The sequence below is a fragment of the Ylistrum balloti genome, unplaced genomic scaffold (genome assembly GCF_031769215.1).
Source record: "Ylistrum balloti isolate Yb309-2 unplaced genomic scaffold, AGI_CSIRO_Ybal_v1 Utg370010, whole genome shotgun sequence".
NCBI classification, from domain to species: Eukaryota; Metazoa; Mollusca; class Bivalvia; order Pectinida; family Pectinidae; genus Ylistrum; species Ylistrum balloti.
Genome location: NW_026782083.1, coordinates 2414986 through 2559164, shown reverse-complemented (window position 1 = coordinate 2559164; position 144179 = coordinate 2414986). Strand labels below are relative to the sequence as shown.

Genomic DNA, 144179 nt, shown 5'->3' with positions numbered 1-144179 from the left:
TAAGATCTACACACATTGCTAATACTTAAAACAATGATGCAGCTAGTGTTGCTAACTAAACAGATAAGCTGCGGTCACTATCTAAAACTGGTAGTATTCAAGAAGTGTGATGAACATGAATCCACTATTGCTAATAATATTTGTCAATTCTTGGTCACTTTGAACGGCTTTGGCCATGATTTTGGATTTTTAAAAATTCTTTTACATCATATTCAAAATAGCACTACCATCCAGATGGCGCTATTCAAATTGGAGTCGATACCTATTTTCAAGTATTCGAAAGTATTCATCATGCACATTAGTGAGAAATTTAATAAGATGACCGGTCAAGTGTCACTGCTACAGGATGTCAATTTTACTTTGACTTGCCATGTCTAATATATAAACAGTGGTGTAGAATGTAGACAATTCTCATTTGATACTGGTTTCTGCAATACCCTTAAGTTCATTGAGGGTGAAATATTCTACCTTAACCAAACACAATATGTCATTCCATACAAACTTGTGCAAATAAAGCTGTTTAAGTAAAAGGAACTAAGTGGAAAATCCACATAGAGGGATTGTGCGTTGGCGATCTTCATTTATACATGTTCGTCAGTTTTAGAGGTTTAAAATTGTTGTATAACAGAAGTATGTACACATGATGAGGTACTCAGTTCTACAATGTGTACATGCGTCACCATCACAATGTAAACAAGGGATTTATACTGATATCCAGGACTAATTGATAAAAAATATGAATTCGGCAACAAAGCAGTAAAAACATATAAACTAGATGGCTTTAAGGTTTTTTTGAGAGTTGAAATTCCTTTAATTTTTATGCATATGAATGTCTATCACGTGCTTTGACTGATGGTACTAAAATGTTATGATAATATAGCTTAATTGAGTCCTGATTTTGATATTTATTTGTACATAAAATGTTCAAAGTACAAGATAGAAAGACAACAGATAATCTATATGGAATTATCTCAGACACAGGGTCAAGTGTCTGATATATTCGTCACAGTATTTGAAGTAGATGCAGGTAGTGTGTGATTGATAAGAGGGACAACCTGTTTGACATGTCAAAACAGTGGACCCCAAACATGTTTTATTTTGTTTATTTGTGATTATAAAAAGTTCTAAAAATACAAATAAGCATTTACCACACATCATTAATTAAACACAGGAATGCTACACAATACAAGCTATAATCATCCTTCAGTTTTGTGTGTCTGGAGGGATTTATTTGGAGAAACCAATGTAGCATGGTATTGTGAAGCTAAATATTCCCCCACCCTCTTTCCACCACTTCAAATAGTTATGATGAAGTTTCAATTTGATTAGGTTTTGAAATTTGTCACTCTAATTGTTTCTGAAGAGCATAAACTGAAATATAACAAAAGTCATTCATTTCCCTGAAGATTTCTGATTATCAATTTGATTCCAAGTTACTGAAAAGTATATATCCATGAGTGGAATGCCATGACACAATGAGCATCTAAAATGTACATTATATATAAATCACCTGTAGCATTTTTATAACATTTGCAATCACCAAATTTCAAACAACGAAAAGTTTTATTTTAAAGTAAGAATTTACAAGTTATCTTCCTAGTTATTCTAGGTATATAAGCAATAAATCGTCTTGAACAAGATCGTTAACAGAACTGCATATTTTCATGTCCTGTTATGACTTCCCTTTCAAAATAAATAAGTAAATAAAGAGAGAAAAAAAACCCCACTTTATATTTCATTGTCAGGCAACATTATGTTAACAATACACTGAATACAAAGGTATGTCTCACTTTAAAACGATTTTGAACACATGTAAATGAATATAGGTGTGTCTTATTAAGTAAACAAAATCTCAATATTGCTGAAGTAACACTTTGACATCATGTGTCGTACGACCTTGTTCCACCTTCAAAATATGCATATTCCCCAGACTGGGCTAACAGTTTATAAACACAGGTATTAACAAAATGGAATATATATAAATCTGGAACTAGGTTCCAAAATAGATTATCAGAAATTAGTATAAGCTATCTGTGATTCCAGACAGGGCTTCACTGTCCTTCTGATGACTTAAGATTTTCTGAATTCCCTTCTTAGTGGCAAGAAAGATCCTCTTTCCTATTATTGAAAATTAATGTACATCTTAATGACCTTTAGATCACAAACTGAACAAACTTTAATCTGAATTCATATACATGTAAATGTTCTAGGTATCAGACACTATAAGACTACAGTATAACTTAATGTAGTTACATTGAACTCTGACATTCTGCACAAGGTCATGAGCCCCATCCCTTTGTCAACCTTGATGGCACCAGATCACCAATAGATATTGCTACTGACTTAATCAACAGCCCTAATAAGAACATGTTACCTATATTTGGCTGTCATTGATGTATGTCTATTATAGGATGTACAGCATTAAATGTCTAGCTACACAGCACTCCATGTGACATTGACATCTATCTATATTATATATATATACAGATGAACAACAACAAGGTTGTTTTATTAATTTTCATCTACTTAACACTGTTGATGGAAACCCTTGTGAATAAAAAGAAAACACAAGATGGCTACCAGTGGACAACACCAGTTTCTAACCGCAAATAAAACAATCAAATTTGAGCAGGTAAAAGTGTTTTTAGAAAAGTTCCAAGCAGAATCCACATCAAAAATGAGTGAAATCTAAGGTAGACACTGGATAACCATGGATAAGGGTTAAAACCGAACTTGGTAGGTTTACTGATATATATACAGTATACATCTGTGGACAGTGTCAGTACACTCTTTCTGGAGAGATGGACAAAACAGTGGGTGTCAATGTTTCCAGTCTGTAGACTAATCGTGACCTTCTCCAGAGTTCCCAGTCTGTAGACTAATCATGACCTTCTCCAGAGTTCCTAGTCTGTAGACTAACTATGACCTTCTCCAGAGTTCCCAGTCTGTAGACTAATCACAACTTTCTCCAGAGTTCCCAGTCTGTAGACCAATCATGACTTTCTTCATAGTTCCTAGTCTGTAGACTAATCACAACATTCTCCAGAGTTCCCAGTCTGTAGACTAATCATGACCTTCTCCAGAGTTCCTAGTCTGTAGATTAATCACAACATTCTCCAGAGTTCCTAGTCTGTAGACTAATCATGACCTTCTCCAGAGTTCCCTGTCTGTAGACTAATCATGACCTTCTCCAGAGTTCCCAGTCTGTAGACTAACCATGACCTTTTCCAGAGTTCCCAGTCTGTAGACTAATCACAACTTTCCTCAGAGTTCCCAGTCTGTAGACTAACCACAACATTCTCCAGAGTTCCTAGTCTGTAGACTAATCATGACCTTCTCCAGAGTTCCCTGTCTGTAGACTAATCATGACCTTCTCCAGAGTTCCCAGTCTGTAGACTAACCATGACCTTTTCCAGAGTTCCCAGTCTGTAGACTAATCACAACTTTCCTCAGAGTTCCCAGTCTGTAGACTAACCATGACCTTCTCCAGAGTTCCCAGTCTGTAGACTAATCACAACTTTCCTCAGAGTTCCCAGTCTGTAGACTAACCATGACCTTTTCCAGAGTTCCCAGTCTGTAGACTAATCACAACTTTCCTCAGAGTTCCCAGTCTGTAGACTAACCACAACTTTCTCCAGAGTTCCCAGTCTGTAGACCAATCATGACTTTCTTCATAGTTCCTAGTCTGTAGACTAATCACAACATTCTCCAGAGTTCCCAGTCTGTAGACTAATCATGACCTTCTCCAGAGTTCCTAGTCTGTAGATTAATCACAACATTCTCCAGAGTTCCTAGTCTGTAGACTAATCATGACCTTCTCCAGAGTTCCCAGTCTGTAGACTAACCATGACCTTTTCCAGAGTTCCAAGTCTGTAGACTAATCACAACTTTCCTCAGAGTTCCCAGTCTGTAGACTAACCATGACCTTCTCCAGAGTTCCCAGTCTGTAGACTAATCATGACCTTCTCCAGAGTTCCCAGTCTGTAGACTAATCATGACCTTCTCCAGAGTTCCTAGTCTGTAGATTAATCACAACATTCTCCAGAGTTCCTAGTCTGTAGACTAATCATGACCTTCTCCAGAGTTCCTAGTCTGTAGATTAATCACAACATTCTCCAGAGTTCCTAGTCTGTAGACTAATCATGACCTTCTCCAGAGTTCCCAGTCTGTAGACTAACCATGACCTTTTCCAGAGTTCCAAGTCTGTAGACTAATCACAACTTTCCTCAGAGTTCCCAGTCTGTAGACTAATCATGACCTTCTCCAGAGTTCCCAGTCTGTAGACTAATCATGACCTTCTCCAGAGTTCCCAGTCTGTAGACTAATCACAACATTCTCCAGAGTTCCCAGTCTGTAGACTAACCATGACCTTCTCCAGAGTTCCCAGTCTTGTGATTGTTACATACCTATCTGTCTTTGATGACCTTCATATTGTCTCATGACTTAATCATACATAGAAATCTCCATAATATTGATATTACAGCATACATTTATTTACCAGCTTTATGATAATGATGACAACCACAACATTTTCAAAACCAATGTTAAAATCTGTGAATTCTTGAAATGTATTCAGATGTTATTGTCTAAACAGATTTGTTTATCAAAATAAAACAGAGAGGTCACGGTCAAAGACTATCTGAGAGTGAACTGTTATTTGATTGGTTGGTTCATTACACGTGCGTACATAGTGTAGTGTGAGTGATGATCTTAGTCTACAGTGTTAGTTGGTTCGTATGATTAGGAAAGAGTGGTATTCTAGTTACCTAACTAAAGCCTGGTAAAAACAGCCATATCCCTGGGACTTTGTATAACTACTGGTGTAATACTAAACATTCACATAATGAATTATGATATAATTATACTTACTATTAAGTAGATCATGAATGTGTAATGAGAAAATTCCAACAGAATAACATCCACAGGAATCACACAAAACACAATGAAGCACACATCAATAAAACAATTTTCCAAATCATATATCCAACTTAGGATTGGTATTCGTTGTTTGTGGTTATTCCAGTGGTTCTGTCGTTTGGGGTAATTCTACCGGTACATTGTCTTTGTCTTCAATCCTGTCATTCACTAGTCTGTTAAACTGAATCCCTACAAGACATAAATTAAACAGAGAATGAATAAAATATTGCCATTAAAGCCATGTTGTAGTAGAATGAACCCATCAGTCTAAATCCATACAATTCAGGGGACAACGTAGGATGTGTACATGTCATATTTTAAGAATCTCAGCCAGACAGCCAAGCCATGAAATAATCTGCATTTGGATTGAAATGTCAATCAAAACAGAGGTAATATTACCACAGTTCCTGAAGGACTCTTCACTGATACCAGCGTGTTAGTTGTTGATAAAAGTTATACGGCAGACTACATCATGTTTTGATAACTAAATACTTTTGGTAGGCATTGTCTTTAAATCCAATTCTGATGTCCCCCAACATTCCAGATAAACAAGACACATATTTGTTAATCTATTTCAACATCTTTTCTGAAGAGAAAGCCAAAAACAATTTTCCAAATTGTTATGATTTCTAATATGTTATCTTTTTCTTCAATTTAATCTAAATATTCCTCTTATACTGTTATTACTATGCTCCTGCCTGCTTTCAAGGCCACAGTATAAAACAGAAGTACAGTATTGTTACCAGCTCTCCTATACTGCCTCATATCTGACTGCTCTCACAGCAACAGTATATAAACTGTCACAGTATATAAACAGAAGTACAGTATGTTACCAGCTCTCCTATACTGCCTCATATCTGACTGCTCTCACAGCAACAGTATATAAACTGTCACAGTATATAAACAGAAGTACAGTATGTTACCAGCACTCCTATACTGCCTCATATCTGCCTGCTTTCAAGGCCACCATATATAAACAGAAGTACAGTGCCTCACGAGATTTAAAAGGTATTCTGTGTCTTTCTCTCATGAGTTGCAGATTCTGTTCCTCTTTAAATTTTCCAGCCTCTTTACTTCTAATTCATACTGAAACTAAAAGTGTTGTAAGCTATTGATCACAATTCCGATATGCTGATCCTGCATAATTTGTACTTTTTTTGTTTAAGACAACATTGTAACAATGACTTCGGTCACATTCAACTACCCATCAATAACAACCAGGATGTTGGTTCTCCCATCCCCTTTTCGGGAATTATTCATAAAGATAAATATCAACGGAAATGAAGCTGAATGTTAGAAAAAAACAAGAATTTTGCAGAACATATCTTTATGTACATGCTTTGGCTCTCTATAAAGAATGTACTATAATGTTCCTAGATGCCCATTTACACTTTATAAAATCAGATCTCATTTCCTGAGAACTTGGTTTAATGGACAATCAGATGTGGTCAGGCCAATATCCTAACAATTCAGTTTGTTTTCCTTTGTAACAAGGAGACAAAACATAGCTATAAAGACAAGCATGGGCATGAACGTTAACAAAACCAAAGATTTGCTTGTACAGGAAAAATTCATGAAGAATGTGTTTACTTTATAAATATCAACTTAATGGGGAATCAAGATACACATGTAGCACTTGTCTTCTTGTGTGCTGGACGGAAGGGTAACTAACTCAATAAACCGACACTATAACTAATTATCTAGTCATGTAACTTACAACAAAATTCAATAATTAATTATCATGAAGTAAACAGATGCTATGTACATATATACGGCAATATAGGCCTCTGCTGTCCTTAATACGGTGTCGGTCATCACACTGACCATCATATCTCCAGCCATAGTCATCAATGCCATCATGATCACGATAGGTAATTAATAGAATATTGATCCCTCTCTAGTCTTCCTTGTACATGTCCCTATTTCAAATGAATCCTATATTGATATTTGGTAGAAACATTTTCCCATTCCATCAGCACATCATACCACAATCAAAGAACTCTTTAGTGTAATGTAACACAAGTCTCCACACCAATGTTATGAGGAAGCTTGGATGGTCTCTCATCAATTAGCCCTTTGCCTTAACCAATATAAATTTGAGATAGGTGTGCTTACGTATCCTGAATCAATATATTGGGTTCACTCACAGATCAGCCATGTTAGCTCTGATTGCTCTCATCTAAACCTGTCAATATAGATTCACTCACAGATCAGCACACATCAGCTCTGACTTTTCCCTATCTATACCCATCATAGATTCACTCACATATCAGCACACATCAGCTCTGACTTTTCCCTATCTATACCCATCATAGATTCACTCAAAGATCAGCACACATCAGCTCTGACTTTTCCCTATCTATACCCATCATAGATTCACTCACAGATCAGCACACATCAGCTCTGACTTTTCCCTATCTATACCCATCATAGATTCACTCACAGATCAGCACACATTAGCTCTGACTTTTCCCTGTCTCTACCCATCATAATTCACTCACATATCAGCACACATTAGCTCTGACTTTTCCCTGTTTCTACCCATCATAGATTCACTCACAGATCAGCACACATCAGCTCTGACTTTTCCCTATCTATATCAGTTATAGATTCACTCACAGATCAGCACACATCAGCTCTGACTTTTCCCTGTCTCTACCCATCATAGATTCACTCACAGATCAGCACACATTAGCTCCGACTTTTCCCTATCTATACCCATCATAGATTCACTCACAGATCAGCACACATCAGCTCTGACTTTTCCCTATCTATATCAGTTATAGATTCACTAACAGACCAGCACACATTAGCTTTGATGTCTCTCTTTCTACACCCATCATAAGTTCACTCACAGAACAGCACACACTTCCTCTTATTTCTCTCTATTTAAATTTTTCATAGATTCACTCACAGATCAGCACATATTAGCTCTGTCTTCTCTCTGCACATGACATCTAAGGCTGTGTCTTTTTTTGAGTGCCACAAAAATGAACAATTGAGGCTTGTATTGGTTCTGTCATCATGGCCATTGATATAAAGTTAATCGCCACTCAATCTTGACCACTGCTACATCATTAACCTTCCTGCTACATCCACAACACAAACACTACATAAATACTACAATCTCTTTATCTTTTATTTTATCAAATTTTAGTTCCTTTTGAGCATTTGAAATGTCAACATCAAAAACTTACAAATGTCCACCCAATGCATCTTGCATGTTTCATCTGAAGTTGAGCACACATTAAAACATAATAACATATAAACAGTGCCTGACAGGAAAGGTACCTATCTGATGTAGTCTGAAACGCAGGCTTCATTTCTCTAAGTTAGAAAGATTCACTCTACTTTAATCTTCCGTTTTTCCTTCTTTGAAAATGTCATTGTCAACAGATAACTAATCACACCAGTGCTTACTGACATTATAAGGTTATATCACCAGAGTCTGTAACCTACCCACACCAGGTGAAACATTATATTTCCTCGTAACACTTTTAGAATACAGCATTGTCCAGAAAACATACAGCTGATATTTCTAGAGTATATCTTGTACGAATTGTAGACCGAGAGATACATAGTTGGAAGATCAATATATAGTGTAGAGGTGGACTGAGGGTGGTGACCTGGAGAAGATTGGTCCAGTCTCCAAAGTAATGACAAGATGGCAGTCTGGCAGGCCATGTCTGAGAGTAACCACTGATGGCCATCTAGGGTGTGACAGGCCAAGTATTGTCAGCTTCGCATAACTCTCTAAAGTCTGATAGGCCAAGTATTGTTAGCTTGACAATATTTCACTAGGGTGTAATATGCCAAGTAATGTAATCTTGTCATAACTCACTAGAGTGAGATTGACCAAATATTGTCATCTTGTCATAATTCACTAGGGTGTGACTGGTCAAGTATTTTCAATTTGACATAATTTACTAGAGTGTGATAGGCCAAGTATTGTCAGTTTCACATAACTCACTAGGGTGAGATTGGTCAAGTATTGTCAGCTTGACATAATTCACTAAGGTGAGATTGGTCAAGTATTGTCAGCTTGTCATAATTCATTAGGGTGTGATTGACCAAGTATTGTCAGTTTGACATAACTCATTAGGGTGAGATTGGTCAAGTATTGTCAGCTTGACATAATTCACTAAAGTGTGATAGGCCAAGCTTTATCAGTTACACATAATTCACTAGGGTGTGATTGGTCAAGTATTGTCAGCTTGACATAATTCACTAAGGTGAGATTGGTCAAGTATTGTCAGCTTGTCATAATTCATTAGGGTGTGATTGACCAAGTATTGTCAGCTTGATATATTTCACTAGAGTGTGATAGGCCAAGTATTGTCAGTTTGACATAACTCATTAGGGTGAGATTGGTCAAGTATTGTCAGCTTGACATAATCCACTAAAGTGTGATAGGCCAAGCTTTATCAGTTACACATAATTCACTAGGGTGTGATTGGTCAAGTATTGTCAGCTTGACATAATTCATTAAGGTGAGATTGGTCAAGTATTAACAGTTTGGGTCTCTGATCATCTTTTATTGTAACCTGTGACATCTGTGATAATAACTTGTGACATCTGTGATAATAACTTGTGACATCTGTGATAATAACCTGTGACATCTGTGATAATAACCTTTGACATCTGCGATAATAACCTGTGACATCTGTGATAATAACCTGTGACATCTGTGATAATAACTTGTGACATCTGTGATAATAACTTGTGACATCTGTGATAATAACTTGTTACATCACAATAACTTGTGACATCTGTGATAATAACTTGTTACATCACTGATAATAACTTGTGATAACACTGATTATAATTTGTACATAGGTCTACATGAACTGATTGTTAGCAAGTGCACTGCGTCTACATCAACTTTTTTGTATCCATAAACAGTACACATTGCTCTGGTTACCAGAGTGATCACACAAACGGTGGAAAAACATGGCAGATATTTGATATAAAACGTGTCTGATTCTGATTAATTACATTCAGTGTATAATGATTGTATGCAGTAAAGTGATAATGAGTTACAATAAAGCACTGGTAGAAGAGAGTACTTTATATGATGTACTTTTGAGAATAGCAATATCATCAAATGGCACACAAATACGTGACAACAGTATGGAAGTTCTGAGACCAAAGACCAAAACACTTGTCTCCCACATTGTCTGATATCAGGGTCGGCTCCAAAAGACTACAGTGCATTAAAAAGGCAACATTTCTACGACAATCATTAAATTTTTTTCCAATGCAGACTATTTTGCATAGAGATTTCCAGGAACTCAGTAATAGGTGCTAGTTTCCACTGACAATTTATAAGTTGTAACCTCCAATGAATCTCGTCTCTTTCCATGAAACAAACACAACATTACAGAGTCTTCCATACAATACATGGTGATTTTGGTAACACCATTTTTGGAGATGTATGATAACAAAACCTTTAAGCATATAATTTATTCTGAGAAAAAGGCTATTTACTTTGAATTTGTAGACAATGTGGGAGGATCTAGACTATTGAAAGTGGGCACAATGAGATTACTTTCAACTCCATGACTTAACAACATTGCTGTTTGATGGTAAGGGAAGAATGCAAGAACATTGATACAAATAAAAAGTGGTTAGGAGAAAGAAAAATATGATAAGAAACAATATCGAAAGAGAAGAAAGGAATATGATGGAAACCACAGCCAATGAGAATAAAGAACAAGGAAATGACTAAAAAAAGTTTTAATGGGAAGTACATAAACGACAATGATAATTTTAACTTTTGTAAATAAAAAGAAATGAAGACGCCTGAGGTTTGTTTGGCAGAGGTCATACAAGGATAGGAGACAAAAAAGAAATGAATATCAAAGATAAGAAAAGTAAAATTTGGTGAGAAAATAATGTTAAATGAAGATTTCACGGATGAATTCAAGTAAAGGACAATATCTGGAAATTCGAGAACGGACATGAAGCCACAGTAACTTGTTTGGAGAAGAAATGGGAAGAGAAAATGTACAAACCTGCAAGATTGTTTCACAGGAAAAGTAGGAGAAGAAAACGTACAAAGCTTCAAGATTTGTTCTTCTTCGGGAAACATTAAAACCTATAAGATTTGTTCTTCTTCGGGAAACATTCAAACCTATAAGATTTGTTCTTCTTCGGGAAACATTCAAACCTATAAGATTTGTTCTTCTTCGGGAAACATTCAAACCTATAAGATTTGTTCTTCTTCGGGAAACATTCAAACCTATAAGATTTGTTCACAGGAGAAGTTGGAGGAAAACTATACAAGGCCATTAGATCTCTTTTGAACAGATAAATTTGATAGAAAAATATAGGAACATATTACACTGTATTTGAAGGAAAGCAGAATTGCCTTTGCTAGAGAAGAATTGACAGGAGTTTGGTGAAAAGACAAATGGCAAGAAAAGACAGCATGACAGAAAGTACTATATCTCAGAATAATAACTCCAGGACAGAAATATTGACAAACTAAACACAACATTCTAAAGATTATTACAGACCCAACAATGCATGGTGTTATAGAGGTCTACATAAATATAAATAGAGAAAAAGAAATGTGACATATTTGCCTGAAAAATGCTTGCTGACAGGGTGTAGGTGTATTACAAATACCTGTCTCTGATCAGGTAACAAGTCAGCCATTTTTAATCAACATGGACAATAGCAGGTACATTCATTCAGTTTTTTGTCTGTTCGCAATAAATCAAATTCATTTACCATCTTTTTATCAATTTCAATTAGACTTTCTCAGTGAACACTATTCTTTTTCACTGATCAGAATAATCTGTCTTATATAATTATAATCTACACAAAACTTAAAACAAGGCTATAATTAATTTTTCTGTACTTGTGTAAAATATTCCCTATTTATATATGTTTAACAGGAAAGTTATCTACACCTTCATTATGTGAAAACTAACACCTAACGAATAGTTTGATGAACTATTCCCTGCTTCAACATGTCTTTCATCCTCCATTCTCACTTTGGTGGACATTAGCTCACCATGGAGGTGTCCACATAATCTCCATTACTCTACATAAACATGAAGTTAATTGTTGTTTTACATCCTATTAACAGACAGGGTCATTTAAGGATGTGTCGGGATTGGCTGGTGGAGGAAGTTTCTGGAGAAAATCCACCTACCTGCTGCCAGTACCTGGCGGCTGCCCCTTGTAGGCCTCAAACCCACCACCCAGAGTTGGAGGGCTAGTGATAGACATTCTGAGGACTTAACCAATTGGTCACTGTGACCTCTTGTACATAGGCATGACGTGAATAGATAATGTCATCAAAAATATCTTTGAAAGAGAAAGTTATATGAAAGTGGAGTTAGTAAGCTGCCATGTATCAACTCTATATTTATTTCATATGCTACACCAAGATAATATTATACTATGCTAGCATACTGATATATTAAATACACATATTGTTAACAAAATTGCTAAAAAGAAATTCCACATTACAGATATTAAATAGACCTTAAAAAGAGTCCAAATTCACACAGCTAAAAATTAAGGAATATCAAAACATTGGCAATAGCCTAACGTGTTAAAATATCAGAGCATCCTTACAACAATTCAACAAACATCTTGAAAAGTGAAGTTGTTAAAAAAAATGTCTATAGTGTGAAAAAGCTTACAAGTGAAAAGACTTTTGAAGATATCTACAGCATTACTACAACAACAAATGCAGTGTTGGCTCACATCATCAGAAACCATTTGCTCAGCAGGACAGCACACTCACAGCAGACCCAACACAACCAGTAGGCCTGTTAGTTATATCTCCATTTACAACCAACATCAGCTGGAGGCAACTGCAGGTGCATCAGTCAAGTCATCAAAATTGTGTCAAAACCGTCCAAACATCTCCACAATTAATTGAACTGTTTCTCTTCAAAAGACCAAACATGTTGCTTACAATTACCACAAGCAGTGCTGTTTTGAGTAGAAAATACTGACAAACATGGCTAATATGTCAATTTACACATCTTCTGAACAATTATATACCCTGACAAATCACTGGTCTAAATGTAACTCTCTGTCAAGTTGGAGAGAAAGTTATCATAAGTATATTAACCTCATTCAAACAATACTTAAGTGTTTGTGATATCAATCTTTATTGTTCATATGATGTATATCACTTCGCTACTTTAGCAATGCATAAGGTAAATGCTAGGTTCAGGAAATCACAAGGAGATATTTATCTTATTTGATTCAGGATTCGTTAGCAAGAATCATTTAATACCATAAACAATTGCTGTTTCACTGCTTTATTAGTTCAGAGGAATTATTTTTGATATAACTGTGTTCATCAACAGTAAACTTCTTGGCAGGTGGCCCTTGTTATTCATGTAACTAGGGAGACTAGAGCAATCCAAACAGACAATCTAACGCCAATATAACCACATTTCTTTCACCAACTCTTGTGAAACTCTGACAGGGAAGTACATTCTTGATACAATTCATTTCTCATCCGTTCAATTACCGGTAGCGCTCAGATCCTCTGCTGCAACAAGGCTGTGCATGAATGAAGCAAAAGTGTTTTAAGCAAAAATCAATACTAATAACCTTGAGTCCTTAGGAGGCAATCATGATGAGTCGTTTCACTAGGGACGTCTTTTTTCTATCGTTTTGCTACTCATTGTTTCTGAAATGATATACGGACCATTTGTGTTTTGTTCCACTGGATGGCTGTTCTATCATTTATTTCAACATAGTGTTGACCTGAATTACAGTCATAACTAAATTGAATATCACCCAAGTAATGAATTTTACATTTATCAGAAACTGTCTCCACTTTGTTTCAGATGATTTTACTACATCATCATACATTCTTACCAACCACTGCTACTTTAAAAAAAAAAAAAGAGACTTTTAACAAACTTTAGAAAAATTGTCAGTCATTTCTTAATTTCAAAACTGAATATGTCTATAACCAAGAAAACAGCACAAATATGTTGTGAGCTATCACTGCAATTTCTAAGACTTGAGATTTCAAACACAAATTTATACTTAAAGTTATGAAGATGATTTTACATGAAGGTGGTGTTCGAATAAGAACCTCAATTTACTGTTGAATGCCAAATTAGACCTATCAATTAATGTAACCTAAAGAAGTGGAGCTGTCCACAGACAACATTTCACATCACAGCTTTCATGGAAATGAGAATAGAAGTTCAACCAAAAAAGTAGAGATTTTCAAAATATCAAACAAACAGCTGGAATTTAATAACAAATGTAATTTAAGAACTCCAAATTGAAGATCTGATTTAACGATGTTTTACACAGGCGTAGTATGTTTACTACTAAATAAGTCTTTTCACAAAAGGAGTTAAATGACTTAGGTGTTTTGGTATTGGAGTAATGAAGAGTCCAAATCAAAGTAAATAATTATACATAGATGGACAGTCAACTCTTACAAGCATTCAGTAAAATATTTTTGGACTTTGCAGCCTCATTTCAAATCTCTTTTGTTTTGTACAAGTTTGCAAATGAATCACATTAATTTTAACTTATTGGGAATGAAACTCCTGCTTTATTCAGCTGTTTTATTTCTAACAGCCACAAAGAATAGTGACCTTCAGAGCTATATATAACATCATTCAATGACAAGACCCATGGTTAATTCATTAATGGAAGGTCACAAATTACTTGTAATATTACATAAATTAACGCATTTGTGATTGATGCATTCAAATTTCTATTCCCTTACTTACAAGTGGAAATACTTAGTTGTTCCAGTCAAAATTTAAAAGGACCATTTTTACTCTCTATCCGCCACAAACCTTGACCAAATCAATATCATCATAAAACCCTGATATGCACACAACATGTCTTTTGTACACTACATGTGTCTAATACTGAAGATATTTCATACCAATTGTCCTAATATTGATCATCTAGCAGACTGTCACCTAACACTCCTCACACACTGACAACGACCTTCACCACACAGGCATCAAGATTGTGATATAACTGATTTCAATTGCAGATGTTCAGGTATTCTATGTGGTTTACATACAATTATAATTCATTGGTAATTAATAAGTGTACCTGGGCCTACAGGTAAATCAGACAGTGTCTAGTCAGTCAACATACCTTAGTCACACAGTGTTTTATCTTCCTCAAAACAACTGACCTAGTTAATATTACAGGTAATATCCAGCCACAGACAGCTAACAACTGTGAAGAACATTTCAGCCATTATATACAAGTCGTTAAGATTTAAAAAAATTTCCTTTACAATTTTTAATTGCGGCTCATAATCCACCATCTTGTCAGCCAAGTTCTAACTGTCAATCATCTTCTACCTGCATATTGCACCTGTACATTTTACCTGTACAGGTAAAGAGGAACTCCTGTGATGTTGGGATGACCTAAATACATACCTGTCTGACAACCACACATAACATCATCAACTAAGTGAGGATAAATAATAACATGATTTCACATACTGTTCCCAAATGTCACCATACACTTGAGCAGGGCTAAATGGTGTCTCGTTAATAACAGAGCCTTACACCTTAACAATGTAAAATCACTTTGTTACATGTCCTGGTGCTTTAACAACTTCCAATGATGGAACAAGTGAATTCAGCAGATTGTGAGATGTTGATGAAACTGATGAGTGATTTTGTATAATGCTAGATATCATCAATTGTTCCCTTCATACTTCAAGCCTGGTCTTTACACTCTAATAGGTACGTTATAGGTACACATAAATATCTAATCAATTTACACTTGATAATAACAGGTGCATGTTGAACCTAAGTAATATATGACAACTACAAAGGTACATATCACTTTTATGATACACATGTTACAAATACAGGTGTACATATAACCTAAATGATCACATGTTACAACTACAGGTGTACATATAACCTAAATGATCACCTGTCACAACTACAGGTGTACATATAACCTAAACGATCACCTGTCACAACTACATGTGTACATATAACCTAAATGATCACATGTTACAACTACAGGTGTACACATCACCTAAATGATCACATGTTACAACTACAGGTGTACACATCACCTAAATGATCACCTGTCACAACTACAGGTGTACACATCACCTAAATGATCACCTATCACAACTACAGGTGTACACATCACCTAAATGATCACCTGTCACAACTACAGGTGTACACATAACCTAAATGATCACCTGTCACAACTACAGGTGTACACATAACCTAAATGATCACATGTCACAACTACAGGTGTACACATCACCTAAATGATCACATGTTACAACTACAGGTGTACACATCACCTAAATGATCACATGTCACAACTACAGGTGTACACATCACCTAAATGATCACCTGTCACAACTACAGGTGTACACATCACCTAAATGATCACCTGTCACAACTACAGGTGTACACATCACCTAAATGATCACCTGTCACAACTACAGGTGTACACATAACCTAAATGATCACCTGTCACAACTACAGGTGTACACATAACCTAAATGATCACATGTTACAACTACAGGTGTACATATAACCTAAATGATCACCTGTCACAACTACAGGTGTACATATAACCTAAATGATCACCTGTTACAACTGCAGGTGTACATATAACCTAAATGATCACCTGTTACAACTACAGGTGTACATATAACCTAAATGATCACCTGTCACAACTACAGGTGTACACATCACCTAAATGATCACCTGTCACAACTACATGTGTACATATAACCTAAATGATCACATGTTACAACTACAGGTGTACACATCACCTAAATGATCACATGTTACAACTACAGGTGTACACATCACCTAAATGATCACATGTTACAACTACAGGTGTACACATCACCTAAATGATCACCTGTCACAACTACAGGTGTACATATAACCTAAATGATCACATGTTACAACTACAGGTGTACACATCACCTAAATGATCACATGTTACAACTACAGGTGTACACATCACCTAAATGATCACCTGTCACAACTACAGGTGTACATATAACCTAAATGATCACATGTTACAACTACAGGTGTACATATAACCTAAATGATCACCTGTTACAACTACAGGTGTACATATAACCTAAATGATCACCTGTTACAACTACAGGTGTACATATAACCTAAATGATCACCTGTTACAACTACAGGTGTACATATAACCTAAATGATCACCTGTTACAACTACATGTGTACATATAACTAAATGATCACCTGTCACAACTACAGGTGTACATATAACCTAAATGATCACCTGTTACTACTACAGGTGTACATATAACCTAAATGATCACCTGTTACAACTACAGGTGTACATATAACCTAAATGATCACCTGTTACAACTACATGTGTACATATAACTAAATGATCACCTGTCACAAATACTGGTGTTATAACTACAGGTGTACATTTCTATCACTTTAATCACTCTAAACCCATGGCAATTTTACCATTTGGATATTTCCTATGTGCAGAATTTTACATTTTGTGTGATGTGATGGTGTAACTTATTACAAAGTTTGAAATTAAAAATAATTCCTCCTTAAATAGTAGATTTTACACTAATGCCAATAATGGTACACTCTTGTAGCTGAATACAATTATAATTGATAAAACTTGTCTATCATCTACGTTAGATATGTAAATGGTATACCTATGTTAGAAAACTCACAAGTCAACATCAAGTTGTGAAACATACCTGGAACAAATCTATTCTCAGCGTTGGTAAAATTATATTTTTCGTAAATATGAACAGAAACTGTATAAAAATGTCAATATACAAATTAAAAAGTTCACTGATATTTTGACATTTCAACATTCATAACTGATAAAATTTGGTCACCAGAATACCCATTGCAAAAATGGTGAGCCTCAGACATCATTTCATGGAATAATGATTATACAAACTTTACGTTTAATATAAATACTAGTCAGGGCTCTCGATCTGCCAGATTTGGGGCTGAATATATTCCCAATGCAAAATAGTATCTTTTTTTCCAAATTTAGACCCCAAGTTTTCCCAATTCTAAGGAAAACACTGTTATTTTTCCCAATTCTAAGGGCCCCGGGTCCCAGTCCCAAAATGGGGTGTGAGAGCCCTGCTAGTATATACATAATGCTCAATAATGATTTTTACCATCTGACCGAGTGAGAAACTGGAGTCAAAAATACTATAGATAGGGATATTCATCCATCAGAGGCAGAACTGGAGCTCACAACTTAAGTGAGAGTGAACGCAAACAGACCTCACAGGATATTTCATGGTCATACAAACTTCAATTTCACATAGTACATGTATATAATTAAATAACTGGAAAATGACTGGCACATCAAGAAGGAAACAACATACAATATATTACGTGTATACTAGGAACATATAATGAAAACTAACAAACTCACAATAAAAAGTCACACTTCTGCATAGCTCCAAAAAACTACATGAGGAATGAGGTATATGTATGCAAGGTTTATATAATCAATGAAAATATATTGTATATCAAACTCAATATCTTTACTGTTAAGTGCATTAAATATATATTCCAAATACTGTTTATTTGAAGCTAGGTTTTTCAGGTCAAAGAGAAGTTAATATACCACTACAATAAAACGGCTGAGTAAACAGGCCTTATATCAGAGTATATTGAATAACCAACAACTGCCCCCCTGGGCACCTCCAATGATCAACCGCTATGATGAGGTTGAACAGCATACCATGTGTAGCCAAGGTGTACAATGCAAACATAAATGGGACACCTCACGATCAAACAAAGCGCTCTTCAAATACTTCACACAATACCAGGTAGAGTGAGTACACCCGGCTGTAGGGACGACCGCCTCATAGATGTGTTTATAACTAGTACAACAACCTCAAAATCGAAGCCCCCACACCAGTACACAAGTATCACTATACAAAGTCACACCCCATACTGGTACCACTATCCAAAAGTCACACCCCATACTGGTACCACTATCCAAAAGTCACACCCCATACTGGTACCACTACTCCAAAGTCACACCCCATACTGGTACCACTACCCCAAAATCGTAGCCCCCATACCCACACCAGTACACAAGTATCACTACCCCAAAGTCACACCCTACATTGGTGCCACTACCCATAAATCACTCCTCATACCATATAATACTGCTACCCTAAAGTCATACCTCACAGCTAGTATAACTACCCCAAAGTCACATCCTACACTGATATCACTACCCCAAAGTCACACCCCATACTGGAACCTCTACCCCAAAGTTATACTCCACACTCAAGTACCCTACACTGGTACCACTACCCATAAATCACTCCTCATACCATATAGTACTGCTACCACTAAGTCATACCTTACAGCTAGTATAACTACCCCAAAGTCACATCCCACACTAGTACCACTACCCATAAATCATTCCTCATACCATATAGTACTGCTACCCTAAAGTCATACCTCACAGCTAGTATAACTACCCCAAAGTCGCACCCCATACTGGTACCACTACCCCAAAGTCACATACTACACTGGTACCACTACCTCAGAGTCACACCCCATATTGATACCACTACCCCAAAGTCACATCCTACACTGGTACCACTACCTCAAAGTCACATCCCATACTGGTACCATTACCTCAAAGTCACACCCCATACTGGTACCGCTACCCATAAATCACTCCTCATACCATATAGTACTGCTACTCTAAAGTCATACCTCACAGCTAGTACAACTACCCCAAAGTCGCACCCTACACTGGTACCACTACCCCAAAGTCACACCCTACACTGGTACCACTACCCCAAAGTTATACTCCACACTCCAGTACCACTACCCCAAAGTTATACTCCACACTCCAGTACCACTACACCAAAGTTATACCCCACACTCCAGTACCACTACCTCAAAGTTATATCCACACTCCAGTACCACTACCTCAAATTTGTTCTCCACACTCCAGTACCACTACCCCAAAGTTATACCCCACACTTCAGTACCACTACCCCAAATTTATACCCCACACTCCAGCACCACTACCCCAAAGTTATACTCCACACTCCAGTACCACTACCCCAAAGTTATGCTCCACACTCCAGTACCACTACTCCAAAGTTATACTCCACACTCCAGTACCAATACACAAAGCCCCTCCCCATCTCCCCACTCTAGTGGCATCATTTTATAGTCACACTGTTTTGTGTCTTTTCAATATAATTTCATATATTTGTCTTAATGTGTCTCCAGCTAAGCACATGCAAGATTTTAAGGAAATCTTGGTTGTGCAATTTACACAAAATGTGATATGTTTAATCTGTGTACATGTACAGGGAATGGAGACTGATTGGTATAAACCTACTGTATAAATATCTTTTACATCAGATCATTATTGAAAGTGTGATTCATGGTCACCACAAATATGTGTGTAAGGACACAAGTAGCAACTACTATACATTCTAATACACAGCTATAAGTGAACACACACACACACACAATTTACATACATGTACAGTTATTATTAGATTGTTACCTCTTGGAGTTACCTCCCTTGGAACTTAAAAACTGTTGGTGCTGTCTTCACATTTTGCAAGTTATAAATTCCAGAAAAGGTGATGAGAAAACTCAAGAGTCCAGAGTTGGAAACAAGACCCTTCCTTGGGGGTCTGGACATGTTCCTACTAAGCCACAATTCACATCTCAAATACTTTGCCATTCACATCATTCAGCTTCATACCAGGCTTTACCTGTACGTTGACCTCTTGACCTCTCCATAATTTATCAATTTTGACTGAAGCTTACTTCCTGTGATCTCAGAGGAGCAGAAGACACATCCAAAGGTTAATAAATGCTTTATAAATCAGGATTCTCCGGATTCAGCTATGATCCCAGTTACTGGTATATTCACCATAATACGAAGAAACCCAAACAAAGGGAATGATGTACCCACACGTGTTACAGGCTAACTAACGATAGATAGTGTGATAGACCATTGTGTATCCAGACAGAGGTGACCGACTCTGCACTAAAACCTCAGGTGACAGATCCACTATCACCTACTACTGGGGCTGTACATTCCTAGGGGAAATAACTGTGGTTTTTTAAACGTAAAGGAAGGTCTTCCCTCTCACCAAGTCACATGGTTAGGTAAAGACTAAATAAATGGTAGTTATTACATCACAACAACAAACCTGTTGACCTTTTATCTCCATGTGTTTATTCACGCTGTGATTTAACATCAGTAGGCTGTGGTCTGATTCAATGTATTGGGAGGAGGGTGGGGATAATAAGTGTTTGGGTGTGATGACTTGTAAGCGTGTATACCATACACATGTATACCAACATGTAGCTAAGTATGAAATACAATCCCACATACACATCATTCCATGAGAAATCAGTCAAGTTGGAAGTAAGCTCCAAGCTCTACCAGTTGAAAAAAAAAACTTGGAGTGAGAAATTTGACCCGTCTGCAATAGAAAATCCTCACTGGAAAACTGGAGGACCACAAAGGGTTTAAGATGCATGGCAAATTTAACCACTTAAACAAGCAAATTTGTTCAGTAAATAAGCAAATTACAGAACCCTAATCTAGCAGTGTTCAAGGTATAGGCTTTAATTACCACAAAAAGTGTTCAGAAGCACTATTTACCATATCTGTAAATTAAACAAAAATTGATTATTTCATAATTGTGAAAACCAATAGATTTAACTAGCAAAATAAATAAGAGAAAACCAATTAAGGTGTGCAGTTTTACAGTTGGTATTAGACGACTAAGGGATTGTACATAGTAGATAAACAGGGTATTTAATTGTTGTGAACCCTGTCATATCTCCCCATCGCTGTTCATGTTAGAGAAATACCAATTCACTACAAATGATTTACTTTTCAGACAATTAGCCTTTAATTCTCCTTAAAAGACCGGACTGTCCTGGTAACTCATCTCCAGTGAAGAAAAGACTGGCAATGTGGGGGGCTCAAAATATATCCTGATCACGTGTCCTGATATCCTAATCCCCACACAAATTGATTTACCTTACATCCCCAATAATTACACAGAGAAGTGGTTTTGTTTGTGAGCAGTGGACCAGTGGGGATCTGTAGGCTTCAGTGACACAATCACACCTGCACAGGTGCCGAGACACTCTACACAAACAACATGCTACAACTATCTAAAGAGATGTCCCCTCCTTCTCCACCTCTGCGATACTCATCAAAGGACTAGATAATCACAAGACAATGAATAATTCAATCAACCACTTAAAACCTCTTCAAAATTTAAATCACTATCTTAGTTAACTTTTAAAGGTATTGCCATACTGTCAAAACACAGATTTCAAAAGGTTGTAACATATCTCACTTGGCTTTTCTGTAGACCATGATATGTCTGATCAAAAGTGTACAAAGAAAGAAAATGAGACCCACTTTGAAAGATTGAATAAATTAATTCTAATTTTAATCAAGACTGTTGAGAAAACTCACAGGCTATGTTTTTGGCCGAAAATTATTCTAACAAAGTCTTGTCTTCAGTACCACAATACACACACAAAATTTGAAAGTTGGACAATACCTAAATTTTGAACGGCCAGGAAAAAAATTTGTCGACTGTCTACGTCAAAGATGGTCATCCATCAGCAATTTCGTTTCCTGATCAATCAAAATATTCAACATGCACAAATAAACGGGACTGTTATGGGAACCTACCAGGATTGATTAATACGTTGTGAACCTCATATTTTAGGGTTTGACTTTAGGTGGAAATACTGCATCATTTTTAACATAATACCCTTTAGCATCTATACACTTTTGCCAACAATGTTTATAGTCTTCAATACCACTTTTAAAGAAATTCTTTTCTTGGCCATTCAGAAAAACCTTCACAGCATGTATGACATCATCATCTGACTGAAAGTGGGTACTGAAAATGACCTTTTTTCAATTTTGGAAATAAATGAAAGTTTGATGGAGCCAGATCGGGCAAATAAGGCAGATGCTCAATCAATTCCAAGCCACGATTGTTAATGGCAGCCATGGCACTGACAGACTTGTGAACTGGGGCATTGTCCTAGTGGAACAACACACCTTCACTAAAATTTTCAGTGCTTGAGCTTAATATTTTCTCTTAACTGCATAAGTGATGCATATTTGCCATTGATTGTTTGTCCTTTTAGCAGATAATATACCATCAGAAAACCAGCAGCATCCTAGAAAACCGAGGCTATAACCTTTCACGCTAATGCAAGTCTCTGCCTTCTTTGGCGGGGGTGAACCAGGGTGCTTCAATTGTTTAGACTGTTGTTTGGCCTCTGAGGTAAAATGATAGACCTGTGTTTAATCCATAGTCACAAACCTCTGTAGAAAGTACTCAGGATCTTCCTCTAAATGATTCAGATTAGCACCCGACAAAGTCTGCCGGGTATGCTTCTGATCAACTATAAGAAGTCTTGGTACCCAACGGACTGAGAGCTTTCTCATTGCAAGATCTTCCGTAAGAATGGAATGTACTTTCCTGTGAAATCTCAACTGTACTGGCTATATATACCTCTGTCACTTGCCTGTCAGCCTTAACAATATCATGCACTTTATTGACCATTTCTGGGGCTGCAACAGTGAAAGGCCTTCCAGGACGGGTGTCATCCACAAGGCTCTGCCTGCCATGCTTAAATTTTGCCACCCACCTTTTCACTGTAGTATATGAAGGAGCATCATTCCCTAGTGTTGTTACCATATCAGTATGGATATACTTAGGACCTAGACTTTTCTAATGCAAATATTGAATCACTACTCTTTTAACAATTCTGTTCAGTTTGTAAAAGTCACTTGCCTTGTTTACTTTAGAGTGCTACCTCTTCAACAAAAACTGAACAAATGATACCAGTCTTCAAGCACCCGGCCTTAACTAGTCAGAAAATAGTAGAGCTGAAAAAGGACATTCTTGCTTAACTTTTTCAATACAAGGCTCACAGCTTATCAATTAGCCCTCATATATGTGAAATCTGAAAAAAAGATCTGTGCGACTGTATGTCTTTAGGCAATGGGTCACTTGAACAGTCTACTTTTGAACGATGATGGTTGATTAATATTGTTCCAATCTGATGACTGGGGACAAAGGGCCATATCTCTGTATTCCACATGATGCATTTTGATAATACCTTATTTTAGCATGCAACTCTGCCATTCTATCAGGTATTGACAATAAAAATCTGGTAGGTGAAGGTAAACAACATTGAGATATGCTTTGGACAATATTATTTTTGTTTTTACAAAATTGGCATTTTCAAAAGAGGTCTTGTATCTTGTCACCAGCAAGACAAATCTATACCCACAATATATTCTTTGGTAGTCTTCAGCCTCTGGACCTGCCTGTCAGCATGCAAACTCTACACCTACTGTATAATGCACATTGACAAAATGCAGATATTACATGTAGCTAGTGCAACCATTGTGCCAGTTGCCATTAACGTCTGAACATGGTGAGGTGGTCTGTTCATATTAATGGAATTAAAGCACTGCTCTGAATTAATTAGCAGTTAACATGTGTAATCTAGACGCATGCATCTGTGCTGCATCACTGCTAATTCCTGATCAGTGTAATATATTTAGTCAGTGATTTACACCAGAATGAGATCAGTTGCTGCTCGCAGGTTCTGGGAACTGACGATCATTATCCCAGAGATTCAGTGTAATTCATCTCTGAGTACACAAACAACACTTACTTAAGGCAATTTTCTTCTAGAAACATGTATATCTTGTCAATGATAAAGGTATTATTGAGATCTAATAATCAACTTAACCTTTGACAAAAAACAACAAGATTATAATACTGATCAGTATGACTTAATCAGTATAAATTGCCTTTCAAACCCGGCTCCATCTTTTAGAACATGAAGTGGCACAGAACTTGACACGAGATAAAATCAATATCAGAAAGCAGTTGAGAAAGCATAGCATTAACAAACATAATATGCTAACCTCTAACCTAAAATTTTGATACTGTTATTTGATTTAAATACAGTGAAACCTCACTTAACAACCACCTCAAAATTATGACCACCCCGCTATTACGGGCACTTTTTTTTAGTCCCATTTTTTTTCACTATATATCTTTTTATTGACCACTTCAGTATTACGACCATGCCGCTATTCCGTATAACGACCACTTCTTACAGTCCCAACGACCACTAATTAACGATAATTGACCTCACAATTACGACCAAGTTCTGACCAATGATTAAAGTTTACCTGGTAGGCAGTGAACCGCGAGCATGTATGTCGTTCTTGACAATTGTTTTTGTCACGGGTTACCGACCCTGTCACCAGGTGGAGTTACACAAAGTAAACATCATTATCGGATTAACTTGTGTGAAACTGTATGCCAGACATGTTTTAGTAGCGATCTATTGTTGGTTAATTATATATTGATAGATCGGTAGGTATGCTTTTAAACACCTTAGAAGCCCTGCATACCCAAAGGTGAATTATGTAATCTTTTATGCCAATATTCCTTTGCTCGCATGCGCACACGTTGTTGAGGGTTTTTAACTGTTTTCATAGCAATATTACACTCTCGACATCGTCTGAACAATTAAAAAACATGTATATGTTCCAAAATTTGTACAACATATTTTCACTGTCACAAAACTCTGATGAACTTTATTAAGCAATGACGACAACACTTAAAGGAAACGAGCTATCGCTAAAAAGGACTCATGGAAGAGGAGGCTGTCAAGATCCACAGCTCTTTGCAACATTGTGCACTGGACATTTTTTTTAAAGTAAAAAGACAAATGTATTGTACTGAGTGATACACTGACAGAGTTAATGTGTTTGTAGATTTATGTGAAAAAACAAAATGAAAATTAATGTTTAATTCCCATTGAACTTAAAATTGATTGTTTTCTTTTATTCAATGTTTATAATAGTAAATATACATGTATAGTATGATATAAACTAAGGAATATATTCATATATATTTTTTTGTTAATTTATCAATTTTATCTTTTTTACATGCGTTTTACAAAATTCAACACTTTATATACAGTTTAGTTATTATTGTTGAATAAAATACATGTTCATTACATAATGATAAAGTCTTCATTTTAAACAGAGTTATGGTTTTTTGTGGTCAATCTGATCCACCTCACTATTAAGACCACCTTGCTATTAAGACCACTTTTGTTCAGTCCCCAAAGTGATCTTGATAGCGAGGTTTCACTGTTTGTAATTACACACAATATACTAACTAACCCTGATGAACAAACATTTAGTTCTCTGATATTCACAGCCATAACATCATATGTCAGCTTCAATAGTTCATTGTAACAGAAGTAAATCTGCAGACTTGATTGAAATTTGATTAAAAGCCTCTTTATTCAAAATATGAGGTTACTACTTGATGACTTTTCATTCCATTTATCATACAATATAACAATGTTTTTCTTTAACAATCTGCATAATCTAAGAAATTTTTGGAGTCTCATTTTAAACACACTGAATAAGTGGATATACATCAAACAACATGTTCAATGTATCAACATATTAATATGTTACAGCAGTCTGACACCTTATCATTCCATTTTTTAGCATTATCCTTTATGATATGATTATACTGACCTCACATGATCTTCACTATATTGGATAAATCCATAATTGAAATCAGAGTCACTACTAGCCAATTAATGTAACTGTCTCACAGTAACTTCTAACTGTCTCACAGTAACTTCTAACTGTCTCACAGTAACTTCTATCAGGGTTTCTTCCCATATTTTTTTCTTCATTTTAGATTTATGACATTGAGCACTCTTGCACATTTCGCATCTTCAATGGTAGAAACTACCAAAAATAATATCTTTCAATATAGACAGACTAAGGGTTCTGGTGATCCAACATGGACAGACTAAGGGTTCTGGTGATCCAACATGGACAGACTAAGGGTTCTGGTGATCCAACATGGACAGACTAAGGGTTCTAGTGATCCAACATGGACAGACTAAGGGTTCTGGTGATCCAACATGGACAGACTAAGGGTTCTGGTGATCCAACATGGACAGACTAAGGGTACTGGTGATCCAACATGGACAGACTAAGGGTTCTGGTGATCCAACATGGACAGACTAAGGGTACTGGTGATCCAACATGGACATACTAAGGATTCTGGTGATCCAACATGGACAGACTACGGTTTCTGGTGATCTGACATAGACAGACTAAGGGTTCTGGTGAACCTACATGGACAGACTAAGGATTCTGGTGATCCAACATGGACAGACTAAGGATTCTGGTGATCCAATAAGGACAGACCTGGGATTCAATCTGGTCATCTTTAGACATGATGATTCTGATGAAATCGACATGAAATGACATCTGTTGATATCAAACCCATCCCATATGGACAGACATGAAAAATCTAAATTAAAAGACACTCCCTTTTATCAAGATCTTCACATGGATTTGACAAAAATCAATAGGAAGGCTGGCTTTAGCCTATACCAAGGTTATGTGTCTCATTGTGACCTACACAATTCTACAGTGACAGACCAGTCCCAGCAGCTCAGAATATACAGTAACACCACAACTACAAGGATCCGAACCAGCAAGTAACTCGGATCAGAAATTGAGAACTTAACACACTTACCAAGACTGCAACACAAAACATTGTATTTTTATACGACTGTTTTATTTCAGTAAAATGATTTAAGCTTTATGATATAAATGGTATTTTTCTCCTAAGCCTGAGGTCAGCCAACACTTACCTCTAAATTAAATTAAGGCATGGGCTTATCACAAGACAATGATAAACCATTGTTAGTATTTCTTCCAAAACTACAATAAATAAGAACGGCTTATTATGATATATCTTCCAAAACTGCAATAGATTTGCATGGATCTATTAATAAGTATATATATATTATATGGGCTTATTGTTGGAAAAAATGTGTGATCAGTTTACTGGAGGTTACCATATTACATCCTGGTTCATTCCAATTCAATATTTACTAGATGTAATAAAGCACTATATATAAACATATAAGCATTACTTTTGTTCCCAAAAACAGAGTCATGGCTTATATGTTTATTGTTTTCTGTAACCATAGGAACATATTGTGGTGACAGTAGATCAAAACAGGGAAGAGGTGGCAAGCCATTATGAGCCTTTAGGTACAGGACAGGTTACACAACAATCAATATCACACAAGTGTTTGCATTATTGTACTCGCAATGATTATTCTCAAGAGTATAAGTGATCTTGTGTATAATCTTTAACAAGTAAATATTTGACATCACAGTCATTGCCATACCTTCAATGGACAGATACAAGTGATCAGGAATAAAAACAGATATTCAATTTTCAACTTCTAGATAGCTCTTTTTGATCAAGGTTTCCCTCAAAAATAAAGAAACATCCTCTTGACATATCTCATGAATACCAATAACTAAGCTTAAGGAGAATATGCTAACTTAAACAGTCACAACCTTGTCACCCATTTTATTATTGACTTGAAGAGTCCTAGATGAATGCCAGGTTGTCACACAATCCTATAAAACTTTGTAACAGTGTAAGTGAGGTAATGAGCCTTATTTAGCTTCCAAGTCAACATACATTAGTTATGATATCTACATGATAAAACTTTCACATACATGTATGCTATATAATTAAAAAACATTTTTCTCTACCGCCAGCTAAAACACTGAAATCTGACCTAGTGTGATAATGAGAGGTATATTTATGCACAATGCTTGTTGATGAAGGAAAATAGGAAGATCAGGTGGATGTTTTGATGTACCTTCCTGTAGAGGTGCCTAGATGTTGTGATAAGTATTTTTTTAGTGGAATATGCCTGGCCCTGCCTGTGCTATCATCAGGGCTGTAACCAACCAACAAGTTGGCAGCTAGTAGTACCCCAATCAGCTAGACCCCTGGTGTACAGCTTTCCATTATTCCCAGACTTTGATGCAAATGACTGCGCTGAAAGGCCAACACACTTGTCTATTTAATTAATTACATACTGATGTAGATCTCGTGTTAGTTGCTCTGGTTCTGTAATATCACTGATGTAATATTTACACATCATCCCCTGTCCATAACTGACAATGATGATTACTTACATCACATGTGGTCCCAATACATCCTTGCTGGCCCCCTCCCTTCTCCGCTATCAAACTAACAAATATAATATAAGCTTACAAGTTCATAACAGTTTGTTCCTGTTTTCTTGGCATAACAAACCCAATTGCCTCCCCTTTTTCTTTCATTACAAAACTGATAAATAAATTGTGTATGTGATGAACAGCATTATACCACATATCTGATAAATTATTAACATAGTCAGCTGTAAAGGATCTTCAGATTTAAAATTTTGTTTTAATTCAAGAACAGTTAAGTATATGTATTAAAAGAAAATATATAATAAAATAAAAAGACAAAAAGGTTCCTGAGGCTTTGGAATGTGTAATTAAAAGCATGATAGACTGTACCAAAGTATGTCAAAATAAGCAGTTCAAATAAAATCTGGGTGAATATCAGTCCAACACAACATCAAAGAAGCCAGTAATAGACCAACACAATAGTTCTAATGGAATCTTGGCCAATGTCAGACCAACACAACAGTTCTAATGGAGGAATCTTGGCCAGTGTCAGACCAACACAACAGTTCCAATGGAATCTTGGACAGTGTCAGACCAACACAATAGTTCCAATTCCAATAGAATCTTGGACAGTGTCAGACCAACACAATAGTTCCTATGGAATCTTGGCTAGTGTCGGACAAACACAATAGTTCCAATGGAATCTTGGACAGTGTCAGACCAACACAATAGTTCCTATGGAATCTTGGCTAGTGTAGGACAAACACAATAGTTCCAATGGAATCTTGGACAGTATCAGACCAACACAACAGTTCCAATGGAATCTTGGCCAGTGTCAGACCAACACAATAGTTCCAATGGAATCTTGGACAGTGTCAGACCAACACAACAGTTCCAATGGAATCTTGGCCAGTGTCAGACCAACACAACAGTTCCAATGGAATCTTGGCCAGTGTCAGACCAACACAACAGTTCCAATGGAATCTTGGCCAGTGATAGACCAACACAACAGTTCCAATGGAGGAATCTTGGCTAGTATCAGACCAACACAACAGTTCCAATGGAGGAATCTTGGCTAGTATCAGACCAACACAACAGTTCCAATGGAATCTTGGCCAGTGTCAGACCAACACAACAGTTCCAATGGAATCTTGGCTAGTGTAGGACAAACACAATTACAATTACGATATGGAATCTGGATCAATATTAGTATAACACAAACATTAAAAAACCAGGGATGGGTGGCTAGAAAGTACTTCCTAATTAAGGGGAGCTGAGCTTACATATGGTGATTTCAAGATGATCGCTTCACCCTATTTCCATAATCACACACGTACATCATCAAGTAATTATTAATGCTATATATAGTTGTCATGTCCACAATGTCAATGGTAAACCCTTGTCATTATTAAAGGTAACCAACATAATAAATAACAAGATACTGATGTGGCCATGTGTCCTGCTCTATAACTTGTATTTGTTATCAACCTGTCTACGAACCCTGGCATTTCAGTCCCAGGGAGCAAAGATACAGACAAAAAGGATTTTCACTTTCAACAATAACTACAGCACATTGGAACCCTCAACAGCAAGCATTGGCAAACACTTCCCCATGTGATAAGCTCTCCACTAAATCATTAAGTACACTACTCCAGCCAGCAGTCAGCTTCAGGGGCCCCCAAAGGGGATTCATCACTGTCAGCAATGTCACTGATATATATATATATATATATTTTCTTGTTTCATGTTTAGTGAAGAACAAATAAAACATCTAACACCAAGTGATATCTAATATCTTCCAGTTTTAATGGCTTTTGTTTCTGTATTTAGTCCTAATATTTTGAGATAATAAACATCCATTCTAGTTTATGAAGACATTCTAAAGGTTTGACCACTGCCTATAGTATGACCACTTGTTGACCTAGTCCTGACCTGTTGTGGTATTCTCATTATATCTGTACATCTCTATACCACCAGCAGGAGTCTAAATATACCACAGAGGCCAGGTATGATATGGTGTTTGTTTATGTTATGTAACAATATCAGCAACCCAAACTAACAGGGAAGTAACTGGGGATATCCTCCAAGAATCAGGAAGCACCTAGAATCACCTACCTATAAAATCACAGGAACAACAGAACTGTCCATCTTCGACAACTGCCAAAACTCCAATACAGGGCCTGTTGTATTTACAACTGTCTATAAGCTACCACTAATACTCCAATACAGGGCCTGTTGTATTTACAACTGTCTATAAGCTACCACTAATACTCCAATACAAGGTCTGTTGTATTTACAACTGTCTATAAACTACCACTAATACTCCAATACAGGGCCTGTTGTATTTACAACTGTCTATAAACTACCACTAATACTCCAATTCAGGGCCTGTTGTATTTACAACTGTCTATAAGCTACCACTAATACTCCAATACAGGGCCTGTTGTATTTACAACTGTCTATAAGCTATCACTAATACTCCAATACAGAGCCTGTCTATAGGCTACCACTAATACTCCAAAACAGGGTCTGTTGTATTTACAACTGTCTATAAGCTACCACTAATACTCCAATACAGGACCTGTTGTATTTACAACTGTCTATAAACTACCACTAATACTCCAATACAGGGCCTGTTGTATTTACAACTGTCTATAAACTACCACTAATACTCCAATACAGGGCCTGTTGTATTTACAACTGTCTATAAACTACCACTAACACTCCAATACAGGGCCTGTTGTATTTACAACTGTCTATAAACTACCACTAATACTCCAATACAGGGCCTGTTGTATTTACAACTGTCTATAAGCTACCACTAATACTCCAATACAGGGCCTGTTGTATTTACAACTGTCTATAAACTACCACTAATACTCCAATACAGGGCCTGTTGTATTTACAACTATTTACAAATATTCTATACACCTGTTGTATTTACAACTGTCTATAAACCAATACAGGGCCTGTTGTATAAGCTACCACTAACACTCCAATACAGGGCCTGTTGTATTTACAATTGTCTATAAGCTACCACTAATACTCCAATACAAGGCCTGTTGTATTTACAACTGTCTATAAACTACCACTAACACTCCAATACAAGGCCTGTTGTATTTACAACTGTCTATAAGCTACCACTAACACTCCAATACAGGGCCTGTTGTATTTACAACTGTCTATAAGCTACCACTAACACTCCAATACAAGGCCTGTTGTATTTACAACTGTCTATAAGCTACCACTAATACTCCAATACAAGGCCTGTTGTATTTACAACTGTCTATAAACTACCACTAACACTCCAAAACAAGGTCTGTTTTATCCAAGTCTATTGTAAACTACCATTATATAAACCTTCATTAATAATCTAATATACACTCTGTTGTATCTCCAACTGTCTTTATAAACTATCGCACTGAAGATTGTAATACATTGTTTTGTTAGGAGCTATCTGGTTAGTAGGCTTTATGTATCAAGTGGCAGCCACAGGACACCTTTATAAAATACAGCTAGGTATATAAGATGTTTGTGATCTAATTATGGAGAGGTAGTGAGCACAAAAACTATTCCTTTTTAACACATCAAAATCTTTACCCAACAATAGACCTGTGAGTCATACTGACCTTACATTTGAATTTCCTGTCTCAAAAAATGACAAAAGTCAAATCTATCCAGCAGATAAAAGAACAGACATCTCTGATATCAGGATATGTACTGACAAAGACTTTCTATTTCTCATTCCTTTTAACACCTGTTTGAAGTCATTTTTCATTGGTGGTTTTTAAACTTTCAAATTTTTTAAAACAATTGCATTGAATTAAAAATTTGACTGAGAAATATGATGAAGAATTGACAATAAAGATCTTTTAAATAATATTACTTTGAAAATGAGGTTTCTAGAGTGATGACACTGAATGGGTTAAATATTTTCTGACTCAGGCCTTGGTACTAGAACTGTTCTGACACACAAACTTGAGGTAGTATGGAAGTTGACTTTTGTATTAATTTTTAACCCATAAATAAAATTGCTAGAGCAATGACCTAGGTTTATAAAGATATAAGTAGCACACGAAAGTAGAAGTGGGGAAATAGGAACTGTCAATGACCTCTTCAAACTAAAAGTTTGGAAAATCTGGATGCAATTTGACAGCACAATAACTTGTAGTCGTAACTGCGTAAACGTATGAGAATTTCCTTGCCATATTGTACAGATGAAATCCTTTGCAAACAAAATGCAGACAATCATTAATGTAGTATTTATGATGTAAGGCAATCAGAAAGGATAAGATATAACAACAAAATGTCCAAAGTCAGCACACTGTTGTAGATGGTAGTAAACTTCAAATTGTATCAAAGCAAGGCTGAACTGTTTTGACAGATCAACAATCTGATACAGCAAACTTTCATGACTATTTGCTTTTTCCACATCTATGGAAGGATAATCAATAGCTACAAGAATTGTATAGCTGTCACACAGCGATGGATATGCTTAAACATGTACGATGGACATAAGTCAAAGAAACAACGAGGAGTAGTATGGACTGGAGGAGATGAAGGCCTAGTCACATATTTTTGGCAGGTCTTGCAGGGGGTATTAATATTTGCTTAGTAGAGCTCCTTGCAGAAGGACCTTGCAATATTTTGCAGGTATTTCCCCAAAACTTGCCCGCAGCAGTGCATATAAGTCAAAGATGCCAAGGACCAAGTTGCATGAGTATGTTCATAGAGATCTACACAGAACACCAGAAGTAGGCCTTGTTGTGGCCACAAGCCACTGGCAGTTAACTCTCTGGACCTGTGGCCATGTCATGTCAGCATATGGGCACAAAATGGGTGTTTTTCTGGCAAGAAAAGGTGTTTATACTGCCAACCTGCATGTGGCATGTCATTTCTGTAGGCATGGAGCAAGATATATTAGGAAAGCAAGGGTATCTTGTGGGCCAGTAACAACCTTCCTGATGGTTTGAGTGCTGGCTATGTCCAAGTTGCTGGCATTCTGAGATGACCTCTGCCATATAAATAGTTTTATCAGAGAAAATGCTTCAGATCAATCTAGTTTTGAAGAGGAAGGACCTCTGTGCAGGCTAATGAACATGGCATGCATTCAGTAACAATTGAGCATCAGGCACAACTGGGCACCAAGCCTGTGTCGTCTGTCAAGATCAGTATGACAGGACTAGGGAATGGGGCAGGCATGGACTTAGGATGGTGCAGTATTGATAAACTTGATCAAGGGATAGAGGGAAAGAATGATCAGACAATGGGTTTGAATGTTTCAAACAATACATCATGGTTTTAGAGACTGTTTGACCAAGCCTTCTTCAGAATTCCTTCTTTACATAACCTCCATTGCACAACAGTTGGCTAATAATAATTTCTGTAAATGTATAGAATTATACAGGATATGTCTCACCTGTCCCATATTGTCATTATTTTAGGTTTTAGCTGGCTCTAGAATACACTTAAGTTTATGTCTTTTTTTCATCCCTAAAAAGACATCCACGTTGATTTTAATTAATAGCATGCAAACACCATAGCGATATTGTTGTCATGTAAAATACTAATGCATTATAAGCATGGAATGCACAATTTTACGAATTATCTAGTTATCTCAGTATGACATGAATACCACCAAATGAGTACTCCTTTCAACATAAAAAGAAACTGTTTTGATGTTTTGCTGGACTTGTTTCAATATGACTACAAAATTATTTTGTAGTGGACTATAATTAACAAGGTAATAAGATCATGTGGAAATTTCTCAAAATCAGACGTGATAAGACAACAAGTCCAGCATCCCCAATTCTCAGAGTTGCTGGACCAAAAAATTTGGAGAAGAGATTCAGTAAATGATGAATATGTTGAAGTGTCCACTATGTAATATAGCTATATCCTAAGATTTTACTTTTGTTCGTTTTTGTTAAACGTTTTCCTTTAACATTGATTTGTGTGTATGATCATGCTATGGAAGTTTGTGTGACCGTAATGATGACAGATGTCTTTTTTATGTATAAATAATAATGATACTCAACTGCATTTAAACAATTGAAATTTATTTCATTTTTGTTGTTTTTATCTTCAATCTGTCATATATGCTCAACGACTCTAAATAAAACTATGTGAAAGGAGGAAATCCAATATGGCGGACAGAGAACTCCTGAATGGTGTTGTGTAAGACTGTATGTTGATTCTGGTGTTGTGTAAGACTTTATGTTGATTCTGGTGTTGTGTAAGACTTTATGATTATTCTGGTGTGGTGTAAGACTTTATGATTATTCTGGTGTGGTGTAAGACTTTATGTTGATTCTGGTGTTGTGTAAGACTATAGGTTGATTCTGGTGTTGTGTAAGAATTTATATTGATTCTGGTGTTGTGTAAGACTTTATGATGATTCTGGTGTTGTGTAAGACTATAGGTTGATTCTGGTGTTGTGCAAGACTGTATGTTGATTCTGGTGTTGTGTAAGAATGTATGTTGATTCTGGTGTTGTGTAAGACTATAGGTTGATTCTGGTGTTGTGTAAGACTTTATGATGATTCTGGTGTGGTGTAAGACTTTACGTTGATTCTGGTGTGGTGTAAGACTTTATGTTGATTCTGGTGTTGTGTAAGACTATAGGTTGATTCTGGTGTGGTGTAAGACTGTATGTTGATTCTGGAGTTGTGTAAGACTGTATGTTGATTCTGGTGTTGTGTAAGACTTTATGATGATTCTGGTGTGAAGTAAGACTTTACGTTGATTCTGGTGTTGTGTAAGACTTTATGCTGATTCTGGTGTTGTGTAAGACTGTATGTTGATTCTGGTGTTGTGTAAGACTTTACGTTGATTCTGGTGTTGTGTAAGACTGTATGTTGATTCTGATGTTGTGTAAGACTGTATGTTGATTCTGGTGTTGTGCAAGAATGTATGTTGATTCTGGTGTTGTGTAAGACTGTATGTTGATTCTAACAGTAAAGGGTCAATGCAGACTGTTTTGTTGATCTCATTAAATACTTAATTGACATGCCTAAAGATTAATTGACTCTTTATCTAGTTGGATGTTTTGTTGCAGTACTTACAGTATACCCAGTATGAAGAAGTAGTCTAGATTTCCTCTGATCTAAGACAGGTCAACAGACAGGCTTTCACATAACACCAGCTGCTCACCTGAAAACATGCAACCACACAAAAATTAAACACAACCACATCAAAATATATCTTAATTTTCATCAATAAACTACATTCAAAAGTATAAATTAGGAGACAAAATATGAAATTTCATAGGTGTTTGAATGTTACCGTTTCCTCTGAAAACATAGGTAGGTGTAGATGTGATAGTTGTGATGGGATGGTGATGTCATTATACTATGAAGAGTTACAAACAGGAGAAATGTTCTCATTTCAACAATTAAAGATGACAAACAAAAGAATCTGGTGCCAGTATATCCTTACATGTATGTCATTAGAACCATCGTCTTATATAATTACTCTCACACAGCATTTTCGATGATGTGAAACTCGAAAACTGTTGAAACAGGACAATTACCCTGCAAATTTTAATCTCTCCTTTACTATTAATGGTGATCTCAAACCTGAAACAGAATTGTTTAGTGACAAGCTGCAAGAGGCGTGTTCTTCGCCACAAATCTAGCAGAATGCCTCTAGATAAAAATATTACTGAATCTGATAGTTTTTGTATTTGCAGAGCTGAAGAATGGCATTACAGCAGTGTTAGAAATGTATATGGCCATGCCAATCTACTCCCCACAGTAACATGAATGTAGTACGGCCTTGCTGCAGCATCTTATCACCCAATATACTTGAAATGTTCCAAATTAAATCACAATTTCATTGGTAATCAATGCTCTGCTGCTTTTATAGGTGTTCTCTGATGGCTCCTTCCTCCCTTCACCAAGTGCTCCCTGTCCTGATGACAGGCAACTAAGGCCACATATCTGTCGTAATTCAATTTTCATTTTGAACATCATCAAGATGTGTGTAGTAGATTTTCTATACTTTAATCCATTTGCATGAATTCACATTTTACTGCACAATTCTTGAGGGAAGAGCAGAGGTATATGTTGAAAATTAGGTTTGACGCTTTGATCTTTAAAATTCTTCAACACATCACCTGCCTTTCAAGTCTCCAAATTCCTTCATGCCAAGATACTACAGCTAACTGAACATTATTTAGAGGTAAATGTTTTTGTTGTCCCTTCCGTGTGATTAAAATTTCTTGATTTACTGGGGACAGGTCTGAAATAAATACCAACAGTAGGTGATGACAATACTGATATTTTAAGCCGACAATTTCTTGAAGTGTCCTGTACCTGTACATGTCTTTCTGTATTATTGTTAATTTAGATCACTGAAGGCTTAAAATCCTGTATTCTGATAGGTAAGAATTCAACATTTTTTTATTTTGATAGGTAAGAATTGAAAATCCTTTGTTTTGATAGATAAGACTACAAAATTACCTATTTTGATGGGTAAGAAATTCAGCAATATTTATTTTGATGAGTAAGAATTCAACATCTTTTAATTTGATTGGTAGGAAGAATTCAAACATCCTTTATTTTGATAGTTACAAAGCATTCAACATTTGATAGGCAAGAATTCAAATATCCTTTATTTTGATTCTAGGAATTCTACATTGTTTATTTTTATATCCAGAATGCAACATCATTTATTTTCACTGGGTAAAAATTCAACATCATAAATTTTCATCAGGTATGAATTCAACATTGTTTTATTTTGATACGTATGAATTCAACATCGTTTTATTTTGATACGTATGAATTCAACATTGTTTTATTTTGATACGTATGAATTCAACATCGTTTTATTTTGATACGTATGAATTCAACATTGTTTTATTTTGATACGTATGAATTCAACATCGTTTTATTTTGATACGTATGAATTCAACATCGTTTTATTTTGATACGTATGAATTCAACATCGTTTACTTTTGATAGATATGAATTCAACATCGTTTAATTTTGATACGTATGAATTCAACATCATTTATTTTGATACGTATGAATTCAACATCGTTTTATTTTGATACATTTGAATTCAACATCGTTTTATTTTGATACGTATGAATTCAACATTGTTTTATTTTGATTACTGTTTTATTTTGATACGTAGGAATTCAAGATCCTTTATGTGATAGGTAAGAATTCAATATCTTTAGTTAGGCAAGAATTCAACATCATTTATTTTAATAGGTAATAATAAAACATTGTTTTATTTTAATAGGTAATAATAAAACATTGTTTTATTTTAATAGGTAATAATAAAACATTGTTTTATTTTGATATACAAACAAATTCAACATTTTTGTCAATAATACGTAATTTTCAGCAACACAAATGATTAAATTAATGTACACGTACAGTGGATAGTGGACACAATGGTACTACAAGGTAACAATAGGAATTCTTTAAGTCTGTAAGTAAGTGAATTATATATCTTCATATTAGAATTCTTCTTAGGATACATTCTATTCAGTAAACATTCTACAAAACAAAAGTTTTTTTTCGAAGATGTTCTACCTGAAGTCTCACTGAATAAGAAATTCTACAATCTTGAAAGCAATAGTTTGTTCCAATAGAACATCTGAGTGCTTCCTATAGCTCATAATCTAGTGTCTTTTTAAATTTTTTTTTTTATCAATTGTGAATATCCTGTGTACAAAGCCGTCATTGAAACTAACATACAAAACTGTGACAAAAAATTCCTATACCACTTCCCTTCCTATTCATCAGGTGTTACCTGATCAGAAAGGTTTTAATGATAAATCATTGAGGCAGGCTTCTGCCACGAACACTGATTCACTTGCTGTTATAATATATGTATCGGGGTACATGGTGTATATGTTATAGATTAGCTTTATCAAAGGAGTTCATTATTGATTCAACAGAAATAACCTGGATCAGTGCCAGAGGTACATCTCAATACCCAGAATCTTTGACACAGAGCTTCCTTCCTCAACAGTAATCAGTGAGAGAGGTACATCTCAATACCCAGAATCTTTGACACAGATCTTCCTTCCTCAACAGTAATCAGTGAGAGAGGTACATCTCAATACCCAGAATCTTTGACACAGACCATCCTTCCTCAACAGTGATCAGTGCCAGAGGTACATCTCAATACCCAGAATCTTTGACACAGATCTTCCTTCCTCAACAGTAATCAGTGAGAGAGGTACATCTCAATACCCAGAATCTTTGACACAGATCTTCCTTCCTCAACAGTAATCAGTGAGAGAGGTACATCTCAATACCCAGAATCTTTGACACAGATCTTCCTTCCTCAACAGTAATCAGTGAGAGAGGTACATCTCAATACCCAGAATCTTTGACACAGACCATCCTTCCTCAACAGTGATCAGTGCCAGAGGTACATCTCAATACCCAGAATCTTTGACACAGATCTTCCTTCCTCAACAGTAATCAGTGAGAGAGGTACATCTCAATACCCAGAATCTTTGACACAGACCATCCTTCCTCAACAGTGATCAGTGCCAGAGGTACATCTCAATACCCAGAATCTTTGACACAGATCTTCCTTCCTCAACAGTGATCAGTGCCAGAGGTACATCTCAATACCCAGAACCTTTGACACAGATCTTCCTTCCTCAACAGTAATCAGTGAGAGAGGTACATCTCAATACCCAGAATCTTTGACACAGATCTTCCTTCCTCAACAGTAATCAGTGCCAGAGGTACATCTCAATACCCAGAATCTTTGACACAGATCTTCCTTCCTCAACAGTGATCAGTGCCAGAGGTACATCTCAATACCCAGAATCTTTGACACAGATCTTCCTTCCTCAACAGTAATCAGTGCCAGAGGTACATCTCAATACCCAGAATCTTTGACACAGATCTTCCTTCCTCAACAGTAATCAGTGAGAGAGGTACATCTCAATACCCAGAATCTTTGACACAGATCTTCCTTCCTCAACAAATCAATCAGTGCAGTGCACAGGTACATCTCAATACCCAGAATCTTTGACACAGATCTTCCTTCCTCAACAGTAATCAGTGCCACAGGTACATCTCAATACCCAGAATCTTTGACACAGATCTTCCTTCCTCAACAGTAATCAGTGACACAGGTACATCTCAATACCCAGAATCTTTGACACAGATCTCCCTTCCTCAACAGTAATCAGTGCCACAGGTACATCTCAATACCCAGAATCTTTGACACAGATCTTCCTTCCTCAACAGTAATCAGTGACACAGGTACATCTCAATACCCAGAATCTTTGACACAGATCTTCCTTCCTCAACAGTAATCAGTGAGAGAGGTACATCTCAATACCCAGAATCTTTGACACAGATCTTCCTTCCTCAACAGTGATCAGTGCCACAGGTACATCTCAATACCCAGAATCTTTGACACAGATCTTCCTTCCTCAACAGTAATCAGTGAGAGAGGTACATCTCAATACCCAGAATCTTTGACACAGATCTTCCTTCCTCAACAGTAATCAGTGAGAGAGGTACATCTCAATACCCAGAATCTTTGACACAGATCTTCCTTCCTCAGTAATCAGTGAGAGGTACATCTCAATACCCAGAATCTTTGACACAGATCTTCCTTCCTCAACAGTAATCAGTGAGAGAGGTACATCTCAATACCCAGAATCTTTGACACAGATCTTCCTTCCTCAACAGTAATCAGTGAGAGAGGTACATCTCAATACCCAGAATCTTTGACACAGATCTTCCTTCCTCAACAGTAATCAGTGACACAGGTACATCTCAATACCCGGAATCTTTGACACAGATCTTCCTTCCTCAACAGTAATCAGTGCCACAGGTACATCTCAATACCCAGAATCTTTGACACAGATCTTCCTTCCTCAACAGTAATCAGTGCCACAGGTACATCTCAATACCCGGAATCTTTGACACAGATCTTCCTTCCTCAACAGTAATCAGTGAGAGAGGTACATCTCAATACCCAGAATCTTTGACACAGATCTTCCTTCCTCAACAGTAATCAGTGCCACAGGTACATCTCAATACCCAGAATCTTTGACACAGATTTTCCTTCCTCAACAGTAATCAGTGCCACAGGTACATCTCAATACCCAGAATCTTTGACACAGATCTTCCTTCCTCAACAGTAATCAGTGCCACAGGTACATCTCAATACCCAGAATCTTTGACACAGATCTTCCTTCCTCAACAGTATTCACCCACAGGTATTCACTACCCAGAAATCTCCCACCAGAGATCTCCCTTCCCAAAATTTATTACCACAGGTACTCACCCACAGGTACTCACCCACAGGTACTAACCCACAGGTACTCACCCACAGGTACTAACCCACAGGTACTAACCCACAGGTACTCACCCACAGGTACTAACCCACAGCCCACAGGTACTAACCCACAGGTACTCACCCACAGGTACTAACCCACAGGTACTAACCCACAGGTACTCACCCACAGGTACTCACCCACAAGCACTCACCCACAGGTACTAACCCACAGGTACTCACCCACAGGTACTCACCCACAGGTACTAACCCACAGAAACTTTCTTTTCCTCATTATTAAGAGCCACAGGATTCAATACCTTTAATTTTCGACAGAGGTCTCCCTTCTTCAACATTTAGTGCCACAGGTACTCAATTCCCAGAAATCTCCCTTCTTCAACATTAAATGCCACAGGTACTCACTTCCCAGAAATCTCCCTTCTTCAACATTTAGTGCCACAGGTACTCACTTCCCAGAAATCTCCCTTCCTTAACATTAAGTGCCACAGGTACTCACTTCCCAGAAATCTCCCTTCCTTAACATTTAGTGCCACAGGTAATCACTTCCCAGAAATCTTCACCAGAGATCTCCTTTCTTCAACATTTAGTACCACAGGTACTCACTTCCCAGAAGGTATCTTCCCAGAAATTCCCTTCAACATTAAGTGCCACAGGTACTCACTTCCCAGAAATCTCCCTTCCTTAACATTAAGTGCCACAGGTACTCACTTCCCAGAAATCTCCCTTCCTTAACATTTAGTGCCACAGGTAATCACTTCCCAGAAATCTTCACCAGAGATCTCCTTTCTTCAACATTTAGTACCACAGGTACTCACTTCCCAGAAATCTCCCTTCCTTAACATTAAGTGCCACAGGTACTCACTTCCCAGAAATCTCCCTTCTTCAACATTAAGTGCCACAGGTACTCACTTCCCAGAAATCTCCCTTCCTTAACATTAAGTGCCACAGGTACTCACTTCCCAGAAATCTTCATCAGAGATCTCCCTTCTTTAACATTTAGTGCCACAGGTACTCACTTCCCAGAAATCTTCACCAGAGATCTGCCTTCCTTAACACTTGGTGCCACAGGTACGTGCTACTTGGAACCTTTACCAGAGATCTTCCTAAACTTTAATATTTGGAGCTTTATGCAATCGCTTGTTTGTTTGCTATGTCATTTTTAGGCAGTATCCTTGTATTAGCTGGTGGCTTCATCACTGAACACCATACATGAAGCCAGTCACATGCCATTCAGTGCAATAAGGTAATACTGTCATGTCAAAAGACATCAGTGCTATACAACAGACTGGTCTGTTTCTCACCTTCCTCAGAAACACAAACCTCCAGGAGTTGGGAGGGTCAAACCAAGTATCTTTGATTTTCATCTGATGTTACAAGACAATTATTCAATGGACTTTCACACTTATAAATAAATGCTGTATCTTATTACCAGGAAGTAAATCACACCAATAAAGTTTCCGCTGTGTCACTTTATCAACTTATCTACTAGTAAAGTTCTTTCCTTAATGACATCTATATCTGGTACTTATCTCTCTCTTTTTTAAACAATATCTGTTTTATATAATTCAGTAAAAAGAATATTTTCTATGAATAATGATGTTAACATCAATCGCGAAAGCTGATATCAGCTTACAAACAGATGTGGTCTGTGAAAACTGAAAAAGGTTAAAAGTGAATTGTAGTACTTAATTTTACCTGTGAATGCGAGTGACATGGTCATTGAAAAAGTCAGGTTGAAAGTGAATTGTACCATTCACTGAGAGAGAAAAGTGATCTTCACTGGATCTAACAAAAAAGGAGTATCTTGTGATTCTTTGTGAATGTCACTCTTTTTATCAATACACTTTACATGGTTCAAGTATAATCCATTTGAGGTTGGCCAGTAGCTTTCCATACCTAACAAACAAAACACACTGTAGATATTTGATTCTAGTGTCTTGATTTACTGTGCAATCAAAGCCAGATAGTATCTTCTTTGTACATAGCAGTTCAGATGTACAGGTGCATATGAACTCAGAAATCCATATCATTATCTACATATTATTTTGACACATCATTGAAAAGTAACAGTCTCCTGGATTTAATTAACAGTGATTACCTTTTCTATAACATTGATTGTACTAAAACAATTGTGAATTTGACAATAAATCTAATTGACTGTTCCAGGGTAGATAACTCAGAGGTAATGCTCCAGTGATTGATGAAGGCAATTTTTTTTACATCATGTCTACTCTAGACACTGCTTCACCCATGATAATGAATATATATGTATATATATATGTTGAGTTTTTTTTACTTTTTACCCCATTTTGTTCAAGTTTTGATTTTATCAGGAACAACATCAGGAGTTCTACACCCTGGAGGTTAGCAGTCCCATTGAGACTCACTGCTAGCTGAGGTAGTGTTCTGGCCTCTCTTGCTAATATAAAAGATGTTATCGCAGAGTGAATTAAAGCTGTTATATGATCTTTCCACAGTCACTGTAACCCAGCCCAGACCATGATGGCTTCCCCAATGAACACCTCAGGGAGTGGAGGCTTCCTACCTAACACCTCAGGGAGTGGAGGACAAGGTCTATGGAGGCTTCCCCAATGAACACCCCAGGGAGTGGAGGACAAGGTCTATGGAGGCTTCCTACCAAACACCTCAGGGAGTGGAGGACAAGGTCTATGGAGGCTTCCTACCTAACACCTCAGGGAGTGGAGGACAAGGTCTATGGAGGCTTCCTACCTAACACCTCAGGGAGTGGAGGACAAGGTCTATGGAGGCTTCCTACCTAACACCTCAGGGAGTGGAGGACAAGGTCTATGGAGGCTTCCCCAATGAACACCTCAGGGAGTGGAGGACAAGGTCTATGGAGGCTTCCCCAATGAACACCTCAGGGAGTGGAGGACAAGGTCTATGGAGGCTTCCTACCTAACACCTCAGGGAGTGGAGGACAAGGTCTATGGAGGCTTCCTACCTAACACCTCAACACCTTCCTACCTAGGGAGTGGAGGACAAGGTCTATGGAGGCTTCCTACCTAACACCTCAGGGAGTGGAGGACAAGGTCTATGGAGGCTTCCTACCTAACACCTCAGGGAGTGGAGGACAAGGTCTATGGAGGCTTCCTACCTAACACCTCAGGGAGTGGAGGACAAGGTCTATGGAGGCTTCCTACCTAACACCTCAGGGAGTGGAGGACAAGGTCTATGGAAGCTTCCTACCTAACACCTCAGGAAGCTTCTATGGAGGCTTCCTACCTAACACCTCAGGGAGTGGAGGACAAGGTCTATGGAGGCTTCCTACCTAACACCTCAGGGAGTGGAGGACAAGGTCTATGGAGGCTTCCTACCTAACACCTCAGGGAGTGGAGGACAAAGTCTATGGAGGCTTCCTACCTAACACCTCAGGGAGTGGAGGACAAGGTCTATGGAGGCTTCCTACCTAACACCTCAGGGAGTGGAGGACAAGGTCTATGGAGGCTTCCTACCTAACACCTCAGGGAGTGGAGGACAAAGTCTATGGAAGCTTCCTACCTAACACCTCAGGGAGTGGAGGCTTCCTACCTAACACCTCAGGGAGTGGAGGACAAGGTCTATGGAGGCTTCCTACCTAACACCTCAGGGAGTGGAGGACAAGGTCTATGGAAGCTTCCTACCTACACCTCAGGGAGTGGAGGCTTCCTACCTAACACCTCAGGGAGTGGAGGACAAGGTCTATGGAGACTTCCTACCTAACGACTCAGGGAGTTGAGGAGAGGGTCTGTGTTGTCTCTCTACCTAACACCTCTTGGGAGTGAAGGAGAGGGTCTATGTTGTCTCCCTCCTTAACACCTCCGTGAGTGAAGGAGAGGGTCTATGTTGTCTCCCTACCTAATACCTCCGTGAGTGAAGGAGAGGGTCTATGTTGTCTCCCTACCTAATACCTCCAGGAGTGAAGAAGAGGGTCTATGTTGTCTCCCTCCTTAACACCTCCGTGAGTGAAGGAGAGGGTCTATGTTGTCTCTCTAATTAATACCTCCGGGAGTGAAGGAGAGGGTCCATGTTGTCTCCCTACCTAATACCTCCAGAAGTGAAGGAGAGGGTCTATGTTGTCTCTCTAATTAATACCTCCGGGAGTGAAGGAGAGGGTCTATGGTGAAGCTCTATCTAAATACATGTACGACCTCAATCAGTCTAGATAATTTTGATTCAGGAAGTCCTATTTCTATTAACATCAATACATGGCTGTACACCAATGATTGTTCATAATCTCCTTTTCATGTCCCCAATCATTGATCCTGGTAAATACAATACTTTGAAATATTCTGTTGAAATATTGCAATATATATCTTCATGGACAAGACGTGGTAATTGTCTGTCCTCTCCAGCACTTAAATTTGCAGTCATCACAGTACCTATCCCTAACCAATAGGCTGCAGGTCATTTATCTTTGTGTGACAGGAACCTATACTGAAGAGTATAAAGATTTTTGGGTGGCTAACAACGAGAGTAGTCTACTTTTATTTCAGTCAGGCTAGTTATTGGAACAAGGTCAAAACTCAAATTGTTAAATGATACGATTTAGAAAACTTCAAAAAAGTTCACGATCTGTTTCAAAGTTTTGAATGATAAAATATCAACAAATTCATGACTTGATAAAACAATGATATACAAAAACATAACTGAAGACTCCTATATATTTAGTGACAACAAAAATATCCGACGCTCAGGAGACAGATTGACAAATAACCCTGTGCTGTCAGTGGTCAGTCAGAGGCAGACAAATGCAGTGGTCAACGAATCATCATTACACAAAGAGTGTTTGCAGTTGTCAGTCAATGGCAGGCAACTGACAGTGGTCAGCTTGGTTAGTGGGTTGATAGGCTACAGGTTTTTCTTCACCTTGACTTGTCCTCATTCCAAGCATTGTCTCATCAACAAAGGTCAGTGACCAGTGGTCAGCTGTACACATTAAGTATAGATCACTGTATAGGATATAAGAGCTTGATGGCTGGGTACAATGGTCAAGTCATCATCAAATATCTATACATCACTATAACAGTGAGGGACAGGCAAGAAGCCATGGTCAACAGATCAGGGTGATTGATGACTGCAACAGTATATTATAAAGATACAGAAAACAGACATTTTATAGTGAAGTATTTGACCTAACCAGGATGTTATTTCGGTTTTATAACCTATAGGTTTCCAGTCAGATATAATTCATAACATCAAACAGATTCCCATCTATATCAATCTTTAATGACTTTGTTGATAAAGTTCCAGTTTAAGATCTGACTAGATAAAGCCTGATATGTATGAAATAATGAACTATTGGCCACACATGATCAACTGTAAAACCAGGTTCTTCTGGATACTTGTACTTGGATCCTTAAGTAAAGGTTCCTATGTTATGATGTACCCAGTATATACTTTAATATCACTGTCTCTACACTGGTTCCTGCTGTATATCCAATATGGAGAAATCTCCTTAGTTGGTAAATGTTGACAAAACACCACTGTGGGGTATTTGAAAATGAAACTTAATGAAAAAAAGCCTACAGAGTTTATTCAGTAAACAGAAACCAACACTATATACTGACAACAAAATTACTTATCTAAAGACAAATGTATTATCTTCTCATGAGTTCAACAGACTTAAACAAGCTTAAATGACCCTACAACTCACATTGGCTACAGGTGCATATTAAGACCGCACTGATTGACGGATGAGATATGTACCAATATTTTGTTATATATATACAGGTAGATAGGTGTCCGTAAACCTGTGTGTTGTTGTAACACTACCTTGTGTGTTTATATCTGTACAATAAGTGTGTATATACCTCACACAAAACACTGTACAGTGTCTACCTGCTGAGCACACTGAAACAAAGCATGGTTATCTTATCCCAATGCTATGCGCTTCCATTCAAAGTAGCTTTTCCTGAATATCATCAATTTATTGGCCTGATATTTTTATTGTTTACAAGGAGCAAATTCTTATGATATCAAAAATAGAGAATACCTGTTGTTTTCTTATAGACAACACATTGAAATTCTTTCAAGCTAAGAAGAAATTTAAAAACTGGATGTAAATTACAGGTATATTGTGTGTACAGGTAGGTTGTTTCGGTAGGTATATATCTGTATTAATCAAATTGCCTTGCCTCTAGCCTCCATTTACTAGATTTTGATCTCTTAATACTGGTACTGTAGTGGTAAAGGAGGTTTCTATCTAGGTCATTAGTGAAATAGCTGGCCTACTCAGTTAACTATTATCTTTAAATGTCGCCTGATAAAAATGGAATCTTGTTGATAAATCAATCTAGACTAACAAATAAGTATTCTGTACTGTCTGAAGATGGGACTGGGTTGACTGACAGCCATTTTCACTGGAGTGTTAAGATATGATTGACCGTCATTCTACATCTGCACAGGGATGTAAACAAACTCAAATTTATACAACGTACACTTTTGATTTTGTTAACAACTTCATAAACAAATTCATCTGGATATATACTGTTGATAAAATGTTTTTGCCTTTTACAATTTTAATGAAAATGTTATGGTAAAAAGTTTATAGAAATTTTATTCAACCAAAAGTTTTGTGGCTGCAACGATAATAGATATGATTTCATGATTTCAATGCTACTAACTGGCAACATATGTTATCACGAACAATTCCCATTTTAAAACCTGATATCTCTCATCTCATCTCTTACCATACGTTACAAACTTAAATCTATCCCAATGCTTTAAGATTTCCATAAAATCATATCAAGAAAGTTTGTACCTGGATTCTAGAAGCTTGTGTATGGTTTCTTCTGTAATATAGCTACAAAAACAGCTTTCTACACTGAAGCAAGAGGATGCTTTTAAATTTCCTTATAACTTTGAAGCATGATATTAACATTAAATATCTAGCAACAACAAAATCTCTGGATGCAGTTAGAAATTGTCAAGATTGTGTTCTGTCACGATCTAGTTCCTCTAGCACAACCTTATCATGTCTCATGTACTGTTAGTCTGGACAGACTGTGGTTTTACAGATTGGTGGTGAGCCAAATTAATGTATATTCAAATAAAATTTTGGCAGGAAATATCAACAATATTCCAAAAAATTAAGCTTGCTTTGATGCAAGAGTTCTGTGACTGGTGAGAATCAGTCCACAGTGGTTTACTTCCTGGCACCTTCAAAGTCCAAGGTTCTGTTCTTAGTATAGAAGGAAACCCTTGGAATGGAATTTGAAGATGAGGGAGCAAATGTATGGAGAATTTGATGGATTATAGTAAGGTATCCATTAGGACTGTAAAATTTTTCCAGACTGGGCAAATGATGTCAGAGATATAAAACTCACATTACTGTCTTATAAATCATCTATGTTGTCACAATTTTTCAAACTAGGACAAATAAAGGAGAAAACAATGCATCAAAACTGAATCTGAATGTACAGCTCAAAACTTGGAACAGATCAATAATGGCCAAAATAAAGAAAACAAAAAGTACTGACAGAACTAGCTCATCTACAGAAATGTTGATACCCCTAAACATTACACAAGTAGTTCAACCAATGAATCCACATCACATTTATATCTAGATCAAAGTGCTTCAAGTATACTGTATATGTATTTCAATACAAAGACTTCCTCAAAGGTAAAATTTTGAATGCAAAACGATACTTCTAAATTAAATTGTTAATGCATCTTTCATATGAATATATGTATACTAGCTAACAAAAAGTGGTAATTGAACACATGCTTTTAATATGAAAGATAATTCCTTTATGATAGATATTCACTTCTTCTAAATCATACCACGTGACTATACTGCTAGATTTCCATTACATACAAAAGCTATGGAGATGGTTTACAACAAGAAAGCTAGCTAGACTGTGTATACCACTGATGATGTGAATATAGCCAGGTACAGTTATTATATACTGGGTGGAGAACCAAGCATGTGATGTCAAAATTGACAACGTTAAGGTTGGAATGCATGACAATGCAAGTTATTGTTGGGGGGTGTTCTTTAAAAAATCTCCCGCGTCGCGTCACCTCGGCTGAAAAATCTCAAATTGAGGCCTGAATCAGAGTCAAGTCAGGTAAATTGTGCATGATTTAATATATTGCCAGCAAGGTATGAAATAGGGGAACAGCTAATTGATCGTACAGGTACCACAGGTAATAAACATACAGGTAGGCTTTTGAAGTAACTTAGTCATGAAAAGCCATTGTGTGTAGCCCGTTTCAGCAGTCTCGACCTTCTCTGGTGATTATGAGCCATTTCTCTTTCCCAGTACAATCAGCGCCTGCTATCACTTTGTTCATCCAGGCTTTGGATGTCAGATTCTACAAAAGCATCTACAGCATTTCACCTTTATAGTAAAATTACCTTAAATAGGCCCAGGTATCAAAATATATATAAAAAGGAAAACATTCCAATTTAAAGACAGATGAGAACCTGGACTAGGATAAAACTGTAGGATTCTCCATGAAGTCTAGCTTAAATCAAAGTTCACAATAAACACATTAACATATACAATCATATTCATTACATTCCTAACATTTTTGTTTCCTATTCATTATATTCAAATTAATACTTTCAATCTTATTCTAGTATTGCCTGCAACAAACAGTTGAAAACCTGAGAATGTGGTGTTGTTTTTTGCTGTCATTGTCAATATTTTCCTTTGAAGTTTTGAGTTGATCAACTCGGTTTCTCAGGCTGAAAAAGAGCTACTCTAATCCAACTGGAATGTATGTTACATTGTAGTATGGCCACATTCACCTACCAAATAGCATACCAGAACTTTTTTCTTTTAATTTGAGAGTATGTTTGGGGTAAAAATTTTGAGAAATAACCACAAAATCTTGATGACTTGTTCAGGTCACTTCATCTCAAATAAAACAATACCTAAAACATACTAGTTTTATAAGTAAGTAGCTGATGTAGACATTGAGGTAAGAAGCTGATGTAGACATTGAGGTAAGTAGCTGATGTAGACATTGAGGTAAGAAGCTGATGTAGACATTAAGGTAAGTAGCTGATGTAGACATTGAGGTAAGAAGCTGATGTAGACATTGAGGTAAGTAGCTGATGTAGACATTGAGGTAAGTAGCTGATGTAGACATTAAGGTAAGTAGCTGATGTAGACATTGAGGTAAGAAGCTCATGTAGATATTGAGGTAAGTAGCTGATGTAGACATTTAGGTAAGAAGCTGATGTAGACATTAAGGTAAGTAGCTGATGTAGACATTGAGGTAAGTAGCTGATGTAGACATTGAGGTAAGTAGCTGATGTAGACATTGAGGTAAGTAGCTGATGTAGACATTGAGGTAAGAAGCTGATGTAGACATTGAGGTAAGTAGCTGATGTAGACATTGAGGTAAGTAGCTGATGTAGACATTGAGGTAAGAAGCTGATGTAGACATTGAGGTAAGAAGCTGATGTAGACATTGAGGTAAGTAGCTGATGTAGACATCGAGGTAAGTAGCTGATGTAGACATTGAGGTAAGTAGCTGATGTAGACATTGAGGTATCTGATGTAGACATTTAGGTAAGTAGCTGATGTAGACATTGAGGTAAGTAGCTGATGTAGACATTGAGGTAAGAAGCTGATGTAGACATTGAGGTAAGAAGCTCATGTAGATATTGAGGGAAGTAGCTGATGTAGACATTGAGGTAAGAAGCTCATGTAGACAATGAGGTAAGCGGCTGCTGAGACATTGAGGTAAGTAGCTTATGTAGACATTGAGGTAAATAGCTGATGTAGACATTGAGATAAGTAGCTGATATAGACTAAAACAACTACTGTGGAAGGGTCTAAGAAACTGATAAATATTACCAAAGTTTACAAATTACACAAACAAGATCATCAGATCAGGATGATCAGTGAACAAGATTTACTGTTTACATATCACAAAAGTAACTTCTGATAACTAGATTTTTAAAGTAAATTTACAGATGGACAAACATATCATCACAGTAATAAACACAGCTAAAACTTTAAAAGAATAATACATTTCAGTAATCTAATTCATTGAAAACTTTGAATGTAATTGTGCATGATGGATGTGTAATGAACTTGGCCCAGAGTTACGTCATTTAAGTCATGCATATAAATAATGTAGTTTTAGGTGTCATCAGGGACAACGACAATGCTATCAGTATATCATTTTAATGTGTTAAGTCCCTGTCTTCTTATCAAAAACCTACCATATCAAACCTTGCTGAAAAGGTAAAATAAATCTATAGCTTATCACTTGAGGTCATCACGACCTTCAAATCTAATATCATACAGCAAATTCTATTTGCCCTAGATGGAATTTAAAATACATTTTACAAATCTACTGATAAGAATAAAATTATGGGTTCTTATGGAACCACATTTTGATCATTTTGAATATGTTTTCATGGAAGTTTAATGATAAGAATTATGTGCATGCAGTATATCTAGATATTTTTTACAAGCAGGAATTTGCATAACTTTATGACTCATCACTTAGCTGTGACTTCCCATCATGTTGTATTAAATATTGAACTCTAATGATCATAATCAAATACAAATATCTGAAATGTAGATATAGATGTGGAGCAAAGTAAAATTATTATATATGTACAGTATTATGTACAATGATGTATACACAATAAATATCAGTCATTTTAAGGTACCAACATTAATTTTTACTAAATTTAACAATGACAAAAACACAGGTTAAGGTCCATTTTGATAGGAAAGGAACATATGCCAGCTGAGATGGAGGCTTCAAGCACAAAATACGAAAATTTCACCACATTTCTTAACAGTGCCAGAAGAAGAATGAAATCGTTCCCGTCACCCATGCAACATTAACTCTGTTTTAATTGTCACATTTCACTTGGTTGACAATATTCAACTCAATTTCTCTTTGTTTTATTACTGTATTGTGGATAATTCAAGGAGCGCTTCTGATTTCTGATGTATTGTTCTGTAGTTTGATTTGAAGTGTTGTTTAATATCATATATGTTTGACTTGGGCATACTAATGTCACACAGGATGACTGTGGTAATGTGTCCTTGTTGGTAAGGCTTATTTTGGGCGCATATGTGCCGTGGTTATGTAAATAGTGAAAACTCATATCACATGAGAGTAAAATCACTGTTTTATGTTAAAACTATCAGTAGAAATCAATAAAATGATAACAGCTCAGAGGATCTGGATTTAGCTAAGATGTCAAATTTTGAATAGCTAAGGGCTGAAATTCTACAAAAATCTCTACAGAATAAATTGCCCTATCAATCATCACCATATAACACCTTATAGCCTATCATTTTCACTTAAGAGTTATATTGCACTTTAACCTAAAGTGAAATATAATATCGTTAACTAATGTACAGGTAGGTCCAACACCTTGTACTAAATATTACGACTGGGAGGTTAGCATAACTAGTATGACTACAGGTAACTAAGGAATCTGAATTATCCACTTATGTATATATAGTATCTAATATTATGTATTTCAAACATCCACATAAGTACAACAAGCATCTAATATTATGTAAACCAAGGTTCTAATATTATGTACACCAAGGTTCTAATATTATGTAAACCAAGGTTCTAATATTATGTACACCAAGGTTCTAATATTATGTACACCAAGTTTCTAATATTATGTAAACCAAGGTTCTAATATTATGTAAACCAAGGTTCTAATATTATGTACACCAAGGTTCTAATATTATGTACACCAAGGTTCTAATATTATGTAAACCAAGGTTCTAATATTATGTACACCAAGGTTCTAATGTTATGTACACCAAGGTTCTAATGTTATGCACACCAAGGTTCTAATATTATGTACACCAAGGTTCTGATATTATGTAAACCAAGGTTCTAATATTATGTAAACCAAGGTTCTAATATTATGTACACCAAGGTTCTAATATTATGTACACCAAGGTTCTAATGTTATGTACACCAAGGTTCTAATGTTATGCACACCAAGGTTCTAATATTATGTACACCAAGGTTCTAATATTATGTAAACCAAGGTTCTAATATTATGTACACCAAGGTTCTAATATTATGTACACCAAGGTTCTAATATTATGTAAACCAAGGTTCTAATATTATGTACACCAAGGTTCTAATATTATGTACACCAAGGTTCTAACATTATGTAAACCAAGGTTCTAACATTATGTAAACCAAGGTTCTAATATTATGTACACCAAGGTTCTAATATTATGTACACCAAGGTTCTAATATTATGTACACCAAGGTTCTAATATTATGTATACAACTGTTTGATATCATTTGAAATATAATTATAACATTAATAGAATCATCATCTTTGTCATCTATTTTATTGATGTATATGACCCTACACAACGATACAAGACAGGAACAGCCATGTCTGTAGGTCAATGAAAGAAAGCCAACCCGAAAGCAAGGAGACATATAGATTTTACTGATACAGATTCAACACTGAATGTTTAAAAAAAAACAGAAATACTTTCATTACCACAAACCATCATTATGATAAATTCATTAAAAGTGTCTGACAGCAGTGGTGGAAGAAAAGGTATTCTGTTTATTTTCCAGGTGGAAAATATAACAACCTTCGATATCAAACGATAACATCGCTATATCATGCAGGTGAAAGAGCATACAAATCAGCACATCTCTACCTCATTGTGATAGGATGTTTTCTGTGTAATGACATCAACATCTTTGTAGTCTGCTGTGACTCGGATTTTATTTCTAACTTATAAAATCTTTTTCTTTTCTTCTTTTGTCATTGGTGGATAGAAGCTGGGGAAGTCTTTGATGTAGTATTTTTGGAGGTAATTTTAGTCTGGAAAGTGCTGGTAACTAAATCTTAACCAATTTTAACATATTATTCTTTTTTCACGTGTTATGAGACAGCAATATTTCTTAGTGTTGTTTACGGTCACATTTTAAATTCTGCCTCTCTGAGAAGCTTTGCTATGCTGCACATACATGATACAGAGCATTAATGTTAGTATGAAAGTCAAATGCTTGAAAGACTTTCCAATATATATATATATAAATAGAAAATAGATTACACAAATTGAATGACTTATTTAATTATCCAAGATGTCATTTTGACAATTATAAGTATCAATTATTTGAACTTTATTTGCTTTAAAGTGAGATCCTTTCCTTTTTCTTCTCTCTTTTTGCTCTTAATGATAAGAAATTTGAACAATTCTTTGCAGAAACAGTGATAATAATCTTTACCTGCCAAATCCAAAATGGTTGCCTGGAAGCCATTTTATTTCTTCTCATCACTCCCAAAATCAAACGGGTGTAAGAAGTGACCAAAGGGAACATACGCATGAAATTTGAGAGAGATCCACTCAGTACTACTTAAGAACTTGGGATAACAATCTTAACTAGGTGAAATCCAAGATGGCCGTCTGTCAGCCATTTTGATTTTCTAATCAGTCAAAAACTCAAACAGGCACAACTATGGATCAAACTATCAGTGGTGTCTTTTTATACATTTATATCATCGTTGCCTAAATTTATTAATATTTTCTTATTTGAGGACTTGGAAAAATGTTTCTAGTTGCTGCTTAATTTTGGGGAAATAACAGTTTTTGGCTAGCTAGATGAAAAAACCTTTTTTGGCTAGAGGGGACAAACTTTTTTGGGAAGGGAGACAAACCTTTTTGGCTATGGGAGACAATCTTTTTTGGGAAGGGAGACAAACCTTTTTGGCTATGGGAGACAAACTTTTTTGGGAAGGGAGACAAACCTTTTTGGCTATGGGAGACAAACTTTTTTGGGAAGGGAGACAAACCTTTTTGGCTATGGGAGACAAACTTTTTTGGGAAGGGAGACAAACCTTTTTGGCTATGGGAGACAAACTTTTTTGGGAAGGGAGACAAACCTTTTTGGCTATGGGAGACAAACTTTTTTGGGAAGGGAGACAAACCTTTTTGGCTATGGGAGACAAACTTTTTTGGGAAGGGAGACAAACCTTTTTGGCTATGGGAGACAAACTTTTTTGGGTGTTTAACAGGATAAAAACAACAATGACTTTTTAAACTATCTCTTTGTTGGTGATGAAAATTTTGTAATCATACAATGATAATCTTGCTGATATACATATGACCAAAACTTAAACAAGATCAGGTCTTTCCTAGTAACTAAACACAGACTGATGAACTCTAAATCTAAGTTATGCTGTCATTATGTTATCGTTGAAGCTATTCAACTGTTGGAAAACAGCAATGTTAGAACTGGTGAGATAGCACTATACATCCTTACCTTATTATGTCTATTTTAAGTACCAGAGAACCAAAAACTTGGACCTGATTCCAAAAATAATCTGATACCTAAGTTTTCAACATGGGGAGTATAAATCAAGCAGTAGTGCCTTGCAGGCAGGTTATTACACAAACAAATAAGCTGCTTGATGATGATATCACAGGCTAGTAGTGTTGCTGTACCCAACATATGCCTATTGCATGTAACACACAAAATCCATTACAACACAGGGGTTGGTGCGCCTAGACCCACCCTACAGAGTTTAGTCAGATTAAGAACTACAACCAAGCAACATTTCAAAGTTTGCTTGGTTATGTCCCTATTGTTTGATTTCTCAAAATCTTGCATCAAAAACAAGAACGTTGTTGCTGATGCTATTTTGATTCAAATTCAAATTTAGCTTAGAAAAATTGCATGTATTATTTAGAAATGGATTATCAAGTAATGGCAGATAGCTAACCAGACTAAGAAACAAAGGTGTCTGCATATAGATTTGGTAGCTATCACCTTTGTACATATAATGCAAGCTGAGATTATCTGTTAGAAGGATCAGATTAGTAAAAAAATATTATATTATTATGAGTATAGAGACAATGATATTTGCAGAAACAAACAGACCACCCTGAGTTCAGCAGGAAACGGCAGTTTTACCTGTCTACTGTATATCTATTTCCCTATGTATCTATGTCCTCTGATGGTAGGGAGACACAAAATGTGAATATCAACTTTTATTATCATTATCTTCAAACTAAGCACCAAACAGTGGCACCGGGTCAGGAGCCAACTGTTTACTCCTCTGTGGGGAGTACAACACCTAACAAGAAGTGACAAAAATTCAGGAGTCATCAATGTTTATCCCTTTGCCATCACAAACAGGAAGTGACAGGGTAAGTGATCAATTGTTAACTCCTCTGTTAGGACTAGACTATAGACACTAAACAGGAGGTGACACAGTGTCAGGAGTCAACTGTTAACTCTTCTGTTAGGACTAGACTATAAATACTAAACAGGAGGTGACACAGTGTCAGGAGTCAACTGTTAACTCCTCTGTTAGGACTAGACTATAGACACTAAACAGGAGGTGACACAGTGTCAGGAGTCAACTGTTAACTCCTCTGTTAGGACTAGACTATAGACACTAAACAGGAGGTGACACAGTGTCAGGAGTCAACTGTTAACTCCTCTGTTAGGACTAGACTATAGACACTAAACAGGAGGTGACACAGTGTCAGGAGTCAACTGTTAACTCCTCTGTTAGGACTAGACTATAGATACTAAACAGGAGGTGACACAGTGTCAGGAGTCAACTGTTAACTCCTCTGTTAGGACTAGACTATAGATACTTAACAGGAGGTGACACAGGGTCAGGAGTCAACTGTTAACTCCTCTGTTAGGACTAGACTATAGATACTTAACAGGAGGTGACACAGTGTCAGGAGTCAACTGTTAACTCCTCTGTTAGGACTAGACTATAAATACTAAACAGGAGGTGACACAGTGTCAGGAGTCAACTGTTAACTCTTCTGTTAGGACTAGACTATAAATACTAAACAGGAGGTGACACTGTGTCAGGAGTCAACTGTTAACTCCTCTGTTAGGACTAGACTATAGACACTAAACAGGAGGTGACACAGTGTCAGGAGTCAACTGTTAACTCCTCTGTTAGTCAACTGTTAACTCCTCTGTTAGGACTAGACTATAGATACTTAACAGGTGACACAGTGTCAGGAGTCAACTGTTAACTCCTCTGTTAGGACTAGACTATAAATACTAAACAGGAGGTGACACAGTGTCAGGAGTCAACTGTTAACTCTTCTGTTAGGACTAGACTATAAATACTAAACAGGAGGTGACACAGTGTCAGGAGTCAACTGTTAACTCCTCTGTTAGGACTAGACTATAGACACTAAACAGGAGGTGACACAGTGTCAGGAGTCAACTGTTAACTCCTCTGTTAGGACTAGACTATAGACACTAAACAGGAGGTGACACAGTGTCAGGAGTCAACTGTTAACTCCTCTGTTAGGACTAGACTATAAATACTAAACAGGAGGTGACACAGTGTCAGGAGTCAACTGTTAACTCTTCTGTTAGGACTAGACTATAAATACTAAACAGGAGGTGACACAGTGTCAGGAGTCAACTGTTAACTCCTCTGTTAGGACTAGACTATAGACACTAAACAGGAGGTGACACAGTGTCAGGAGTCAACTGTTAACTCCTCTGTTAGGACTAGACTATAGACACTAAACAGGAGGTGACACAGGGTCAGGAGTCAACTGTTAACTCCTCTGTTAGGACTAGACTATAAATACTAAACAGGAGGTGACACAGTGTCAGGAGTCAACTGTTAACTCCTCTGTTAGGACTAGACTGAAGGTACTAAACAGGAGGTGACACAGAGTCAGGAGTCAACTGTTAACTCCTCTGTTAGGGCTTTAGGCACAAAACAGGTGGCACAATGTCATGAGTATACTCTGGAATCCTCTGCTCAGAATATCAATACTTAACATGAAGTGACAAAAAATAAGGAGCCAACTACTGGCTCCTTTGTCAGGACCTTCAATGTTATAAATTTAAGAACTAACATGTACAGCAACCATGATTAGAAAATGACTAACTGAAACCACCATTACTGACACACTTTGTAACATGTTGTGATCAAATTAATTCATCTACCTGGCTATATACTGTTATGACAACCTCGCATGTTACAAAAATGTTTTGTTCAAGCAGAAGCACATGGCATTCTACTGCAAATATTAACAGCTAAATGTCAAAAGGCAAGCATGTTGTTGCTCCCATTGTACCAGTAAATCTTATTCAAAGATGAATTATAATATTTCATAACATAGATTTTTCTTATAACAGTTTGAAATATCAAGTGACACAGTCAACCAATGAATATTTGGAAAGCAATAATATTTTAAAAGATTTTAAATATCACATCTCTGGAGACATGTGTCTTAGAAATTCTAGGTGATTATAAAATTGGATATCAAAAATCAGAATATTTTGAAATCTCAAATAGAACCAAATCTGGATGAAGTCACGAAAGCTGTTCCTTTGGGAGATAATTCTACAAATTTGCCATTAGATTTGATGTTAAATCTCTTTTGGACTGGATCTCCTTCTACAGACGATTCAACGGATTCTATCACACATAACTCATTCTTTTACTTTCACATCTCGTAAAGACACATCAATTTCAAGGCCAAGATGATTATGAAATGATTCCAAAACAGAGAACACCCACTAAGGAATGGACAGCTCAGGGTTCACTAACAAATCTACAGCTCACCAGCTAATCTCTTCACTACAATTCTCTTTAAATCTCAATTTCATCTCAGGGTTTCAAGGATGATTCTTTGTTTTTACATTTATTTAGGTTCATGTAATGTAACATCACTAGGTCCCACTGTCAGAATCCAGTAATCATTCAATGTACATTTGTGTTGGACATAAATTTTCAAAAGTTTGGAACTATCCTAACAATTCAAATCAGTTTTAACTGAAATATCATAATGACATAATATGATTAAGAGAAAAAAATTGTTAGAAGTGTTGGTCTTTCTTTATTTCCAAGGACTGTAAAGATCACTTTTACAGATACAATTTGTATATATAATACAGTATCCAATGTTTATCATCTAGGACGAAAATTGTGGTATATTAATTATACAGTGTATATCATTAGCTTCAAATTTATTCTAGATAACGATCATAAATTGCACTGAGATATCATAAGTGTCAAAGATATCTGAAGTTGTGACGATCTTTCCACTGAGATTTTGCAATGCCTGTCTTTGGTTTGGATATACCTATGCTACAACTGCACTTATTAGTATCATAATTAATCAACTTTACAAATTACTATCTTGATCTATGTTAAATTAACATTTTTGATAAAACTTCATTTCATAAAACATAAAATTTGTATACATGGCAATTCATTCTGATGACTTATATACCTAAATAATGAAAAAAAAAATCCTGCATAATACAAATGAAATTAAATATTACAACATTTTAACCTTGCATTCTGACCACTTGATATGAAGCCAATGTAATATGGAATGCAGTATGCAGTATGCAGTTTTATCTGGTTAAACAGTTTCTGACTTTCACACTCAGATTTGTCCAACACTGCTTTAGGTATAGATACATGATGTACACATGAACACCATTTCAGATTGTATATGATTGAGCACATATATACGGACAGACGGACAAGAAGGCTTAAAAAAAAGCAGTGTCATAGAGTACTTAAGCACAGACAGGAGTAAATAGGTACTTGATGGCACGATAGTCATCTTACTCACCGTTCCAGTATGATTCCTACTTGTCAACTATTGTTTCCCTTTAAAGGCTAAACCCAACACAGGTCTTTGTATTTCTTTACCTGTGGGATCCACTTCAGCTTTTTAAACCACAAATAACTGTGATCAATAGTCAAAATGGCAGCTCCGTTGGGTACTTATCATAACCGCTAAACACCTTGCTATCTGATCAACACAGAACTTATTTTTCAACATTTTTCTTATATCTTTCTTTGAAATTGTTGCAAAATATAAATAAATTTCCTTAGATGGTTTTAAGATATAAACTATAGGAGTTTTGTATGACATACTACAGTGCACAAATTTAAAACTTTAATGTTGCTGAAATTAGTATACAATTATAATTCTTCACATAAATGCTTTCGCCACAAAAAAAGTTATTCACCACATAGTAATAAAAGCGCAGCCAAAGTTTGATCAATCAAGGTTGAAATCTTACAACAAACTTCAATAGAGTATTCCATTTCTCCTACCATACATTTATGTATACAAAGCTGATGTTTTCAGCACCAGGAAAAGCACAGGGAGATTTAATTTGCATTGTTGAATTAACAGCATCCATCATCATTCACCATAGACTTCTTTTATTTCTGCCTTGTTTTACAGAATGAAGAGTGTAGAGTTGTCACTGATATTAATCTATTACAATATTTAGATGTTCTGGACATGATCAATAAAACTGAAATGACCTGTTGGTTTACATACTGTTTGTTAAATATGTATTATCAATCATTATATTCTTGCATTTTATCATTGACGGATATATATCATTACAAAATATCATTAAGTATTAACCATCCCCTCGTTCCTCATCACCCACAAATAAAAATAAATGAATAAACTAAAAAACAACAGCTAATATATAAAACATAAACAAAACCAAAAATAGTTGTATCCACATCTTTTCATAAAATATTTCATGTTATTGGAAAATGCTACTTTACTACTTTAGCCATAGGTGCTGAACACGCTAGTTAGTTCAAGATCAACTATGACCAGCAGTATAGGTCATAATCGATCGTGAACTAATTAGCAAGTTAAGCACCTCTAGTCAAAGTAGTAAAGTAGCAGTAAATAATATCTAATCTTACCAAGGAAATATTGCATAAAATATGTCATGATATAGATGTCAAAAACTTGCTTATTCTCTTTCAAAATCAGGCTGAATACAGCATCAATGTTATAGATCTGAGATCCTGAAACAGCAACAAAGATGTGCACATCTGATCCCATTGAAAGTGACCATAGACAATGCCACTGTCTTCATATAACTATATGTATGTTGTGAGGATAAAATTTATCACTGATCTTTAGCCCTGAACAGAGATGATAAATATTAATTTAAACAGATGGCAAATAGATACTATATTATTTAATTTCTTGCAGGATTTCCTAAGTGAAATAGGAGGAAGATTTGTAACATACAGCAAGATGTAATGAAATATGTGGACTGAAGAAATATATTCATAGGACATTAATGTGAAATACAAAAAAACAACATTCTCTCCATTTTTATACAGTACCGGTCTTATTTCTGGTCATGTTATTACAATGTTTTTATTTGTAACAGTAACTAGTGGAGTATTCAATAATGTCAGGAACATTAAGTTACACAAACCAATTAATATAATTTAATACAATCATTTCAAGTAACTGCCAAGCAAGCTAGAAAATTTAGACAATAATCTTGAAGCTAACTATGACCGTGGCCTGTGAACACTGATCCTTAGTACAAAGATTTTAAGCCTGTACGGTAGCAAAGTTACTGTTACTTTCTATTGCATTTTACTGAAGGTGTTTTCACTAAAGGCGACAACGAAACTTTAAGAAAGTATAAAAAAAAGTCTCTGTATGAATTGAAAATTTATCAAGAGAATGCCAAGGTTTATTTTGTTTAGGTCAGTACGTCCGCATTCCAATCACATTCCCATCTACCCCTGTGGTGAGCCCCTGTGTATTTCCCCAATACACACTGAAATGTATGCACTGATTTCCCTCAGTAGTCTTTATCAATGTATCCATATATCAATATTGCTGCATTAAATGAACTCATATAAACTTAAAACAAGTAAATTCTATCGACGGAGGCGTAGCTTTCAAGCGTCGGATTTCACTTTGTAGATGTCGCTTACTTTCTTCATAATGAACAAGCATGAAGCATTGGAGAGACCGGGTCAACACGATCGGATACGCTTGAGGGTCCCATAAAAAGTATGCCAATGGCTTGAAAAAGACAATGAGTAATAACATATTCAAAAACAACTATAAAAGAAAAATACAAACCGTCATTATTCATATCATGCCGCATTTCACGAGGAACAGTTATATTCATGGTTTCAATATCCAAACACAATATATCTTGACCTCCATATTGGAATATAGTTTACAATCACGTGATTAAAATAGATCGATTTGATTGGATTTGTCTGGAAATCGAATTTCGCGCAAAAATAGAGGTGATAGGCTAGTCAAACAAACACATGTTGGCCAAATATCTAAAAATAATTTTTAATTAATCGAAAATGTATGGTATAAAATGAACAATAATATTATATCTTGGTTACGCGTATATGAAGAAAATAAACAAAAGATATATTTAAAATGTAAGTTATTTTTATAATGAGACCTCTTTGATAGTGAGCATTCGATTTCTGTTGGAGGTATTTATTTATTTTCCAATAAAAATTACAGGATGGAAGGACAATGTTTTCCAACTTCACCCAGTTTTGACATGTTTAGAGATTCGCTACCACCGTCAAAACACGGGAATCTGAACTGCAGTATGAAAATATAATATATCCTACAATATCATGTTACTGCAGTACCAAATTAAATCAGTGTCTATGCCATTACTTCAGTAGTTCAATGATAATTGCACACACAGTGACAGTAAACGGATGATATATTCACTTTATTTTAAAAGGCTCAGACCCATTGATAAAAAAAATACAGCTAATAATAACTATATTTTTTTATTTCGGGCATGGAACCTATGTGAAGAGACAGATTGCAAAACAAAACATCACGCCAGTCGTAGTAGGGGAGGTAACACAAATATAACATGTTTTTGTTCCGACACATAATATTAAAATCTCAGTATTTCAACGGAAATCACCTAACTTTCAGATGTTTGTAACGCATATTCAGTTGTTTTACAATGTCCCCTTGTATTTGAAAGACATTTATCACATGCTTCCCTGCACGAAAAACAAGAGAGTTGTTAGACTACAAGAATCGTAGTGTGAATTTCCCGCTACACCTAAAATCTGTGTTTTTATTATACTTGAAGCACTAGAGCGTTTAAAGCGTTTGAAAGAACGCGTCGCGACCTGTCACTTCCTGTGTTTACCTCCTATCCGCTGAGTATCATATCCAACAGTCATGAAATAATGTAGTATTTAGAACATTTGGATGGCTGGTAGTTATTTGATAGAACTATCCATGACCTCAAGATGATTCCCTGGTACATCGTCAAGTTCTATCTGCATAAACACTCCAAATTTTGTTCGTGTTTAGGGGTTTTACTGCTGTTCACCATATGCTTCTACAGGTAAACATCCCATTTAACAGCCCCGACAAAAATATTTGATTGCTCTAGATAATGACAGATTATGATTCTGCTAAACGATTTATTCATAGAAATAGACCTATTATTAGATTATATTATTGAGAATGATTTCTGTATCTAAAATGTGTTTTCACTGTTAAAATTAAACGCCCAGATTTAAATTAAAAATTATTTTTGCTTTGACAATCAACAAACAAGATATATTCTTCTTTGAACACTAAACAGTTGTGGCTTATATTCACATGTCCGACAATAATCCAAGCGCCTTTGCCAAATCTTCATCGGAAAAAAGAGAAATGTACGCTCATTTTTATATAACCCACCAAGATTATTGTATAAAGATGTGTGTAGATTAAGTTTTCTTGGTATTTCACAATTGAAAGTTGACCCACTGATATGTTTCACCGTTTCTCTCTCTGAAGCAAAGTTTGAATTTTTAATTGGGACAATTAAAATTTAACATGTTTTATGTATTTGCATATGCAAAGTTTACTTGTTTATGTAATTAACAATAATATTACATGTTTACATTAAATATGATAACCTTGTATTTGTTGTTATTTGGTTTAAATGTATGTTTCTTCTTATAATAGTAAAATATGTTTGATCTCTGTCAATCAACATCAGTTTATCCATTTTAAAATGACAGTAAGATTTTTTTGTTGTATTACAGCTATTTACAGCTATTCTTGGTGGTGTGGTCTTTCCTGTTAGGGATTGCTGGTGCATACAGCTTCATCAGGTAACAATTCAACTGAAGATTTGTAAATAAGTAATCAGAACTGTGGTCAGGAGTGTGCAAGATTTGCCTAAACTGAATGAATCAAGTTTTTTAAACAAGCATTTTCTGGATAATCTAACCTTGTACCTGTGATTATAAGAGAGATTATAATATGTTGTAAATACTCTGCTGACATATTCATGATAAAGTTTTTAGTATTCTTGGTATTTGCTTGTCTTTATAATATTATGATTTTGTTTTTGATCTTTGCATTTTTCTCATTTGAAGCGCTGATTCCACATTACCAAATCTTCTGTTCATGTTCAAGAGAAACAAAAAGGTATGCACATATTGAATTGAAATAATGTATTTTTTTTGTGTAGTGTAATGATGGAAGGAATCAATACCTCTAATTACTAGCTAGGTTATAAAATATATTGTACCTGAAACAAGAGTCACATGACTTAGTTGTCAAATGTTATATTAAAGGTGTCTTGTAATTTAATGTCCATCATAGTTAATATTGTTTACCAAAAGTGAACTGGTATATATTGGTCCAGCACATTTTCATATGCAAAAACTTCTCCAGTTAGTATAACCCAGTTGTTAACACATACTGGCTTTCCTTAGACCATAAGATTACAGGCAAACATAACATGTTACAGGAGGGAAACACTGGAGATGATGAACTGACTCTAATGAAGACCATGTGTACCGTATGTGGTCAGAGGAAGTGTCCGAGACACAGGTAAACTTTACAGATCAAAAACTTATTATTAGTCAGATGCATCATACAGAACATGGGCAGGATTGTAAATTAACTGCATCACTGTATATCATAGCAGTTTTATCAATGTTGATCCTGCTGATCTTGTGATATCTGTACATTATTTTTTATAAGGGGGAAAAGTGCTTTCAAAAAGGGGTGTGGTAGATCTTTAACATATGTTTTTATTTTCATTGCATTGTTGAATTCTGAAACATCTATGAAATAAATGAAAGCTGTCAGTTAAAATTAAGTACCCTGAAGACAGTTGAACATTGAAGGCAGTTGAACACAGCTTTTATAATTTGTGAAAAGAGTAGTGATATAAAAAGTGTTTACTGCAGTTTTAGTTATATTTAAAATTTTAAATTTACTTGTTTCGAATTCTTCATGCTTTATATGTAAGATTGTAACTTTTGTCAGCCCATTCTGCAAAAGTAGGACCTTTTTTTACACATTTGATATTTATATAAATACATATATTTGATGACGTTATCAAAATGTTACTTAAGGTGTTGATTTTGTTATGATTGTATCAACCTTGACCTATGGTATTTTTATTTGTCATAAGCAATATTGCTATTGTATAGTTATGTGTAAATGTATTTGGAAACAATCTGTTGACAATGATACTATCTGTATTTTTGTGTAGACCAGAGCTTAACATCCTAGCATTCCAACCATGGACCAACTTGGAGTTACGAGGAAAAGTAGACGAGGCTGTGGAAGAGGTAAGTTCAGGAGGAAGTGAAATTTGAATGGAAGAGGGATGAAGAAGGACGAGAGATTAGAGTGGAGGATGGATGAAGGAGGAGGAGAGACTTGAATGAGACAGGAGGGGAATGGAGAAGGAGAAATAGGAGTGGGAGATGGATAGAGGAGGTGGAGAGATTGCAGTGGGAGAGGGATGGAGGAGGAGGAGAGACTGGAGTGGGAGATGGATGGAGGAGGTGGAGAGATTGCAGTGGGAGAGGGATGGAGAAGGAGAGATTGTAGTGGGAGAGGGATGAAGGAGGAAGAGAGATTTGAGTGAGACAGGAATGGAGAAGGGGGAGAGACTTGAGTGGAAGAGCAATGAAAGGAAGAGGAAAGGATGGATTGAGAGAGGGATGAAGGAGGAAGAGAGATAGGAGTGTGATAGGAATGAAGGATGTGGAGAGATTGGAGTGAGAGAGATGAAGGAAAAGAGACTAGAGTGGGATAGGGATAAAGGAGGATGAGCGATTGAAGTGGGAGAGGGATATGGAAGAGAGACTGTAGTGGAAGAGGGATGTACAATTTGCTGATGATATACCCTAAGGGGACTAGATAATTAAAATATGGTTATAATTTACCCAAAGTGGCAAAAATATTGAACTGTTATTGCAATATGGATACTGTACAGAACATCAATCAGTGACCTTGTGTGCTGTATAGAGTTGAAAGGACTTCACGAGTAACATAGAAAAGCATGTTATTTGCAATATTTGCCAAAGGTATTTTATCACATGATAACAGGATAATGACATTCATTTCAATCTCATGTGATTTTTTAAAAAAAAACCCACTTTTTTAAAATCTTAGCTGGCCTTATTTGATAAATCACACATGAAATATAATCTGATTCTATAAATACATTCTGTCAGTGGTGTAAATTTTTACTTTCTGTTTACAGTTCCTGTGTATTGTTTTAAAAGAATATGTGTATACCTGGTATAGGTTTGTATGATGAAGAATATTTTCTAGTTTACATTTCTGTCTTTGAGACAGGAGATTGTCACACACTATTCCAGCTATAAACTATCAGTTACCTTCATATCTATTTATTTTTCATGTCAAATCTAGCTTTAACTGTAATGAGATATTAATAAAGGTAACTGATGTGACAGGACTCAAAAATTACTACTAGAGATAAACTTATCATTGAATCTTTTTTTGTATTAGAGATAAACTTATCAATAAATCTTTTGTATACCAGAGATAAACTTTTCATAAATCTTTTATTTGCCTTTACAACTTTATCCTTGTTTTGTTTTGAAGAGATGTCAGTGCAGATGAAGGCTTTGTGGATGAGCTGAGAACAAACTTACGTTTCCTTGCTTCTGTATTGCTGAGGCGGGCCAAAAAAGTATGTATCATTGTTTCAAAAGCCATAGACATGCTGAAGTGGAATCATTAGAAAAACCTTCCACTTTTCCTGGATCCAGCTTTCCTATCATTTGTAAAATTATGATATCAAGGCTACTTCACCCCAGCTCCAGCACCTTTATCTTGTGGTAATAAAAACACAGTCCTGGCCCCACTTGTATAAAACATCTCAACTTCAGATTTCCTCAAGCCCAGATTTTCCTCAGCTAATATCTCCTTGAAAATATCTTGTATGAAAATTCCTCAAGGAATTTCAGGACAACCTAGCCGATGCCTCCCTCCTGTTCCTTGTGAAAATTTTATACAAGCCGTTTTTGAGGAGATATCAGCTGAGGAAAATCTCGACTTGAGGAAATCTCAAGTTGAGATGTTTTATACAAGTGGGGCCAGGTATTTAATGCCACTGGACCTCAGCTCCAGTACCTTTATCTTGTGGTAATAAAAACGCAGTCCTGGTATTTAATGCCACTGGACCCAAGGCTTCAGTACCGTTACCGTTCTGAGATAACAACCCAGTCCTGGTATTTAATGCCACTGGACCCAAGGATCAAGTACCTTTATCCTTCTGTGATAACAACCCAGTCATGGTAATTAATGCCACTGGACCCCAAACTCCAGTACCTTTATCTTTCTGTGATAACAACCCAGTCCTGGTATTTAATGCCACTGGACCCAAGGCTTCAGTACCTTTATCTTTCTGTGATAACAACCCAGTCCTGGTATTTAATGCCACTGGATCCAAGGCTTTAGTTCCCTTACCATTCTGTGATAACAACCCAGTCCTGGTATTTAATGCCACTGGACCCAAGGTTTCAGTACCTTTATCAATTTGAGATAACAACCCAGTCCTGGTATTTAATGCCACTGGACCCAAGGCTTCAGTACCTTTAACATTCTGTGATAACAACCCAGTCCTGGTATTTAATGCCACTGGACCCAAGGCTTCAGTACCTTTATCCTTCTGTGATAACAACCCAGTCCTGGTATTTACTGCCATGGGACCCAAGGATCAAGTACCTTTATCCTTCTGTGATAACAACCCAGTCATGGTATTTACTGCCATGGGACCCAAGGATCAAGTACCTTTATCCTTCTGTGATAACAACCCAGTCCTGGTATTTAATGCCACTGGACCCAAGGCTTCAGTACCTTTATCGTTCTGAGATAACAACCCAGTCCTGGTATTTAATGCCACTGGACCACAGGTTCCAGTACCTTTATCATTCTGTGATAACAACCCAGTCCTGGTATTTAATGCCACTGGACCCAAGGCTTTAGTTCCCTTACCATTCTGTGATAACAACCCAGTCCTGGTATTTAATGCCACTGGACCCAAGGCTTCAGTACCTTTATCTTTCTGTGATAACAACCCAGTCCTGGTATTTAATGCCACTGGACCCAAGGCTTCAGTACCTTTATCTTTTGTGTTAAGAATGCTACTGGACCCAGGCTCCAGTAATTTCGTCTTACGTTGATGAAAACCCAGTCCTGGTATTAAGGTTATTCGTATAAGCACCATACATATGTCACCATGAATTTGTTTTTATTAAGTTTTACAGTATTATTTGCCTGTTTGTTTTCAGATTGACATTCCACTGTTGGTGAGTGAGAAGTTGATAAAGGCAGGACTCCAACATCTACATGTTTACCTCCAGGCAAAGAAATCAGGTATTTACCTGTCACAGTAGGTTTTGACCTGTCATCATAGGTATATACCTCTCTCTATAGGTATTTACCAATCACTGTAGGTATTTACCTGTCACTGTAGGTATTTACCTGTCACAGAAGGTTTTTACCTGTCATCATAGGTATTTACTTCTCTATATAGGTATTTACCAATCACTGTAGGTATTTACCTGTCACTGTAGGTTTTTACCTGTCACTATAGGTCTTTACATTGTTACTGAAGATACTTACTTGTCATTGTTGGTATTTACATGTCACTATGTTAACATGCCATTGTAGGTATTCACTTGTAACTGTAGGTATTAACCTGTCACTGTGGGTATTTACCTGTCACTGTACGTATTTACCTGCCACTATGTTAACATGCCATTATAGGTATTCACTTGTAACTGTAGGTATTAACCTGTCACTGTACGTATTTACCTGTCACTGTAGGTATTTACCTGTCACTGTAGGTATTTACCTGTCACTGTGGGTATTTACTTGTCACTGTAGGTATTTACCTGTCACTGTATGTATTAACCTGTCACTGTAGGTATTTACCTGTCACTGTGGGTATTTACTTGTCACTGTAGGTATTTACCCTCACTGTAATGATTTACCAAGTCAAAATTTGAAGCCAGATATTTTATTAACATTTCACCAGTGAATACAAATTACACGTAACAACACAGTAAAATACATGTTTAGCTATTTAAAGTACATACTATTACGTAAATATCACAAAAAACTAAGTTGAGTTTATTTGATTGACTGCTGACCAATTCTTACTATTACATGTATATGGAAATTCTTCTTCTTTTGCACAACTTTTCAAAGACAACAGCATCTAAAATAAGTTTTTACTTATCAGATTTACTCAGATTTTTGAAATTTGGATTTATATCTGATGTCTTTAAAAATAATTCATGTCCTATATCATTACATAGATCACAGCGTTCTTCATCCTCCATAGCGTTACCTATCCCTGTAGCATCTAAGGTAGCAAGGAACTAGGGTGTTGGTGACCATCCAGACACCTCTAGCAAACAGATTGTTAAGAGATGAAACACAATGTTTGGTACAAGTAAAATTATTGTATGGTGTTTATAGCACCCCCGTGTACTGACCTTCAGTAGAGGTCATTTGATCCTCACTTAAACATATATGCAAATGCCATTGCTGTTACAGCTCCCCCGGGTACTGACCTTCAGCAGTTGACATTGGACTATCTAGGACCACACCTTCACTGTGCCATGCAGAGTCGTAAGGCTGAGCTGGAGTATCTCAGAAGAATGGTGGAGGCACTATTTCCTTTCATCTTAAACCCTCAGGGTCTAAATTCCAAGTACGTTCTGTTACAGATCTTAAACCCTCAGGGTCTAAATTCCGAGTACGTTCTGTTACAGATCTTAAACCCTCAGGGTCTAAATTCCAAGTACGTTCTGTTACAGATCTTAAACCCTCAGGGTCTAAATTCCAAGTACGTTCTGTTACAGATCTTAAACCCTCAGGGTCTAAATTCCAAGTACGTTCTGTTACAGATCTTAAACCTTCAGGGTCTAAATTCCAAGTACGTTCTGTTACAGATCTTAAATCCTCAGGGTCTAAATTCCAAGTACGTTCTGTTACAGATCTTAAACCCTCAGGGTCTAAATTCCAAATATGTTCTGTTACAGATCTTAAACCCTCAGGGTCTAAATTCCAAGTACGTTCTGTTACAGATCTTAAACCCTCAGGGTCTAAATTCCAAGTACGTTCTGTTACAGATTGTAATCCCTTGGGTCTAAATTCCAAGTACGTTCTGTTACAGATCTTAAACCCTCAGGGTCTAAATTCCAAGTACATTCTGTTACAGATCTTAAACCCTCAGGGTCTAAATTCCAAGTACATTCTGTTACAGATCGTAATCCCTTGGGTCTAAATTCCAAGTACGTTCTGTTACAGATCTTAATCCCTTGGGTCTAAATTCAAAGTTCTGTTATAAAACTGATTTCCCCAAAGCCATAATTCCAAGTAAATTCTGTTTCAGTCTATGAAAGTACAACTTTGAAAACTTCATAAGGGGAAACACCCACCCAGGGTTATTTTCAACACTCCTATAAAATATTTGTCTTAACTGTTTTGTTTTTGCCTTACTGACAAAAAGGAACTGTTACAAAAGCTTCCCTATATACACTAAGTGTGTTTCATTTAATCTTATTACATGATTATGGGACATCTACCTAATATATAACATCAGCTACTTCTGATAAATTAGTCACTCCTGTAATGTACTTTTATCTTTATACATTTTCTTCTTTGGTGTAGTAATATTTACTTATGTTACTGCTATAATTTTGAAGTTTGATGTTGGTTATTTTAGACCTAGTAAAGTGTTATCATTTTTAAAAAAGTCTACAGGGTATTGTAAATCCTGAATGCTAAAAAGAATGCCTTCTGAGTAAAAATCAGCAAAATTGTTGAGCACAACCAATCATTTGATGATATTGCATCTTGTATATTGATTTACAAATCAGACGCTGTTAAACATGAGAAAAACACCTATTGCAATCAATTATTGATTAATTGTCAGACTTGTTACATTCATTGGTGTGTAACATTCACTGACTTACCTTCATATATTAATCATGCAGGTTAGTGCATTACGTAAATGTTGAATTAGTAGGTAAACCAATGTATGTTACACACCAGTGAATATATAACATCTGACAACCAATCCATATATTTATATTTTAGATTGATTTCATACATTCTTTTTAAATTAAAAACAAACCTGAAAGAGCTTCTCAAATTCACAGGATTTCTTAGGTGATGTCATGGGCAACAAACACAATACAGACACTAAACAAAATAGTTCTACTAATACACTAAAACACATCACTTATTTCCCTGTTTAATTAAGAAAAAAGCTTCATAAATATATTGCAATATGTCATCCAATATAGTTTTTTTTCATTTGTAATACAACAAGCACCTACATTAAAAAGAAGATTGTATGCACTGATTTATATACCTGTAGTTTAGGTAATTATTTGTATATTCCTGTAACAGCCAGATCACCAAGGTACGTTATTGGAAATTATCATCATTGGGTTCTGTCGATTCAACAAGGCAGTGTACAATGCTAATGTAAATACTCTGATTTATAATTTTTGTAAATTGTGACTATTGATGTAAAACTTATCAGATGCCGTTTTTGTTTTACTTTTGTTAGGTGTACTTGTTCCTTGGCCAGAGAAATACTGTCTGGGTCTATACTGCTACCAGCACTGGATGCCATAGCTAATCCTGTAAGTATGAGAGACACTGTTCCTGGTGTGTCTTTACTGTAGCTAATCCTGTAAGTTACTGGTATGTCTTTACTGTAGCTAATCCTGTAAGTCTGGGGAACACTGTTCCTGGTGTGTCTTTACTGTAGCTAATCCTGTAAGTCTGGGGAACACTGTTCCTGGTGTGTCTTTACTGTAGCTAATCCTGTAAGTCTGGGGAACACTGTTCCTGGTGTGTCCTTACTGTAGCTAATCCTGTAAGTCTGGGGAACACTATTCCTGGTGTGTCTTTACTGTAGCTAATCCTGTAAGTCTGGGGAACACTGTTCCTGGTGTGTCTTTACTGTAGCTAATCCTGTAAGTCTGGGGAACACTGTTCCTGGTGTGTCTTTACTGTAGCTAATCCTGTAAGTCTGGGGAACACTGTTCCTGGTGTGTCTTTACTGTAGCTAATCCTGTAAGTCTGGGGAACACTGTTCCTGGTGTGTCTTTACTGTAGCTAATCCTGTAAGTCTGGGGAACACTGTTCCTGGTGTGTTTTAAATCTACCTAATCCTGTTAGTCTGAGGGACACTGGTCCTAGTGTGTCTTTACTGTAGCTAATCCTGTAAGTCTGACGGACACAGTTCATGGTGTGTCTTAAATGTAGCTAATCCTGTAAGTCTGAGGGATACTGTTCCTGGTGTGTCTTAACTGTACACAATCCAGTAAGTCTGAGGGACACGGTTCCTTGTGTGTCTTAACTGTACACAATCCAGTTAGTCTGAGGGACATTGTTCCAGGTGTGTCTTTCTTACACCTTGGTGAACACAGGTCTAATGTGAAGTCATAGCCTCCTGTCAGCTTTGTCTCTCATACTTTTTAACACTTTAGTGTACCTGGTCATTCATCTAAACATGTAACTTGTCATTTGTCTGATGAAGATGAGAAGATATATAGCATAGTAATCCTTGAAATATTTAACATATTACAGGTTTTAATTTGCTGAAAGAAGCTTTTCCTAATGTATTACTACATTGGAAAGCTATTTCTGTTCCATATATTATCACAAAGTCAGTTAAACTTTTTGTAGGTTTAGAAATGTTCTTATAAATAAATTAAAACAATACTGATTTTTTCTCCTTAATAGTGTTGTTGATTTACTTGAACCAGGCCTCATTCTTAAATGGTAATTAGTGATTTCTCTGTTTACAGGATATGGTGAATAACATATTGTTAATATTTTTGGACGATACACCAGTAAGTATGAACGTCTCTTGTCACTTTATCTGTTAACTGTTATCACACGTGCTCCAGCATGTTTTGTAATACAACAGATGTTTCTTGGAGAGATTTTGAATCACATATGTCTTATGGACAGTTTTTCAAGTTACAAAATGTTCACTGAAGATGTCCTTAACTTTCAGTATGTAACCTATTCTTATACCTGCTATAAGTGATAAAATTTTGACAACACTGTGCATATATATACATATAGGTGTCAATATATTTTACTTGAAGATTTTGATAACACTGTGCATATATATACATATAGGTGTCAATATATTTTACTTGAAGATTTTGATAACACTGTGCATATATATACATATAGGTGTCAATATATTTTACTTGAAGATTTTGATAACACTGTGCATATATATACATATAGGTGTCAATATAATTTACTTGAAGATTTTGATAACACTGTGCATATATATACATATAGGTGTCAATATGATTTACTTGAAGATTTTGAAATGATTTCTTATTGATTGATATCGTGATATGTCCACAGCCACCTTTAGCAACGGAACCACCCAGTCCCATGGTGACCTTCCTGGAAAAGTTTTGTCGTACTTCTGTCAGGAGTAATTCAGTAAGTTGATGGCCATATTCACTGTCTGTTATCCTAAGAGTCAGTTGTTATCTTAGAGTTGCCTCCATATTGAATTTGTAGTGATTTTTTTACATCCAAGTAGCATTAAATTTACAGGTGAATTTATCTCTGTAATGAAACCTGAACAAATGTTGTACTTCAGTGTTCTTCAGAAATCTGATGTTGGAGAACATTTAAAATAAGATTAGGGTGAAGTAAAAGCTACAATTCCTCTAGCCTTTTGTTTTTGAATAATTGGACTTGTGGATAATGTATGACATGCCTTACTTGACTTTTTTCTCTGCCTTTTTACTATAAGATATTGATTTGGCTTTTCGTTTATTCTTTCTAAATCTACTTATAGTAGATACTTTGTAGATACTTTGTAGATACTTCATAGATACTTTGTAGATACTTTGTAGATACTTTGTAGAATACTTTGTAGATACTTTGTAGGTACTTTGTAGAATACTTTGTAGATACTTTGTAGAATACTTTGTAGAATACTTTGAATTGGTTCATCCCTGAAGTCAGGTGCCAGTAATAAATGTGTTATGTATTGTTATATTTACACTACAGTGCCTACATCATGAGTTGAATGATATCATCGGTGGTAACTACCCTAACCTGCTGTACACGTTCATGCAGTTCCTTAAACGTGAAGCTGCTGTCAACGTCCTTCAGTTTTGTCTGGCATGTGGTAGGTTTTCTTTTTATAAGATAACCAGAAGGATTATGGTATAGTGGAACTCTTGGAATCTAATTTGGTTATTTTTAAATTCAAATTTGATATCCACTCCTTTTGGTCACTTGGACATTTAATTTTATGCAGACAAACCAGTTTGTCTGTCTAAATCTAATATTTCGGTCTTAAATTGTGACAAAATAGCACATTTTGATATAGGTCACAAAAGGTTTTGTCAGTGCTAACCAGATCATGAAATAAGATTAGTGCTAGGTCTGTCTTTATTTCATAAATGAGCAACACTCTTCAGTTCTATCAAGATCAATTTGTCTGTTGTCACTTCATAAACAAACCACCCAGGTCAGACTTCATAAAGGATGTGGATTACTAGCCCCTTCAACTTTGATTTTCTTAATAAAAATTTCTAAAGGGATTTGCTAATTATGGATGATAACAAATAAATGGATGGTGATTAAGTTATGCATGTACAAATATTTAATGCTTTTTGTTTGTTTTTTTTTTCAGATGACTTTAATAAACAGGTTCTCAATCCAGAGCTGTCTCAGAGTGCACTTGTAGAGCTCCACAACCATGCTAAAGATCTGTATCGCTGCTACTGTGCTAGAACTGCTCCTGATAAAATTAAATTTGATGAAGAAATTGTCTCAGAGTTAAAAGAAAGTAAGTTGTCAGTGGATCAACAGATTGACTGTATGTGAATAGATATGACGAGTCAGGAATTTTGTGTAACACTAGTGACTGCAGTTTGATCTGTAGTCGACATTAGACAACAGAACACACTAACTCTAATAGGTTGCTTTGAAAATCCATTTATGTACTGATATGTACATGTATATGTACCAAACTGAAGGAATTATTGATTGTATCTCTATGTTGAGGTTTAGCTTATTTGCTCCAGACTGATAAAAATGTGTAGTCATCAAAATATCATATATAATTTTATAATTGATTGTGGTATCAGAAGATCTATAATATATAAACTAATAAAAACACAGAGAAAATGTTTGATAGATACAGACTGTGTTACACACTAGATACAGTCAGGGTTAATGGATTAGTGGTAAATCTCACCTTCACCTTGTCTGCACAAGCCATTAATATTATAAATAACCATGCTTTAAGAATTAAGTTTGAACTTGGCTTGTTGTGATTATAGATGTAGTCCATTAAGTGTAGGTTAATGTTCGGGTATGTAGTTTACCAGACACAAATATGTGAAGTCAGTATAAGGTTATGTAGTGTGCCGAACACTTGTAGTGAACGTTAAAGTTCATGGTATTGTTCCACACATCACAAGCTAGAGGGAAATTATCATCATGATAAGATCCCAATGATTGTCAAAATTTGAAGGGTATTGTGTTTTCTGTCTTTGTGTAAGTGGTATGTGATTATACTTGTTTATCATACTTACAGTATTGGAGGGTCCTCCCGATCAGGTGATACGCCTCAGAACCTCGACACCATTGTTTAAGTAAGAATTCTTTTCCTCTTAGATTGCTGGTTGTTCAGAACACAAATACTTCTTCATTACATTAATTCTGGCCGTACAAATGGTTGAAAAGTTTATTAATTTGTCAGAATAAAGACTTCCAGTTGGATCTTCCATTTCTGATACTTTCTCTCTATACTTACAAAGAAGTCGTACATATATGATGGTATTTCAAACTTGACTTAAAGTCTTCATTAAATGGTGAAAAGTCAGATGAATTCCTAATGCTTACCTCATATAGATAGCTTTGATTTTTAAAATGTTGTATAATGGTATATTTCAGAGCATATGAACATGCCTACAACCTCCTGGAGAAAACATTTATTCCTTTGTTCCACCAGAGTGAGGAGGTATGTACAGTCTGTAATTTATACTGTTTATAATATTCCTTTACATTTGTTTATGTATTCATAAAATACTTTGTTGTTGTTGATGTACTACTACAGTACTGTAAATAATACAAAACTTAGTTAGAATACAGACTATAACTGTTCTTGTTTGTATGCTGTGTGTATTTATAGAATACAGACTATAACTGTTTGTATGCTATGTGTATTTATAGAATACAGACTGTGACTGTTCTTGTTTGTATGCTATGTGTATTTGATTTATAGAATACAGACTAACTGTTTGTATGCTATGTGTATTTATAGAATACAGACTATAACTGTTCTTGTTTGTATGCTATGTGTATTTATAGAATACAGACTATAACTGTTTGTATGCTATGTGTATTTATAGAATACAGACTATAACTGTTCTTGTTTGTATGCTATGTGTATTTATAGAATACAGACTATAACTATTTGTATGCTATGTGTATTTATAGAATACAGACTGTAACTGTTCTTTGTTGTAGTATTACGAGATGTTGTGTGGTAGCCGTGTCATGTCTCAAATATCAAGAAATACTCTAAGGTAAGTCTGCCATTCATTGAATTGGAGTTAATTCCATTTAGTGAAATCACCATAACATTAAGTAACACCTTTATACCAGAATCTGTATACAGTAGCAATGTATTCTGCTCGGTTTAAAAATCTTCACACATTATCTATATATTCTGCTGTGATTAAAAATCTTTGCACAGTATCAATGTATTCTGCAGAATTTAAAAATCTTCACACAGTATCTATTTATTCTGCTGTGATTAAAAATCTTCACACGTTATCTATATATTCTGCTGTGATTAAAAATCTTCACACATTATCTATATATTCTGCTGTGATTAAAAATCTTCACACAGTATCTATACATTCTGCTGTGATTAAAAATCTTTGCGCAGTATCAATGTATTCTGCTGTGATTTAAAATCTTCACACAGTATCTATACATTCTGCTATGATTAAAAATTTTCACACATTATCAATGTATTCTGCTCGGTTCAAAAATCTTCACACATTATCAATGTATTCTGCTCGGTTCAAAAATCTTCACACAGTATCTATACATTCTGCTGTGATTAAAAATTTTTGCGCAGTATCAATGTATTAAATTTTCTATTCCTAGGTTTGCCTAACAAGCTTACAATTAAAAGAAAGCTTTGGTAGTTAATTGTTCCTTATTCTTTGCTGTAAATCATTAAAAAGTTAATTCAAAATCTAAATATGGAGTGTACAAGTTAATTATACTGTAAATCATTATAAAGATAATTCAAAATCTAAATATGGAGTGTACAAGTTAATTATACTGTAAATCATTATAAAGATAATTCAAAATCTAAATATCGAGTGTACAAGTTAATTATACTGTAAATCATTATAAAGATAATTCAAAATCTAAATATGGAGTGTACAAGTTAATTATACTGTAAATCATTATAAAGAGTAATTCAAAATCTAAATATGGAGTGTACAAGTTAATTATACTGTAAATCATTATAAAGATAATTCAAAATCTAAATATGGAGTGTACAAGTTAATTATACTGTAAATCATTATAAAGATAATTCAAAATCTAAATATGGAGTGTACAAGTTAATTATACTGTAAATCATTATAAAGATAATTCAAAATCTAAATATGGAGTGTACAAGTTAATTATACTGTAAATCATTATAAAGATAATTCAAAATCTAAATATGGAGTGTACAAGTTAATTATACTGTAAATCATTAAAAAGTTAATTCAAAATCTAAATATGGAGTGTACAAGTTAATTATACTGTAAATCATTATAAAGATTATTCAAAATCTAAATATGGAGTGTACAAGTTAATTATACTGTAAATCATTATAAAGATAATTCAAAATCTAAATATGGAGTGTACAAGTTAATTATACTGTAAATCATTAAAAAGTTAATTCAAAATCTAAATATGGAGTGTACAAGTTAATTATACTAGAGGTAGATCTAAGTCTGACATGAAATCTTCCAGCATTAGGGATGGTTGTCAGAGCTAAGAAATGTACTTCTTTGAGTGATTGAATATTAACATAATTTTAATTCTTTTAGCTTCTAATTCACTAAACATTATGAGGATTGTGTATAATACATCACTGTGACTTTTCTCCACAGCAATCAGTTAGCTCCACGACAGCCCAATAATTCTAGGTATTTCAGCGCTGCCTGTTGTTGTAGTCATGTAGCCCAAGTATTCATTTTAAAAACAGTACAGACAAACCTTTTAACAGTCTGAGTAAAGAAAAGGTTCTTCTGTACATCTATGTTGCCTGATAATTATTGGAAAGAGTTAATGATCTTCAAAATCATGTTTTTGTAAAAGAATTCTTAGCAATTATTTTTAGTAGGTTTACTTGTCTGTATTTGTTCATGATAAAAGTGTCAAAGAAAAATCCAATGCAATAATTAATGAGATGACAAGAAACCTTTTTACGTCACTGGGATATCCAAAAACATGATTTTGCTGAAAGTCCATTGAACTAGTGCTCAATAGACAAGAATGTACAGCAGTGTTGTTTATATTACGTATGCACCATTTAAATTTTCATAATTCTGTCAATCTTGTTTTTGTGTAAATTTTCTTCATCGATAAAAACAGAAGGCAAACAATATTTGCTAAATATTGTGATTTCTTATCAAATCTATTTGTATGAGGAATCAACATGCTCCAGTTAATCTGTTTTATGAGAAAATAAGCGGTCGTATTTAAACCTAAGAAAATATGATTGATCCGTGTTAAAACCCTGCCTGTACAACCTTGATAGGAAGAGCATGTTCACGCCCAAGCTACAACTAGAAGGTTACGTTATTATGCTAATCATTGCATGGCTTGAAAACATTTACGGCATTTTCTTGTCTTTGTTGAGTTGTTCCTTTTGTTTGTTATATACACCAGACTATTTAGTGTTGATCCCCGAGAGTGAGACTGATGGTCCAGTGTTTACAGTTATGTGGCTTGATACGAAGCTAGTACACCATGATATGCCACATGACTGCCTAGTCCTATGAACAGATTTTCTGCATTATTTTAAGCGTACAGATGCATGCCATGTTGTAGAATTTTTTTTTTCCTTTGCCATTTTATTAGGCACATGTAGTGTTACCGATGTCAGTCCATTGCAATCTATTCTGAATCAGGGTCATCCGCAGTTTACTGTGTATAAAACTGACTTATAACATTTACTGTGTATCCATATTAAACCTGACATTGTTATCCAGTACTTACTGTATTCTGTGTATATAAGGACATCCACTTTATAAATTAATCAGTGATAATGTTCTGATATAAATTCTGATATAAATTCTGTTAGAGATATATTGTCTAATAAACAAGTAAGGACTTGCCTTTTGCCAGTTACTCTGTAGATTGTTTACCAGCATGTGTGTTGTCTGGTGGTGGGATATTTATTATTATTTGTAAACCATTATATTCTTTATAAGTAGTACATTTAGGCTTGCTTACATTACTGGATTGGCTTGTTATTATCCTGGATCCTTAACAAATTTTCATCTTAGAGGATCGTGTCATTGCCGTCAAAGTTTATATTTTTATGTACATTTTGTCATACAAGATAGTGTCTGTTTTAAGATGCATTGACTTTTGATACTGGTGATATATATTATGTACGTTTATGTATCGTCAGGGGAGATTCATAATGTTGAAGGATTTTCATTAGAGAAATACTTAATATGACTTCTAATAGGATCATTGGAAATAGCATGAGGTTGTGAATAGCCTTAAAAGGACGTACAACATTTATCACTCACTTAATCAGTAAAAAGTGTTTCTGTAATGAAACTCCAAACTTTAAAGTAAATTATCAAAGCATATATGTATCATTGTTACTGATAGTTGAGAGATTTATCCAAAAAATATGTTACTGTTGTTAATGATGCCTTTATGTTTTGTTAATGTTACCGATGAAATTTGTTACTGTTGCTAAGAAAGTCTGTATGATTTGTTACTGTTGCTAAGGAAACTTGTATGTTTTGTGAGTGTTGCAAATGAAGTTTGTATGTTTTGTTACTGTTGCTAAGAAAGGCTGTATGTTTTGTTAGTGTTACTAATGAAGTCTGTAAGTTTTGTTGCTGTGGATGTCTGTATGTTTTGTGAGTGTTGCTGTAGAAGTCTGTATGCTTTGATACTGTTGCTATGGAAGTCTGTCTGTTTTGTTACTGTTGCTATGGAAGTCTGTATGCTTTGATACTGTTGCTGTAGAAGTCTGTATGCTTTGATACTGTTGCTTACAAAGCCTGTATATTTATAGAATGCCAAAGAAGAAGGAGTTTGGATTGTCAAACATTGGACATAAGATAAAAGGAGTGTTTAAAAGTGGTGAGTATTCCATGATGGTCAGGATCAGTCTACTTTTATACCAGGAATCATACCCTAATCCTCTGATATTACAGGATGATATTGATTATGAATCTTTACGAGGCAGTACTTTTGTTTATAATGTTAGATGATTAATCTAGCTGTTTTATCTAACTAAGGAATCATGTTTTGTAAATGTGTTTTCTTGGTCAACATCTGATATTAAATTCTGATTATATAATCTCCCTGTTCCAGCCGAGATGAAAAGCCTACCAGAGATGGATAACTTTGAGGATGCTGATACAGTCACCATTGCTGTAAGTTTGCGAAGGAGATCAGAACACGAAGGAAGATTTTGATGAAGATAGATAATGTTCCTGTTCAGAGAATATGTTTCTGTTTATTTCCACCATTGTTTGTGGCAGTATTTGCAGATTTAACAATCTGAAAAATGTTTGAGATTGTCTGAAAAGATCAACTGTATAAAGGCACAAGCTGTTGGATGATACCTGTTAGGAACATCTGTATTAAGAAATCACCTGTCTGAAAAAGACCAGCATTTTTGTTAGAACAAATTCTATTAATTAGTGATAGACTTTCACAACAATATTTTGGTGTATGATTTACAACATTGCAATCTTTGTATTTTGAGCAGTCATGCAGCTCATTGGATGATGAAGTCCCAGAATGCATTGCTATGGAGGGTTCATTCCAGGAGTTTACTTTACCTGACCTAAGTACATGGAGAGTGACCATTCCAAGGATAGGGGCCCGACCGGACCCAGAAAATCCTCGCAAACAATACTTTGTGTTCATCATAGATATCCGTAGAGTAGATCTCTCCCACAACAATGGAACCAGAGGTAGGAACCATATTACAGATAACACAGAATATGCAGGGGCTACATAAGCTCAATCAGTGAATTGATATACCTAAGTAACCTTAGGTGAAGATATGAGGTGTATAATCCAACACTACTTACCTGTGGCAGTTTGTGTTTCTCAGAAAGCTGAGAAATTGATCAGTCTGTGTTGAAGTAGCAATGTCCTCTTGCAAACACTTAACTGTTTTAAAAATGTTCTGGGCAGCATGGGAAGTGTCTCCTGTGTCTTGTTCATTGAGGTAGTCCCCAGCTTCTACAAGCAGTCCCCACTACCAAATGACACCAGCTGTCCACAGGGCAAAAACCCCAGCAAACAAAAATAAACCCAGAATAGAATACAGCATTTCATTTGAATATTTCAGTGTATCATTATTTGATAGCTAATCTTGATCAGGTAGACTTGATCAGGTAGACTTGAGCAGGTAGACTTGATCAGGTAGACTTGATCAGGTAGACTTGATCAGGTAGACTTGATCAGGTAGACTTGAGCAGGTAGACTTGATCATGTAGACTTGATCAGGTAGACTTGAGCAGGTAGACTTGATCAGGTAGACTTGAGCAGGTAGACTTGATCAGGTAGACTTGAGCAGGTAGACTTGAGCAGGTAGAAGTTATTTTGTAGATTATCAGGTCACCTTTACCTGAAGAATCAGGATGACCTATTTCCATGTTTTATGTTTGTTGTGTGCTGTGCATAAACTTTTTCACATTTTCAATATCTTCTCAAAATTTAGAGGCCAATATTGGTCATAATTGGTCTCGAGCATCTAGCAATGTCAGAACTAAAACTCTAAAATGACTTTACAAAACATTTGAGTTGAGAGCATGTAGGTGTCACTTGGGGAGGAGGTAAAGTTTAATATGATTAAATAGGAAAAGTATATTTTTGACATCTTCTAAACCAGTCAGCTAATTTTGATTATAATTGGTTACCGGCATCCTTGTGACAAGGCAAATCAAAATTGTGAAATTCATGGACCTGATCATCCAGTGAATCACAAACAGGGCCTCCAAAGTGGCAAAATATTAAAAACAAATTAAAGAAGCATAAATCAGCTCTGTTATCCTCACTAATAAATACTGATGAATACATACAAATGACAGGAATTTGATGTTTTCCTTAAAATCCTATTGGAATTATCACCATTGAAAATAGTATTAGGTCTACCTTCATGGACAATTGTCAGATCAAAGATCACAAATTTTGATGTAAAACAAACTGCTTCTGTTAAATTATTTTTGAAAACTAATTAAAAATACACACAAACAATTCAGAATGATTTTGATGGTTACATAATTGTTCCTACAGAATGATTTTGATGGTTACATAATTGTTCCTACTGTAACTACTGCTGTTACTATTGTGTCATTGAAGTTAGTCAGATGACTTTCAAGGCCCTTGAGCCTCTCATTTATTCTAGTTCTCTTAACACTGAATTTATCATTCATCTTGTCTTACAGGTGTTCCAGAAAAAGAAAGCTGGGTTGTGGCTAGGTAAGATAATTTCTCTATATCCTATGGTTAAGGATAATCCATACCTGGTATATAACATTTAAAACTTAACACTGATAAAATCAGATTATTCTCTATAAGTAGTTTTCCTTGCTGTAAACTTCTTGGGATAATTAAAATTTTAATTTCATTTCATATTATCTCTTATTTAATTCAACAAAGGATGTTTTAAACTAGTGTCCAGTTCCTGTGTTTTATGTCCTTATTGAACGTCCTGATTGAAATGAAGTAAGCTAACGGATGATTCCATATTGAAAGTAAACCCAGTTTGACCTCTAAACATAATGTAGGAATTAATGGTGTTCTCTTTTCATTTTCAGGAGATATCCAGAATTTTACGTGCTGGAAAGCAAATTACTAGAATTCCATGGTAAGTGTAAAAGTGAGATCAGCTAGTACATATTATCCATTTCCATGTGAGATATTTGGTTACCATTGGAAACAGTGAGCGACATGTTCTTAACAGTAGTTAACACACAAAGAAAATATCTACCTGATGTATGAATGGTGTTTATTAATGGGTGTCCAGTGATGTAGAGGAATACCCAGATATCCCAGTGGACGCAGGATACCAGCTCATTATCTGATGTGTTTGATCCCTACAGACCTTCCAGCTATCTAAAGTCAGTGCTTTGATGTTGATCATTGTCAGCTCTGTGTGTACATAGATAAAATGTTTAACAATGGTCAATCCTATTTATACCCTGATAATGTTTACCTATTAATTTTGAATTCTGATACAATTGAATAAATTGATTTCAATTTTTCCACTCCTGTATTTTGCTTTATGAGAGTTTGTAATATTTAAACAAGTGATTTGACATCCTGAAGGTGGTTTACATCAAGATTCATCAGCCTTTATAACCCCAGATGTGCATGGTTTGACACATGTATCCATAGCAGTTCACATACTTCAGGAAGTTCACAAATAGAACAGTCTGTGCTGATGTGGTTGTGTCCTTGGGAAAGACACTTATCCTAATTACTCTGAATGGAATGTGATGGACCTCCCATGTTTTGTTCGGTGGAGAAGTCACCAACTACTACAAAGAGGCCTACCTTAAAATGACCCTGAGTGTTAATGGGATGATAAACCCTGCAAACACACTGACACAGCATTCAGTAACTATATACAATATTATAACTAACTCATGTTTTCCCTGACTATAATATCTGTACTTTATCAGGTGAACTGCTGGCAGACTGCCCTCTTCCCGTCAAGAAATCCTTCGGGACAGGCAAACAGGATTTCATAGAGAACAAAAGGGAATCATTTGAAGTGTATCTTCAGGTTTGTAACATTTTATGTGAATGGAGTAATTATCAAAATTTGAGATTTTTAGACTAAAGATTGCATTTTTAGGTCATCTGACCGAAGGGTCTGATGACCTATTGCGATTGCCTTTTGTCTGGCGTCGTCGGGCGAATGTCGTACATCGTCCGTCGTAAACATTTTCAACTTCTTCTCAAGTTCTACATGTCTCATTGAACTGAAACTTACCTGAAATGATTGTGACACGATCCTCACCAAAATTTGTTAATTTCGGGTTGGTCCGAAATCCAACATGGCCGCCATCTTGAAAACACATTTTCGACTTCTTCTCAAGTTCAAAATTTGAAATCTTGTATTTTATGTGAGATGACCGTTAAGGCCCATGGGCCTCTTGTTTATAGGTATGTTACCACTGGTGTCATGGAAAACATTGATGTTATCTATCATTTCAGAAATTATTGACCAAGCCATTCCTGAAAGGCAGTCAGCTACTCTACTCCTTCCTTACTACCGACCATGAGTTTACCTCTGGATTCCTTCCAGACATCAATCTAGGTGAGTTTATATGACATCAATCTAGGTGAGTTTATGTGACATCAATCTAAGTGAGTTTACCTGTAGATTACTAACAGATGTCAATCTAGGTGAGTTTACCTCTGGATTCCTACCAGACATCAATCTAGGTGAGTTTATGTGACATCAATCAAGGTGAGTTTATGTGACATCAGTCTAGGTGAGTTTATGTGACATCAATCCAAGTGAGTTTACCTGTAGATTACTAACAGACATCAATCTAGGTGAGTTTATGTGACATCAATCTAAGTGAGTTTACCTGTAGATTACTAACAAACATCAATATAGGTCACTTTACTTCTTGATTCTGACTAGACATCAGTCTATGTGACTAAACTTCAATCAACATCAATCTGAAATGTTATAATTATGTAGGTAAAAGAATCAACCTTCTTGTTCCAACCTTCATATATCAATGTAAAGTTATATTTTTATGATTTTTTTTACACATTATGACTGTAGGATACAAACATTTAGCTGACACTGCTGAAGCAGGTGGACAATACTAACTGATACCTTTGCTTCCACATCCCTATCATGGTCTCATAATAAATAAGGACATTATAAATGAGCTTATCAAGTTTTATCCAATTTTCAGGGAAAATGTTCAAGGCAGGGGCCATGAAGCTTGTTAAAGAGGTGAGTAGGTAGCAATACTGTAATAAGATGCGGGTATTTGATGATAAGTGGCAGCAAAGAAATAGAATGTGAGTGTTTAGTGTAGGTGGTAGCACTGTAAAATGATGCTGGTGATTAATGAGAGGTGGCAGCACTGTAAAATGATGCTGGTGATTAATGAGAGGTGGCAGCACTGTAAAAGGATGCTGGTGATTAATGATAGGTGGCAGCACTGTAAAAGGATGCTGGTGATTAATGAGAGGTGGCAGCACTGTAAAAGGATGCTGGTGATTAATGAGAGATGGCAGCACTGTAAAAGGATGATGATAGTTAAAGATAGGTGGCAGCACTGTAAAAGGATGATGATAGTTAAAGATAGGTGGCAGCACTGTAAAAGGATGTTTGTGGTTAATGAGAGGTGGCAGCACTATAAAAGGATGCTGGTGGTTAATGATAGTTGGCAGCACTGTAAAAGGATGATGGAGGTTATTGATAGGTGGCAGCACTGTAAAAGGATGCAGGGGATTAATGAGAGGTGGCAGCACTGTAAAAGGATGCTGGTGGTTAATGATAGGTGGCAGCACTGTAAAAGGATGCTGGTGGTCAATGAGAGGTGGCAGCACAGTAAAAGGATGCTGGTGGTTAATGATAGGTGGCAGCACTGTAATAGGCTGTGGGTGTTAATTGATATGTGGCAGCACTGTAAAAGGATGCTGGTGATTACTGAGAGGTGGCAGCACTGTAAAGGGATGCTGGTGGTTAATGATAGGTGGCAGCACTGTAAAAGGATGCTGGTGGTCATAAGAGGTGGCAGCACTCTAAAAGGATGCTGGTGGTTAATGATAGGTGGCAGCACTAAAAGGATGCTGGTGATTAAAATGATAGGTGGCAGCACTGTAAAAGGATGCTGGTGGTCATTGAGAGGTGGCAGCACTCTAAAAGGATGCTGGTGGTTAATGATAGGTGGCAGCACTGTAAAAGGATGCTGGTGATTAATGATAGGTGGCAGCACTGTAAAAGGATGCTGGTGGTCATTGAGAGGTGGCAGCACTGTAAAAGGATGCTGGTGGTTAATGATAGGTGGCAGCACTGTAAAAGGATTTTGAAGGTTATTGATAGGTGGCAGCACTATAAAAGGATGCAGGTGGTTAATGAGAGGTGGCAGCACTGTAAAAGGATGTTGAAGGTTATTGATAGGTGGCAGCACTGTTTCTTCACTAAGAGCAGTTAAAAAAGTAGTACACCTAAAATGTTTAGAGAGAAGAATGTTATAATACAATCAAATGATGTGAAATATCTATCCTATTTTGATTTTCAGAAAGGACAACATTTGGACCCCTTCCTATTGTCATTTTTACAGTCAACAGAAGTCCCAAAGCCTAAATCAAGGTAACAAAATAGTGTCTGAAGTTAGCCTATCTACCAACAGAGCAACTAAACTGAGTAAATTCAAAAATCATTTGTACTGTCTTTAGTGTGAAAATGAAACAACACTAAGAGCTGTAAATAATTAAACCAGTGCAATGAAATTTTATAAAATCTTGCTTACACACCTTTATATTGACAGTACATCACACACCCTCTATATATTGACAGTCCATCACACACCCTCTATATATTGACAGTACATCACACACCCTCTATATATTTACAGTCCATCACACACTCTCTATATATTGACAGTGCATCACACACCCTCTATATATTTACAGTACATCACACACCCTCTATATATTTACAGTACATCACACACCCTTTATATATTTACAGTACATCACACACCCTCTATATATTGACAGTCCATCACACACCCTCTGTATATTGACAGTCCATCACACACCCTCTATATATTTACAGTACATCACACACCCTCTATATATTGACAGTACATCACACACCCTCTATATATTGACAGTACATCACACAACCTCTATATTGACAGTGCATCACACACCCTCTATATATTGACAGTGCATCATACAACCTCTATATTGACAGTACATCAGACACCCTCTATATTTTAACAGTACATCACACAATCTCTCTATATTGACAGTAAGCAAGAGCGTCGAGGATCAGATGCATCTCTCAAGTCCACGTCCAGTGAGAAGCTTTGCTGTAGTCTATACGAGAACAATGCCAACTACTCATCAGATAGCATCGCTTCCAGTCAAACGTCCAGTCTGGAGCTGGACTTCTCAGCAGCTAATGGTCAACAGGAGACCAAGGAGAGACAGGACGTAGATGGCGTATTTGATGCGTTGATCTACCTTGGTAAGTATTCTCTTAAACTCTTCAATAATTACATGCACTCTAACTTTCCAGCGTGATACGTGTACAATAAACAACATTGGTTCCACCACTGGATTGGTTACAGCACGTCATTATTGATAATTACAATTCCTCTCATGTTTCAGCACGATATGTGTACAGTATACCTGACTGGTTCCATCATGTGATGATGACAAGTCGTATCCTGTTTAAGATGACCCTTGAGAACTACCTGGAGTGGTACATAGGGCAGAAGGTTGAACAGGTCACGCAGGAACACCGTATCGTGGGCCTCATCCATCTACTTCGAGGTATATCCTTATCATTACATAAGTATTACAATGTTCTGAGGATGTAAGTTAGTGCACTGGTTGTGGAGATATCTTGTCTGGATAATTTATTGTAGTCTTTTTGATGATGACAAAAAATGGATTTCATAAACCTTGAAAATTGTATAATGAATGTCATGAGGCCATGTATAGACAAGCTACAACAACCTAGGATTTTTGATGACAACAGAAATTGATTTCGTAGACTTGAAAAAACTATTTTATGATTGTCAAAGCCAGTGTAGACGAGCTACAACAATCTAGGATTGAAACTGTTAAGTAAACTTATCATAGCCTTTTGGTGACAACAGAAAATTGATTTCATAGACTTGAAAAAACTATTTTATGATTGTCGGTAAGCCAGTGTAGACGAGCTTCAACAATCTAGGATTGAAACTGTTAAGTAAACTTATCATAGCCTTTTGATGACAACAGAAATTGATTTCATAGACTTGAAAAAACTATTTTATGATTGTCAGTAAGCCAGTGTAGATGAGCTTCAACAATCTAGGATTGAAACTGTTAAGTAAACTTATCATAGCCTTTTGATGACAACAGAAATTGATTTCATAGACTTGAAAAAACTATTTTATGATTGTCAGTAAGCCAGTGTAGATGAGCTTCAACAATCTAGGATTGAAACTGTTAAGTAAACTTATCATAGCCTTTTGATGACAACAGAAATTGATTTCATAGACTTGAAAAAACTATTTTGTGATTGTCAAAGCCAGTGTAGACGAGCTACAACAATCTAGGATTGAAACTGTTAAGTAAACTTATCATAGCCTTTTGATGACAACAGAAATTGATTTCATCAACTTGAAAAAACTATTTTATGATTGTCGGTAAGCCAGTGTAGACGAGCTACAACAATCTAGGATTGAAACTGTTAAGTAAACTTATCATAGCCTTTTGGTGACAACAGAAATTGATTTCATCAACTTGGAAAATCTATTTTATGATTGTCTGTAAGCCAGTGTAGACGAGCTACAACTATCTAGGATTATAACGGTTAAATAAACTTATACATGTTCTTAATTTTTGTTTTAGATGTACTGTTCTTTGACACAGATAGACCAAGGTAAGAAAAGACCACACTTCGGTTGATCGTTGAGTTGTTTGTTAATGTAATTGTCGTGACTTAGATGAGAACAAAATAGAAATACATGCATAGTTTGTAAATTTCATCTATCTTAGCTATACCAAGTTCTTACTTCATATAACAAGTATCAGTTTTGATAGAACTTTTTTCATAGAGCCATTTCCAGAGTCCTGTTGGACTATTTTAGATTGTACAAATTAGGAACATACTGTCATGATAAAGTTTCAATTAGTTGACCTAAAATTTCCAGTTGTGTGTAATATTTTTGTTGCTTCAATCTCTAGCTATAAGGGAGAGCACTGTTAAGTCAAATGAATAACTAGTTCAAAAGTGAAACTCTTCAGTTTACTCACAACTGCTAGAACCTTTTAGCATTTCTTGATAAAGGGACAGATTACCTGAAAGAAAAAACCTGATAACATACTTGTCTGTTGTACTGTTGATATTACTTCTCTGTACATTCAGTTGTATGCACATATTTATTTTTTTCACTTGTAGGACTGATGAACAGAAGAAGGAGAGATTTGAGCAAACTTTGGCTGGATGTTTAGACTTTATTCCAAGTACGAAGACATTTTTGTTTCAGTTTTACATCAAATACAGGTTTCCATTATACAACATGTAAATGTAATGTTAGTGAGCAGAATTAATACAGGACAATGACTATTACATTAAAGGCCATACATTTTGTAAGCTTGTTCTTTCTCTGCCGTTATGACTGTTATCTAAGCAGGTATCTGTTATAACAAGTTTGTTTTATGGAGAAGTAAGGTCTGTGTTAGGGCGTCAGTAGGCTACAAAGGTGTGTGTTAGGGCCTCAATAGGCTACAAAGGTGTGTGTTAGGGCGTCAGTAGGCTACAAAGGTGTGTGTTAGGGCGTCAGTAGGCTACAAAGGTGTATGTTAGGGCTATAGTAAGCTACAAAGTTGTGTGTTAGGGCATCAGTAGGCTACAAAGTTGTGTGTTAGGGCATCAGTAGGCTACAAAGGTCTGTGTTAGGGCATCAGTAGGCTACAAAGTTGTGTGTTAGGGTGTCAGTAGGCTACAAAGTTGTGTGTTAGGGCATCAGTAGGCTACAAAGGTCTGTGTTAGGGCTACAGTAAGCTACAAAGGTGTGTGTTATAGTGTCAGTAGGCTACAAAGTTGTGTGTTAGGGCATCAGTAGGCTACAAAGGTGTGTGTTAGGGCTTCAGTAGGCTACAAAGGTCTGTGTTAGGAATGTGTTAGGGCGTCAGTAGGCTACAAAGGTCTGTGTTAGGACTGTGTTAGGGCTCAGTAAGCTACAAAGGTGTGTGTTAGGGCATCAGTAGGCTACAAAGGTTTGTGTTAGGGCTCAGTAAGCTACAAAGGTCTGTGTTAGGACTGTGGTAGGGCGTCAGTAGGCTACAAAGGTGTGTGTTAGGGCATCAGTAGGCTGCAAAGGTCTGTGTTAGGGCTGTGTTAGGGCATCAGTAGGCTACAAAGGTGTGTGTTAGGGCATCAGTAGGCTACAAAGGTTTGTGTTAGGGCTCAGCTACAAAGGTGTGTGTTAGGGCGTCAGTAGGCTAAAGGTGTGTGTTAGGGCATCAGTAGGCTACAAAGGACTGTGTTAGGGCACAGCAGGCTACAAAAGTCTGTTAGGACTACAGTAAGCTACAAAGGTGTGTGTTAGGGCATCAGTAGGCTACAAAGGTCTGTGTTAGGTCTGTGTTAGGGCATCAGTAGGCTACAAAGGTCTGTGTTAGGACTGTGTTAGTGCTCAGTAAGCTACAAAGGTGTGTGTTAGGGCGTCAGTAGGCTACAAAGGTCTGTGTTAGGGCTCAGTAAGCTACAAAGGTCTGTGTTAGGACTGTGTTAGGGCGACAGTAGGCTACAAAGGTCTTTGTTAGGGCGTCAGTAGGCTACAAAGGTCTGTTAGGACTACAGTAAGCTACAAAGGTGTGTGTTAGGGCGTCAGTAGGCTAAAGGTGTGTGTTAGGGCATCAGTAGGCTACAAAGGTCTGTGTTAGAGCTACAGTAAGCTACAAAGGTCTGTGTTAGAGCTACAGTAAGCTACAAAAGTCTGTGTTAGGGCATCAGTAGGCTACAAAGGTCTGTGTTAGAGTGTCAGTAAACTACAAAGGTCTGTGTTAGAGCTACATTAAGCTACAAAGGTCTGTGTTAGAACTACAGTAAGCTACAAAGGTCTGTGTTAGAGTGTCAGTAGGCTACAAAGGTGTGTGTTAGGGCTACAGTAAGCTACAAAGGTCTGTGTTAGAGCTACAGTAAGCTACAAAGGTCTGTGTTAGGGCGCAATAGGCTACATAGGTCTGTTAGGACTACAGTAAGCTACAAAGGTGGGTGTAAGGGCTACAGTAAGCTACAAAGGTCTGTGCTAGGACTACAGTAAGCTACAAAGGTCTGTGTTAGGGCTACAGTAGGCTACAAAGGTGTGTGTTAGAGCCACAGTTAGCTACAAAGGTCTGTGTTAGGGCTACAGTAGGCTACAGTAGGCTACAAAGGTGTGTGTTAGAGCTACCTAGTTCTGTCTTATGTAATATTGTTGATCTTTGTATTGTTTTTACCTTTCAGAACCTTTTGTATCAGTAGTAGGAAGGTCCAACCATGAGAATGGCACCAAGCTGGTCTTGGAAGTTCTTCAGCAGCCTAAACTTAATAAACAGGTAATTTCTGATTACAGACATAAATATCAGAATTATTTCAGTTTTTATTTCATTCAGTCTCTTTAGAGATATTTTTATTTCATTCAGTCTCTCTAGAGATATTTTTATTTGATTTAGTCTCTCTAACGATATTTTTATTTCATTCAGTCTCTCTAGAGATATTTTTATTTCATTCAGTCTCTCTAGAGATATTTTTATTTGATTTAGTCTCTCTAACGATATTTTTATTTCATTCAGTCTCTCTAGAGATATTTTTATTTCATTCAGTCTCTCTAAAGATATTTTTATTTCATTCAGTCTCTCTAGAGAAAATTTTATTAAATTCAGTCTCTCTAGAGATATTTTTATTTCATTCAGTCTCTCTAGAGATATTTTTATTTCATTCAGTCTTTCTAGATATATTTTTATTTCATTCAGTCTCTCTAGAGATTTTTGTATTTCATTCAGTCTCTCTAGAGATATTTTTATTTCATTCATTTTCTCTAGAGATATTTTTATTTTATTCAGTCTCTCTGGAGATGTTTTTATTGTATCAAGGAACAAACAAAACAGAAAGTATAAAATTAATTTGTAATTGAAGATTATCAAGTGACTATTTTTCTCACCTGAAGGTGTTATGCTGTTATTTAATTTTGTATTTTCAGCTATCATATGTATTCCTTGACATTGTAATTCAAGAATTGTTCCCAGAACTGAGAGGATGATACAGTGTCAATGAGCTGAGCTGTGATGACATAAGCTGTGAGATCATCCAGTGTCACTGAACTGAGAAATGATCTATTGATGGAGTTTGGAGAAAATCCATTGTTTGAAGCGAAGAGATAATCCATTGTTTCTGATATAAGAGATAATCCATTGTTTCTGATATAAGAGATAATCCATTGTTTCTGATATAAGAGAAAATCCAGTGTTTCTAAGCGAAGAGATAATCCATTGGCATTGAGCTGAAAGATGATCCATTGTTTCTGAGATAAGAGATAATCCATCATTTCAGAGCTAAGAGATAACCCATTAGCACTGAGCTGAGGGATGATCCATCGTTTCTGAGATAAGAGATAATCCATCATTTCTGAGCTAAGAGATAATCCATCATTTCTGAGCTAAGAGATAATCCATCATTTCTGAGATAAGAGATAATCCATTAGCACTGAGCTGAGGGATGATCCATTGTTTCTGAGATAAGAGATAATCCATCATTTCTGAGCTAAGAGATAATCCATCATTTCTGAGCTAAGAGATAATCCATCATTTCTGAGATAAGAGATAATCCATTAGCACTGAGCTGAGGGATGATCCATCATTTCTGAGCAATGCGGAAATTTAATACCAGGAATCTAAAATCTAAAAGCTGAGCGATTTTCTGTTGTCACTGACCTCAGCGATAATCCCATTGTTACTTGAGTGAGAGATAATCCATTGCCACTGAGCTGAGAGATAATTTATTTGTCACTGAGCTGAGAGGTAATTCATTGTCACTGAGCTAAGTGATATGTAAATGTTTCTTAGCTAAGAGATAATCCAATTACTGAGAGATAGTCCATTGTTACTAAGCTAAGTGATATGCCACAATGTTTCTGAGCAAAGAGATAATCCAATTACTGAGATATAGGCCACCTTTTCACAGCTGAGAGGTAATCCAATTACTGAGAGATAGTTCATTGCTACTGAGCTGAGAGGTAATTCATTGTCAATGAGCTGAGATATAGGCCATCATTTCTGAGCTGAGAGATAATCCAATTACTGAGAGATAGTCCATTGTTACTGAGCTGAGAGGTAATCCATTGTCACTGAGCTAAGTGATATGCAAATGTTTCTGAGCTATGATTTATTATTACTAAGCTGAGAGAGTCTATTGAGAAGGGACCTGCTTACGGAATAGAGCTGCTGCTCATCTCCAATTTCCCATCGTTGAACTAAGGTTATTTTTGAACAGAGAAAACAACATGTCAAGACAGAGCTGATTCTTGATGATGAGAAGTCCAACACTAACATTTACTTCATTCCACCAGCATTCATTTGATGTCACATTATTCAATGCCATGTATTTCCATTGTAACTCAGAGTTTATATCAAAAGGTTTCTTAGTTTTTATCACATACGCTATAGGGTTCGTATTGTCACTGCACCTATTTTTTTTTTTAAACAATGTCTCAAAATGTTGACATTGTAAAACAGAACTCACCTCTAATCATGATCAAATACATTCCAAGATTGTATATAATTGATATCTATGTTTCATTAATCACTTTCTGGTCCATTTTATTTAATGTTGTCAGGAAAAAGTCAAAAGTTCAAACCTAGCTTATTATATTATACACAATAATCAGTTTAAGTGACCGGGATTCATTGTAATTAAAGTTTAAAAGTTGAATTATTCTTTTTAAATTGTAACCAAGAAATTGAAAAAAAATTACAGCCAGAATTTCCTGGTGCATGTACAAATCTTTCCCAATACAGTCATACTTAAGAATAATATAAGCTTTTATTTACGCACAATTATGGACTAGTTTCTCCTGGTCATTTGATCCCCCTTGTATTAACTTGTACAGCCTGGATGTTGTACAACATGTGTGAGATTGTATAACATTAAGTCTAGTGACTTGTGATTATGTTAAATGTTATTTTTACCTCTGTTGATACCAGAATGACTAAGTTATTAATGAGATTGCTGACTATACATGATTACAATTTGTTACTGGAAGAATCAAAGACATAATATGAATTTGTATTCTTGCTCTATATGTGGTGGCTGACAGGGGGTATTCTGTCTGTCTATTAATCTGAGTGGTGTTCTCATGCTGAAGGATCCTACTAGTTATAAGTATATAGAAGAGTTCCACTGTTGAACTGGTTATTCATTTAACTTAACAGAGATATTGAAGTATCAATTTTCAAATTCTTAATTTTCATAGGGCAACTGTGGTAAAGTCTAAGGATGAAGTAAAGTTGTCCAGGTTTGATACTTGGTGTTATTCTTTTCCTGTTTCTTTTACTTGTAATGGTTCTCATTTGAACATTTTAAATGAAATTCTGTAAACTGTATTGCCAGATGAGATTTTGTACAAAACTGTTATAGACAGTATTAGTGTCAATAGTATTGATATATCATGCAGAAGGTAGTGTGTATAATATCAGAGATATAGATGTTTAAGTAGGTAGGTCACTGTTTGGCAATCAACCATACTTGTACAATCACACTTTGTTTAAAACTGTGTTATATTAAGGAACAGTTTAGAAATTTTATTTATTTGTTTGTATCTAAATTATAAATTTTCAGCTTTGTGTTAGAGTTTTAAGATGATCATAGGAAACAGATTATTCATAAAAAATCTTACATTTGATTTTGAAGGATTTTAAAGTTCAGTCACAAACATCCACTGACATGATGTTCTCAAGATCTAAGTCCAACAGTGTTATCATTTATGAGCATGTGAGATTTTTTTATCGAGGTCAGCTATTCATTTCTGTTTATTTTAGATACAGGTGATCACTGATAGTGCTTTAAACTTGTGATAATTGTTTACTCAAACTACATCCTAAATATACTCTATGAAGTACTTCGTTGATATTCTCACTTGAATGTGAATAATTAAGCAACAATGGTCCTATTATGATACTTTTAGAATATCACATGGGTTTTTTTTTTTTGAGCAAAAAGATAAAAAAGATTTTTTTTTTCTTAATTTAGTTATTTGAAAAAAAGATAAAGACAATGAAATTTGTTTTCATTAAAAATTTTATATTTAAATACGGATACTAGATTGGTGTGTCTTTTCCCATGTTACAGGGAGTACATTTAAGTTTTAGTTGTGTGATATTAGCTTGACGTCATGTCTGATAGTGTACCAGTGTTAGTGACTTACTGCCGCCTTTGTGGTTGTGATATACCCTGTACATGTGACCTGAGACATTTATTTATTGTGAGCCCCACAACTTACTGTTTGTTGATGTGTACAGCTGTGTCAGGCTGATTAATCATGAAATTTTCATTGTTATTTTACTTATTAAAATGTTTCAATTTAACTTGATAACTGTTGTGTTATATTTTATTATCAAGATTATCTTCAGTGTCAAAAAACACTCAACGCAATTGAAAATTCAAAAGTTTGTTCCCAGTACCTTGATTTTCATGAAAGATGTGGACAAACACACAACCCAGGGTTTTGAGAAATGCCAGTTGATTCAGATTATGAGGAAGTCTTACAAATATTAGGATGGTCTCATTTGGAAATATGCTATTTCCATTGCCAATAATCATTACCTTTACAACATGTTATCTAAGGTAAAGGTGACCATCACCCTTACAACACAATTAGATAAGGTCAAAGAGACCATTACCCTTAAAACACACTATTAGATAAAATCTAGGTGACCATGACCAATACAACTCAAGTTTGACAAGGTCAAGGTGACCATCACCCTTACAACACAATTAGATAAGGTCAAAGAGACCATTACCCTTAAAACACACTATTAGATAAAATCTAGGTGACCATGACCAATACAACTCAAGTTTGACAAGGTCAAGGTGACCATCACCCTTACAACACAATTAGATAAGGTCAAAGAGACCATTACCCTTAAAACACACTATTAGATAAAATCTAGGTGACCATGACCAATACAACTCAAGTTTGACAAGGTCAAGGTGACCATCACCCTTACAACACAATTAGATAAGGTCAAAGAGACCATTACCCTTAAAACACACTATTAGATAAAATCTAGGTGACCATGACCAATACAACTCAAGTTTGACAAGGTCAAGGTGACCATCACCCTTACAACACAATTAGATAAGGTCAAAGAGACCATTACCCTTAAAACACACTATTAGATAAAATCTAGGTGACCATGACCAATACAACTCAAGTTTGACAAGGTCAAGGTGACCATCACCCTTACAACACAATTAGATAAGGTCAAAGAGACCATTACCCTTAAAACACACTATTAGATAAAATCTAGGTGACCATGACCAATACAACTCAAGTTTGACAAGGTCAAGGTGACCATCACCCTTACAACACAAGTTGGATAATATCAGGGTTACCATGACCTCTACAACACATTAGATAAGGTCAAGATAACAATCACCCTTACAATGTAAGTTAAGGTTAAGGTGAAAATCACCCAACGTAAGTTAAGGTCAAGGTGAAAATCACCCTTACAACACGTCCAAGGTAACAATCATCCTTACAATGTAAGTTAAGGTCAAGGGGAAAATCAACTTACAACACGTCCAAGGTAACAATCACCCTTACAACGTAAGTTAAGGTTAAGGTGAAAATCACCCTTACAATGTAAGTTAAGGTCAAGGTGACCATCACCCTTACAACACGTCCAAGGTAACAATCATCCTTACAATGTTAGTTAAGGTCAAGGTGAAAATCACCCTTACAACGTTAGTTAAGGTCAAGGTGAAAATTACCCTTACAACATGTCCAAGATAACAATCACCCTTACAATGTAAGTTAAGGTCAAGATAACAATCACCCTTACAATGTAAGTTAAGGTCAAGATGAAAATCACACTTACAACCTGTCCAAGATAACAATCATCCTTACAACGTAAGTTAAGGTCAAGATAACAATCACCCTTACAACGTTAGTCAAGGTCAAGGTGAAAATCACCATTACAACACGTCCAAGATAACAATCACCCTTACAACGTTAGTTAAGGTCAAGGTAACAATCACCCTTACAATGTAAGTTAAGGTCAAAGTGAAAATCACCCTTACAACACGTCCAAGGTAACAATCACCCTTACAACGTAAGTTAAGGTCAAGGTGAAAATCACCCTTACAACACGTCCAAGGTAACAATCACCCTTACAATGTAAGTTAAGATCAAAGTGAAAATCACCCTTACAACACGTCCAAGGTAAAAATCCCCCTTACAATGTAAGTTAAGGTCAAAGTGAAAATCACCCTTACAACACGTCCAAGGTAACAATCACCCTTACAATGTAAGTTAAGATCAAAGTGAAAATCACCCTTACAACACGTCCAAGGTAACAATCACCCTTACAATGTAAGTTAAGGTCAAAGTGAAAATCACCCTTACAACACGTCCAAGGTAACAATCACCCTTACAATGTTAGTTAAGGTCAAGGTGAAAATCACACTTACAACACATCATATAAATCTGAGATGTGTTTTTTTATCGTTCATTTACAGGAAAGGATGATCTGAAGTGACTGATAATTGATACAACATTTAAGCACAATTAATTTCATTGTTTTACTATTTCGCATGAAACTTTAAAAACAGTTATGGCGTTATTTGAGTCATAGTCACATATATATCTATATTGCCATTTTTACTCAATTAAAAATCTTACTTTGAGGTAAAGGAATAATAAAATGAAATGTTTTAAATTAATTTTAGGCTAAACGTACTCAAGTACGCATAGCCTATTGCTACGGCCTTTCAGACAATTTACCGATCCTGACCTTCTCATTGGCTGAAATATCGAAAAGAGTTAGAGCCCTCTAGCGGCAATTTTCTGCGTAAATAATGCCGCGATCTTTCAAATCGCTATTTTAAAAGCATCCAAAATTAGTTTTTTTTTTTAATAACAATACGATTACTATATATTTAAAAAAAGAAGCACAGTGTGGTTGAACTATTGATAAATTTTGAAACAATATATTTTACGGAATTATCGACATGACGTAAGCGTACAGAACACTGTACGTGCGAGTTGATAAGAAGCTAGTCTGGGGGCTTGGTTTGAACTATCAACTAACAGCACTTATAAACAAACAAAACTTACAAACAGAACATCAATTTTGTTTTAATCCTTGTCGTTGTGGCAAGATCGTCTTAATATATAACATCACTTTACCTCAGTAGACCACACCGAATTGGACTGTTCGTCCCACGCGCACACCCGTTGATATGACACTTTTTTCAGGTTTTTCACACCCATCGCCATGACACTTTTTCAAGTTTTTGAAGATAAAATGTTTGCGCTTCGTAGGCAAGGTACATTTAGTGCTCATGATTTATGAATAATATATTTTGAATACTGTACTGATTATGATGTTGACACTGTCATAACTTATATTTTTTGTCTTTTAGTTTTATTTGATGAAGGTTGATTGTGCTGATTTCTCAAGGTTTGTTAATGTGTATCAAAGTTCCTTGAATTGTAAATATTTCTTCAAACAAAGCGCGTATAAAAAAAAACCAAAATGTTTATAATTATCAATTAACTAGAACGAAATATTTCCATAACATATTTATTCATTTAGCGTGTCATGGTGACATTATCTAATGCATTGGAGGTCAGAAATAGTAGTAGCTATAGTGAAAATATTGTAAATTTTGTATATATATGGAAGTCTGGTTTAATCTCAAAGAACTATGTCTTTATAGACATAATTACTGCAAGAAAAGTCTAACCATGATACTTCTAGGAAGATAGGCATGCAAATACATTTAATGTAATTACTTACACTTTAATTTATCTGAAATGCTGTGTACACCTTATCTATTTTCCTCAACTACAAATATAATTACAATAAGTAAGGACTATTACTTTGCAATACATTCAAAATAAAGAAGTAGGTATAAAGTCCTTTCGATTTGTCTAAATCCTCATATTGATAAGATAGTAATTGCAACATCTTGGGTATTTCAAAGGTTTTATTTAGTCAACTTCATCATAGAGCTATTAATCATTTGGCTTGTTGGCGATAAATATATGGTTGTGTGTATTTAGTTATTATTTTACCTATTTTGATTTGTTCACATTATTGTCGTCAAATTTGAAATAAGAATTAAAGAAGATATAAAATCGCTTAAAATTAAGAAAAATAGCCTCTGGTTCTCTTATTTTAGTAATTTTTGCATTCCAAAGTGTAGGAGTAAGGGGAAAGTAATATAGCTTTGCGGTTATTTGTGAACATTTTTCGATACGTTTAGCCTTTCAGTACTTTCAGTACTTTGATTATCTCATGTTATTGTTAGCAATTCGCGAGAAAAAACAATACACTGGGCACCTTAACCAAATTCCGCCGTGAGAACAATTTTAAAGTCTGGTTAGTATGATGTATCACTTAACTCTTAAATAATATTCTCCATATTTCGTGTATCTGGGTTTTTTAATTGATCTCTTTTATCGTCTTTTAGTCATCATATTTTGCATAATTAGGTATTCAAATGACATTTTATGTCTTTTTAACATTAATTAAATTATCCGTACATGCAACTCCGCGGCAAAGCTTGCTTTGCTTCGACGAAAAAAAGGCATCTTGTATCTCGGGTTTTTATATATTGTTGACGTTAAACCTAGAGGTTTCCGAATACATTCATGTGACACCGACCATAACAAAATACAGGCAGGCGTACACCGTTTATCGAAGATGCCTGCTTCTACCAAAATGGGAAGAGGGGTGAAATGTCCCGTGTGCCATATCAGGTACTCATTTACATCAAAAATATGCTTGTAATTACAACTGTTATCGATACCCGCCTTCAGTGCACTTGTTCCAAAAATTGTAAACAAAGTCTGTGCTGCGTATATGGTAGGCTTGTTTACAGATAAGAATATTTCACATTTACTTTTAGATTCTATCTACATAACTAATCGATTTTGTAATTCTTCTTTCGTAAAACGTGACTTAGCTAATGTCATCCACCAGCATCAGTCATAACACATAGCTCAGATTGTACTTTCTGGTTACATAATGGATGTTACGGGTCATAATCCATATCTCAAGTGCTTCGGAAAGAGATTCTGAATCATTCATATGTCATATTGTAAATGTTTTTAAAAAGTGTTTAGGAGTCGCGAGTGTGTTTACTCAAGTATCTTCTGCACATTTTCCCCTAAGTTGAAATGACAGACTACATTTAAGGACAATGATTACTGATTATTTGTGCTGTTTAAGTGAACGTAAAAGTAACATGGAATCAATTATTGTAGTTTTATTCCCACTAGCTGCTGGCAAGATATAAAATCTTCTTGTCATAACTGCTATATGTCACAGCAACATGTACTTCCTTGAACATTGGTAACAATTTTTTTTTAATTGAACAAAGATAAAAGAAATATTAACATTACATTCAAATAAGTTAGAATGCATTTACAGTATCGTCTGTCCTGGTCATAAATATGTTTGTACTGTATTTTTCCAAAGGGAAGGCCCACAACTGTTCAGTTGGAAGAGTATTAGTCAACACATCCTCAACTGTTGATAAGATGTACCTGTGTGCACAGTTTAGTTTGACCTCCTATTCCTATGTCATTTTGTGTTTTTTAGAAAGCTTAAAAAAAAACCCAGACTAGCCTGTGCTATCATGATTGTGTCCTTGGGCAAGACACTTACCCCAGTTGGTCTGCAGGCTTACATTGTGTCTTCTGTGTATTGTTCAGTGAGATAGCAGCCAGCTACTTCAAGGAGTTTCCAACCCCAAAATGACCCTGCCTGTTGATAGGACAATAAATCCAGCAAACAAGCAAACGAAAGCTGGACCCTGGAGTCATGATATGTTTAACCTGGAAACTGATTTCAGATTTTTACCTGAACCCAAGCACCATCTGGACCATTGGTCCTTGAACTCAAGAGTATATGTACCTTTCTGCCTTACCCTAGAGACTAACCTACTTCATCCTTGAGACTATCTGTATTTTTTGCAGTTTAACCTGGAAATTAATAAATGTTCTTTAACCTACCTCAATATGGAGATAAACGTTTCCTTAATCTGGACAATAACTATACCTTGATAACTACATTTTTGTACCTTAATCTGGACGCTAACTGAACCTTGAAAACTACCTTTTATTTTAACATGAAAACTAACTGTACCTTTCCAACTTAACCTGGAGGCTAACAGTTCCTTTTTACCTTAACCTGAAGACTGCTTGTACGTTAACCTGGAAACCTGCTACCTTAATATGAAGATCAAGTATTCCTTTATCTGGACACTCACTGAACCTTGATAATTGTACCTTTGTACCTCAATCTGGAGACTAGCTGATTTTTTAATTTAATATGGAGACTAACTGTTCCTTTTTACCTCAACCTGGAGACTAACAGTATTTTAACCTAGAGACTAAGTGTACCTTTGTACGTTAACCTGGAGACTAAATGTTCCTTTTAACAAGAGACTTACTACTTTAATATGGAGATTAAGTATCCCTTAATCTGGAGACTAACTGAACCTTGATAACTTTACCTTTGTACCATAGCCTGAAGACTAACAGTATTTTAGCCTAGAGACTAAATGTACCTTTGTACCTTAACCTGGAGACTAAATGTTCCTTTTAACAAGAGACTTACTACTTTGATATGGAGATTAAGTATCCCTTAATCTGGAGACTAAATGAACCTTGATAACTTTACCTTTGTACCTTAACCTAGAGACTAAATGTTCTTTAACCTGGAGACCTACTACCTTAATATGGAGATTAAGTATCCCTTAATCTGGAGACTAACTGAACCTTGATAACTTTACCTTTGTACCATAGCCTGGAGACTAACAGTATTTAATCATAAGACTAACTGTACCGTTGTACCTTAACCAACAGACTAAATGTACCTGTACTTACAGATTAATTGTATCTTATTATGGAAACTAACCATACCTTTGTACCATAACCCAGATGGTGGTTGTATTTCAACCTTAAGCCAGTCTACTTTTAAGCTGGAATCTGCCTGAATGTACTTTGAACTGAAGTTTGTAATTATGCTTAAACATCAACTTGGAGTATACTTGCTGAGCGTCTTTCATTTAATACTTCATCATCATTGAGTCTTGAGTGTTTTAAGGTTAAGATTAGTTGCCTTGTCGGACCAATTTCTATTTAATTCATTCTGACAGTCACCTGCCAAGAGAGAAGGATGTTAAAAGTGGTGTGTTCGCAGCAACATGTCAGAACTGTGGACACTTCTTTAAATTTAGAGTGGACTCTGGACTTGCTACAAAGGTGACATTGACTGTCAATGGACAAAAATACACAGGTAATTTGAGGAGTGTTGGTTAGGGGAGGAAACTTATAAATGGAGAAAATACAGTAGTCCAATCCAAATCTCTGTAGAACTTGTATTATATTGAGTTTATTATTTTGAAATAATATTTCTTTGACTTTTAAGTCACTTATGAACTGAGAAAAAGAATTATTTGTTATGTCCACTTGCCTTGTTGATCATCAATTCCTTTGAAATAAGATTTTCTCATGCTTGGTATATTTTCTACAAGGCAAATGGCCACAGTCTATATCCTTTTTACTAATTAAACAAAAGAATCAAGAATGATTGTTGAGAATTCTTGGGTCAAGATAGTCTTTAATAGATAAACTGATTTCATTGTATCCATGATTATATACCTTTATAACCCTTGTATATACTAGTCACCTTATACCACTTAGTTAGAGAAAGAGAAAGCCTGGTAAGTTCGAGGTTTCGGGTTTGATTGGTAGTGGAAGTATTGCAATAATATTGATTATTATATCAGTAACAACATTAAAAACCTGTAGGCTGATACTAATATCAGGAGACTAAAAACCTGTAGGCTGATACTAATATCAGGAGACTAAAAACCTGTAGGCTGATACTAATATCAGGAGACTAAAAACCTGTAGGCTGATACTAATATCAGGAGACTAAAAACCTGTAGGCTGATACTAATATCAGGAAACTAACAACCTGTTGGCTGATACTAATATCAGGAGACTAAAAGTCTGTAGGCTGATACTAATATCAGGAAACTAAAAACCTGTAGGCTGATACTAATATCAGGAAACTAACAACCTGTAGGCTGATACTAATATCAGGAAACTAACAACCTGTTGGCTGATACTAATATCAGGAAACTAAAAACCTGTAGGCTGATACTAATATCAGAAAACTAACAACCTGTAGGCTGATACTAATATCAGGACACTAAAAGTCTGTAGGCTGATACTAATATCAGGAAACTAAAAACCTGTAGGCTGATACTAATATCAGGAAACTAACAACCTGTAGGCTGATACTAATATCAGGACACTAAAAGTCTGTAGGCTGATACTAATATCAGGAAACTAACAACCTGTAGGCTGATACTAATATCAGGAAACTAAAAACCTGTAGGCTGATACTAATATCAGGAAACTAACAACCTGTTGGCTGATACTAATATCAGGAAACTAAAAACCTGTAGGCTGATACTAATATCAGGAAACTAACAACCTGTAGGCTGATACTAATATCAGGACACTAAAAGTCTGTAGGCTGATACTAATATCAGGAAACTAACAACCTGTAGGCTGATACTAATATCAGGAAACTAAAAACCTGTAGGCTGATACTAATATCAGGAAACTAAAAACCTGTGGCTGATACTAATATCAGGAAACTAAAAACCTGTAGGCTGATACTAATATCAGGACACTAAAAGTCTGTAGGCTGATACTAATATCAGGAAACTAACAACCTGTAGGCTGATACTAATATCAGGAAACTAACAACCTGTTGGCTGATACTAATATCAGGAGACTAAAAGTCTGTAGGCTGATACTAATATCAGGAAACTAAAAACCTGTAGGCTGATACTAATATCAGGAAACTAACAACCTGTAGGCTGATACTAATATCAGGAAACTAACAACCTGTTGGCTGATACTAATATCAGGAAACTAAAAACCTGTGGCTGATACTAATATCAGGAAACTAAAAACCTGTAGGCTGATACTAATATCAGGAAACTAACAACCTGTTGGCTGATACTAATATCAGGAAACTAAAAACCTGTAGGCTGATACTAATATAAGGAAACTAACAACCTGTAGGCTGATACTAATATCAGGACACTAAAAGTCTGTAGGCTGATACTAATATCAGGAAACTAACAACCTGTTGGCTGATACTAATATCAGGAAACTAAAAACCTGTAGGCTGATACTAATATCAGGAAACTAACAACCTGTAGGCTGATACTAATATCAGGACACTAAAAGTCTGTAGGCTGATACTAATATCAGGAAACTAAAAACCTGTAGGCTGATACTAATATCAGGAAACTAACAACCTGTAGGCTGATACTAATATCAGGACACTAAAAGTCTGTAGGCTGATACTAATATCAGGAAACTAACAACCTGTAGGCTGATACTAATATCAGGAAACTAAAAACCTGTAGGCTGATACTAATATCAGGAAACTAACAACCTGTTGGCTGATACTAATATCAGGAAACTAAAAACCTGTAGGCTGATACTAATATCAGGAAACTAACAACCTGTAGGCTGATACTAATATCAGGACACTAAAAGTCTGTAGGCTGATACTAATATCAGGAAACTAACAACCTGTAGGCTGATACTAATATCAGGAAACTAAAAACCTGTAGGCTGATACTAATATCAGGAAACTAACAACCTGTTGGCTGATACTAATATCAGGAAACTAAAAACCTGTAGGCTGATACTAATATCAGGAAACTAACAACCTGTAGGCTGATACTAATATCAGGACACTAAAAGTCTGTAGGGTGATACTAATATCAGGAAACTGACAACCTGTTGGCTGATACTAATATCAGGAAACTAAAAACCTGTAGGCTGATACTAATATCAGGAAACTAACAACCTGTAGGCTGATACTAATATCAGGACACTAAAAGTCTGTAGGCTGATACTAATATCAGGAAACTAAAAACCTGTAGGCTGATACTAATATCAGGAAACTAACAACCTGTAGGCTGATACTAATATCAGGACACTAAAAGTCTGTAGGCTGATACTAATATCAGGAAACTAACAACCTGTAGGCTGATACTAATATCAGGAAACTAAAAACCTGTAGGCTGATACTAATATCAGGAAACTAACAACCTGTAGGCTGATACTAATATCAGGACACTAAAAGTCTGTAGGCTGATACTAATATCAGGAAACTAACAACCTGTAGGCTGATACTAATATCAGGACACTAAAAGTCTGTAGGCTGATACTAATATCAGGAAACTAACAACCTGTAGGCTGATACTAATATCAGGAAACTAAAAACCTGTTGGCTGATACTAATATCAGGAAACTAACAACCTGTTGGCCTGTTGGCTGATACTAATATCAGGAAACTAAAAACCTGTAGGCTGATACTAATATCAGGAAACTAACAACCTGTAGGCTGATACTAATATCAGGAAACTAACAACCTGTAGGCTGATACTAATATCAGGAAACTAAAAGTCTGTAGGCTGATACTAATATCAGGAAACTAAAAACCTGTAGGCTGATACTAATATCAGGAAACTAACAACCTGTAGGCTGATACTAATATCAGGAAACTAAAAACCTGTAGGCTGATACTAATACCAGGAAACTAAAAACCTGTAGGCTGATACTAATACCAGGAAACTAAAAACCTGTTGGCTGATACTAATATCAGGAAACTAAAAACCTGTAGGCTGATACTAATACCAGGAAACTAAAAACCTGTTGGCTGATACTAATATCAGGAAACTAACAACCTGTTGGCTGATACTAATACCAGGAAACCATTCCGATTGTCGATTGTTTACTTCAGTATCTACTGACCAGTACAGTCCCTCTACATCCCTGAATGAATTCTTACGCACATCCCGTGTATCAACTGGCACCAAGGTGATGTGTCGGGAGGGTGGGTGTGGCATGTGTTTGGTGGAGGCAAAATTGTACGAACCAATCTCCTTTGGGAAAAAGCCATACTCCATCAATTCTGTAAGTATATTAATATTTATCTCTACACTGATGTAATAATGTAACACATTGATTAATAAAAATTGATGTTAAAACACATAGTAAATAGATTGCATTTTAGAAATGAAGACAACTTGAAAATAACATTATAATCATTTACTTATTTACATTAACAGATATGCATGTGTTTGAAATCATTTTAATTTTCTCTTTCTTTTTTAGATTATAATTTTCATTTTTGTGTTGTTGAAGTTGTTGAGTTGTCTTTTTCAGTGTCTATATCCATTGTTTCTCTGTGATGGTTGGGAGATCACTACTGTAGAGGGAATTCCACACAAGGGAGATAACTCTGTGTCAGAGAGACTGGCTCACTACAATGGAAGCCAGTGTGGTTATTGTAGTGATGGACAAGTCATGAACATGCACTCGTAAGCTTTGTTTAATGGTATATTTGAGAGGAGATGCAATTTCATTTCCCAACAAACACAATCACTTTGATTCTCCATATCAAAAATTCTTGGAGATAATAGTCAGTTTACCTGATATTTAGATGTGACGACAAAGAGAAACTTTTATTGTCTGGTTCAGCATTTAGAGTTTGTTAACACACCATGACCATACACTGCTGAGCAATATTGAGATGGACCTTTGCTTATCGGGTATTCCACTGCACCTGTTACTAATTACTCCTTTCAATGAACTGAAGGGACTATGTAGTTTTTCGTTGTGTACTCCCCTGTCTTCTTGTTTGTCTATCCCTCTGTTCTTCCTTCCATCCTTCTATGATCTCGCGTGGGGTGTATCCTACACTGCCTGTCACTGGATCTTCATACTTTGGGCTATAGTTTTACGTTTGTGTGGTGGTGTGTCTTGTATCAGAATGTTGGCCTCTCTGACCTACATTTTGACCTCGATCTACATCAAAGTAAAAGACCATGCATTACACTTAGCTTGATGACACAGTTTGCTGTATGCGAAAATTAAGTCTCTCAGACCTACATTTTGACCTTTGCATCAAAGAAAATGTAAATGTTTCTGTGTACTCTATTTCCTACATCTCTAGTCACTGGAATTTCATTCTGAAGGTATAGGTCCACCTCAATGATTCATTGTGTTGGTCAGGGACTGAAACTCATCGAATTGTCTTGCTATAAATAATTTGCATTATCACTATTTATAGATTGTCTGATCATAGATTTCTAAATTCAGATTCGACTGTAGGGATTAAAACAGTTCTATTACATCAGTTACTGATATAAGACCTTCCCTTAATTCCCTACTTTTGCATTTGTTCATAATTTTAAAGATTTTCCAGAGCTGATTCTTGGTATCAACTGATTGAACTGTGAAGTATACCTATATCTAATGTTGGTATAGCAGGTACTGTATGTGTTTGTAGGCTACTGGAGTACAATGGTGGACAAGTGACCATGCAGCAGGTGGAGGACGCGTTTGATAATGTCATCTGCAGATGTACAGGTACAAAATCACATACACCACTGTAAAACCATATCATTTTGTGGGCCTCATATTTCACTGTAGTTTCTGTCATACTGCCTTAATACTAGCAAATACCTTTCAACTAGGTTGGGGAGAATTTTTTCAGCTTTTATTATAAATTTTGGCCATTCATCCAACTATGATGCTTAAAACCATTGAATGGGTTACTGTATTGGTTAAGCACATCTTTCTTTACATAAAAGAATGTCCTTTTCTACACAGGTTACAGGCCAATACTGGATGCCATGAAGTCTTTTGCTGTGGATTCTCCTTTCAACAAGAAGAAAAATTCCCACTCTGTAGATATTGAGGTAAGCAACAACAAAAATATGGGAAGTTAAGAAAGCTTATACTGCTCTTAAGATGTAGGTATGAATTTCGCTTTAGTTTTTTATTTTAATTCCAAGTAATAGTGTTACAATACAGACACTTTAAATTCAGGAACGAAGTAAGTTAGTATTTAGGAAATTCAGAAAGGGACTTGAGCAGTCTATTTTAAAATACATCTCAACAGTGTTTCTTTTTACACTGCTTAGTATGTGGATGTATACTATAAAAGTCCTCTGGTTGTCATGAGTCTGTCATTCAACTGTCACTGCAGGGAAGGATGTGGTAAATTCAATCTTACATTAGTTTTCTTTAACAGGACAATTTGCTCTCCAGAGGAAGTGTACAGGACTAGGAATCGGATTCAATGCAAATAATGTTAATTTCAGTGTGAAGTATATTTGCTTTTTCCAGGATATTGGGACCCTAAGTAAAGTGTGTAAAAAAACAGGTGGTCCTTGCCAGGGAAATTGTAGTCAGCAGACAGCAGACAATAAGGAGATGACACAAATTGTATTGAAAGATGCTCAATGGTTCAAACCTAAGTCAGTACAACAGGTTTTTGATGCCATGAAGCAAGCAGCAGGAAAGAAGATGAAGCTGGTTTTTGGAAACACTGGCTACGGTATTGTATTCCTTAATCACAGACTGTTTCATAGAGTGTAAAATAATTTATGGTAAACAGTGCAGTTGTCTGTATCCTTTAACTGTTAATATTCTAGTGGTAATCAAATTTTACCACAAAATATTGTGGTAAAATTTTATTGTGCTAATTGGAGTTGCTGTATTCCATTTATATAGTAATTATGGTGAATGCCCTAATTCGTCATTGTGCTGATATTCTGAAAAATGATAATGCACTAAAATTTGATAACACTAAATCAAGTATGTCTACAGTATGTCTTGTACAGAAGGTTAGAGAATGGATTTGACAGTTACCTATCACTATTCCAAAAGGAATTTTCGATTTTATAGAATTAGTCATGTAAGTGGGGGGGAAAAAAAAGGGAAAAGATCTTTTAAATAACAAATAAAGATTAAATGATGGTGAGTGTCAAGATCTTTTTTGGATCTCTTGTTTAATTCTAAATAAATATTAGATGTTGGAAGATTTTACTAAAACGACAGCTTCTTTTGTATCAGGTGTGTTTTTGGAACTTGGTCAGTGGATGTTTGAAGTCTTGATTGACCTCCGAGATGTCCAAGAAATGTATGTGGTAGATGTAAGTATTCTCTCAGATCAAATGGAGATATTTATTTCAAATACATTTTACATACCTAAGAGCTGTAGATAAGAACTCTAGTTTCACTTTGATAATGTTGTAAACCTTTGACATTTTCATTCAATGCTTATTGACCTATGCTTTTTACAGTTTGATAGTGCTGATGTAACCTTTGACCATTTCAGGTCCTTTAATGAATTCATTTGACTTTAATTTAGTTTTTTGTTTTGTCCACTTAGACAGTTTCATAGATAATGACTTTTGATTCTCAGTTTCACTTTGTCAATCTTATAGATGTTGACCTTTGATCCTTAATTTCACTTTGACAGTCTTATAGATGTTGACCTTTGGTCCTTAGTTTCACTTTGTCAATCTTATAGATGTTGACCTTTGATCCTTAATTTCACTTTGACAGTCTTATAGATGTTGACCTTTGGTTCTTAGTTTCACTTTGACAGTCTTATAGATGTTGACCTTTGGTTCTTAGTTTGACTTTGTCAATCTTATAGATGTTGACCTTTGATCCTTAGTTTGACTTTGACAGTCTTATAGATGTTGACCTTTGTTCTTAGTTTCACTTTGTCAATCTTATAGATGTTGACCTTTGATCCTTAGTTTGACTTTAACAGTCTTATAGATGTTGACCTTTGGTCCTTAGTTTCACTTTGTCAATCTTATAGATGTTGACCTTTGATCCTTAGTTTCATTTTGACAGTCTTATAGATGTTGACCTTTGGTTCTTAGTTTCACTTTGACAGTCTTATAGATGTTGACCTTTGATCCTTAATTTCACTTTGACAGTCTTATAGATGTTGACCTTTGATCCTTAATTTCACTTTGACAGTCTTATAGATGTTGACCTTTGGTTCTTAATTTCACTTTGACAGTCTTATAGATGTTGACCTTTGATCCTTAATTTCACTTTGACAGTCTTATAGATGTTGACCTTTGGTTCTTAGTTTCACTTTGACAGTCTTATAGATGTTGACCTTTGATCCTTAGTTTCACTTTGACAGTCTTATAGATGTTGACCTTTGATTCTGTGTTTCATTTTTGCATTCTTATAGAAGGTGAGCTTTCCTTTTTGCTGTTATTGACCTTAAACCCTTTTTAGTTCAATGATGATGTTGATGTTTGATCTCTGTAGTTTTATTAAAATGTTGACCTTTGATATTACAGTTTGACAGTGATGTAACCCTGGGAGCAAATCTGTCATTGACACAGTTACAGGACATATTCTACCGTGGGAAGAGTGAGCCTAACTTATACTACTTTGATGCACTGTATGAACGTGTTAAGAACATCGCTGCCCACTCTGTGAGAAATGTAGGTACTACAGGGCTCTCTTTACTAAATCATTCTTCTTTCTCAGAAAGTTTCAGTTCTGTTGCAGTCTAAGTCACAAAAATAGATTTATTGTTGCTATTTGTTTCCTTCAGAATATCATTGTCATAGTTAAAAATTCAGGGATATTTCGAAGTATTTTACCAGACTTATCTGATCAGAAATGATTTTCCTCATCAAAAGATTATTTCAATGCCTGATAAAAATTAACAGACAGATGAATATATACATCCTGTAAATTGTTTATTTCACAGCTTGGCTGCTGGGCCGGAAACCTCATGCTCAAGCATGCACATCCAGAATTCCCTTCTGACGTTTACTGTATGTTAGAAGCTGCTGGGGCACAACTAGACATCAGTAAGTTCATAAGGTCTCACAGCCCAGACAATTTAAGTGAAACATACTCAAGTTATCTGTTTCTGGTTTAAATTTATTACAAGGATCTTATATTGTGAATATCCATACTTTTGATCAGAGTGCCCCTTGACCTAAGGTCATATGATATGATCTAGACCTAAAACCTGATTTGGTCACTTCTGAAATCATAAGCTTCAGTGTAGAATATTCCAATATTAAAGACATCTTTTGACAATAGTTCCATGGCTGATTAGATGTCAAATTCTACCAACCTTCTTTAGATCTGAATCAGGGGTGGGGGAAGCGATGGGGTGAGAGGGGAGGGGCACAACTTGGTCAGGAGAGCAACAGCCTAATATAAAGTCAGGTTAAGATAGATGTAAGGTCTGACCCCTACCCAAGGCAGTCAATGTTTTTTGAGTGAAGATAGATGTAGGTCCTGATCCCTTCCTAAGGCAGTCTGTGTTTCTTGAGTGAAGATAGATGTATGGTCTGACCCCTACCCAAGGCAGTCTGTGTTTCTTGAGTGAAGATAGATGTAGGTTCTGATCTCTTCTTAAGGCAGTCTGTGTTTCTTGAGTGAAGATAGATGTATGGTCTGACCCCTACCCAAGGCAGTCTGTGTTTCTTGAGTGAAGATAGATGTAGGTTCTGATCCCTTCTTAAGGCAGTCTATGTTTCTTGAGTGAAGATAGACATATGGTCTGACCCTACCCAAGGCAGTCTGTGTTTCTTGAGTGAAGATAGACATATGGTCGGGCCCTACCCAAAGTAGTCTGTGTTTCTTGAGTGAAGATAGATGTATGGTCTGACCCCCACCCAAGGCAGTCTGTTTTTTTAATGAAGATAGACGTATGGTCTGACCCCTACCCAAGGCAGTCTGTGTTTCTGGAGTGAAGATAGACATATGGTCGGACCCCTACCCAAAGCATTCTGTGTTTCTTGAGTGAAGATAGATGTATGGTCTGACCCCCACCCAAGGCAGTCTGTGTTTCTTGAGTGAAGATAGACATATGGTCTGACCCTACCCAAGGCAGTCTGTGTTTCTTGAGTGAAGATAGATGTAAGGTCTGACCCTACCCAAGGCAGTCTGTGTTTCTTGAGTGAAGATAGCCATATGGTCTGACCCCTACCCAAGGCTGTCTGTATTTAATTGAGTGAAGATAGACATATGGTCTGACCCTTCCTAAGGCAGTCTGTTTCTTGAGTGGAGATCGATGTATGGTCTGACCCTACACAAGGCAGTCTGTGTTTCTTGAGTGAAGATAGACATATGGTCTGACCTCTACCCAAGGCAGTCTGTGTTTCTTGAGTGAAGATAGATGTATGGTCTGACCCCTACCTAAGGTAGTCTGTGTTTCTTGAGTGAAGATAGATGCAGGTTCTGACCCCTACCCAAGGCAGTCTGTGTTTCTTGAGTGAAGATAGATGTATGGTCAGACCCCTACCCAAGGCAGTATGTGTTTCTTGAGTGAAGATAGATGTATGGTCTGACCCCTACCTAAGGCAGTCTGTGTTTCTTGAGTGAAGATAGACATATGGTCGGACCCCTACCCAAAGCAGTCTGTATTTAATTGAGTGAAGATAGATGCAGGTTCTGACCCCTACCCAAGGCAGTCTGTGTTTCTGGAGTGAAGATAGACGTATGGTCAGACCCCTACCCAAGGCAGTCTGTGTTTCTCTGATGAAGATCTGAGATGTGTGGTTTGACCTATACCTGTTATCAAAGGAAGCTCAGATTACAAGCGATCCGGTATTGTCATGATTACATCCTTGGACAAGACACTTTACTCAAAGCCTTTTACACTAATTTCACTAATTTTCTTGCTATGTAAATTTTATTTCATGTGTGGGAGTTAGGTCCCTTCACTGACTCATGCTGCTTTTATACACATAATCAATGCTTTATGTAGTTATGTGTTTACATTTTATTTCAAATTTAAATATAACTCCTTTCCTAACTCTTTCATTTTGTACGTAGCTGATGGGTCACAGAACCAGCTAGGGATGTATCAGATATCTCACTTCCTGTCACTAGACATGACAGGTAAGCTGATTGTGGGTATGATGTTACCAGGCCTCGACAGCAAGGACTACTACATTCGTACCTACAACGTCTCTAAGAGGACGCAGGTGAGAAACGACGAACATGAAAAGTCACTGTGGGGTCACAGTTGTTGGTCTATTCAGACAAATTGTTTCATAATTAAATAAGTAAAACTTTTAAAGAGTCAAAGTTAGCAGAACCAAATAAAAAATTTACATAAGTGGATGGTTCATCTTAATTGTGTTGCAGTATACGATCTTTAGATTTTTGGTGGTAAGAACTGACTAAACGAAGGCCCTATATGTTCAGCAATATATCTCCAAAGATATTTCACAGATTTGCTTCAGACAATCAAAGAATTCTACATCAGAGAAAGAAACTTATGTCAATGAAATATTGATAGTTTATAGAATCACTGTTATGCTACAGGTCAATAACAAAATACAAATATGTTCATTCATGCAGATGAAAGTAGCTTCACCTGGATGACAAACATGGGATATGTCACTATGCACTTAACAACCAATTGTAACCTATACAATCCAATTACAGTTTGAAATGCTTTAATTTGTGTATCCATGCTACAGTGTACTGGTTATCATTTTATTCTCTCGCTTTTTTCAACACATAATCGATACCCAATGAAAATGTTTTCAGGAAGTTTGCTTCACATTTTTACATAGAATGCCCATGCATATGTCAATGCTGGTATCCGGATGAGATTGGATAGCAAGAACAAATACCAAGTGAAGGAAAAACCAACATTAGTATTTGGAGGCATTAGTGCTACATTCGTAAGTAGAGATTTCTAATTATATCTAAGGCTGTAAAAGTTGTTTATCATAGTATATAGTTTAAGATCTTACAGTCATGTCTCGTGTGGGTAGTTGTACCACATATACATAGGGGTTTTCCACAGCCCAGCAGTTTGCTGGGAACTTGAATTGACATTCGGAACAGCTCTGTTTCACTAATATCTCCGTGGCAATGACAACACAGATGATTTCGCACTGTGCATACAGCCCAGTAATATATATTCTCTATGTTTTTGCCATCTATGAATACACACTAATTGTTGGTATACATTTTCACCATTGCTATATAATTTAGTAATTTTAATTCCTTTCTTTTTATATGTTTCATTATTGGTGATTGTATGTAACTTTAGTCAGAGCTTTGACCTATGCTATAGGTATCCTACATTAGGTGATTGTATGTAACTTTGGTCAGAGCTTTGACCTATGCTATAGGTATCCTACATTAGGTGATTGTATGTAACTTTAGTCAGAGCTTTGACCTATGCTATATGTATCCTACATTAGGTGATTGTATGTAACTTTAGTCAGAGCTTTGACCTATGCTATAGGTATCCTACATTAGGTGATTGTATGTAACTTTGGTCAGAGCTTTGACCTATGCTATAGGTATCCTACATTAGGTGATTGTATGTAACTTTAGTCAGAGCTTTGACCTATGCTATATGTATCCTACATTAGGTGATTGTATGTAACTTTAGTCAGAGCTTTGACCTATGCTATAGGTATCCTACATTAGGTGATTGTATGTAACTTTAGTCAGAGCTTTGACCTATGCTATAGGTATCCTACATTAGGTGATTGTATGTAACTTTAGTCAGAGCTTTGACCTATGCTATAGATATCCTACATTAGGTGATTGTATGTAACTTTAGTCAGAGCTTTGACCTATGCTATAGGTATCCTACATTAGGTGATTGTATGTAACTTTAGTCAGAGCTTTGACCTATGCTATAGGTATCCTACATTATGTTACAGAACCATGCTACAAATACAGAGACATTCTTGATGGGGAAGCAGCTGACCGACCCAGAAGTATTTAAAGGTAACACAGCCTTGTCACCTGATGACTACTTATTTTACCAAAACATTCTCTAATCTTGAGAATTATAGGGAGATGAAATGTTGAATAATGGAAAACCTCTGCTTAGTATTTAACAAAATTTATTGATGTTGGTGTTATCTTTGTTTTCTATGATAACCATTGACCTGTCTCCCACAGGGGCACTGATGACCCTGTCTGCAGAAGTGGTCCCTGACACCACTGACTTGAGGGCAGCTAGCGCTGCCTACAGGAAGAATCTGGCCCTGTCTTACTTTTACAGAGTAAGTTATGGAAATCCTAAACTGTCTTGATTTTTCTTCTTCATATTTTGCTGTAATTGATCGTTTTTCAACAGTCAGTTGCTGAGTTTTTGCCAGATTTTTTTAATCTTTATTTTAGTCAGATGTTGTAATGGCAGCAGTACTTGGATCTGGTCAAAGTCCACTAACTGAAGTCACATGTAATCCCTCTAGTTTGTTGGTATTCCAACATTAGTCACCATTAAAGTACAAAGAGCTGTTATTTTCTTCCGACCTTATCTGATTTGCCCTGTGCATTTTGTTGGAGAATTTTGCTGGAGAAATACATATAGTTAGGTTCGACATCAAATATACTGATGAAAACTTACAGACATACTATGATAGTAAACCTCAAAGTTTCTCTCGTTTACTCTCCTTTGTAATAGATGTTGGAATGGGACATTTGTGCCTGTTTTACAGTGCTTTAAAATAATGTCTTAAAATACGCAGATGTATGATGCCCATCAATTAGTCAGTCTTTTGATCTTTCCACTTGTAGCATCTTACCTGATATACCAGTTTGTGTTATTAAATGCTATATGAACATGAACTATTAATAGTAAACTGACTATGTATCCAGTTTGTGTTGGACGTTTTGGGAGATGCGGCCCCCACCAGACTGAAGACAGGAGCTAAAGCTCTACTTAGGCCTTTGTCTACGGGACAACAGAGCTATGACACCAAACCTATGGAGTGGCCACTTACACAGCCAATGACTAAAGTCTTAGCCCTCAACCAGGTATGCCAGAAATCATTTATAAGGGTAGCTTTGTTAAAATGTGTCAAAATTTTTTTGATTTTCGTATATTTTAAATATGACTTTGAAAATATTGCTAACTACAAAACAGTTATATGACTGTTTAAATAAAGTAGGTCCAATATTTTTACTTTCTAAAGTGTTATATAGTGACTTTTGCATTTAGTTTTGGGCTGCCTAAGGGGTACTCTTAGTTCTTAATCCTCGAAAGTAGACTATAGATCTTCCTTGGATAGAAGAACGTAGACTTCCTGAGACCTCATATAACTTTGGTTGATTAGAGAAATATTTTTTCTGAATGATGCAAACAGTGTAGAGATTTTTTAATATTTTACAGACCTCAGGGAAAGCTATGTATATAAACGACCTTCCCAGCAAGCCCCAGGAGCTTCATGCTGCCTTCGTTTGCAGCACTGTAGCTAATGCCACTCTACAAAGCATGGATGCCACAGAAGCACTGGTCAGGTCTTCTTTATTTTTAAATGATATTGAAACATTTGATAAATACACCAAAAAAAAGACCAAACACTCAATCTCATAAAATTGAAGTTATGACTTATTGTAATATTTGATTTGATAGACAAGATTACTCATTGATTTTTAAATTGATATACTCTAGAATACTCCTGGTGTGGTGAAATTCTTGGAAGCCAAGGACATTCCTGGAGTGAACAATTGTTATCCCACAGCAGAGTTCCCAGAGGAGGTAAGTACAGTATGGAGGGTACAGTCCATAACACCATTCTCTGAACTGGTAAGGACAGGGTGAAGGATCCTGTCCATATCACCATTTCCAGAGGAGGTAAGTACAGTATGGAAAGTACAGTCCATAACACCATTTCCAGAGGAGGTAAGGACAGGGTGAAGGATACAGTCCATATCACCATTTCCAGAGGAGGTAAGGACAGGATCATCATTCCCAGACTGATCAAAAAAGCAAAGTGGCTATCTTGAATTTCGACAATGAAAAAAATCCTTGAGAAGTGCTGAATAGGTCTTTTTTAAATGCCATATGTATGTTCCCCTTGGTGTTTATTTGTGCCTTTTGAATTTTGGACTGATCAGAAAATCAAAGTGGCCGGCAGGCAACCATTTTGGATTTGACAGTTAAAGATTATTATAGCTATTTCTAAAGAGGAATGTTCAACTTTCGTATAATTGAGGACAAAAACAAAGGAAAGAAGAGAACAAAAGGGGAAAAGATCCCACATTTAAAGAACATAGAAAGATGGCTATTTCCCTCAACACTAAATTGACTAAATTAACTTCATAAACTATGTATTACGTGAACATGTATATTTTCCTTTTATGGTAATGGGAAAGGTTTTTGTTTCAGCTGTTCTGCAGTGGTCAAGTGTCCTTTTCTGGTCAACCTCTTGGTCTGATTATTGCAGGTGAGTCTCTAGCCATATATTTCCTACACTAAATCTTGCCAAAGGACAATGTTATCACATTTATTGTTGTTACCAGACTTGATCTTATCACCAGGTATATATTATGTATACATGAGAATTACCACTTCGTAAAACATTTGCACATTTACAACAAAATGGTATAAGAGTTATTTCCCCTGGTCTGTTATGTTTTATGGGTGAGTTATGAAACTTGTTTATGACAATACATGAGTTAGGAGGGAACTATTATGTAGTATACATGAGTTATGGCCATGGTAGTATTTAATAGTATTATTATCTAGTATACATGAGTTATGGTTCTTGATAGTTTATAGTATGATAATCTTTTATACATGAACTATGACTCTTGGTTTTTCAGAATAGTATTTTACAGTTACAGGATAATGCTGATATTTTCCCCAATTCTAAGGGCCCCAGGCGCCAGTCCCAAAATGGGGTGTGAGAGCCCTGATTATATTAATCTAGAGTTATTGACTTCACCCTGTAACTACATTATAAATCAGGAGTTATGGCCCTTGGGTTTTTTATGACGACATTGTACAGCAGTTGTAACCTTTGTTCTTTGGTAATCATATTATAAAAGAGATACTGCTTTAGGTTTGTTATGACATAATACACAAAAGGCTCTAGGTCTCTCATGATAATATCAGTAAGCAGTTAGAGCCCTTTTTGATGACAATATTATCTAAAAGTTTAAGTTCCCTGATGATATTGTTTAACAAGACAGTAACTGTCCTTCATAGAAATAATGGCATTTAAGGGTTTTATTTATTAATATTTTTGGCTAAATCCTTTTTTTCATTTCATGAATATAGAGGATGAGGATACAGCTCGATCAGCAGCCAATAAGGTGAAGGTCAACTACACCAACATACAGCCTCCTATTCTTACTATGGGAGATGCTATCGCCAAGAAATCTATCCATCCTGGACTGACCCCAGAATTTACTGTAGGGGATGCTGAAGGTAAGCAGTGTTTATAGCTCACCTGGCCCTAAAAGCCAAATGAGAATATGCCATGGTATAGTGTCTGTCTTACATCATCTTCTCACATGAGTGAAATTTGTTCAAACCTTTAAATGACTGTCTGATTAACCCAAAGAACTGGAATTTTGACATTTGGTAGTTTAGTACCTGGGATCTAGCCTGACAATATGGATGGTAAGTTCCTTGGTTGAAGCCCAGCAAATGATATGAAAAGAAATTATGTTGACCCATATTCAAGGTGACAAGCATCAATTTCTTTTTTCTATTGGGATCGCATTTTGTCTAGTGTCGTAAACATTTTCAACTTCTTCTACATGTCCCATTGAGCTGAAACTTACCTGAAGTGATTGTGACATGATCCTGACCAAAGTTTGTTAATTTCGGGTTGGTCCGAAATCCAACATGGCCGCCATGACCGCCATCTTGAAAACAAATTTTCGACTTCTTCTCAAGTTCAAAATTTGAAATCTTGTATTTTATGTCAGATGACCGTTAAGGCCCATGGGCCTCTTGTTTTAAAATGTGGTCTTGAATCAGGGATGAATGTCAATGATATTAAGTGATAATATTTTTGTGAAAAACATTGAATACAAGGTGAGCAATGCAGGCCAATTGGGCCTTTTGTTTTTCATGAATTTCATTGCTGCCTGTGCCTTTACTAAATTCTTGAATACTGGGAAAATATTCCCAATTTTTCTTATTTTTTCACAAATAACACAAAATAAGAGGTTTGTGTATCAACTGTTACAGGAGCTATTTCAAAATCTCCTCAGAAGATCCAAGGTTCCATCAGCTGTGGAGCTCAGTACCACTTCCATATGGAAACTCAGGTATATATTGTCATTAAAGAAATGGAAAGTGCTCTTTTCGTATCTTGATTGTCAATGTCAGTTTAATGTAAATGGACTGTGTAACTAAGGGTTTTGTAACAAGATATTATCTAATGAAACACCTGTGTCATTAAGTTATGTTATAAAGAGTCTAACCATAAAGCCAGGACTCCATAACTATATATATAAAACTAAGGACAATGTTACTAAGGAATGTAACTGTTCGTGTAACTAAAGACTGTGTAACTAAGGTCTGTGTAACATATTGCCAAGACATAAAGAATATATATTGTTTTATTGTGAATTGGAGTAAAATTTATTGTTTGGTACAGGTGAGCATAGCTACCCCCACAGAAGATGGAATTGAGTTAGATGCAAGCACACAATGGACAGATTTGAACCAGAGGGCTGTTGCCATGGTATTGGGATGTTATGAAAGCAGGTAAAACTCTGGACTAACAGGAAGTTGTACATTATGTATTGGGGGGATGGGGTGGGGAGAGCAGGAAATAGTGGGTTTTTTTGTAAAACAAAATGTGCAAAATCAATTTTTATGTGTTACCATGTGTTTAAAATAGCATTATTGATTATGAAATATACATTACATTCAGTATTGTAATTTGAAATGTAGTGATCAACCTATATAGACACTCGTCTAGAACTCTCCCATCACTAAGGCTTAAATCTTACACTTTTATTTAGGGTATTTAGAACTCTCAAGTGTTTATCTGCTTTCCTTGTGTGAATTGTAACTCGAGTCTTATTTTGTAATGCCCTAGATTAAAGATACAACTCAGAAAACATCTCATTAACAGAAAGAAGAAACGTAAACAATGGCACAGACACTTAATATCGTATCCATGATGGTGATAACAAGAAACATGTAATCAGGTTTTGAATCAAAAAAGAGATACAAACAGCATGAAACTGACATTATACCTTAGGGTTTTTTTTTTTTACAGAATTACTGTGCGGACTAAGCGACTTGGGGGTGCTTACGGAGCCAAAATTAGCAGGAATGCTATGGTGTCAGCTGCCGTTGGCTTAGCTGCACATGTGACTAACAGGTAAGGTTGTCAAAGTAAAGGGATGTACATATAGGAGACTGATCATTTTTATAGGTAAATAAGACATAGTGGGGTCATCACTCAGTGAAGTGGTGTAATGTACAGTTTATTGTTTAAAGATGTATTCTTTAAAGGTATATAATAGCAATAATGATATAGCGACTTTTTTTGCACATACACAAGAAGTATTAAGATTGGTATTTTTCTTATTTTTGTTGTAAAGGCATACCTTAATCTGTAACAATGTTTTTACCATAAATTATTTATGTTGAAGGCCTGTGAGGATGAACATGGAGTTTCATACAAACATGGAAACCATGGGCAAAAGATTCCCATTCATGGCAAACTATCAGGTGGGTTAAAAAGTCTCCTGGCAAACTCTTGACAAATTACTGGTGAAAGTCTGATGATTGACTACAGGTTAAAAAGAAGTCTCCTGGCAAGCTACAGGTAAAACGTTTCTTGACAAACAACTGGTAAAATCCTGATGACAAACTACTACTGTAATAATATACAAGTAGGGTAAAGAAGTGAGGAAAACTGAAGGTGAAAATGTTTTGTACAGATATGATAAATACAAGGTGGGTAAAAGAACTTCAGAAAAAATTGTCATTACAATTTGGAGATGTTAACTTATATTCATTTTGTATGAGATCGCATATCCTACCTACTAACAATTCTGGGCCTTGACAAAGAATTTTCGTCTTGAAAATCAAATTGCCAATAATAGGCCATCTGTCAGCAGTTTACAAAACTGATATTTATAAATTACTTTTTATACGCTGCCGGCTGTACATACCTCCGGACGTCCATCTGTACGTCCATTTCTTGTGAACGCGACTCCTCCTAAACTAATCATCAGATTTTCACAAAACTTGCTCAATGTTACAACTACAATGGGTAGATGTGCATGAAGGGGTAATTTTCGGTTCTTTGATTTTTGTAAGATTTATGCCAACCATGATCTCAGGCCCCTGTCTCTTCCAGCTAAGCTAACTGGTCTCACAGACTTCATTTTGAGCTTATGTATACAGACGTGTTAAAAGCGATAATTAAAAGGACCAATCTTGCTCTTTATATTTTGTGGCGGCGTATATTGTTTCCGCGACACTCTTGTTGTTCTGGTATTTTTGTTAAATTTTTTCAAGATTAATTGTCATTACTCTAAGTGGTTTTAAATTTTAGATAATTTGTTTGATGTTGAAGTGAATTTTTTTTTTCACATTTTTAATCCAATTAACATTGTGGGTGATTTGTTTTACTATGTCAGTGGTGTTCCAATGTTGTAGGTTGGATGTTCCGATACTGGAGTCCTCAATGGTGTGAAGATCACCTATTACACAGACTGTGGCTACCTTGCATCAGACCATGCTTTGCCAGTCGTAATTGCATTCTCTGACAATGGTAAGTCTACTTTTCTCAAGTTTTTTGGTTGCCTTATATACGTCAACTTATTTTTCAATCTTTATGGTAATGGACCCTACCATATGAGGGGTGAGGATGGGATGTCGTCTCTGTGATAACTTTGTTTCAGTACATCGTATCTAAGTCCTTCTTACCTGGTTGAGGCCACTGTAGTTTTACATCATATCCACCAGTCTAGTGTTAATACTTTAACAACTTAGTCACCTGACATATTTTAGGTTTCTTGATCACATCATATGATTCTTTTTTATCTACCTCTTTCCTGCAATGACCATCATATGACTTCCATCGACATTTTCACATTTTGGGCCTCTGAGAAATCGCCAAAATCTTTTCAGCAGAACTTCAGTAATTTATTTAATTAACTTACTGAGGAAATAAATTGTAAGTTATATAGTTCAATCCACAAAGGGGTCTTACATATTAACAGAGCTCAAAGGGGAAAGTTGAGTTCACTGCTATTCCAAAACACTTCTCCTCTAGACCAAGATGTTGTAGAAACCAACACTGATTTTTAATTGAATAATTTCATTATGCCTCTTAAAATGGAGCCTGTGTGCTAGGAGCAGGGGCCTGAGAAGTGGAAACATAGAGTAGCAGTCAGGCGGAAGCCTGAGAAGAGTGAAACCAAGGAGTAGTAAACAAGTGGGACCTAAGAAGTGTGGAAAGAAAGATAAATAACCAGGCAGTGGCAAGATAAATGTAAAAACAAAGAGTAGCTACCAGGTAGGGGCTCAATAAGTGAGATAACAATTAGTAGCCACCAGGAAGCAAACAAGGAGTAGCCACCTGGCAGGGGCTCGAGAAGTGAGATAACAATTAGCAGCCACCAGGAAGCAAACAAGGAGTAGCCACCTGGCAGGGGCTCGAGAAGTGAGATAACAATTAGTAGCCACCAGGAAGCAAACAAGGAGTAGCCACCTGGCAGGGGCTCGAGAAGTGAGATAACTATTAGTAGCCACCAGGAAGCAAACAAGGAGTAGCCACCTGGCAGGGGCTCGAGAAGTGAGATAACTATTAGTAGCCGCCAGGAAGCAAACAAGGAGTAGCCACCTGGCAGGGGCTCTAGAAGTGAGATAACAATTAGTAGCCACCAGGAAGCAAACAAGGAGTAGCCACCTGGCAGGGGCTCGAGAAGTGAGATAACAATTAGTAGCCACCAGGAAGCAACAAGGAGTAGCCACCTGGCAGGGGCTCGAGAAGTGAGATAACAATTAGTAGCCACCAGGAAGAAAACTGGAAGTAGCCACCAGGCAGGGGCTCGAGAAGTGAGATAACAAGGAGTAGCCACCAGGAAGCAAACAACGAGTAGCAATGAGGCAGGGGCTCGAGAAGTGAGATAACTATTAGTAGCCGCCAGGAAGCAAACAAGGAGTAGCCACCTGGCAGGGGCTCGAGAAGTGAGATAACAATTAGTAGCCACCAGGAAGCAAACAAGGAGTAGCCACCTGGCAGGGGCTCGAGAAGTGAGATAACAATTAGTAGCCACCAGGAAGCAACAAGGAGTAGCCACCTGGCAGGGGCTCGAGAAGTGAGATAACAATTAGTAGCCACCAGGAAGAAAACTGGAAGTAGCCACCAGGCAGGGGCTCGAGAAGTGAGATAACAAGGAGTAGCCACCAGGAAGCAAACAACGAGTAGCAATGAGGCAGGGGCTCGAGAAGTGAGATAACAATTAGTAGCCATCAGGAAGCAACAAGGAGTAGCCACCTGGCAGGGGCTCGAGAAGTGAGATAACTATTAGTAGCCGCCAGGAAGCAAACAAGGAGTAGCCACCTGGCAGGGGCTCGAGAAGTGAGATAACAATTAGCAGCCACCAGGAAGCAAACAAGGAGTAGCCACCAGGCAGGGGCTCAAGCAGTGAGATAACATTGAGTAGTCACCAGGCAGGGGCTCGAGAAGTGAGATAACAATTAGCAGCCACCAGGAAGCAATCAAGGAGTAGCCACCAGGCAGGGGCTCAAGAAGTGAGATAACAATGAGGAGCCACCAGGAAGAAAACAGAGAGTAGCCACCAGGCAGGGGCTCGATAAGTGAGATAACATTGAGTAGCCACCAGGCAGGGGCTCCAGATGTGAGATAACAATGAGTAGCCACCAGGAAGCAAACAAGGAGTAGCCACCAGGCAGGGGCTCAAGCAGTGAGATAACATTGAGTAGTCACCAGGCAGGGGCTCGAGAAGTGAGATAACAATTAGCAGCCACCAGGAAGCAAACAAGGAGTAGCCACCAGGCAGGGGCTCAAGCAGTGAGATAACATTGAGTAGCCACCAGGAAACAAACAAGGAGTAGCCACCAGGCAGGGGCTCAAGCAGTGAGATAACATTGAGTAGCCACCAGGAGGCAAACAAGGAGTAGCCACCAGGCAGGGGCTCAAGAAGTGAGATAACAATGAGTAGCCACCAGGAGGCAAACAAGGAGTAGCCACCAGGCAGGGGCTCAAGAAGTGAGATAACAATGAGTAGCCACCAGGCAGAGTCAAGAGCAGAGCAGAAATAAAGAGTAGCAACCATGCAGAGGCCTGAGAAGTGTGGAAGCCTTACTGGACCTGGATTGCAGCGGAGAGGTATAGCTACATTGGGGAATTCGCCAATCTTATTTCACATTCATAATGAGCAAAAGTTGCATAAATTAAGTCTTAAGTATTTTAAGTCATATTTTTTTCTCATACATAATTTATTTGTGATCATTTTGTTACTTACAGGCAGAATACTGGCAGATTTTCTGAGGGTGGTGAATACCTCTCTGGTATTTCATTGACACCCTTCATAAAGTATAGTATAACATACAAGTCCTCATCCCCCAGAAACATTATAACAGGCCCCTGTGATAGTATAACATACAATTCCTCATCCCCCAGAAACATTACAGGCCCCTGTGATAGTATAACATACAAGTCCTCATCCTCCCAGAAACATTGTTACAGGCCCCTGTGATAGTATAACATACAAGTCCTCATCCCCCAGAAACATTGTTACAGGCCCTTGTGATAGTATACCATACAAATCCTCATCCCCCAGAAACATTACAGGCCCCTGTGATATTATAACATACAAGTCCTCATCCCCTAGAAACATTATACCAGGCCCCTGTGATAGTATAATATACAAGTCCTCATCCCCCAGAAACATTATAACAGGTCCCTGTGATAGTATAACAAACAAGGCCTCATCCCCTAGAAACATTGTTACAGGCCCCTGTGATAGTATGTTGTACAAGCCCTCATCCCCCAGAAACATTGTTACAGGACCCTGTGATATTATAACATACAAGTCCTCATCCCTCATGTTGTAAGAAAATATTAAGTCATGCTATTTCTATGTGGGATAATTATTGATTTAGTGGATGTACACAAATGGATATTATCAAGGTTAGGCATACTTTTTTAATGTGAAATGTTCATGGGTACTGATTTTTCATCTGAAATCTTATTCATTGCATTTTGTTTACAGCTGTGAAGCTAAGTGTTAGTTTCATATGATATAAGATTAAGATACAGAACCTGATGATTGGTAAAAAGGGTTGAGGTCAAAATGGTTCTAATGCACTAAACTTTCGACCAGTGCTTAATACTTTTTGTAAATCAAAATGTCTGAAATTGTAGATGAAATTTCAAATGTCATTACTCAATCCGATTGCTTCGGATTGCTTTTGGGATTAAAAGATAAAAGGCAAGGTCACTGTTACTATAAATAGAAAATTTGTTTCTGGCCAATATTTCAAGATCCCTTAGACTGAATAAACACAAACTTCACTCAGTCCTTCCCTACAGACACAGCCTGCCTGTGACTGCTTTTTGATATGAAAGGTTGAAGGACAATATCACTATTACTAGAAAGAGGAAATGTCTGCTTAGGTCAAGGCTACAAAAATAAAAACAAATTCTGCCGACAATATAACCCCAGTTCCACTAAATAACTCAAGTTCCCCGTGGACTGATCAGTCAAGGCTACAAAAATCCAAAAATTCTGCCGACAATATAACCCCAGTTCCACTAAATAACTCAAGTTCCTCCTGGACTGATCGGTCAAGGCTACAAAAATGAAAAAAATTCTGCCGGCAATATAACCCCAGTTCCACAAATAACTCAAGTTCCTCCTGGACTGATCGGTCAAGGCTACAAAAATGAAAAAAATTCTGCCGGCAATATAACCCCAGTTCCACAAATAACTCAAGTAACCCCTGGACTGATCAATCTCAAAAATAACGAAAGAGTTCTTTGAGCAATTGCGATATTAATATCGTTCAACGATATTTACTACATTCAGAAAACACTAATCATATTACATTCAGAAAATGTTTTAATGTTTTAGGAACTAATATTTGATTGTCATGACAATATTGCCATTGTCTACCCATCTCATAAACAGAAGAAACAATTCTATATACCTTTTATTGAGAGATTGTCATGTTTTTAAACTTGAGGTGAGGTATACCTATGGTAAACTCTGCATTTTTCTCTTTTCAAATATGGCCTTCATTCTTATGGATGTGACTCTAAAATTATGCTCTATTCAGCACTGCACTTGCATTATCAGTCGTGTTTACCAGATGTAAGTGTACGAGGTAAACAGTCGCCCATGTATAGGTAAATAGAACAAAGGATATCACAGGAGTTTCTATGTAACATGATGTTTATTTCACAAATTCAATAATTCGGTATGTCACACACCTAAGACAAAAGAAATATCAAATTGTCCAAAAAGTGTAGTGGTTTTTGTATCTGAGTGACAAAATTTGTAATTTATCACGTAATATATTCCTGTATGACACAACTTCAACTTGGATGGTAAAATAGAACCTGTTATGTCATTATGCCATTTATTTAGGATGCCTTGATACAATCATTTATCATGTGTCATATAATATGTATCAATCAAATGCCTTGTTATTCTATGACTATACCTATATCATATTTATTTAGGTCTAGCATATTTTCATGTCACTTTAAGTTTACAAATGACATCACAAATTCACAGATGACATCATGACATAACATTGTAGACCATAGTTATAGCGCAGACATGAACTCAAGTTTGATGTAGACATTATTGTCTTCTACCATACTTGCTCTAAAAAATCAGATTTATTTTATAAATTTGTGCACCAAATAGAATCTGATGTAAGGTCCTATATTTATGACACAACCTTTTTGAACTGGCCTGTTAGGTGATAAAATACCTTATCTTATATCATGACCAACACAAATTTCATTTTGAAATTCAGTTCTGTGAAAAAAAAGTCATAAATGAACCTGAATTTAATTATCATGAAATGCAATCAATGTGTTTCCATGGTTTCCAACACTGATCTGAAGAAATAGAGAGTAGCATTTCTGGGTAATCTCATTTTATATATACAAAGTAACTATTTAATATGTGACAAATTCTACTGTTCTTGGATCGGTCCTGAGAGATAGGTATTGTAGCTGTGGGGACAATATTTCCCAAAGAAAATATAAGTCTGTGTAGATCGGTGGACTGCAGTTGTTGTAGATGTGTTTACGGTAATTATTTCTTTCTAAATTGTTTTTGTATGGTTTTGGATAAACAAGATCAACAGTTAGGGTTCAAAATCAGAATTGTCACTGTCCTTCCTTAATGGCTTATAATTAAGATTATTAATGTCTTTTGTCATCAAAGACATCATATTAGTTGCCATGTTATCATTAGATCTGTATTTTTTGTGAAAGCAAGTCATGCACACACCAATGAGGAACATAGTTATGAAGGCCACTCCACAATGCCATGCAAAATACATGGTGGCAATCAGATATGAATGGTGATCTTCTGAGTTCCATTCCTTTGCTCCAGGCAAAGGGTTATGCAAAATGAAAGCTATTTGCCAGAACCAGGTGCCTTGTAACAAAATGAAGTAAGGCCTTGACAATGCTATAAGAATGTTATCTCTCCACCTCATTTCTGCCAGCAATGCCAGTACAGAAGCACTAATGGTGTAAACCAGAAGTGTGTGAACAAGTACATCAACACCATCCCTACCGTGTAGGTGAAACTTGAACAGCATTCCTTCCACTGTTACTGCGATGATCATGCTCACATATTCTATGTCTTTGAGTACTGGAAATCGGAAGTACACCAACAAATCCATGATTCCTGTCAAACCGAAGAAGAAGAACATGGTGGCATGCTGTCCATTTTCTGGGGTAGTGAACTTACCACTATTGAATCCTGTGTATATTTCTCCAATTATTCCCACACTTGTAAAGAAGAGTTTCAATAAAGATTCTATCGGCCAATTTTTTGCTTTGCCACATAAACAAACACATGGATAAGTTGGTGTGGATGTAAAACGTAGATTTTGTCGCTGACAAGTCAGGTATCTATGAAACATTTGAACAGTCCACCATAATGCAAAAACAATGAAGAAAGATCCAGGCAGTGCATGACCTTCAAAATTTCCCATGATTCTTCAGGGTTTTTCTTTCTTGATTTTGAATTATCTGTGAATACACAGAAAAATAAATGTGTTATTGCTATTATTATAACTGTTGATAAAGATGTTTTAGAAATCCATTATAATTTCTCAGTATGTAGTAAATGGTACCAACTATTGTAATTCATCATTTTTACGCTTTATGACATCTGATCAATGGTGTTCTACTGTATATAGGGAAAGTTATGCTGCAGTTTGTTTATTGTCTGTATCTCAAAGACAGGTTAAAGGTTGAACTCGAATATGAAAAAGATTATTCAATTATCTTAGGTAGAATTTAATTCTTTAAGGAAAGGAAATGTATCCCAATATAAAGTACATTGTTAAAAAAGCTGAACTTTGACCCCTTGGCAGGTATAATATTATCCTTTCGGAACATAAACACTGACATCACTATTTGTTATATTATTTTTAACTTGTCAGTTGTTGGGCTCCAGCGTAACTCATAGAGGAATCTTAGCTTAGAGTGTATAATTATTGTGTTGAATGATATTTTTCATATTTTCATGTTTAAAGTAAACTTTTTTTCTTGTGTGTGACCTGTTTATCTGAGACCAAGTCTCTCCTTTCCCTGCCCTGTGTATTGGCGACTAAACCTCTCCTTTCTGTACCCTTTATATCTGAGACTAAACATCTCCTTTCCCTGCCCTGTGTATTGGAGAATAAACCTCTCCTTTCTGTACCCTTTATATCTGAGACTAAACATCTCCTTTCCCTGCCCTGTGTATTTGAGAATAAACCTCTCCTTTCCGTACTCTTTATATCTGAGACTAAACATCTCCTTTCTCTGCCGTGTATATCTGAGATTAAACTACTTCCACCCCAGCCCTGTATAGGTGAGACTAAACCCCTCGCTTCCCACTGTGTATCTTAGACTAATACTCTGATACTATACCTATACCCTGTCTTTTCTAGTCTCTGTTTGCAAAAGTTGATTTTAGAAAGGTACAAAAAATGTTTTGAGTGAAAAAACATTAATAATTCATGTACAAAATATGTTAAAGATTCTAAAAATAAAATTGAGAAATGTTTTGATTCCTCCAACCTTGTTAAAATATGGGGAAAAAAAACAAAAACAAAAATCTTGTGTTCGTCTACCTTCCTACAATTTGCCATAATCTCTTCTAGGAGATGATATTTTGAGAGAAGAAACCATAAATACAACCTTAGGAGCAATCCTGTTCATTTTTAAGTATATCATTGTGTTCCTTTCATCACATTTTTAACAGACTAATTCATGGCACTTCCTATCCATTTTTATTGTTATTTTATTGTAAATTTTGTTTTCTGTTGGTACCTTGTAAGTCTATATAAAATAAATTGAGACATTGACATTAAGATCTTCTGTCAATAAAATTTATTGAAATGAAATGGAGACATTTGCTGTGTAGTTATTGGTGCTTAAAAGATGGTTATACTGTAAGAACTGTAAATGTTAAATATCAACAGACCTGTCTTTTGAAGCATTCCTCTTGTACTAGTAAATCTATATACAAACCTTGCTAGAGAGTACGTGATGAACTTCTGTCAGCCTTCCAGTATTGTCATCAGGCCGTGATTATGACTCTGAGTCCTATTTTGTACTACACCAATGGTGGTCCTAGTTTTACTGATAAATATCTTCATGTTACAGGTATCTTATCATCAAGACATACCAGGTAGCTACGCTATACGTAAAGTAAACAATCTAGAATGTTATCTATTTGAAAAGGATTCAGTATAAAACGCCTACCACAGATTCAGATATTTTAACAAAACTATTTCGTTGAGAAAAGGGTATAGTACAAAACCCCTGCTGCAGATTAAGAAAGTATTGCCCAAATAAAACCATGGCATTGAGTATTTATGGTCTGTGAAACAAATCAGTGAAAGTACTGAGTAACGTCAAATACATAAAATTGGAAATTATTATTAGTCTACTTGATAAAGTTTTCCCTTTAAAAAGTAAACTTTTGAATAAGATTTTGATAATAAAGTTACGCACAGTTTTTAAATCTGACTTGTACTTTCCTTTGTAAAGTATTAGTAAACACTACAACTACCAGTGTGTCTTTTATGTCACCTGTTTGTATGTTGTGCATCTCTAAACAATTTATATTTTCAACTCCTTTTCTATGACCAAAAAACCTAGGGTGCTGATATTTTGCCTGTAGCATGCTGGAGTAAAGGGATATCAAGTTTGTTCAAATGAATGACCTTGACCCACTTTTAAGATCACGGGGATAACTGTGTTAAAATCTTAAAATTATTTCTCCTTAATAACCGAAAGGCCTAGGGTGCTGATTTTAAGTCTGCAGCCTGGTATAATTGGCTACCAAGTTCACCCAAATGACCCACTTTTAAGTATACAAGGGTCAAATGTATCAAAATCTTCAAACAAATTCTTCTTTATGACCAAAAAGTCGATACTTTTAGTATAAATTCAGTAAATGATGAAGGGCTACCAAATTATTTTTTAATGATTGATCTTGATCCAATTTTCAAGATCATAGGGATCGAATGTGTTGAGAATTATGAAAAAGTTTGAAAAATACAGGTCCTGGATTATGATATTTGTATCATAGCATGTTTGAGGAATATGATTTCAAGGTGTAGAAGTTGACTTGATGAACTAACAATCTTCTTTGTAAGCTGTAGAACAGGTAGGCAATGCATCAAATTTAGGTCTCTATCACATAACTGTCTTTGTAATAAGATGACTGTTAAGGCCCATGGGCCTGTTTGTGTGTGTGTGTTTTTTAGGAAAGTCTTATTTATAACAGGTCTCAGACCTTTCGGGAGGGAGTGGCAGCAAATTTGAGAATAGAGCAGATCCTTTAAAATCTAAGTTCTTCCTTCGTAGGAATGCCAGGATTGTGTTCCTATTTGTTCTGAAGTATCCTTGAGTGAAGGGGAACCATTTTGTTTTATAAATAGTGGGTCTCAGCCACCTGAAGTGGGACAGGTTAAGCCTAACATAGAAACAGAGCCAATAATTTTTTTTCTTCTTGAGTGTGAATATCAGTTCCAATTTGGTCTGAAGTATCCTTCGGTGAGGATTTTAGTATAATTGGTTTGGTAAATGCCCTGGGGGCAAAGGGTTGAGCCCCAGTTGAGTACATATGACTATTAATGAAAGAATTCTATGTTGTCATACCTTCATTGCTTCCTACATTACATCCTACATTTAACCTACTTGTAGCTTATTACTGTGAGAACTGGCACCTCATCCCGGTTGGACTGAAGACCAACAAACCATTGAACACTGCTGCACGATCCCCAGGATCCTGTCCATCGATCTTCATCACAGAGTCCATAATGGAGCATGTAGCAAAGGCGCTTAATTTGGACCCAACAGAGGTCAGGAGGGTCAACCTCTATCAACAAGGCCAGGTAAGGTCTTCATTGATGGATATCATTCCTATTTTAGCTCTCCCCATACAAACAAGTGACTGTGTCATTCCAGTACATTTACTAGCTCACTCTGTATAAACAAGTGCCTGCATCACACTAGTACATTTACTAGCTCACTCTGTATAAACAAAAGTCTGTGTCATTCCAGTACATTTACTAGCTCACCCTGTATAAACAGGTTCCTGTGTCATTCCAGTACATTTACTAGCTCTCCCCATACAAACAAGTGCCTGTGTCATTCCAGTACATTTACTAGCTCACTCTGTATGAACAAGTGCCTGCATCACACTAGTACATTTACTAGCTCACTCTGTATAAACAAAAAATCTGTGTCATTCCAGTACATTTACTAGCTCACCCTGTATAAACAGGTTCCTGTGTCATTCCAGTACATTTACTAGCTCACTCTGTATAAACAAGTGCCTGTGTCATTCCAGTACATTTACTAGCTCACCCTGTATAAACAATTGTCTGTGTCATTCCAGTACATCTACTAGCTCACTCTGTATAAACAATTGTCTTTGTCATTCCAGTACATTTACTAGCTCACTCTGTATAAACAAGTGCCTGTGTCATTCCAGTACATATTTTAGCTCATCCTGTATAAACAACTGCCTGTCTCATTCCAGTACATTTACAAGCTAACTCTATATAAACAAGTGCCTGTGTCATTCCAGTACATTTACCAGCTCACCCTGTATAAACAACTGCCTGTGTCATTCCAGTACATTTACCAGCTCACCCTGTATAAACAACTGCCTGTGTCATTCCAGTACATTTACCAGCTCACCCTGTATAAACAACTGCCTGTCTCATTCCAGTACATTTACAAGCTAACTCTATATAAACAAGTGCCTGTCTCATTCCAGTACATTTTCTAGCTCACCCCATACAAACAGATGTCATTGTATCATTCTGGTATGTTTTCTAGCTCACCCCATACAAACAGATGTCATTGTATCATTCTGGTATGTTTTTTAGCTCACTCCATACAAACACATCTTACTGTATCATTCTGGTATGTTTTCTAGCTCATCCCATACAAACACATCTTACTGTATCATTCTGGTATGTTTTCTAGCTCACCCCATACAAACACATCTTACTGTATCATTCTGGTATGTTTTCTAGCTCACTCCATACTAACAGATGTCATTGTATCATTCTGGTATGTTTTCTAGCTCACTCCATACAAACACATCTTACTGTATCATTCTGGTATGTGTTCTAGCTCACTCCATACAAACAGATGTCATTGTATCATTCTGGTATGTTTTCTAGCTCACTCCATACAAACACATCTTACTGTATCATTCTGGTATGTTTTCTAGCTCACCCCATACAAACAGATGTCATTGTAACATTCTGGAATATTTACCAGCTCACTCCATACAAACAGATGTTACTGTATCATTCTGGTATGTTTTCTAGCTCACCCCATACAAATAGATGTCATTGTAACATTCTGGAATATTTACCAGCTCACTCCATACAAACAGATGTCACTGTATCATTCTGGTATGTTTTCTAGCTCACCCCATACAAACAGATGTCATTGTATCATTCTGGTATGTTTTCTAGGTCACCCCATACAAACAGATGTCATTGTATCATTCTGGTATGTTTTCTAGCTCACCCCATACAAACAGATGTCATTTTATCATTCTGGTATGTTTTCTAGCTCACCCCATACAAACAGATGTCATTGTATCATTCTGGTATGTTTTCTAGCTCCCCCCATACAAACAGATGTCATTGTATCATTCTGGTATGTTTTCTAGCTCACCCCATACAAACAGATGTCATTGTATCATTCTGGTATGTTTTTTAGCTCACTCCATACAAACACATCTTACTGTATCATTCTGGTATGTTTTCTAGCTCACCCCATACAAACACATCTTACTGTATCATTCTGGTATGTTTTCTAGCTCACCCCATACAAACAGATGTCATTGTATCATTCTGGTATGTTTTTTAGCTCACTCCATACAAACACATCTTACTGTATCATTCTGGTATGTTTTCTAGCTCACTCCATACAAACAGATGTCATTGTATCATTCTGGTATGTTTTCTAGCTCACCCCATACAAACAGATGTCATTGTGTCATTCTGGTATGTTTTCTAGCTCACCCCATACAAACAGAAGTTGGAGCACTGCAATATCTCCACCCTCCTGACTGAGTTGGAGTCAATGGCTGAATTGTCACAAAGGAGAGCCAGTGTAGCAGCTTTCAATAAGGTATGTGTTCATTATAGTAACTTTAAAGGTCCTTGAACCTTCAAATTTCCATGCAGATTTTCTTACTTTTATTTACTGCCTGAGATATATATAGTGTATTTACAATAAAAGAGAAAAGTAAAAACAAAAAGAAATGCATAGATTAACCTATCTGTTTTACAAAAAGACTGCCATTGCAATGTTTTTTTTGTTTTGTTTTCATTACTTTTATCCAGAACAATCGATGGACAAAGAAAGGATTGTCAGTTGTCCCTATGAAGTTTGAGATTGCTTGGGAAGGAGCTAACTACAACTGTCTTGTTGACATCTACGGTGGTGATGGGAGTGTGGTCATAGATCATGGAGGCATTGAGTGTGGTCAGGGTATCAACACAAAGGTAGGTGGAGGAAGTGATGTCATAGATCACGGAGGCATTGAGTGTGGTCAAGGTATCAACACAAAGGTAGGTGGGGGAAGTGATGTCATAGATCACGGAGGCATTGAGTGTGGTCAGGGTATCAACACAAAGTTAGGTTGAGGAAGTGATGTCATAGATCACAGGGGCATTGAGTGTGGTCAGGGTATCAACACAAACGTAGGTGAGAGAGGTGATATTATAATCCATGAAGGCATCATGTTGGGTCAGTAATGAAAAAAGGTATTGTGGATGAAGTGATGCTGTAGAACACAGAATTAATGAGTGTTGACAGTGAAGCAATGTTACTTTACTGCATAATGCAAACTATCAAAATTTTTTTTTCACAAAATGTTAAACTGTTATTGTTTTATTGCAAGAGCATTTTGATTTTAACGTTTCAGGGTTAAAACTATTTGTTGATGTGATGTGTGGATAGGATAAATGAGATTGAAAATTTCTTCAACTTCAATATGAAATTTTATTGCTCTATACAAGAATACTGTTTGTCTGTATTTTAGACGATCCAGGTGTGTGCATACAAGCTTGGAATTCCTATAGAGATGATCAGAGTGGCAGCCAATAACACAGTCACTAACGCAAACAGTGTTACCACAGGTGGAAGCATCACCTCAGAAGTCTGTTGTCAGGTATCTATAAACAGCCAATAGAATCATTAGTTTTGTGTCTGTGATGGACAGTTATCTTGTCATGTGACCAGTAATGAAACCTGATGTTGTAGTATTTAGTGATCGATTGTGTCCGAAGTGAAGACTTAAGTGATATCATATATAAACGTAGAATTTCTGTATATCAGAGTACATTATATGTTTATTGATGTTCATATATATGGATGAGTGCAAGTGTACACAGTATGACACATCAGTGAGTCTCCTTTTTTTGTGGAAAGAGTATATGTCACAGACAACCCTGTTCTGTCTTGGTCGTGTCCTTGAGCAAGATATTTAAACCTGATGGTGCTAGATATTTGATCAATAATGTTGTAACACACCAATACAAGTAGGCCTCACCTCAAAATGAACCTTATCACTTGGTGATGGTCCCAGCTAGGATGGGGCAGCATGTGCTACCTACGGAAGACCCAGCTAGGATGGGGTAGCTTGTGCTACATAGGATAGACCCAGCTAGGATGGGCAACATGTGCTACCTACGGAAGACCCAGCTAGGATGGGGTAGCTTGTGCTACATAGGATAGACCCAGCTAGGATGGGCAACATGTGCTACCTACGGAAGACCCAGCTAGGATGAGGTAGCTTGTTCTACCTAGGATAGACCCAGCTAGGATGGGGTACTGTGTGCTACCTAGGATAGACCCAGCTAGGATGGGGTACTGTGTGCTACCTAGGATAGACCCAGCTAGGATGGGGTACTGTGTGCTACCTAGGATAGACCCATCTAAGATGGGGTGGTTGTGCTACCTAGGATAGACCCAGCTAGGATGGGGTACTGTGTGCTACCTAGGATAGACCCAGTTAGGATGGGGCAGCATGTGCTACCTAGGATAGACCCAGCTAGAATGGGGTACTGTGTGCTACCTAGGATAGACCCAGCTAGGATGGGGTAGCTTGTGTTACATAGGATAGACCCAGCTAGGATGGGGTACTGTGTGCTACCTAGGATAGACCCAGCTAGGATGGGGTACTGTGTGCTACCTAGGATAGACCCCGCAAGGATGGGGTATTGTGTGCTACCTAGGATAGACCCAGCTAGGATGGGGTAGCTTGTTCTACCTAGAATAGACCCAGTTAGGATGGGGCAGCATGTGCTACCTAGGATAGACCCAGCTAGGATGGGGTACTGTGTGCTACCTAGGATAGACCCAGCTAGAATGGGGTACTGTGTGCTACCTAGGGATGACCCAGCTAGGAAGGGACAGCTTGTGTCACATAGGATAGACCCAGCTAGGATGGGGTACTGTGTGCTACCTAGGATAGACCCAGCTAGGATGGGGTACTGTGTGCTACCTAGGATAGACCCAGCTAGGATGGGGTACTGTGTGCTACCTAGGATAGACCCAGCTAGGATGGGGTAGCTTGTTCTACCTAGGATAGACCCAGCTAGGATGGGCCAGCATGTTCTAACTAGGATAGACCCAGCTAGGATGGGATACTGTGTGCTACCTAGGATAGACCCAGCTAGGATGGGGTAGCTTGTTCTACCAAGAATAGACCCAGCTAGGATGGGGTACTGTGTGCTACCTAGGATAGACCCAGCTAGGATGGGGTAGCTTGTTCTACCAAGAATAGACCCAGCTAGGATGGGGTACTGTGTGCTACCTAGGATAGACCCAGCTAGGATGGGGTAGCTTGTTCTACCTAGAATAGACCCAGCTAGGATGGGGTACTGTGTGCTACCTAGGATAGACCCAGCTAGGATGGGGTACTGTGTGCTACCTAGGATAGACCCAGCTAGGATGGGGTACTGTGTGCTACCTAGGATAGACCCAGCTAGGATGGGGTAGCTTGTGCTACCTAGAATAGACCCAGCTAGGATGGGGTATTGTGTGCTACCTAGGGATGACCCAGCTAGGATGGGGTAGCTTGTTCTACCTAGAATAGACCCAGCTAGGATGGGGTACTGTGTGCTACCCAGGATAGACCCAGCTAGGATGGGGTACTGTGTGCTACCTAGGATAGACCCAGCTAGGATGGGGTACTGTGTGCTACCTAGGATAGACCCAGCTAGGATGGGGTACTGTGTGCTACCTAGGATAGACCCAGCTAGGATGGGGTAGCTTGTGCAACTTCAGGAATTACACCTTCTCTGTATTTACCAGTAGTCATGTTTTCTAATCAATAAGAAGAGCTTGAAGGACATTTATTATATACAGAGATTATATATGTTTTATGGCGTTTAGTTGATTTTAGCTGATTAACAGTAATATGATATATCCATTTAGAAAATGTTATTGTTTTATCAGGCCATTGTTAAATGCTGTGATACATTATTGGAGAGGATTGCACCTGTCAGAGCCAAAATGTCAAACCCCAAATGGAAAGACTTAATTGAAAAGTGTGTAGCTGAAGGTGTTGACCTCACAGCTAGATACCTGTAAGTAAACATAACGCCATTACCTACTACAGGTAACAAAGTTTCAGCTGCTGATATATCTATATTGTAGTTTAATAATAATCTCTGTAAAATATAAAATTATATTAATTTTTAAAATAAATACATACTTTCTACAATACAATTTGATACTTGGAGGGTTTTGGCCACAATTTTTAGGTCACCTGACCCAAAGATTCCGGATGTCTTACAGTCATGATGTTTCTTTTATGGCTGTGAATAAGACTTTAATATTTCTAACTTCTTAGCAAATTCTACTACATGGATTCAGCATAATTTCCTTGAAATAATCCTGATATTGTACCGAACGAGTGTTATTATTTTATTGGTCAGTCCAGAATTCACTGTGGTTGCTATCTTGAAACTTTTTCTCCAGTTCCACAGGTGCCATTTTGCTAAACATTAGTGGGGATGTGAAGGAAATGAAGCTGAGAAATGTTATTTTTCATTCTCGTTAAATCCTTGATAGACAGTGGCCATTTTGAAACATGCTTGTGTAATCATAGCTTTCTTGAATACTGCCTTTTAAAACTTCCTCATCTAAAGATTGTGTACCTGCATGTACATAATTGGATATATGTGAATGGTCCTTACTGTTATGGTAGAAGTTTTTGATATAACACTGAATATGTAGTTATAGATGGTGATTTTGGTTTGTAAGCTTTGGAGGTATAAAATTGTTATGTAAGTTACTAAAATATTACATCTGATGATAGGTACACAGTTGCTTCCATACAAGTGTCAACACATGAAAAGCACATGCAGATATTGAGGGCGAAACTGATAAACATTATGAACCCCATTGACATTTCAGTAGTAAAACCATTAAACCAAGTGACTTGAAGAATTTCCAAAATCCTTTAAGAGTTGGCAGTTACTGTCTTGATGAATTTTTCTGTTTATTGTAAAATCGGGAAGAAAAAATATCTTCTCTCATCATAATTAGTACCATTGATGTATGATGATTTTCCTGATTATCCATTAAGCACAACACCAACTATGCCAGATGGTGCACAATTCAACTACTGCAGCTACGGGGTGACCTGTACGGAAGTGGAACTGGACGTGCTGACAGGACAGTACCAGATACCAAGGGTGGACCTACTGTTCGACTGTGGAGAGAGGTAAGACTGACCAGTAGGACTGACCAATAGACCTACTGTTCCACTGTGGAGAGAGGTAAAACTGACCAGTAGACCTACTGTTCGACTGTGGAAAGAGGTAAGACTGACCAGTAGGACTGACCAGTAGGACTGACCAATAGACCTACTGTTCCACTGTGGAGAGAGGTAAGACTGACCAATAGACCTACTTTTCCACTGTGGAGAGAGGTAAGACTGACCAGTAGGACTGACCAATGACTGACCAATAGACCTACTGTTCCAATGTGGAGAGAGGTAAGACTGACCAGTAGGACTGACCACTAGACCTACTGTTCCACTGTGGAGAGAGGTAAGACTGACCAGTAGGACTGACCAGTAGACCTACTGTTCGACTGTGGAGAGAGGTAAGACTGACCAGTAGGACTGACCACTAGACCTACTGTTCCACTGTGGAGAGAGGTAAGACTGACCAGTAGGACTGACCACTAGACCTACTGTTCCACTGTGGAGAGAGGTAAGACTGACCAGTAGGACTGACCAGTAGACCTACTGTTCGACTGTGGAGAGAGGTAAGACTGACCAGAGGTAAGACTGACCAGTAGGACTGACCACTAGACCTAACATACTACTACTGTACAGAGAGGTAATAATAATGACCTGGAGTTTTGGAAGCATGTGAGTGCCTTTGGAAAACCCACATGGTCATGTAGATGATCCAATTTCTTTTCTTGTTTGATCCAAACCGTTCTTCTGTTTAAAACACCAAATACTTAGTTATTACTATAGTTTCAAAGAACCAAATAAAAAACAGAGACAAGGATAGTCACAAATGTGGATTCTTGTATGTTGTAGTTACTAGTTGTTAAAATCATTTGAATACTTTATCTTGATTTTTTCAGCATGAACCCTGAGATCGACATTGGACAGGTGGAAGGGGCCTTTGTGATGGGACTAGGGTACTGGCTTACTGAGGAGCTGAAGAATGATCCTCAAACAGGAGCCCTTCTCACCAACAATACCTGGGTAGCTTATCCCCCCCCACCCCCAATACAAATTAAAACAAAATGAACCTTAATCCAAAATCTAATCAAATTCATGCCTTATTCTCACCCATCCTGTCCTTAATCCAAAACTTATTGATATTGAAACATCCACAGAAACATTATACAAACAAGAGTCAAAATATACTAGATAATTACATAATTTCATGAATTAACGATTAAACATTGAAGCAAGAATGATTTAGTATCCAGAGTTTAGAGAAATCAAACCTCATTTCTCAAGCTATATTACTTAATGCACTGTAAGAATCAAAATAAATGCAATCTATATTTGTCAGGTGAGAAAGAACTCAAGGTCAAAATATGGCTTATTTTCTCAAAAACAGCCTTAGCTAGTTACTATTCTATACTTAAATAAGATGGTACATATCTGCGTGGACAAGAAAAGCACTCAAAGTTCATGCCTAATAGTGAACACTCAAGGTTCATGCCTAATAGTGAACACTTGAGGTTCAAGCCTAATAGTGAACACTCGAGGTTCATGCCTAATAGTGAACACTCGAGGTTCATGCCAAATAGTGAACACTCCATGTTCATGCCTATTAGTGAACACTCGAGGTTCATGCCTAATAGTGAACACTTGAGGTTCAAGCCTAATAGTGAACACTAGAGGTTCATGCCTAATAGTGAACACTCGAGGTTCATGCCTAATAGTGAACACTCGAGGTTCATGCCTAATAGTGAACACTCAAGGTTCATGCCTAATAGTGAACACTCGAGGTTCATGACTAATAGTGAACACTGGAGGTTAAATCCTAATAGTGAACACTCGAGGTTCATGCCTAATAGTGAACACTCGAGGTTCATGCCAAATAGTGAACACTCCATGTTCATGCCTAATAGTGAACACTCGAGGTTCATGCCTAATAGTGAACACTAGAGGTTCATGCCTAATAGTGAACACTAGAGGTTCATGCCTAATAGTGAACACTTGAGGTTCATGCCTAATAGTGAACACTAGAGGTTCCTGCCTAATAGTGAACACTTGAGGTTCAAGCCTAATATGGAACACTAGAGGTTCATGCCTAATAGTGAACACTTGAGGTTCAAGCCTAATATGGAACACTAGAGGTGCATGCCTAATAGTGAAGAGAGTTTAATAGTGAACAATGAAAATGCTCTAGATTGTGACATATTTATTCTATAGTAAATAGGTTTAAGGGACAAAATTAACTTGAATATCAGAGGCTTCCTGGTTACTGAGTTATCATTTGAGGAATTCATGTTTATTTTCTTTCTTCAGGAGTATAAACCTCCACTTGGAAAGGATATCCCAATAGACTTCAGGGTTCATCTCCTAAAGAATGCACCTAATCCATTAGGGATTCTAAGGTCAAAAGGTATGTAAATAAAACTCGAATATCCTAAGCATTGTGGGTAATTTGGTCAAAGAGTGTGTATATAGATGAATTGTATACCTTAAGCATTGGGGGGGTCGCCAGGTCACAAAGTATGTTTATAGATAAATTATATACCCAAAGGATTGGGGGTCGCCAGGTCACAAAGTATGGTTATAGATAAATTATATACTAAAAGCATTGGAGGTCATCAGGTCAAAATGTATGTGTATAAATGTATTGTATACCCAAAATAATGGGGGTCATCAGGTCAAAAAGCATTGGGAGTCATCAGGTCAAAAAACATTGGGGGTCATCAGGTCAAAAAGCATTGGGGTCAACATGTCAAAAAATATGTATACAAGTCACCTTATATACCTAAAACCTCTTGGGAGCCTCAGTGGTCCAAGGGTCAAAATGTCAGAATTATAAAATACCTTGTATACCCGCTTGCCACTCTCATGTTGATTTAAAAGGCATTCTTTGATACTTTCTGACAACATTGATTTTTCTTTTCTCCCCAGCCTGTGGTGAGCCTCCCCTCTGTATGAGCTGCTCAGCGCTATTTGCCCTGAAACATGCAGCAGAAGCTGCTAGAGAAGAGATTGGACAGAACACATTCTTCGCTCTCTGTAAGTCTCATAGAAATATTTGATTCCTGTTACGGTGAAACATCCTGTAGGTTATCTTCATGATCAAAGTAGAAAATTTCCAAAACTCTGTTTCTGTATTGTTCTTAGATTTCTTGGGTCTTATATTTCATCCTAATTCCAGTTTTGGCTATTTCAAGTTTGAATTTCATGCACATCTATAACCTGGTGTCCATATAAACATGCACAACAAATATTTTCCGAGATTATCATTCACTATAGAAAAGTTTGCTGGGTATCTAATTTGGTGCTCTCTTTATTGACAACAGATACAGTGAATTTAAATCCCTTAGGAATATTATCAACAATACGGTAGTCCTTTGAAGTGGTAAAAGAAAAACTAGAACAAAACATTTTGCTCTGAATGTGGATTAGGACATATAAACATTTGATGGCTGGTCAAGACACCTCAGAACTAAGATATCGTGAATGATTCTACCTTCATTAAGTCTGAATATATGAGTCTTTTGAGTCAATAGATTTCCAAGATACTACTGGAAATTTCTGTTCACTATTACAATATAGGTTATACAAAATTAAAGACTGATGATTTTGTTATTTACAAATTCTTCTCATGACCACTCTTCTGATTCAATAAGTCTCATTAATTTCATGAGAGAATCTATTTATAAATGCAAAATAAGTCTGAAGTGATAGATTAAGGAATTAGTCGCAAGGAGAAAAAAAAATTTAAGGAAAATTATTTGTTTGAATTCTTTATTTATTTTTTTTTCAGCTGCACCAGCTACTGTAGAGAAAATCAACACTGTATGTCTTCTGAGGCCTGATCAAATGGTTCTCACTGCTTAGTATGGTGTCACCCTCCAACAGGTCTATACAAATTCTATAGATGGAAAACCTGTGGTACAAACATATTAGTAACCATGGTAACCAAAAGGAAATGTGTAATTCTTTCAAAGACATATCTGGTGCTATTATTCAGACGTTTTAAAGGTTGAATCAGGAGATCAGAGGACTATCAATTCTGGTGAGGAATGCTGAAGAAAAAGTTGTCCAGTTTTTTTTGTTTTTGATAACTGTAAATATTCAAAGGACATTTTGTCTCTTGTTGATTGCATCTGCACATTTTAAGCAGAAAACTTAATGAAATACTTTTTTATTAGTATTATTTGGACCTGCAGATGTAATTGTACAAAGTCATCACAACACTGCTCTTTTGTACAACATGACGTCATATTTGTGTAATTGAAGCATAAATGAACATTGCTCCATGCAATGTTAAAGAGCAAATTTTTACCTTGACAATGTAGTATGGATGACATAATATTAAATATTTCAACTAATATGATATAAGTATGACATTAATATGTAAAATTCAAATAGAAAACCAGAAGAGGTAGCTGGTTCTGAATCTGAGCAAAATCTCATTTAATCATTAATTAAAGAGAATTTTGTTAAATTGAAAATAGGGGGAAAGTGCTTCTAAAATAGGCCACTTATGTATGGCATGAAACGTTGATTGTGTAGTAATTGTTGTTGTTTTCACATTGACAAACCATGAAAATAAAAAGTAATGAATAAGACTTCACATGACAGAATCATGTGTGTAGTTGAGTAGTATCCTCGAGGGTTGTACCATTGAAATATTTTCTTAGGTCCAAGCTAAGAAGACTTAACATTTATACAATTTATTGACAAGGATTTCAACCTTTTCACAAAAGGATATTTTCTTCAACACTGAATTGATAAACTACAAAGGGAGATAAGTTTACAAAAGCACTCGTATTTAATGGTAGACATGGGTCAGTATTTGTTAAAGTGATTGGATGTTAAATCATCTGTAGACAAAATTATTTTATGTACTACACCTTGATTTATTCTTCCTGTATCAATGTTTACTAGAGAGGCTGTATAGATACTTTTTTCTGCTGCAATCTTGTGATGTTTCTTGATTTATTCTTCCTGTATCAATGTTTACTAGAGAGGCTGTATAGATACTTTTTTCTGCTGCAATCTTGTGATGTTTCTTGATTTATTCTTCCTGTATCAATGTTTACTAGAGAGGCTGTATAGATACTTTTTTCTGCTGCAATCTTGTGATATTTCTTGATTTGTTGACATTACCTGTTTTACAGGAAGTTATAACTAAATTGTTACTATATAAATAATCAGGAATAAAGTTATTATGATTATATTTGTTTATGACTCTCTTTTGTGAAAACCACAGCTTCGTCCAGGATCATTCATACCCCCTCAACAGTCGAAATCATCATTTCTCAATGAAATCCATAATTTTGTCCCCCCCCCCCCTTCTTCCCCATCTTCCCCCAACAGACAAGTTAATCCTTTCTTGGTGTGAAATCAACACCTATGCCGTAGATAATCCTTTCTCCTCAACAGTCAAGTTCATCATTTCTTG

At 36.3% G+C, this 144179-nt stretch overlaps 3 protein-coding genes across 4 annotated transcripts; 2 read left to right on the top strand and 1 right to left on the bottom strand.

Moving 5' to 3' along the window:
* The first annotated feature begins 63280 nt into the window (after positions 1 to 63280).
* Positions 63281 to 95990, top strand: LOC132548357 (sorting nexin-14-like). The gene is made up of 33 exons (XM_060212213.1): positions 63281 to 63429; positions 64121 to 64189; positions 64457 to 64508; positions 64834 to 64916; positions 65587 to 65665; positions 66589 to 66632; positions 66954 to 67041; positions 68645 to 68729; positions 69918 to 70074; positions 71944 to 72019; positions 73193 to 73237; positions 73773 to 73853; positions 74433 to 74553; positions 75064 to 75219; positions 75973 to 76030; positions 76332 to 76398; positions 76908 to 76966; positions 78563 to 78598; positions 80716 to 80783; positions 81018 to 81079; positions 81418 to 81625; positions 83108 to 83141; positions 83480 to 83529; positions 84347 to 84450; positions 84885 to 84987; positions 85604 to 85644; positions 86942 to 87012; positions 87680 to 87897; positions 88041 to 88205; positions 89274 to 89304; positions 89824 to 89888; positions 91876 to 91967; positions 92612 to 95990. Exons 1-33 carry the CDS (start codon positions 63332 to 63334, stop codon positions 92669 to 92671), a joined length of 2826 nt encoding a protein of 941 aa, XP_060068196.1. The 5' UTR covers positions 63281 to 63331; the 3' UTR covers positions 92672 to 95990.
* A 4311-nt stretch (positions 95991 to 100301) lies between these two features.
* LOC132548355 (uncharacterized) lies at positions 100302 to 143752 on the top strand. Of its 2 annotated transcripts, XM_060212210.1 has the most exons (34): positions 100302 to 100393; positions 102799 to 102938; positions 106485 to 106657; positions 106910 to 107064; positions 108036 to 108115; positions 108359 to 108447; positions 108878 to 109088; positions 109607 to 109686; positions 110866 to 111012; positions 111285 to 111387; positions 113369 to 113520; positions 114118 to 114228; positions 115228 to 115294; positions 115472 to 115575; positions 116174 to 116332; positions 116688 to 116810; positions 116970 to 117056; positions 117687 to 117744; positions 118581 to 118730; positions 119502 to 119581; positions 119914 to 120023; positions 120544 to 120648; positions 120923 to 121001; positions 121938 to 122052; positions 131707 to 131897; positions 134050 to 134163; positions 134379 to 134540; positions 135080 to 135208; positions 137500 to 137630; positions 138635 to 138772; positions 139651 to 139774; positions 141056 to 141152; positions 141674 to 141781; positions 142536 to 143752. In XM_060212210.1, exons 1-34 carry the CDS (start codon positions 100338 to 100340, stop codon positions 142607 to 142609), a joined length of 4002 nt encoding a protein of 1333 aa, XP_060068193.1. In that variant the 5' UTR covers positions 100302 to 100337; the 3' UTR covers positions 142610 to 143752. The 2 variants fall into 2 exon arrangements, with proteins under 2 accessions (XP_060068193.1, XP_060068194.1); XM_060212211.1 differs by lacking the exon at positions 102799 to 102938 and having other exon boundaries at positions 100306 to 100393.
* Positions 127635 to 128495, bottom strand: LOC132548396 (transmembrane protein 45B-like). The gene has a single exon (XM_060212261.1). The coding sequence runs from the start codon at positions 128493 to 128495 to the stop codon at positions 127635 to 127637; it is 861 nt and encodes a 286-aa protein (XP_060068244.1).
* Positions 143753 to 144179: the final 427 nt, after the last annotated feature.

Bases quoted from the DNA above. Each gene is read 5' to 3' on its own strand.
- LOC132548357 (XM_060212213.1), top strand. From the start codon at position 63,332: ATGATTCCCTGGTACATCGTCAAGTTCTATCTGCATAAACACTCCAAA. The intron at 73,238-73,772 runs GTAAGTATGAAC...ATATGTCCACAG, and splicing joins TATTTTTGGACGATACACCA to CCACCTTTAGCAACGGAACC. The intron at 76,967-78,562 runs GTAAGTCTGCCA...TTTTCTCCACAG, and splicing joins ATATCAAGAAATACTCTAAG to CAATCAGTTAGCTCCACGAC.
- LOC132548355 (XM_060212210.1), top strand. From the start codon at position 100,338: ATGCCTGCTTCTACCAAAATGGGAAGAGGGGTGAAATGTCCCGTGTGC. The intron at 109,687-110,865 runs GTAAGTATTCTC...TTGATATTACAG, and splicing joins AAGAAATGTATGTGGTAGAT to TTTGACAGTGATGTAACCCT. The intron at 119,582-119,913 runs GTATATATTGTC...TGTTTGGTACAG, and splicing joins ACTTCCATATGGAAACTCAG to GTGAGCATAGCTACCCCCAC.
- LOC132548396 (XM_060212261.1), bottom strand. From the start codon at position 128,495: ATGGGAAATTTTGAAGGTCATGCACTGCCTGGATCTTTCTTCATTGTT.